This window comes from Tetrao urogallus (genome assembly GCF_951394365.1).
Source record: "Tetrao urogallus genome assembly, chromosome: 2".
Lineage (NCBI taxonomy): Eukaryota > Metazoa > Chordata > Aves > Galliformes > Phasianidae > Tetrao > Tetrao urogallus.
In genome coordinates, this window is record NC_136814.1 from 3,313,443 (window position 1) to 3,454,816 (window position 141,374).

The 141,374-nt window shown below is 47.8% G+C and overlaps 6 protein-coding genes across 7 annotated transcripts in view; 4 read left to right on the top strand and 2 right to left on the bottom strand.

Moving 5' to 3' along the window:
- Window positions 1-16,408: 16,408 nt before the first annotated feature.
- ANAPC1 (anaphase promoting complex subunit 1) lies at window positions 16,409-50,119 on the bottom strand (the record flags this gene model as incomplete). The annotated part of the gene is made up of 47 exons (XM_079550791.1): window positions 16,409-16,524; window positions 17,130-17,264; window positions 18,279-18,477; window positions 18,779-18,874; window positions 19,369-19,455; window positions 19,945-20,080; window positions 21,699-21,766; window positions 22,191-22,268; window positions 23,117-23,234; window positions 23,754-23,840; window positions 24,069-24,262; window positions 24,533-24,586; window positions 24,678-24,768; window positions 25,044-25,120; window positions 26,161-26,235; window positions 26,797-26,875; window positions 27,028-27,110; window positions 27,268-27,402; window positions 27,567-27,658; window positions 28,558-28,792; window positions 29,258-29,529; window positions 30,055-30,173; window positions 31,292-31,518; window positions 33,156-33,334; window positions 33,465-33,535; window positions 33,637-33,673; window positions 33,779-33,857; window positions 35,640-35,779; window positions 36,682-36,773; window positions 38,067-38,332; window positions 39,331-39,405; window positions 40,269-40,456; window positions 41,001-41,061; window positions 41,509-41,649; window positions 42,660-42,797; window positions 43,547-43,612; window positions 43,715-43,805; window positions 44,281-44,376; window positions 45,004-45,213; window positions 45,827-46,047; window positions 46,538-46,686; window positions 46,938-47,011; window positions 48,406-48,488; window positions 48,877-48,986; window positions 49,303-49,354; window positions 49,492-49,653; window positions 49,907-50,119. 47 exons carry the CDS (start codon window positions 50,117-50,119, stop codon window positions 16,409-16,411), a joined length of 5,847 nt encoding a protein of 1,948 aa, XP_079406917.1.
- Window positions 50,120-58,587: 8,468 nt separating this feature from the next.
- Window positions 58,588-79,247, top strand: MERTK (MER proto-oncogene, tyrosine kinase; the record flags this gene model as incomplete). The annotated part of the gene is made up of 19 exons (XM_079549930.1): window positions 58,588-58,678; window positions 61,840-62,212; window positions 62,462-62,562; window positions 62,751-62,924; window positions 64,689-64,775; window positions 65,568-65,683; window positions 68,757-68,940; window positions 69,244-69,395; window positions 72,206-72,359; window positions 72,974-73,127; window positions 74,474-74,559; window positions 74,868-74,963; window positions 75,259-75,339; window positions 75,972-76,064; window positions 76,141-76,259; window positions 76,915-77,024; window positions 77,371-77,530; window positions 77,908-78,044; window positions 78,791-79,247. The coding sequence occupies 19 exons, from the start codon at window positions 58,588-58,590 to the stop codon at window positions 79,245-79,247; spliced, it is 2,925 nt and encodes a 974-aa protein (XP_079406056.1).
- Window positions 79,248-80,706: 1,459 nt separating this feature from the next.
- FBLN7 (fibulin 7) lies at window positions 80,707-85,278 on the top strand (the record flags this gene model as incomplete). Its single annotated transcript, XM_079550126.1, has 8 exons — window positions 80,707-80,796; window positions 82,153-82,312; window positions 83,179-83,349; window positions 83,541-83,666; window positions 83,738-83,875; window positions 83,949-84,086; window positions 84,641-84,779; window positions 84,906-85,278. The coding sequence occupies 8 exons, from the start codon at window positions 80,707-80,709 to the stop codon at window positions 85,276-85,278; spliced, it is 1,335 nt and encodes a 444-aa protein (XP_079406252.1).
- An 8,027-nt stretch (window positions 85,279-93,305) lies between these two features.
- Window positions 93,306-121,135, top strand: ZC3H6 (zinc finger CCCH-type containing 6; the record flags this gene model as incomplete). The annotated part of the gene is made up of 12 exons (XM_079550811.1): window positions 93,306-93,563; window positions 106,385-106,562; window positions 107,769-107,894; window positions 109,447-109,702; window positions 111,539-111,660; window positions 113,722-113,838; window positions 115,307-115,420; window positions 115,910-116,017; window positions 116,611-116,864; window positions 117,309-117,823; window positions 118,086-118,325; window positions 119,637-121,135. Exons 1-12 carry the CDS (start codon window positions 93,472-93,474, stop codon window positions 121,133-121,135), a joined length of 3,621 nt encoding a protein of 1,206 aa, XP_079406937.1. The 5' UTR covers window positions 93,306-93,471.
- Window positions 121,136-132,747: 11,612 nt separating this feature from the next.
- On the top strand, window positions 132,748-136,939 carry LOC306958632 (beta-soluble NSF attachment protein; the record flags this gene model as incomplete). Of its 2 annotated transcripts, XM_079550203.1 has the most annotated exons (11): window positions 132,748-132,845; window positions 133,284-133,363; window positions 133,638-133,754; window positions 134,181-134,227; window positions 134,344-134,421; window positions 134,732-134,787; window positions 135,223-135,307; window positions 135,624-135,728; window positions 136,230-136,298; window positions 136,608-136,658; window positions 136,835-136,939. In XM_079550203.1, the coding sequence occupies 11 exons, from the start codon at window positions 132,748-132,750 to the stop codon at window positions 136,937-136,939; spliced, it is 891 nt and encodes a 296-aa protein (XP_079406329.1). The 2 variants fall into 2 exon arrangements, with proteins under 2 accessions (XP_079406329.1, XP_079406330.1); XM_079550204.1 differs by lacking the exon at window positions 133,638-133,754.
- A 3,844-nt stretch (window positions 136,940-140,783) lies between these two features.
- GZF1 (GDNF inducible zinc finger protein 1) overlaps window positions 140,784-141,374 on the bottom strand; it is a gene marked incomplete at both ends in the record, with an annotated part of 5,654 nt that continues 5,063 nt past the window's right edge. The window contains one exon of the mRNA XM_079532769.1: window positions 140,784-140,794. Coding sequence (XP_079388895.1) covers window positions 140,784-140,794 — 11 coding nt within the window. The remainder of the gene's footprint in view (window positions 140,795-141,374) is intronic.

A 141,374-nucleotide genomic window follows, 5' to 3' on the forward strand; every position in this document is an offset into this window, starting at 1 on the left:
TCTTCTTTTCCTGGGTTCATTAGGCTTCTTTGAGCTACTAGAATTCTGTGAGGGTTTTTATTTATTTTGAGTTCATCCTCACAATCTGCTCACTGACACCACTGCCCTGCTTTCCCTCGCCTTGGCCCTCCCTGCCTTTTCTATCCTCAGTTCTAAGCCCTCCCCAGTGTTTCGTGGCCGCATCCCCCTTTGGACTTAGTGATGGTGTAAGAGCACCAGGGGACGGGATGGCTCCTTGCCCTGAGCCATCTACCCGAGCGATTGCTCACTTTGCCTTTATTTCACCACAGATAATAGCTGGCAGATAACTGATAGCATCAGCTGTGGTTTGGAACAATTATTTAGCTGCGCTCGCTCGTGTGGGGCTCTCCGCACAAAAGGAGCAGCCACGAGGTGATGGTGGGGGCTCATGGAGACCAGCAGCAGGGGATGGCAGAAACAAGAAGCCAAGCACACAGATATGTGTCTACACACACCTCTTTGCTGTTTGCTCCCTGAGGCAGAGCCCAAGCCACTCGTTCATGATCATCACACCTCCCCTTGCTGGGAATTTAGCCCCGGCCGTGAGTCATGGTGGTGAGGCGAGAGCAGGGCTTGTTTCTGCAGAGGCAGCTGCACTTCCCTGTTTGTTTGTGCCCTGTTTTGTTTTGTTTTTAAGCTGCTCAGAGTCGAGGAGGACTTACTTTTGAATATCATAGAATAATAAGGTTGGAGAGACCACTACCATGATCCACTCCAACCGCCAACCCATCGTCTCCAAGATATTGCTGTTCCCCTTCATCTTCCTCCTCTTTTCAACTCTCCAAAAACCTGTAAGTGCATTTCACTTTATAAAAAGATCATGACAGAAGGACAACAAGAAATCATAATAATAAAAAAGATCTCCAACCTCTCCTCACAATCCCACTGGGCTCTTGGGCGGCTGTCTTTAACCACCACAGTTCCCTGCTGCTCAGTGCACACTGCTGGGATGCTTTGGCTCAGAACTGTGATGCTGACAGCTGAAAGGAAGGAAGAAAGTGGGGAAGAAACAAATCAGAGAGAAATGTGCCCAGGAACCCCTGCCCTGTGAGAGGCTCCTGCTGAAATATATTAAAGAAAACCAGAAGCCCACCCCGACTTTGACAAACAACAAAATTTCTGGATTGTTTTTCTTTTCTTGTGCTTGTTTCAAATTACAGAAGTTCTTGAAAGGGAAGTTTATAGGTTTCAGGTGCTATTTTAGGGGCTGCTTTAACTCAACAATGCCCGTATTGCCCAGCCAAGGCCATACCATCAGCCTGGGGATTTTTGGTCCCATTCAGGAGTATGGTGGGACTGGGATGTTAAGGGAGGATTTTGGGGACAGCCCTCTGGGGTCAACATCTCGCCTCTCATTTTGGGGAAAATCCCACAAGTTTTGCAAGCTAACTAACAAGGCCTTTGGCCATGAGCTGGAGACAGGGCCAAGCCAGAGTGACCTGTGCAGGCAGGTTGTTTGCTGATGGTTCTCCCTCTTTTCTTTGCTGTGACTCATTTTGGAAGGAGCTCAGCCTGAACCCCACGACCTCGGTGAGACAGCAGGGAAGGGAAATGCTCCCTGGTGGCATCCCACAGTGATGAGAGTCCCAGCTGGTTTCTGCCCGGGGCCACCAGCCTGGCCCAGGAAGGCTGTGGCCACATCTCAGTAGGCTATGGCCAAGCCCATGGCAGTCTCAGCCCATATTGGCCATGGCCCCATCCTGGCTTGCCATGGTGGCCATGGCCTGGGTTGGACACAAGCAGTCCCAGCTGGCCATAGCCCAGGTTGACCATTTCCCAGTCCACCAAGGACGTGTCGTCTGGTCCCTCTCCAAAAGACTGGCTCTTTCTTCCTGTGGTCTCAAAATCTTGCTTTAGTGACAAATTAAAACCACCATCCATTTTCTGTTTGTTTGAATGATGACAAACTTCCTTTATTCCTTGAAAAGGAAAAAAAAAAAAAAAAAAAAAAAAAAAAAAACCAACCAAAAAAAAACAAACACCCAACAGTTTGATCATGTGAAAAGCCACGTGCATGGCTCATGGCCACATGTGGATCTGCTCTTAACCTCTTTCAGCTGAACCTACTCACAGCATACCTAGTCTTGCTGATGTGGGACAATTGAAATCCAATGACAGCCCTGAGGATAACAGTGGGCCATGCTACGTGGAAGGGAGCTCTTCTAAACCTCATGGGAGGTGGTGATGTGGAGAACAACAACCCAACACCACCCTATTGATGGGCAGATGTGGGGCTCCTCCTGCCTGCACCCTCACACTACGGCATCAAGCTGCTCTGTGTTAATAAGGAACTCTGAGAGTCAGTTTCATTATGGCTGGATTTGTGCTGGATTTCTACCTGGGATGAATTTTCTTCTTTTTTTAAAATATATTAGCCGATAAAGCCAAAAGTCTCATTCCAAAGACAGTGCATGCAGGTAGGAGGTACAGCGCTGAGCATCCTTGGGGTGCCATAGAACAAATACAAAGCGAGGCCCAAGCTCCATGCCCCAGAAATGAGGATGAAAGCATTTAGGGCCATCGAACACCAGGGGAGCGGCACAGCCATCCTGCCATACCCTCACTATATTTTTTTCCAATGACTCGCATCTGACCTTTCAAACACCTGTTCAGCCTAAAACAGCTAAAAATACCCACCAAGCTTTGCATCTGATTTTCATATTGCAACAAAGGTCACCGTTTCCAGTGGGTTTTCTGACATTTCTGATGGGTTCTAGGATGTTTGAGCCCCGGGCACTCTGACTTCGCCACAGACGGGCATCCTGGAGCCCTGGCCACTGGGCAGGATTTCCCAACCTTCCCCAGCACTTTCCCAACAGGTCCTGGATCTGCACGGATGTGGTGGGACTGGCTGCATCTGTATGGTGTGACAAAACCAATTTCCTTCTACTGCTGGCCTCCTGAGAGTCCCAGTGCCAGCACGAAAGCCGCCTAGCTCACGCTCCTCTGCTTTCCCCAGCAGCACTGTCCTGAGCCAAAATTTCTTAGCAGCTTCAGCCCAAGGACACACAAATCCCACCAGCACCGAAGGAATAGGGTGGGAGTTTCTCCTGCCCGGTATTTTGATGGGCTCATATTTTAATGTTGTCGGGAGTGCACGGGGGAGCCTTTGCTGCCCGGCCGCGTGGGCTGCCGCTAATTAAAACCACGCTTTCTCTCGGTGTGATTCCTGACATCACACACCGAATGGAAACTTTTTTGACAAAGGCATCGGTTTAATTAGGGAGAAAATGTTTGAAGGTGATGCTATGTCAGCTCCCGAAGGGGGGCAGGACATGGCAGGCAGCAAAATGCCACCTCCCCAGCCGTGCACCGGCGCTGCCGATGCCGCTCTAATTGGCTCCGCTTTGCACATCTGTGTTGGCGCTGGGCTCAGCCCGGAGAAAGGTGAAAATAAAGGGTTGGATTTCTTTGCTTTTTTTCCATAAGACAGAAGCTGGCAGCACGCATCCTCCCTGCTCCCTTGGGACTCCCAGCCCAGCGCTGGGTCATGGGGCTGCGTCGCGGCATCGCGGCGAGGAGACGGCTGCAAAAATGTGAGCAGAGGGACACAACCTTATGCCTCCCAAACGAAAGATGGGTTCCTAAGCTCAGTTGTTAATGCTGGGTCTAGCCCTGACCTTGGGATTCAGGTGGTGGACTGCTGATGGTGCCTGAAGGTGATGGAGAGTGGTCTTGGCGGCACAGGGGTGCACCCAATATCCACAGTTGCTCAGAAAAGATGGCTTAAATCTGTGTGTTGAATGCAGGGAAGCCCAAGGGGAACTCTGCTGCCCCAATCTCACTAAAACCAGTTTTAGAGATCAGGTGTGGGAGCAGGCCCTCATCTGAACGTGCGAACACGGTGCTGGCTCTAACAGATGTGCTCAGGGCATCTCCTTGGGTGCATCCTTCAATAAAAGCTACTGAGTGCCACCGCCGTGCTGACAGGGAGTGAGGTGGCTGCCGAGCCCTGCTGCCAGCCGGGGAACGCAACGAGTGAGCATCAGCATTCAAATTACTTATTGGCAGAAATGGGTTTAAAAATAGGTTTTTATGATAAACAAACTAACCTCATACAGGAAGTGAGCTGCAAATACTAAAAACTCGTATGGTGTTAAGGGAGCTGGTAGAGCATAGATCTGCCCTGCAAAAAAAGAAGAGAAGAGAAGAGAAGAGAAGAGAAGAGAAGAGAAGAGAAGAGAAGAGAAGAGAAGAGAAGAGAAGAGAAGAGAAGAGAAGAGAAGAGAAGAGAAGAGAAGAGAAGAGAAGAGAAGAGAAGAGAAGAGAAGAGAAGAGAAGAGAAGAGAAGAGAAGAGAAGAGAAGAGAAGAGAAGAGAAGAGAAGAGAAGAGAAGAAAAAAAGAAAAGAAAAGAAAAAAAAAAGAAAAGAAAAGAAAAGAAAAAAAAGAAAAGAAAAAAAAGAAAAGAAAAGAAAAGAAAAGAAAAGAAAAGAAAAGAAAAGAAAAGAAAAGAAAAGAAAAGAAAAGAAAAGAAAAGAAAAGAAAAGAAAAGAAAAGAAAAGAAAAAGAAAAGAAAAGAAAAGAAAAGAAAAGAAAGAAAGAAAAGGAAAAGAAAGGAAAAGAAAGGAAAAGAAAGGAAAAGAAAGAAAAGAAAAGAAAAGAAAAGAAAAGAAAAGAAAAGAAAAGAAAAGAAAAGAAAAGAAAAGAAAAGAAAAGAAAAGAAAAGAAAAGAAAAGAAAAGAAAAGAAAAGAAAAAGAAAAGAAAAGAAAAGAAAAGAAAAGAAAAGAAAAGAAAAGAAAAGAAAAGAAAAGAAAAGAAAAGAAAAGAAAAGAAAAGAAAAGAAAGGAAAAGAAATTTTAAAATATTTTGTAAACTCTCTTGTGGGTTTGTTTTTGTTTTTTTTCTGTTGTGCTGCCCAGAGAAAGCAGTTGGCATGGGAAAAGGAAAAAGGTGGCTGGGAATAAGGGCTGCTCCCAGAGCTAATAGAGTAGGGGTGCCAGGCTCACACTCACCCCCCAGAAATACAGACACAGGGCTGGGACAGCAACCCATTGCTGGCACTGTGCCCCTGCATGCCCTGAGCAGGATCTGGAGAGACAAAACCCAAACCTGGCCCCAGGGTGATGCTCGGCTCGTCTGCATCCCATCCATATGCACGGCACTGATAGGCAGGGAGAAAAAGCAGAAAAGCCACAGAAACCGAGCAACGCAATGCAGCGTGTGCCCAGAGCAGATTTGGTTTCTCACAGCCCTTTTTTTTGTTATGGAAAACAGCAAGGGGATTCAAAAAAACCCGCTGGTGCTGCAGGGATGCGGGAGCGGTGGGTGGAGGCAGCAGGGTTTGTGCCCTCCTTACACACCCCAAATCAGAGCGAAGCCCCAGCGATGCACAGCCAGCTTCGAGCCATCGAACGCCGTAGTATCAGTGCTTCTGGGCTTTAAAAGCCTCTGCTGCTGCTGCTGCTGAAAAGGTTAAGCAGTTTCCTACCGAAACCCGAGTGTGGGCTGTGAAAGAACATGTTAATGAAGAAAAATTTCCCCAGGGCTGCTCTTTTATTATCACCAAAGCCATCAAGTTTCAGTTTGAGTTATTTGTATTTATTTATAAAAAACAAAGATTAAATAAGTAGAACAAAAACAAAAACCTCATCCTAATTTCTGCGCTCAACCTGATTTATTAAGACAAAGGAAACTCTCCTGCAGCAGGTAGCTGTGCTGTGAGGCTGAAAAACCCTCCTGCATCACAGCACCCAGGTTTTGCTTTCCCCCTCGCTCTGCTCCATGGGGCCGAAACGATTATATTCACTATGAAAATGCTGCCGTGAGATTGAGGTCTTTGCAGAGAGAAAGCAGCCTGGCAGACAGCCCCTAAAAAAGCATCACCATGCCCAGCACCGACCGGCCCAACGCAGGGATGGGCTGTAAAGCAAGGTGCCATCTCCCCCCAATGCACCAGCAGAGCCCAAGGGCACGGGGAAGGGGCCGGCAGCCCCCAGCACTGCAGCCCATGCCCCTCTGGTTGTCAGATATTAACAAGGGAGCAGCTGATGTTTCTCTCTTGGTGTGTTTTCACTCCTGTCGCCAGAGACCTGGTTAGAAAACACACAAAAAAGCCCTTCAGTGGTCTCGTCGCCTTTAACGCGTTGTTTTTCTACATATTTTATGTTGTTGGCTTTTGTTATCAGTCTCATCTGCAATTTGTGGCCAATTCTGTCATGCTTAAGGCAGACTTCTTGTTCCCAAAACTGTTTGCAGCCTTTCAGCTACAGTACAGTGGCGAATACAGCACGAGGCCGGCTGCGGCACAACGAGAAAAAGGGCAGATTTAACCCCAAAATCACTCTCAGCTTGGATCCGCTCTCCACAGAGGGCAGGTGGGCAGCGGGCAGCTCCAGCCTGGCACAGCAGCCCCTCTGGATGCCACGGCATGGGCAGGGCCGGCACGGCGCCATTTCCCAGTGCTTTTCCCCCAAAACTCAAGGCATCCCATTCCTGTGCTGCTCTTAGGGTCTCGGGGAAGCAGGAGGTGCTGGGGCAGCCCACGCGGCCGGAGCAATGCCCCCACAGCCTCGCCAGCCCAGCGCTACGGCCATTCAATCACTTGAACTCTTATTTACCACCGAAAACAAACGCCGCCGACCCGGCGCGTATTCAGTATTAATATCGAAACCAAAAAGCAAATTAATACCACAGAATCAAGGTATTTAAAAATAAAATGAAAGTCATGCTGGGGAGGGCCGGTTGCCGCGCTGCCGAGCGCATTCCGTGGGCTGCAGACCCGGCATCCACCGGCCAGCCTGGAGAGGGGCTCAGCAGCACCATTTTGTGCCGCTGCCCACGGCTGAACGAACGCTGCCGTGCTGGGCAGGAAGGGAGCGTGGCCAGGCCCCACGTGGCACGGAGTCAGCGGGAGCGAGGGGCCGCATTCCCAGCCATCCCCGTGCCCCGAACGGCCGCCCGTCGTCGGGGTTTTTCCACCCAGCCACCCACGGCGGGCGGGGGGCATGACACACGCCGAAACCCTGCTCCCCTTCCTGGCCCTGCCGCTGCCGCTTCGCCGCCTCCCGCTCGCCCGAGCCCACAACGGTTTCCGCGAAAGGGCTGGAGGCAGAGGCGGCTCTGGACGAGGGGAGACGGCCACAATTTCAGCCCCTCTGCTGAGGGGTGCCTTGCGGCCCTGCCGTCCCGGGGGGCTCTGCGGGGGGACCCCACCACCACCGCCCTGCGTGCGCCGAGCTCCCGGCCCCCCCGGCCCCGGCTGGCGGCCCCGCGTCCCTGGCACACGTGGGCCGTACCGGGGGGTCCGGTAGCCCCCGCCAGCAGGCTTTTATGCACTGAAATGGAGTGAAAAATAAGCGTGCCGCGGGTCTCCTGACGCCGTCTGCACTTCCTGTGACTACGCGCGGCACGGCGCCTTTCGGGCTGATCCTTCCTCTATTTATCAGCAGTAAGGGATGGCAGCGTGGGACAAACCCACGTCCCGGGCTCCCAGCCCAGAGCGGAGCACACACAGAGGGCTGGAAGCCGAGCAGCAGGCTGCCTTGTGCCCCATTGACCTCGTCCCCACGCACAGCGCTCCCCACGTCCTGCTTGGAAGCAGGGAGCCGAAAGGCGGCTACAAGAGGCTGGGTTGGAGCACGACGTACTTTGACTCATCCACTGCTGGGCCGCCCGGCCCGCCAGCCACACTGGTATTCACAGCTCCGAGAGGGGAGGGCACCCGTGCGGTGAGGTTTGCAAAATCCTTCTAGTTTGACTCATGTGGAAAGAGTGAAACACCAAAGAGTGTCCTGAAAGTGGGCTGCACGGAACGCTTTTACTGCGCAGCTGACCACATTTGAAGAAAGCAGAATTTCGGACAGATTCAGACAGCCATTTTCAGTGGCTCTGGGCAGAGGTGGGCCTGGGGGGGAAAACAGCCTGCACTTGGGAACGAGCTCATCTCGTTCTTTTGTAATTCACAGCACACGAGGTGGGGAGGAATGGGGCTGCTGCTGCTGCCCAGCAGGAGCCGTGTGGAAAACCACCCTGGGACTTCCATGGGGGTGAGCAATTGCCTTCACGACAAGCAAGCTGAAAAAGAGCCTAACACGCAAAGCACTGCAGCAAAATGTCGAGGGCTATTCACTGCTGCAGCGCATCGAATGAAAGTGGAACCCAGGGAGAAGCAAAACGCAGCTTTCTGGGGGAGGGCGAGTGGGAAATCCCGGCTGTGAAGTACATAGGAAACAACATCCCCGGCCCTGCGGGGTCGCACGGGGTGTTGGGGAAATGAAATGTCCCCAGGTATGGCGCGACAGCCGGGCGCCTCGAGCATCGCCGCGCGGTTCAGCTGCGAGATGCCAATCGTCTCATCAAAGCCAGCTGAAAACAAAACTGAGAAGCAGCTTGTGGTTTTACGATGAGCGTTGGCATAAAAATATTGAGATTTTGAACACCTTCGGCGTGCCGTGAGGAGACACGGGGGGCTGTTTGTGAGGTCCCTGATATTTAGCGAGGTTTGTGGCTGTGGATCTGGACAGCTTTTTGCTGCCCTCTCCTCTCCCCAAAGGCAGGCAAGGGGCCATCGGGGCCATCAGCAGGTGAGGAATTAGAATCAGAGAACCATTAAGGCTGGAAAAGGTCACCAAGTACAACCCCAACCCCACCCCCCCAACCACCGTGCTCACTGCCCACGTCCCTCAGTGCCACTTCCCCAAGGTTCTGTAACACCCCCCATGACCCCACCACCCCCTGGAGTGCCCCTTTCCTTACATTCCATCCCCTAAAAGCAAGGCGCACAACAGAACACAGACAACAAGGTGTCGGAGCCCTCGTGGGTTGCGCAAACCCAGCGTGTGCCCCTTCCCCGGCGTTCTGGGGAGGTGCTGCTCCAGCAGCAGCGCTCTCAGCCCAGCGCTTCCTTTCGAGCAAAGCCCTTTCCCTCATTTCTGAGTCATTAGGAGATCTAAGCGCAGAAACACCGCCAGCTTTCAGAGCACAAATTACGGCAGGGATGAGCCCGGCAGCACGCTCCAGCCTCGCCTTGCCGCCCAGCGGCGTGTGCAATCCCTTACTTCGTGTAAATACACGTCAGACTGTACGCATTCCTATTGACACGCACAAAGTGCCCATCGCCGGGCTGATACACAGCGCCTAAAGCAGAAAATCAGCCGAAAAATGGAGGAAAAGCCGCACCTTCGCAGCCACCCCTGGAAACCAGAGGCACCCCGGGGTGCCGCAGCCGAGGCGGGGGCGCTGTGTGCGGGAGGAGGGCGGCAGCACCCGCGCCTGCACCGGGCGAGATGAGCTCGGCGATAACGCACAGACAGACGGTGCCTCAGCGCCCCGTCGGGAACGGCCACGGGTGGGTGTTGGGAGTGCCGAGCCCCGGCGAAGTGTCCTGAAACACTCATTTCAGACAAGCGTATGCAAATCAACGGTATATAAGGCTAAACCCTCCCACCTGGGGTCAAACCACATCCCATTATAGTGCGGCGCTGCGCTGAGCCGGTGCCGGGAGCGGGGCCGTGCCGAGGGCTCCCCGGCTTCTCCATTTTGCAGCAGCGGGGCCCCAGCGGATGGGAGCGAGCGGGGGGCCCCCAGAGCCACCCCATGCCGTTCGGGATAACCCTCCTGAGCGCTTAGGGTGGTAGATCACGGGATCGTTACGGCTGGAAAAGACCGCTAGGATTATCCAGTCCAGCTGTCGGCCCATCCCCACCGCGCCCACCAACCAACCGTGTCCCTCAGCCGGGACCCACGCACCGCCCGCATAGATCTGGAGATGTTTGCCCCAGCCGCGACGTCGGCTTTGCAAACCAAAATGCAGTGGGGAGGAGAGGGTGGGAGGGGAAGGGTGGTGTGTGTGTGTGGGGGGGGAAACAATTTGCTCGCAGCTCCGAGTCTTTGCCGGGCTCCCGGTGGAAGGAGAAAGGCTCCCGCCCGTTATACAACAGGGATTGTTTATCCCTGGGTTAGCGATGTTTGCTTTGGAGCCTCTCCAGCCTCTCACACACGCCATCAAAACACGCCGCGAAAACACCGAGCGCCCGCGGGCGGCAGCAGCGCAGCGCAGCGCTTCGTGCAGCGCACACGGCTGCAGCTCCGTCCCGCAGCGCTGCCCGCGCAGTGCGAAGCGCCGGCAGCCCCGGTACCCCAACGCCCCGGCCGGCCTTGGCCCGCGGGCTCCCCCCGCTGCCAGGAAAGCGCATCTCCAGCAGCGTCCCTTCCTCATCGAATCGTCTATCAGAAAACGCGTGCATCGAGAAAGCAGAAGCGTCGGCAAATAACCCTGTCGGCCAACAACCCTGTCGGTAAAAACCAAGAGCAGGGAGGCAAGGGAACGGGAGCACCGTTTCCCAGCTCACGTTCCCCAAAAGGTGATGCTCCTCCTGCGAGGTTTGGCCCCTCTGCGTCACCCCGGGCCCGCGGGGCGGGCAGTTGGGGCTTCATGGCTTTGCGGAATCCCGGCTCGCGTTAATCAGGACGCGGTGTTTCCAGCCCCGAAGCAAAGCCTGCGTGACTGCGGGAAGGTCGCGCCGAGGGATGGCGACGAAAGCGGCCCGCAGCCGAATCTGCTGACTCATTTTTGGCCGCCTGGGGAGGTGCAGCACCTCTTGCCTCCGCCATTCTGTTCCCTGGGGTTTTCCCTCTCCCCTTGTTCGAGCAGGAGCTGAATTACCAAAAGCGCTCATCACGTGGCCCCGAGAGTGCAGACCCAGTTTCATTTACCGTAAGAGCACAGGCTCGAAAATACTCCGATTTCCCGCAGAACAGAAGATCTGCACTCTGCTGGGAGACGCAGAAGGCAAGAGCTCGGCGCCACATTTTGGGTCCCCGCATCCCACTCACCTGAGATATTTCCTCGTGGGGAAGAAGCCCTCCGTGCCCGGCTCACGCTCCGTGGGGCTGCCAGTGCCAACCCGCTGCTGCGCTCCGGCATCCCCACGGATCTCCTGTGCTCCCGCTCCAGCCGGGGCCCTGCAGGAGGAACGCACCTGCCTTAGCAGGATAGGATGCCGTGCGAGGAGTGCTGCCTTCACAAAGCAACTTTCAGCAATTGACACCAGGCGGCCGGCGCGTCCACAGGTGTGAGCAGCGGGATGCTGCGATGGATGGATTAGCAGTGCTGCAGGTTGGCTTCAGTCGGGGAGGTGCGTGGAAATAATACGGGGGGGGGGGGAAGATGCAGAGGAGCCACGCTCGCTGCACCAGGGCAGCAGCATCCCTGTCCCGTGCCGTATGGATCTGTCTCATCCTTCCCAAGCTCCTGTCTGGGTTTATAGGGAGGAGCGGATCGGGGCGGCTTTCCCACGGCTGCTGGCCAGCCTTTTGGGAAGCACGCGGGGTTTTTCCCATCAGAAATTGACTTCGCTATGGGAAACTGTGAGCCGGCTGGGAGCAAGAGGCAGAAATGGGGATGGGAATCAGGCAAAGGCTTGTAGCTTTTCAAATCCAGTGGGAAAACTCCCACGTGGAGTGAAGGCAGAGGCCCTAGGAAGCCCTGGGAAAGGTCTCGCTTCCGAGGGTTTGCAGCAAAACCCTGAGAAAGAGATAGGGACAGAGGCCCTGCGTGTCCCCCAGGGTGGCAGATGGCCCCAGGGGCAGCCTGGGGAGGGCTGGGGCCAGGCTCCCATTGCAGGGCGAGTGCAGCCCCACGCTATTGCTTTTGGCAGCACCGCTCTCACTCTTCCACTCCTTCCTTATTTAAAGAGCGAGTCGTATTTTCTGCCATTCCAAATAAGACCTATTAGAAGGCCAGGAGCGGAGCGGAGGAAAAGTTGCTGAGCTCAGACTTTGTAGGGATAAACGGATTTCTTTGAAAAAGTACAGAAGAGGAAAAAAGAAAAGAAAGAAGAAATCCCAACCTCTGGCTACCTCCAGGCAGGAGGAGCCCAGCACTCCAGCACTTTGGGTGCATGTGCTGTTGGCCATCAGCCCACCGCGCTGTGCGCACCATCAGCTTTGGCTCTCGGTGGCTGCAGGAACGTGCACTTGCTGCCCAAGCAGCTCCACGGCTGCTGCAGCACCCGAGAAGGAAAAAGGGAGTGAGAGGAGTCAGTTAGCTCCCTCCCTGCTAATAGCTTCAAGATGTGGCTGCCGGAGCCTCGCGCTGGAAGTGCTGTGCTGCTTCATGGCCAGCTTGGCTGCTGCTCGAGGGACAGAGGGAAAACCCCAGGGTGATCCTGAGAGCTGCTGCCAGAGGTGTCCAAGTACGGCACCTTCTGTGCCCTAATAGGTGGAGGTGCAAGGGGTCACCCCCACTAGCATCACTCGAGCATCCCATGGACAGCAGCAGGATGGAATATGCTGGGAGGGGAGCAGTGGAGTGCCATAGTGCTCAGCCTCCCATCCCTTCCAAGGTTGGCCCCTGCCCCTGGGATTTCTCAAGAAGAAGTGAAACTTTACTTTTAGGGATGAAAGGTGCCACTGTGGGCATGAGGAGGCAGAGGACAGCAGCACATGCGGATGGGCTGAGGGCTGGGAAATGCTCAGCCTGCCCCCAAGAGCCTCCCACCCCAAACATCACAACAAAAAGTGAAGCAAAAAGCCTTGCTTTCATCATGGGCTGTGTGGAAAAAGCTGCTTTTCTGGCAGAACTTCTGGAGCCCTTTAAGCAGAAAGCCCTGAGCTCCTCCGCTGTGCAGGGGTGTGCTTTGCTTGGAGCTTAATGAAGAGATGGAGGTGTCAGCTAAGAGGAGACGGTTGGGTTTTTGGGGTGGGGTTTTCACATTTTTCTTCGACTTTTCAGGAAGAAAAAAGAAGCTGGTGGAAAGCTTGCAGCCAGGGAGTGCTGGCAGTGCGCCCAGGGTGCAGCAGGAGGTGGGAGAACGCTGTGCTGCACGGAGGGAAGAAATAAAACAGGACCTGGAGAAGAGAATTTGGGGAAGAGGAAAACCAAGAGAAGAAAACGTGGGGAAAGAAATGGGAAAAAAAAAAAAAAAAAAAAGAGAGTGCATTACTGCCCCTCACAGTGGCCAAAATGCCACGGGTGCCCGGTGTGCCAGCACCTGCCTGCTCGCGGCGCACAAAGCAAGGCGCTCAGTCACAGCTAAACCATGAAAGAAAAACCACAGCGACCTGAAGAGCTTCTGAGTCACTCCCCAGCTGGGACATTCCTCCTGATCTCACTGGCACACATGGGTGGCTTCGGAGCACGGTGGCACTTGGGGCTCCGTGTGTGGAGTGTGCTGGAGCAGGCGGCAATAGCTGTGCTCCCTCGTCCTGCTCTTTTCCCTTCTCTCTCATGGACTGTCCCACTGACGCAGTGAGGAGGAGCGGGGTGGCAGCGGGGCCGACAGAGGTCACTGTTGCCGAAGAATGGCACACCACCCAAAAAGGGGAACTCTAGGGGAAAAGAAGGCATTGGGCCGGGCAGGTTTTGAAAAAGGAACCTGCTGCAGTGGGGATGGGCGCGGGGAGGCAGGAGGGGAGAGCCAAGGGGAAAGCTGTGCTTTGGGGCAGGCACGTGATGGCACTGGGTGGCTCCAAGGGTTGGGGACGCTGCGTTCTGCTCTGGCCCCATGCAGGGATTCAGATGTGAGTAAAGCAAAGGCAGCCAGCACACAGCTGGTCAGGGTGAGGAACATCCCTGTGGTTGCCCAAAGCCCACGCACAAGAGCTGGTGGGTGCAGCATAACCCCCCCTGGGCACCACAGCTGTCAGCCCACAGCTCGAGACTGCGCTCCTGGTCCTGCCAGATGCGAGATGCAGTCAGGAGAAGGGCCCCAGCTGCCCCAAGGCGCCCCTCCTCAATCATCCATCTCCCCAGCACGCATCTCCACAGCACCCACCGAGCAGAACACTTGCAGTTTCAACACACAGCACTCAACATTATCTTCACCCCGTGCCGAGGGCAGAGCCCAGCCCAAGCATCACACAGCAGCACGAGAACCACAGGCGTTGCAAAGACGGTATAAAAACACTTTTGCAGTTGAACGTGCAGCAGATAAATGGGTTCAAGTGCAACAGAAACTCCGAGCAGACAAAGCAGCCACGCTCAGCATTTTTAGTGTCTCACAAAGCCAGCAAGCAGCACCTTACCCTGGGCGGCCGGGGGAGCGGGCACTGAGATGAGCGCGGGCTGCGCGTGGCCGGGAGCGAAGGCCGCTGTTTGTAACGGGCGCCAGAGCTGCTGAGCTGAAACTCCCCCCCACGCTCTGCCCAGATCATTGGTCCAGGTCGCAGCGGTGGCTGCTTTCAAATTCTGTTAAAAGCTTAAAAAGGAAACAGGAAGCCTCTCGGCTTCGCGCAGCTCGCACACACGCACACCCACGCGCCCGCCTTCCTGCAGGCAGCTCCCGGCTGCGCTGCCAGCACCGTGCTGGACACGCCAACATCTGCGCTCCACAGCTCCTTCCTCAGCTGAGCTCCCAAATCTTTCATTTTGGGGTTTGGTGCAGCAGGATCAGCAGTCGGCAGCCCTGTGCTGGTGGCCAACTGCCAGCCAAAGCATCACCTATCCCTCTGGGCGGCGACAGCACCCTCTCACAGGCACCTATCAGACTTTTGTAAACCCAGAGGAGGATGTCAGCCTCCCCCAGCCAGGAGCACATAAGGCAGAACCAAAACCAAGCAGCAGCTCCCAGAGCTTCCCCTTCCCAAGTCAGCAGTCGGCCCATTGCATTCAAGGTTTCAAAACCACCTCGAGTTTTCTGCAAAGCCTGTGCCTGGCACATTTCCCCATTCGTGGAAATTTTGCCACTGCTCAGGTGCTCAGGCAGAGGCCATCTGGGAGGGGATAGAGTTCAGCCTGAAGCCCCGAGGTTTATTAACTCACACACCAAAGGAGGTGCCTGTGGAATAGGTGGGTTTTGGTTTTCTTTTCATAGAACTAAAACCTAACGTGTCTGTCTTCAGCTGCCACTGAGGCACTGCCAGGTGCTCCCCTCTCTCCCAAACGCAGATCCTCCACCTCCTCATGCACTCCAGGCAGGAACTTCCTTCAGGTCACATCTGATTCCCTGCAGCACACACTGCTCCACCCAGTGATCAGGCTCACCTTCTTCTGCAGCCCCTGTTCTGACCCAGAGCCAGCTGCAGGAGCTGGAGGACAGGCAGCCCAGGTCACTGGGAGCAGCTGAAGGGCAGCTATTCTGAGTTCTGTGCTTTGTCCATCACATCAGTTAACCTCCCTTGGAACAGAATATCGACTTTCCTGTGATAGGTGCCCAAAGTTCCAAACAGCTTTAGAAAAAAAAAAATGAGGGGAAGGAAATGGGATTTGTCATGGGCTCAACACGGCTGGAACGCAACTCTTCGCTTCAGGACATCTTAAAACCACTGAAACCTCAGTTACTACACAAGGATTCTTTAGAAAAAAAAAAATTACAAACTTTAAGTGTTCTTACACCTTTTGCTTTCTCCATCATCACTCTTAGTTGTCTTCATCCATTTCTCCCCTCCCTAAGGCCCTCTGGCTCCCCTGTGTGAGGGTTTGGAGAAAAGGAGATCAAAGTCACTGCAGAAGATCAAACTTCAAGTTTCAGAATACACAAGCCCAACAACTTGGCTCTGGCTGCTCTTCTAGAAGTAATCATTCAACCTCTGGCTGCTTTTATTGGAGTAACTCCACCTGTTTTATGAAAAATTAAGTGCCTTGCCTGCCCAGAACAAATAGAGAGCAGCCGCGCTCCAAGTTCAGTGCGCTGGGGAAACACATCAGGAATTGTAGCAGAGATGAAGGAAACACAAATGAATGCCCAATTATTTAAATTGTCTGCAAGTAGTTTCAGTTCTTGCCCAGACATAACGTAACGTAGTGGAGGCAGGTGTTTTCTCAGCAGCAACTGACTAATTGCAGAACAAAGGTTACAAAAGGAGAGAGATGTAAACAGTGCAGTATTGAGTGTATCGTGGACAAGTCGGAGCAAAACAGTTCAGACCCAAAGAAACCTTATGCCTATAGAACAGATTCTACTTTAGGCTCTGTGAGTGGGAAAAAATGGCATGAATGAGACTGAAGGATCATGTCAGTTCTTGAAAAGCACACTTGGCAAGATGCAAGCAGCACGGCAGGTGGCTTGCTTTCCCTTCCAACCCAAGCCCCAAGAGGAAAAGCAAGTCTGGCATCTTCTGGGCTGCTCATCTCCTGACATCTACAGGACCTCATGGAAGCAGATTATGATGCACTGCAAGCAAGGAAGCTATAAAAACAAGGAAGTTATGTGGTTCCAGCCAAGGTCTTTTCAGAACTCAGCACAAAGTATGTACTTGAAAACAATCTTTAGTTATGAAAGTAAATTTATTATTTGTTCACTTTTACACCATTTCTTATTCTCCTAACAGTTTATACTGTTGGTCACAGTTATCACAAGGGGCAAGACTGAAGTTTGTTGTTTGTGAAGTTCCAAAAGAAAGTACATTTTTACCTGGAAGTTTTTGAACAGCATGGAACAACACTGGCTCTGTCGCTCAGTAACCTCATGTAAAATGAGCACAACGTGGACTTCCATGCCAGAACACTACAGCACCATGGACTGGGGATTTTTAAGCAACACAGGAGCAAGCCTTAGTAATGCACGAACCAGCACATTCCACTGCTTGAACTTCAAAAGCATCTCGGAGAAGTTGGTGATTCCTGGAGAGATGACAGAAAGCAAGAAAGCAATCACATACTGGTGTAACACTTGCACAGGAATGGAACTATCAAGAGAGGAAAGTGTCAGTGTTCAGGGAGAATTTCTGGACACACACCACCAATTTTGCTGTAACGCCTGTTAAAAAGCAAGTCCTTGTAGCAGAATTTTAAGCCTTCTGTGTCTTCAGACATCTCTGTCTCTGGATCTCCAATCAGAATGCCACTGGAAACCCCAAAGGGAATGCTAACACTGTGACTGGGTACTTACAGGAAAGATTGAAGGACACTTAAGATAGGGCTAGCCTAAAGAAAGGAATGCTTACTCCTGCCATAGGCCTCCTCATCTAGTTCTGCTGCCTGTGAGGATCTCATTTCCTGCAGGTCTGGAGAAAGCCAAGACATCCATAGTGGATAATGCTGGCTGCTCTAGTCCTGCATCAACTCCTGTGCCCAGATCCAAGGCAATTAACAAAGAATAAAAATTGATGTTAATGGCTTTCAGAGAAGCACAGCCACGTAATGGAGAAGGATGCACTTAGTCCAGCATACCAGATCAAACTCAAATGCACGCATCCACCCAAATTCAGCATGTGCTCCAGCCTTACCTTCCAGGCCTCCAGCTGCCAGCTGACCAGGCAATGGGACTGAGTGGTAAACAAGGAAGCATGCCAGCATGTTCTGCTGGGATTCATCTTTAAGCTGCCTGCTTAAGTAGGAACGCAGGCAGACATCTCCTCCAGCTGCAATGCATGAGACACACTGATGAAATTTAGGGAGCATGTGAAGATGGAAGAAAAGGTGAGACATCACAGTGTATCACCAGGAAGAGCCTGCTGAAAAGTCTCCATCTCCCCATAGGAGGTGGGCTAAGGGTTTTCTTTAAAAACCTCCGTCCTTCTGTTACATTACCCTACACCTTGCTTTCTGCTGTGCTCATCCCCCACTCTTGCTCTAGATAATTATCTTAACACAAGATTAGAGAAATTTTCCCTAACATAGCATAAAATCTTCAGAGTTATTAAAACCTCCCACACACTACAACTATCACACTTAATTCAGTGGATGCTTCACTCCGAATGCACTACACACTAAGAAAACTCAGATGGGGCGACCAACCTTCAGTTTTGGCACCACAACCATACACGAGGAGATAACATTCATGCACATGCAAACACAGAAGTACTCAAGCAGAACAAAAAAAAATCAATAGTACAAACACCATATTACTAGTTTCCTGCTAACAGGGAGTACCTCACAATCATTTCTGGAGACTTTCCAATTGCAGTATCATTAGGTGGTCAGAGAACACTCCAGCATTTGTATTTTTGGTGTTAATATTTGAGAGATTAAAGCCTCAGAAAAAGAGCAACTATTTCGAGGGCAGTAGCTGGAGCTCATTGATTGCACTCTATCAGTCAAACAGAGTGCATTAACCCAGTCTTTCCCTGAAAGACTTCCAGTACCACATTGAAGAAGGTCTAAGCAGTAAGCTGGTAGGCAAGCTATGAAAGCAGCAGTCACACATGAGCAAGACTTCAGACCTCTGTGTAAACTACACTGCTGAAGAATTCCCTTCAATTGTAAAACCCATCCTTTTTGTCTCAGCTAAGCAATATATGATCCTAAGGCTAAAATACATTCTCTTCAGTTACCATTTTTCCAGTGCTTTTAAGCAAAAGTCAACCTAAATCAGCAAGATGAGGATAACACTGCATCGTGACCACAGCTGTAGGTTTAAAGTCAGTTCTCCATACCTTGAAGCCACTGATCCAGAGCTTTATCAATAGTGCACTTCATCACAGGCAGAAATTCAGAGTTCATGAAGAGTCCTCTGTTTGGATTCCTGCTCATCCTCCCCTGGTGACATCTAGAATTGAAGAATTCTAGCACCAGCTTTATCTGCCCCAGCTCAAATGTCTCAGACATTTCTCCTCTTTCCAATCTCCTCACAGCCTAGCAGAGGGAAACACAAAGCAACTGTGAGAACAGGAACTCAACAAAGAAAGAAAAGGAACCTTAAAAACTCCTCTCTCCAACAGGATCCCCTTTTAGCCATCAGTTAACCTCATTGTGTAATTACAGTTTTTACAGCCTTACACTATTTTCCAATTTGCTTTTAAAATCACCACTCTTCCTATAAGCTCACCAATGTATCCCCCATTCTTTATTTCCATAGGAGTGTATGCAATGCACATTCTTCTGCCAAAGCACAGTTTAAAGAAAACAGTTACAATAAACACAGTATTTACTTCACCTGATCTATTGCTATGTACGTGGGCAGCATCTCTGGTTTTTCTTGGGTAACGCACTCATAGAGAATGGAAGAGAAAAAATCCAGCATCTCCTGTTTCTGATAAAACACACATTTTACAAAGTGCACACTGCTCCAATTTCCTTCCACAAGTCAACCCATCCACTGATGTTCCACAAATTGATGATAGCCGGGCAACGCCGAGCAGCTTGCTTTCCTTCTCATGATTATTAACACGGGGTGTGACACAGCTGTATTTTACTTGCTCCCTTAGGTGACTTTGTGCAGAGAAATACAGAGCCCTCTTCTGCAGTGACTCCACCTAAACGCTGCAGGACACTGCACAGGACTCTCAGGATTTGGTCAGTGCATTCTGCAATGAACACAGCACAACCATTGGTGTATTTTGTAGCTTAACCAACTCTGAGGTTGCATGAACAACTGAAGAGTTAGTGCTATTTCGCACTAAAAGCATCCCTCAGAAAACTCCCAAAGGACTGAATTTCGTTCCTCACATCTTAACTGATTTCTTTTCCACTTTTCCACCTTTGACTCATGAAAAAGGAAGCACAGTTCACATGTACACATCATACCTGGCCCATGTTCACGGTTGGTTTGCAAAAATACTCAGCAAACAATAACAGAGCAGGATCAGATGTAAAAGCAGAAATATCTTCTGGCTACAAAATAAATTAAAATACACTCTTAAAACGAGCTTTTTGGTTTCATCACACAAATGAAATAGTGATTTATACCCATCTTTTCCTTCCCCAGTACATAAGTGAGAACGCTGCAACCTATGAGAAGCACATCAAGGGCAGGATCTGTTTGATATTTGTGTTAAACACACGTTTGCATTGCAGCTATTGGCCTAAGTTCCCTGCATGCCTTAGGAAAGCCACCAGACTCCTTCTCTCTCAAGCAAAACAAATGACTTCAGTACCCGTAACCTGGTGGCAGTGCTACCTGCTAGAAATAACACAGCCCAAACCTGCTCTGCTTCCCTTTGTCTTTCCAGGGGTGGCACTGTCAGTTCCTCACAGCTTGTCCTTGGACACTCCTCTTACGTGACATTACTTTACAGCCAGATCTCTTTTTAAACAAAGTTTTACCAGCTTCCACCTCTATTTGCCACGCTGTCTGCACAAGAACCAGTAAGGCAGTGATACCTTGAATGACCGAGCTTCATTTCCATGAGTGATGGTCTGTGCTGAGAAACTGCGCCAGCCCATGGGATCCTCCTTGTAGGAGAGCTGCCCAGCTCTCAGCTTCACATATAAGACGCCACCCTTTGAAAGAATTGATCTGCAATAACAACAGCAGTGCTTACTTTACATTGGCAGACGCACACAATGAGGCTGACCTGCAAAATCAACATGAGCTGCACAGCTCATATGTAATATCCCCAGACTTATGCTTTGCCTTGATTACTTAAGCTTGCATAAACATAGAAATGTTGGTATCTTCAAGGGCAGGCTGCTATTAAATGGTGATGTGGAGGCAGGCAATGGTGACGAAAACAGGGTAAGCCCTGCTAACACAAGGAATGTAACTTCCTGAAGCAAGTTTTTGTCCAGCACCAAGGAAAACCACGCAAGCTGGCAGCCACAGCTTTAAAAGCATGCTGTGATTCTGGGCAAGTCTTCCCTCAATGTAAAGTAAACAGAAAAGACCCAACACAACCATTCCTCCCCACCCCTGCCCAAACCTACAAATAAAAGCATGTAGCAGTTCAAAAATTACAAGACTTAAAAAAGTTGCAAAGCAGCAGCATGTTTACATGATTCAGAGTGTAGGCACTGGCACCTCTAAAACAACTAAGTTCTCCATATTGAAATTAACTACTTAGCATAACATCACAGCAGCATCTTCTACTAGGGCAGGAAAAAAGATTTTTCACATATGTTTTTACCTTCAAAACAATGTCGGCCAGGTCCCTGACATTTGAAAGGGCTGGGACAAGACAGTGTAACTGGTGCTGTGACAAGAGGTGGCAGAGTCAAAGCATCTGGAGTCCCAGAGAGCAGACAGAGCCAAAAGGCAGCGAGCCTCAGCCACCCGTGCTGCTTCATGCTGTGGCAGTTCTGACAGGCTCTTTTGAGGCCAACAAGCACTGAAGTGTGAGCAGCCTGTGCAGAAGGACAAGCTGTGCTGTGCCAGCTCTGGTGGGTGCAGCAGATGACTCAGGATGTGTCTGCTGATCTGGAGGACTCTGCACTCTGCATCAGCTCTGTCTGTTATCACTAAAGGCAAGGACAAACAGCCACAGCATTGTAATGCCTAACTTAATCTCAATGGTGGCATTTCATGTAACTGGAACAACTATGCTGCTGCTGAAAGATGCAGCTGGCTCCTTTTACACTACTCATGGAGACAAGTAACACTGTAGGCTGCCAGAAGCACTAAGAGAGAACGATTTTACTCACAGATACTGTGATTCCGGTAAGATCTCTGTTTTTCACAGTTGCCCAATGGAGAGTTAAAAATGCAGTAAGCATTGTATACCTCACGTAACATCAGAGAAATTGTATTTCACAAAGCGGTAACTGCTGGCTAATTACTGTATCAACAGCCTGGGAAACATGACATCACTACAACTCAAAACTAAACTAAAACCATGAGATTCAGATGGTTTCTGGTGCTGCTAAAATCCCGCTACCAATATCTGTGGTTTTTACTATCAGGTTTTCCCCTGACCTGTTTTTGCATGAATTATTCTCATCGACAGGTGAAACCAACTACGCAGTTTCTTTCTTCACTTTAAAGCACTGTCAAATGCACAACAGCAAACTGATCAAAACCAGACTGCTTTGCAAACCGTAGGTGTTACAAGTATGGAGTTTGTTGGCTTTTTTTTTTATATTTTATTTTGAAAAAACACTACAAGGTTATTATTCATTGAAGCACTACAAATAATACTTACTTGAGATGATTTGTTTCGTTGCTTAGATCTATTAGAAGCTCCCAGTACCGTGGTCCCTTCACTCTGATCTGTTGATTTAAGCATTTTTATTATTAAGTATAACCAGAAATGTAAAAGTTAGAGTCTTCTACATAAGCCTAAAGCTCCCTCTGCCCTTACAAGGGGAAACAACCTTTTATCATGCTACCCACTCTGAAAACATGAAGGAGGGCTTAGCTTTGTCTCCCCTGCATGCAGCTTTTGGCACAGGGAAATCCCTGCTACATCAGATCTTGAAAGTGTGACAGCCAAGACCAAAGAGAAGCACGTGCCACGAGACAGCATGTGCACTTCATAGTGACAACTGTCCTCAGAGCCACTGCTACAGGACAGCATTGTTCAGAACTTGGCTAGTGTTGGACACTGGATCAAAGAAACTTCAACTGCTCCTGCACCATGGGCAGCACAAAACCCAGGTGATCACGTTCCCCATTAAACACAGACTTCTTTTACCTGCTTCAGTAAGTGAAGCTCTGGAAGAAGTGTGGGTGCCATCATTTCCTCGGTGGTTTCTGCATACCACTGCGTGCCCTTCAAAATGCCATCAGGATTCACAAATTACTAAAGCTCACTTTCATGTGAAAAGAAAGAAAATGTGCTTCTCACAACACAGTTGCAGAGGTCAATCAGTTTCTGTTGCTGAACTCTGAGTAAATACATACATACAGATACATAGCTTAGCACTGCCTTTAACATTACAAGACATAAGCCTGAACTAGAGAGATATTCTCAAGGAAGCATCACCACACAGGAGGCACACAGCTGAAATCCAAAAGCTTGAGAAGGAAGTGATAGTATGGACAGGACTATCCTTCCACAGCAATGAACGTCAGCATCTTTGCCAGACCCACAAAGGACCTGCACTGCAAAACTTCTCCCCCGAAATCTCAGCAGCCCCTTCTTTAGGTCCTTCTCAAGCACCACCCATCTCACATTAATCTACATGAGAATAAACAGTGCAGAAAGCATTCTTCCCCAGAAGGCACATCGTGTAAAGAGACACCAAGTTGCCAGTTTCAGCAGAATTAGAAGGCAGCTGTTAAACCCAGAAACAGCTCCAACCACCTCTATGTCTTTGGAAGTTTTCTTTTTAGAAAGACAAGAAGCATGACTCTGGGTCAGTTATTACACACTTGAAGACTTTGTGGTGCTTTTTATTTGTTCTGTATTCTCCTCTCTACGTGTCATCAAAGCATACGTAACATGTGAGTGGGCTGAACGCAGCCCTTCAATTATTTGCCTAAAGAATCAGGCTTATCTCCACCACAACTTGAAAACAAACCCAAGACTGCAGGCCACAACAATGAAAATAGCACAGCTTTGGTGTATCAGAGTTTTCAGTTGCCTCCCACACCTCCTCAAACACCTTTACTCTTTACCTTGAATGTAACCTCTATCAGTGCATAACAAGGAGTGTTTGAGTCCACATCAACGGGTATCAAGAGCCTTGGATCTGCTGCCAGCACATACAAGTGGCGCAAAGCCTGAAGATGATACCTGTGTGTGGGGAAAGGAAACTCAAGACATGCAGTACAGGCACAGAAAAATCCCAAATATTAAACTGCACACAGCTCAGTAACTGCATACAGCTGTCAACTGAAGCAAAGTGAAATTTGGAGTAATTCAGCAGGTTTCCAAGACTTCCTTAACATGGCATGCTTCAGCTAACAAGACAGGACTCCATGGATTTTAATTAGAACTGATTAAGAATCATTAATGGACAGATTTTGCATGACTCTTTTTGCTGAGCAAGCTGGAACACACAAGTCATAGTAGCACAAGCAGAGGCCTCAGGACACCTGTTTGCATTTCCTCACAGATCAATGATCAGAGCCATCTTACTACTTCTGCTTTTTACATTTCTGCAGGGGAAGAACCTGCACAAAATTAGCCATGAGGTGCCTATATAAACATTCTAGAGGATTTCTCTATATAACCTCAGTTATAAGGAGATTATTTAGCCTGAGAGTTAAGGAAATTTAAACTTTAAAAAACAAGAACTATGCAAACTCTTACCTATTGTCTGTGCTGTGAACAGGGAAGTGAGGGTATAGAGCACAAAGGAGAGCAGCAATGGAAGAATTTGAAGTGCTCAGTGAATACCTGTTGAAAACACATTATCTATTAGCTTTAGTGCTAACAAATACATGCCACTACCAGACATTCAACATGTTTTGGCCTCCTGCAAGAGGGAAGGACAGTAACAAAGTGCAGAGAAGGAATTTACAAGTATGTTCCCATTAAAAAAAAGAAAGTAAATCACACATTGCTCCTGCTTTTGCAGAAAAGGTGGAAAACAAAAAAAAACAGCCTTAGGAAATGGCAAGTTACCTTCCTCCTCCCAGAAAGAGAAGCCCCAGAGCCATGTGGTGAGCCAGATGGAAGCCGTAGTTCATCTCTCCGCCGGTCTTCTTGTGCATGAAACGGCAAAGCTGAAGAACTTTCAAGTTTCCAGAGCCAGCCACCACCATCGCAAGAGACAGCAGCAAGACGCTCAGGCACGTTTCGAGATTATAGTGACCTATCTTTGTGTACAACAGGGAAGGTGTCATTACACTTCTGCGGTCAAATGCACACTTCTGATCTGTCTACTAGGCTGCTGTCTACCCCAGAGTTTGAAAACCACATTCCACAGAAAGAGGGAGAGTGGAGAAACAGTAAAGTCCTTAACAATGATTCACAACCCTGCTACATTCTGTAAGTCTGTACTACATACAAGAGAAAGGGATGGTTCTGCTTGCATTAAAGTTTCAGTGAGGGTAATCAAAGTAGGGAGAAAACTTGGAAGAACTCACTATAGAAGCTGTTGGTGCTGACAAACTTTTCAGGAAATCTGTTGCATATTTGTCCTGGAAAGGAAAGAAATGCATACTGAATAGAGATGCACAGGATAAGCTATAGCTCCACGGGTTCAAGGTGAAAAAAAATCCAACCTCTTACCAAGCAGTTAAATGCTGCCTTATTTTCTGAGCCAGCAAATCGAAAGCCAAGTGACAAACATGCCCCAGCAATGATGTAGACATGAGCTTGCCTAATAAACAACACAGACAGGAATTGACTAAGCACTCCTCTTTTTTATTAACCTGAGTATGCATCACAAGCTCTTATAATAAAAGATAATAGAAAAAAAAAAAAACAGATCCTCTCCATTACAGAAAACAGAATAAATTCCCCAAATACCAAGGGAAAGACTTGTTTGAGCCTAACATGTCTTTAAAAGTTCAGCTGCATTTTTTTTTCAGAAGCAGAACTGGGCTTTGTAAAATATTCTTTTATCTGCAATCTCATCTTTTACAAGTTACTTACATCAGTGTTTCTAAACTCAGGTCTTCTGATGAAGGAAGCTCTGTTGCATGAAGAGGTATACTGTTCTCTCTTATGATCTATAAAAAAGCACCAGAGAAAAATGAATAGAGGGAAACCTCTCTAAGCCCTCCAGCCATCAAGGGTTCATGTGATACGAAAAAGGTCTGTTTCAAAGGAACACAAAAGTTAGCTTTTCTTTGACATGCTATTGCTAAAACAGTTTTCTAAACAGTATTTCTAAAACAATGGCATTATTATGTCAGAAGTGTGATAGTGTTCTATGTTCCTAAATATCAGAGAAAGCAGAACAGGATGAGACCTTGTGAGGCCAGGGAATCCATCTCCACCCTCTATTTCTGAGAGATATTATCTAATTTGCTCTTAAAAATTCCACACAACATATCCTGGAATATAGTTGATCCTCCTGGAGAAGAGTTTTGCACCCAGTTTGTTTGGTCATTGTGGAGGAAAGTTTAACTCCTTTCCCCCTCCAGCATCATTGCCATGAAGAATTCCATCCCATAATGCTAAATGGGATGCAAGCCCATAACAGTCGAAGGGCTCCCATAACAGTCAAAGAACAGTCGAAGAATCCTGCATAACCATCATCTCTGTCACACCAACAAACTTAAAATGTGCTCTGATGACACATTGGGCCAAAAACACCAGACGTCTCAGAGGATGGGAAGTCCAGCAGTCTTTGGTCCAAGCCCATGCACAAAGAAAAGCCATCTTCAAAGACAGACCAGATTTGCTCAGGTTATCTCATCAAATTCCACTCTGAATGATCTCAAAGCCAGAGGTTCTGGGCTTTCCTTCTAATATCTGACCACTCCCCCTGCAAACACCATTTCCTTACAATATAACAGAAATTCTCATGATGCAATCTGTGTCTGTTACAGTCATCTTTTCTGCCCCTCTTCTCTGGCCTCAGTGTGATAAGTGAGCAGTGCTAACTGTTAGCTCAGCCCATAGTCTCTCCTAAATCAAATCACGTCTCCCATGTTAAGGAAATGCAGCAGATTAACACATGCTTTACTGCACAGCTCATGTAACTGAGGAAATGTTCACCTGCACAAGTCAGCAAGGTGTAAAATCAGGAAGCAGAAATACCTACTTGAGGCACGTTGCTATCAACCCATTCAGTGCTGGGCATGATGTCATCCCACAAAATCAGGCACCGAGCCAAGGTCTAAGAAAGCGACAAAGCCAAAAGGTAAGAAAAAATACATCAATGTTAGTTTTTAACATATTACATGCATCTAGAAATGCAGCCCTCCATTAGGAGCTCCATTGCTGTTTCTTAGCTTTCATATTAGAAATGGCAAAACAGCTTTTGTTTTATTGTGATTAAAATTCTGCTTGGAGAATAAAGAGCCACAGAATAAGCCCTTGGGGAGTCTGTAACTTTAGCTGGTAAAGTGACAAGAAAGCACATTACTGCTCCCACAGATGCCGAAGCTTAACTGTTTTTCAACATTGAAAATTAATTTGGGAAAAGGTACAAAATGATCACTTAAATGTTTAATTTACTCTTATTTGAGACGTATTCTTCAACTGTTTCTCACCAAATTCTGTCTCTCTAGCTTAGTGTAAGAAGCAAGCAGAGACTTTTTGAAGGTATGATTCTAGCTGACAAGTAAAAGAGCAGCTCTCTGTAGAAAGGGTTCTGCATGACAGGCATATGGAGTTTATTAAAAAGATGGATGTTTACCATCAGTAAAAAGACTGAGAAATAAAACAAAAATCTTACTCTCAATAAAAGGAACTCTGGTTTTACAAAGTCCAGTAAGTACATGGTATCTGGTGCTTGAAGCCAATCAGCAATGGATCTGCAGAGCACAGTAAAGGAACAGGATTTCCAGATTGTACTACAGCAACACAAAAACCTGAGTGAGCCACACGGGGCAAAGCCAACATTATGGCAGCTTAAACCCCTATCACAAGCTACAGCAAAGTGCTTGAGTAACTCCAAGGTTAATACCTGTTATTTGTCTTTAGGTAGATCATAGCAAAGGCAAGCGTGGCTCCTGGACAAGTAACATCCACATTTATTGTGTCTCCTTCCTGTGAAAACACAAGCGCACACGTGTACACTAATTGACTAGAAGAGGTGATGCGAGTAAAGATTCAAGGTCACTTCATTCATCGAGATACAGACTTCTGTAGACTTCTGAGCTAATATTGCTTTCCCCTCAAACGAGAAAAGAACATCAATGCATACCTTAATTTGGTAACTGGGAGACTTGTGCTTCTCCCTGTGCATTCCTGCTTGGAACCGCCTGTGACCCCCAACCATGTACTGGTAAAGCTGCTCAGGAACGTTGAGATCTGACATACCTATCAGATTACTGCCATGCTAAAGAAGAGAAGAAATGAAATAACAGTCAAATGTTTCCTTATATGACAAAAAAAAAAATTTGGCCAAGGGAGGGTTTGATGATGAAATAATTCTCATTAGCCCTGCCCCAATATACAACGATTCTTCTACTAATCGCAGCTGAAATGAAAAGCAGCACTTACTCCCAAGCACACCATGCCCAAAGCTAGTCCAGAAGCCAGTGAATAGGACTCCCTGTCTGTGCAGTACTCCATTTCTGGTCCAGGTGGACGTCCTGAAAATAACACCACACAATTACACATACTCTGAAGATTGCTGAGCCTACGCAAACACTGTCAGCAGAGTTCGAAAGCCGCCGCTTTCTGAAAGGCTGTTTCTGGTAATTTGGTATGTGCAGATGTAATTTCATCTTAAAATGTATCCCATTCTCTATTTAGTGAACTGCAGCCTCTTAACTGAGGTTACACAGACATGAACAAGAACTTTACTGTTAGAAATAAAATCAGACTTACACAGAACGAGGACAATTCAGAGCAGAGATCCACTGCTCAGAGTCAGCACTCAAATGAAAACCTTGAGCCACAAAATTGGGAACAGAAGAATTTCTGAGATGACAACTGTGCTTCCACCAACCTAACAAGTCAAAAAGCCTGCCCTTGCAAGAGACAAGTGTTTTTCCCATCCAGTGCCTCAACATGGTGCCTATGGTGACACAGCTACCTCATGGACAGACATGAGAAATAACAGGCATCTTGGGAAGCACCAGATCAGAATTTCTGCAGGAATCTACAACATCTGGTTTAACAGGAATATGAAATGAAGGCAATCCTTCTACTAAGTCCCTCTACCTTTTACAGCTAGCAACCCCAGAAGCCCCAGACCAGTCCTACTCAAAGTTTCCAGACGCAGTAAGGATTTAGCTCCGGCACCAACGATTCCGCATTTCATCTGCTAAATTCTTTGAGTATTCTCTACTCTACAAACACAGTTCACAAGAACTTCTGCTCCTTTGAAAGCAAAAGATGAGGTTTGGGAAATGTGAGGTGCCTGTTGCAGTGGCAGAGGTGTAATTAGAATCTCTCAACACATTCAGATCCCTGATGCACTGTGGAAATCACACAGATGTTATGACTCTCCCAGCCATCACCTTGTTTTTCCAATATTAGCACCCACCTATTTCAGCCAGCAGAACCTCAGCTGTGTGCCTGTGTGCAGTGCCCTGATAGACAAGGCCTATTCCTATCACAGCAGCCACCTGCACGTTGTGGGGGACATCCAGCTCTGTTGAAGTTGGTGGTAGCAGGGCAGGTATGTGGATACTCAGAAGCCGTGTAATGGCCATATCCATCGTGCCCAGCTTGGCAGCAGAAACACCAAGCAACAGCCCGATACTTGTCATCTCATGGCCCTGAGAAAGGAACCATATCAGCAACAAAGAAAAGTAGGTACATTCAGAAAAGAAAGGTGCCTGCCCCAGTATCAAAGACAGGTCTCACGTTCTCCAACATACACAGCTGCTAAAGCTTTGCAGGCAGCTCCTCAGGAAAATGAATGCTAGCTGTTATGGATGTAACTGCATTTCCCAAGTTTATGATCTTGCTATAGAAGCAAATTTCAACCTAAATAAAAATTCTTACACTATGAACTGCTAAACATGGTTATAATGTAGATATTCACTTCCTTGTACTCCCAACATACAGGATGTTTTAAGAACAAAACCTAACATTAACAAAGCAGTTCTGATTTTTGCCTGCACCAGGAAACTTCAATTTCAGTTCTCAAATATGCCACTTTCTTTTTTAAAGCCTGTTTTGTTTACAGAAATCACGTCTCAGAAGCATTTCTCTCGGCTGCTTATGAAAGAATGCCTCACCTTTGTTAAGTAGTCATGTATATTGAGCGTGGCAAGCTTAGTGAGATGTCCACTGAGACCCAGAGCCATGAGGAAGCCAGCATATTCATTTGCTTGTTCAGCATTCTTAGGCTTGTTATAGATAATCCAAGAAGAATCTATCCGTGAAGCAGGTGCTATCTTCAGCCCAGCAGCCACTCCATTGTGAAAGCTAGCCCAGCAAGCCATGTTAGGAGGCACGTCGATATTCCCACTGTTCAGATCAACCGTAGAGTTCCTAGGAGGAGCACGGCCTGCCCGTGAAATTGAAATCGTTGATAGCAATTAGGTGAATCCAAACCCCTCCAGAAACTGCTCTGAATTTCAGTAGCTTGCCAAGTGAACACTGACAGCATGAAAGTCAAGCTTCTGATTTAAAGACAATCTTAGATATCTTCAGGCACAGCAGATGATGAGCACAGTACACTAGATCAAAAGCAATGAGGACCTGCAGTATCTGCTCTCTGTATGACCACAACACTGAGCAGCTACACATCCTCGAGCAACTGCACTATTCTCTGCCTGTTAGAATGTGCCTGATGTCTGCACTAGAAAATAATGTTGGTCTTGACCATCCCAGGAGAAAATACTAGTAAGCAGCAGACTCAAAACAGAAAGTGCTATTTCTTCCCAAAGCCCACTTACAGTGTGGAAAAAAGACACTGAAGGTGCTGTAAGATTGCAAGAGGTTCAAAAAACAATGGGGTAAAAACTAAGAAACTCCATCACGTTCTGTTTCAATACTGAATTTCTTCAGAAGAAAACACTGAGCAACATACCAGTTAGATTCAGCTTAGGAATGGGCAGCTGTTCTGCTGGAATAGGATGATAGGAGAACAAAGTAAACATTCCTCGCCCAACAGGCAGTGCCATGGTTCGTTGGCACAGCTGTAACAACCTGTTAAGGAGACCAGAACAAAACCCATTGCTTAATGTGTTCCAATAAAGTGAGACTACACAACAGGCACTGGACAGTCAGCTTCTTTTTTTTCTTTCTGATTCAGACAGTATTAGGTTCCCCTCCCTTCTTTTTTACGTAGGTCTAACTTAAAAAACCAAAGTCTTCAGTCCTTCAAGGTTAATCGCAAAGATACACTTCAACTGATATGATGCTGAAATTTGCCTGTTTCTCACTTTAAGCTAGGTGCTAGTTATACTCACACCACAATTTAATTGCATATCAGAAGTGAGGTGAAAGGAGAAAGCAAAACAAAGTTAATTGCCGTGTGATCTTGCTATGACTAGTGATCACATCTAGTAATAACAGTGTACAGAATTAATAGTGTACTTCCAGGAATACTGACCACAGTTCTCTATGATTTACTCTGGAAACACTTTCTAGACTTGTTAGATTACTCAGCTTGTTAGGTCAGACAATAAAATCTGATGCATTCCTTTAGTTTTCTAATTCTACAGAGTGTTTTGCACGTTAAAAATGCTCTGAAGTTTTGGTTTTTTTTCCCCCCCTTTTTTATTTTATTTTTTCAAAGACAACACTGTTAAGACCTCTAAAACAACTGAATAAAGAAGCAGAACAGGGAGGTGACTGAACAGGCAAACAGTAGCTCCAGTAGGAGCTTTCAAGAGAGGGATGAAGCAGTGACCTTGCTTTCTGTAGAACTAGATCCCCTGACTTAAAACTTGCTTAGAACAGAATAAAGGGCTCTCCAGTTTTATGGAGGAGATGAACTATGCTTTATTCACTCTCCTCCACAAAGTATATTTAATATACTTTAACATTTAATTTTCTAACCCTAAATGCCCTGTGGGGTTCAAACTAATAGACTTCCCCATGTGCTGCTGCAAGCCTAACAGCTGTCCAAACCAAGCTTTGATGCATATTGAACTTCAACACTTGAGTTACAAAACACAACTCTTCTGTTGTGTCCTTCGTTCAGGTCTGCCTACTTCACTGTTGTGTTCAGACTGAAATACACCACGCTGTTTGATAAGACACAAAGTCAAGAATAACCATTTTTCACCTAAGGGAAAGCCTGCTAGAAACAGAATCTTTACCGGTTTTCTTTTTCTTCTATGAAATCATGGTCACTGGCTTCTGGCATCTGCACTACATTGACACGTACAGGACGGGCACTCTGAAGGAGCCTGCGTACTTCCTGCACTCTCAAATCCTTGCTCCATATTAGTGACATGACCTCATCATTCATGTTGTGCATGCCATCCTCATCCTCCTCCGCCTCAGCTCCAGATGGACTATCAGAGGACAGCACTGGGCCCACAGACTGCAAGAGAACAGAAGTCATTTTCAGTAGGGCACAAGTGTTGCCAACTATCAGAAAGCATCAAATCTAAAACTAGAAAAAAAACCAGATCAAAACTAGATCTAACATAGGCTGTCCTAAGGCACACAACACCAGGAGTGCAGGCAGATTAACAGCTGATGAATGAAAACTAATTTCTTCTGATAAATATGCGCTAAATCTCAATACATAACTGCACCACCCATAAAGCCAGCGTCCGTTTTGAAACAGGAAACTCCACCCTGCCCTCCTGAGAAATGACAAACAATTTGGTGTTTGAAAATCACTATCCTTTTAAGGTAAAATATATTCGAGGCATTGTTGTAGAGTGATAAAATCAGACTCATCATCGTTTTACGATTCAGCACTGTTAAGAGTTAGGAAAAGTTAACCAGCAGAAAATTAAATGCTTTCTTAATTAATGGTGCCACATCAGATTTGAATATATAGTTTTGTTTTTATTCTACACGACTAAGAAAAACATTTCACTTTTCTGAAATGTAATCAGATGTCCCTGTTAAAAAATCCAAGTAATTTTAACATCACTTCCAAAGCTAAGACAGTTAAAATTACATTGACCAAGATGTACCTGAGAATACAAAACCCTTTTCCTGACTTGTGGAAAAAAGTCACAGTCTCAGCTATTATTCACACAAACCATCAGTCAGCTTTCACATAGTTTTAGATTTCAGTGTCCTCAACAAAAGACACTTCAGAGAGCTCTAACTCCAAGAGATGCCACTATTTCCCACCACCAGAAGATGATGTTCAAAAGAAAAAAGACACCTTTTTAATCAGTTTTCTTCAGGATGAAAATAACTAAGCCCTTCCTAAAAAAAAAAAAAAAAAAAAAAGATATGAAAACTGTACTTCAGAAAACAATGCAGATGTTCCAGTGAAAAAGGAAACCCCAGCTATGCCAACTCCAGAAGTAGATGGACTGAGAAGTCATAGAATGGCCTGGGTTGCAAAGGAGCACAGTGCTCATCCAGTTCCAACCCCCTGCTGTGTGCAGGTCACCAACCAGCAGCCCAGGCTGCCCAGAGCCACATCCAGCCTGGCCTTGAATGCCTGCAGGGATGGGGCATCCACAGCCTCCTTGGGCAACCTGTGCCAGTGCCTCACCACCCTCTGTGTGGAAAAACTTCCTCTTAATATCCAACCTAAACCTCCCCTGTCTCAGTTTAAAACCATTCCCCCTTATCCTACTCATGTAAACAGTTATTAGTCCTGCTTCCTTCTCCCTGGGCCAATGTTACAATGGCAGAGTTTCTAGATAGAGTACCAAAAAGGCAGTACCAAAAGATGTTGGAGAGGAAGACTTACAATCAAATTGCTCTGTAGGCAAAACTTTTGAGTACTAAACTTCAATGAAGTCTAAAATCTGTTTTACTGAATTTGCACAGCTGTGTACGTAGTCTTCCTGGGACAGATGCTGGTTTTTATACTGAAGCTCTCACATGCATGTAAATTCCATATTGCCTTCAGTCTTGAACTCTGCACCTTCCATGCCCCATTAACCTACACTGCCCGAGCATCAGCAGATGGTGGAAGAGCTTCTGCACAGGGTGCTGTGTCCAACATTCAGCATCACGAAATCCATTTGTGCCCATACTCACAGATTTACTCTTCAGTAGGTTGCCTTCACAAGCCTGTTTGGACAGATCCTGGCGCCCAATCAAGACACAAACTGCCTCTGGCCAGTCTGAAGCAGGCTGCTCTCGGCAGTAATATATTGCATCTCTGATAGGAAGAGCCACACCAAAGGGGAGAGTCTCCAGATCTCTTAAGGTGAAACCTTTAAGTTAGCAAGCACGAAAAAAAAACCAAACTTAATCACAACTTGATAAAATGCTTCTCATACTATGCAATTCTGATACTTCTTTACAGCTGTTACCACCTCACACAAAGATAAAAGTTGCTTATACCAATATTAGTCAACCAAATAATTAGCTTCTCGGCGAGGCTGGAAATAGATGTACTGTGTCCAAAACAGCATCTGTAAAATAATGGAAAATAAAGGAGAAGCCAATAAAACCTAATCAAAAGCTTCACAGAAAGGCAAATATTCAGAATTTAACATGGGATTGAAAAACATACCGATTGTCATCCAGCTCCACTTGTTGCTTTTGTTGCCCTAAAGAAGATAAGGCCGGGTTATCCCCTTGTTTTCCAAGTAAAAGGACAGCACATAACAAACAAGGCACCAGGAGACAGTGCAATGGCATTAAAGCTTCATTACCTGAAGTAATTTTGTACAAATACGGGGAAGCTTCATTAGATACAGCACTCTCATCACCAAGTATGTACAGAGCCACACTCTGGATAGGAAAGAGACACCATAATACAGAGTCACTTTATTTGCAGCTATTACTATTCTGCCTATCAAAACAAGCAGAAGGGAACTTTGGTAACTTAAACAGTGGGATGCTTTATTATGAATTTTTTATTAAGTAAATGTAGATTCCAACAACTGAAGCCAGAAAACTTCACATTTTAGGTTTCTAAGCTCATGTTTGGAAATATTAACCTTGCAACAACTGAATTTTCTCCAGTGATTGTTTCAAAGGTAAAAAGAATCACAGAATGGCCAGAGTTGGAAGGGACCTCAAGGATCATGAATCTCCAACCACACCACCACAGGCAGGGCCACCAACCTCCCCATTTCATGCCAGACCAGGCTGCCCAGGGCCCCATCCAACCTGGCCCTGAACACCTTCAGGGACGGGGCATCCACAACCTGTCTGGGCAGCCTGTTTCAGCTGGAAAATACTTTCAAAACAGAAAAACCATGTTTCTAATCATCTTTTCCGTGTTGCTCATGCTTCATTGAGTTTGTTTTGGAAAACAACATTTTCTACAACCAACATATTTCTTTTGGTTTCCTCCCCTTCTTGAGTATTGGGTACTTCATGAAGTACCTGAGTGAAGAGCATCCACACCAGTTAGAAAAATCACAGTGATCCATCACTGCTTCCTTCTGAAATACTACCACAGAAGTTGGCACACCAAAGGCAAAATCACACCCAAGCAAAAACCTGCCATGATTTTCCCAAAGACATCTGACAAGCTGCATCACCAACGTGCCAGCTCTGACTTCTGCACAGAGAAGTCAGGTTCAGGCAGACAGAGTTGGTGACAGACAAGTGACAGCCTGAATGAAAGGCTCTGCTGTACTTCAGAGCTTGAGTGTAGGGTAAATTTTAAGTGAAAGCATCAGCACTTTAACAGGTTTCAGTGGTGCTGCTTCAGCCTTTCATACTTTGAGAAGGAGAGGACAGGGAGATTCCTGGCAGTTCCAATGGAAGACTGTGCAATTACTCTTGGACAGCTGGGTCACAACAGGGCCTCGCTGCTCTGTTTTTCTCTTCAGCTCAACATTTCTGCTCCAAATCCTGTACTGACAGCTTTTCTCCACAAACACTTTGTGAAGAAGCCAAGAAGGCTGACCAGAAGATAACATCAGCACTAATAACTACTCATGCAGTTAAATATTTATGTTGATACATGCCCAAGAGAAAAGCCAGGAAATTCTCACTCACGAAATACAGTTAACTGAGTTACATTATTACTTTGCACATGCCACTACTGCAAACCACAAAAAACCAAAAACATGAGCAGCGAAGCATAGGCCATTTACCCTGCACTCATATGCTCTTCTTCCTAGCCTCAAATACCTCCTCCCAACCTGCTAAAACTCATCTACATCCTTCAGAAATATTCAAGCTGTGATAGAACAGAGGATAGAACTAGCAGAGATTTCTTTCTGCTAAACATTTGTTATTACCCCTTGGGAAAAGGCTGACACCACAATGTCACAGGAGAGTATCATGCAGACAAATGAGGCCTGCTTAGCACAGTAACACTTGGAGATGCTTAGATGTCCAAACAGCACGGCTACAGCCGTGCTCCTAAGCAGTTGTTCATCACAGGCTCAGTACTGCTCCAGCACGCTCCCAATGCTTCACACATGACAAACTTCATCATTTGAGTTCCCATGGAGGGCACTTCACTCACAGGAAATTAAGCAGCTAGAACAATCCGTGGCCACAGTGCTGCTACGCTGATAGAGGAAAGCGCATCCTCTTTGCCAACATACGTACCAGTATTACCAGTTTGCTCCTTTCACAGATTCCTGGTAAGTAAGGATAAGGCTGTACTCTTCCTCCCTTTAGACAGGAACTCAGCCACTGAAAGATACTTGGAGGCTCAGCAGAAAAAAATGCGGGATGATGCATGAAACCTGTTTGGATTTAATGGTATCAACAGTCATGACACTGAGTTCATGGCAAATGCACAAAAATTGTTCCTCTGTTCTCAAAACAGGCCCTATACTACTTTTTTTGTGTAAGAATAGAAACATGGTCTTTCAAAGCGTTATGGATCACATCTGCCTTCTGTCAGATGCAAGTTAATAGCTAGACAGTAATGGAAGAATGAAACACCTTTATGTCTTTCAAGCAAGTCTCAGCCCACTGTGAAAAGTAATGTCTAATTGCTAATCTTCGAAAACCTGAGGGAGACAGTCTTGTCATTAAACATCAAATTAAGCAAGGGAACAGCCCAACTATAATCTCTTTGTCCTCCCTATCCACACACACAAGCAGCAAAGCCTGACCAATATAATGAGATAATGTTTTGTGTGCCAGGAAAAAGAGTATTTTGTCTTGTATAACTAGACAATTTCAGCTAGTAGTACATTAAACAGATGCACAAACAATAAGAGATCTTATTTTAGCTTTCACGATTGTGCATTCAGCTCTGCTTTATTTTTGAGGGACTATAAACTGAGAGCTTACACCAACCTATGGATACTTTTCACAGTAGAAGCACACCTCATTACCAGGTTTTTCCACAGCTCTCCACAAATATTTCTCAGCCTGCCTGAGCTATGAGTTTCCTGGGATAAAACCATTACTTCCTCCCAGGTCCTTGCTGTGAAACATCCCACGAAGCACCACACTGAAGGCACCAGCTTGTGACTGCAGGGTTCTAACAGACTTTTGAAGACAAAGGAACCAAGCAATCCATGCACAGTTTTACACGTGGGTTCAGTCCTGACCAGCTATCAACATGCTCAGCATTAAGAGAAAACTTGCACACCACTACCACTGAACACTCAGCTTCACATAGACTTAAACTCACCTTGATCAATTATGCAAGTCTGTCCAGAGCTTTTTACAAGGGCTGGATAGTCTCTGTAGTAGTAATCTATATAAGCTTCAAGTTTCAAGTCCCTAGAATGAAAGATGTGAATCACACTACAAAGAAAAACAAGAAGAAACAAACTCCACGCCTTTCTCCATTTCTGACATTTTCTGTTCACTTTAAATGTTGTAATATGCACCAGATACAAGGAGTGAAGCTGACTTCTTTAACTAGGGCTGCTCACAGGCATTGCCCCTTTGCTAAGCAAGTAACCTGCATGCTTTATTTCCCCCCAGTGCACTTCTTTTCAGTCGTGGTTCTAATTTGTGCCACACCTCCACCACCACCACCACCCACAGCATAACAACTGTCACTACATCTTCCCCAAACTTCTAAATGCTACAAGTCAGATGTGTTTATCTGCAAGATGTGAATGCAAACAACAGCTCCCAGCCCCAGCAGATGCACAGCATTTCATCAGAGCTTTGCTTTTCATTGGCACAACAGAATAATGGACAGGTCAATCTACTACTTCTGGAAACTACTCCAGTCAATCAACTGCAGTGCCAGGTGAAGAATCTATTAATCATACAGAGATTTTGGTAGAAATATCAAACAAAACTTGGAGAGGCTTTACCGAGTCCTTTGCTTACACAGATAACTGTGTGCATGTGTCTATACATACGCAATGCAATCTGAATGTGGGGGTGGAAGATGAGAAGATGCAATCACTGGCTGCAGTGAAAATGCCACAAAGATGAATATTTGATTGATCTTGTGATAGAGCTTAGTCAGTGCAGTAGAGAAAATGTGAACTGTCCAGGGTACACAGAACTTCAGCTGCCAGAGAGGCAACAAAAGCAGGGACTGCTCAAGTTTCCTGACATGATCTAAATGGTGAGGTCATGTAAAATCTGAACTGAGATGAGATTCTGTTTGTGTTTTACAACAAAATAAAACAAAAAAAATCCCCAAACCTACCAATACCACCAGCAAGAAATCACTAAATGCAGAAGACTTTGGTCTGAGCAACTGAGTCAACAAAGTGATTTTACTTCTGCCTGCAGCAGGATTGTCTGCACTCTGATGTACAAATTCTGTTAAACAGACTTCTTCCCTCTCCCTTTTCTTATATGGCAGGAACAAAAGCCATCTATCTACCAAGAACTACGATTTGTGAATCATACTTATGTTGGTAAGTGGTCAGAACTATACAGGAGATCTCCTACAACAAATATCTTTAACTGTTACTTATTCATTTCCTTCAAAAATATGAAAGTCTGTTCCACTTTGGGTAATCCCCAAATCTCCCCCCTAAAAAAACCCAACGTCAAGAGACACCACACAACTTACAGCATCTGCGCTTCGTCAGTTTGGCATACCTGGCCAGCTGAACCAGAAGAACAACAAGTGACCGATTTTCCTCTCCCATCAGAAGGTTCAGTTTGAACTCCTCATAGACCAGGTGAAGTACAAAGAAAATAGCAGGAATATGGGTGAAAAGGAGAGTTGAGTAATCCAGGCTAAGGCCCTGTAAGAAGTCATCCTTTGGAGCTAAAATTTCCAGAGGGTCCAATCCCAAGACTTTGGATAGAGGATGAGACTCAAAATTTCTGTGGTAATCAGAGCTCAGGAGATATTCCCAGTCCTAGACCAAGCACACAGGAGAAAGAGGCAACAAACAATGAACATAATTCCAGAAGTGAGCTCCAGAGCACCACTGCACAGGCTTCTTCCCCTAAACCAATTCAAATGCAGTTGGTGTGCCACACAAATCCTGCAAGCTACCTTGCACAGATTCAATTGTTAAGCTGCATCTTCCCATCCTCCCTCCAGTTATGCATATAATGAATCAAAGCATTAACATTTAAGAAAACAAAGATGGAAGAAAAGTGATCTCAAGTGCCTCCTTTGCACTGATAATTCAGCGCATGACACCTTGCTGCAACTCACCCAGTGCCCCCAGCCTTCTTCCTACTTCCATCACAGCACACTGGGCATTTAGATCTTAACCTGTTTCATACAGATTGCAGCCTGTAAACCCCATGGGTTCACTGAGCTGCCAACCCACAAAACTTGATGGCACAATTGTGCCATTGTAGCTTGTAAGCCTCTTACAGTGGAATGCTAATAAGTCTTATCCACTTTACTGCTTGACTACATGAAAGAAAAACAACCTTCCTGCTCTTGCCTTGGCAAGACCTGGTGAATCAATCTTGAACACTGCTAAATTCAGTAAGAACCAGTGCATTCAGTAAAGCATGTAATTTGATGCTCCTAACTTGCTGAAGGTGCTGAGTGGAGGAGAGGTAAGCCAACTTTATTTTAAGGGGATAAAGCATCTAGGAGACATTTGGTACTGTCAGAAAACTGCTTGGTGTTGATTTGTAATTCATATTGAATTCATTCCTAAATCTAACTTCTCTGAAACCAGGACCCTGACAAGAAAGGTCACAAGATACAGACAGCACAATGCAAAACAGCTTTCCTTCCCCCACAGACTTGCAATCCCTGGTGAGCCCAGATCAGAGGTGTTTCTACTGAATTATCTTTTAAAAAAAAAAAAAAAAAAAAAAAAAAAAAAAAGCCCAACAATAAATCAACACACTCCCAAGCTTTTATTTGTCAAAGAGAACCATTTCTTACTTCATCTGACCCTGTCTCTGATGGCCTAGCCTTCTTTGGTGCACTCACTGGTGAAGGTGATCCTCCAACATTAAGCTGCAAGAAACAAAGAAATATGCTGCATAAGTAATTAAAATTACTTATTTTTAAAATAAATTTAAAAATTAATAATTAAAAAAAATATTTTTATTATTTAAATAATAATTTAAAAATTAATAAATTAAAAAATAAAACAGTCCTAACATGCATTCAAACCACACACTACATGATGTTGCTTTACATATTTATGTTTTCCTCACATATAAAGTATGCACTCCAATTAGATGTTTTCTACACACAGCTAATTAGTCTGGTGTATGCTGCACAAACTTGAGGTCTGACTGCCTAACTTTTGGCATTGGACAGAGGAAATACTGGGTACGAGCTAGTGCAAGTAATGTGGGTACACACTAATTGCTTTTATTTCATCAGTATACTTATGCTTGCATCCCCTACTCCTCCCACCCTGTGAGCATCACAAGTGTACTGCTAGCAGGAAATTCACTTACAGAAAACTCCAAGTAAGTTTGATTTAAAAGACACAACTTAAAGCAGTAACTTGAAAACTGCAGAAAAACCTTCTTTAGGATCTGAACTGCGTTTTCTGCTTCTAATCAAAATAGGCTTAATTAAGACTGTTTGAGTAAAATCTTTAATCCATCAGCGTTAGTAGTGGAGTAAGATATCTTAATTTATTTTCATCTGACGTGCTGGCGTTAAGCACCTTATAGCTACACGCATCCCAGACTAAAATGTACACCTGAAATTTAGAAATGCACAATTAATTCAGTAGCATCTTGTCATTTAGGACCAGAGACAACTTATTTTTTACTTCAGCACCTCTCCAATCATTTCAAACCTTGAAGAATTATTAGAAGTATTAACATAAGCTAAGGAAACAAACATGCACGCTTGCTTACATTACGCGTCCAGGTCAGCTTCTCTGTGTTATAACCCATCATATTCATGAGACAAGTTACAAATAAATTCCATTCCAAGCGATAGCTTGGTCCTCCAGGGGCATTATAAGCATTGTACCACTTGACAAGCATTTGTACAGCTATCTCCTTGGGCAGGATAGCCTTGACCCCTTGCAGACATGTTTTCACTGTTGCAAAAGAGAAAAAAGCCCAAAGTTAGGCCTGTTTTCCATTACTCCCAATGCTACTCACACAATTAATGCTACAAATTGTTACAGTACTTGGACCTACTTTTAACTCTCCAGAAACTCTTTCAGTAAAAGCCACACCACATAACCTTTTGTTCCTTCAGTTTTGGTTAAACACAGCCTCTTTAACTCACCACACAAAGCAGGGGGAGGAGGGGAAGCTTTTTCGCTCATTAATGAGAACAAGTTGTGTCTGAACTGACATCTCAGCCCTGAGCAAGCATGAACAGTAAAGTAGAAAGACACCAAAAGAACAAAGAAGTTTCAAGAGTGCATCAGATGAAGCACTCAAAGTAGCAGAGCACACCTAAATCAATGATAGCAGCTGTACAAAGTAAGTCAATAAACCTCAAAATACAACATACCAAATGCTTACACAGTCTAAGCTGTGTATAAACTACTTAAAAAAAAAAAAAAAAAAAAAAAAAAAAGGAATCCTCAAAAATCATGGAACATATTTCACATGAGAGCTTCTGAATCATACCTAGCTCTGAAGTGGCAATTTCAGGAATTGTAATCCGAACCATTGTGTTACTGCTGAGTTCCTGGAGGAAAAAAAAAGGAAGAGTTGAACTACAAAATGCATCTTTCAAGAGAGATGGGGTCTGTTTTCATCAACTCAGAACCCATTTGTGTACCGAGCATATTCTGAACTCTTAGCTATTGGCTACACTCAAAAGTTTGCAACCTCAGATTCTAGCTCCAGAAAACACTTTAAATGGACCTTGACCTGAATCACCTGAAGGAATCATTAAACCTCTATGCCTTTTAGGACATTCAACATAGAAAAACGTGGAGTTCACAATGCATGTTTAACATTTTACTGCCGACCAGGAGCTGCCAGCAACATCTTACTATATAGGGGGTTGAAACTAGATGATCTTTGAGGTCCTTTTCAACCCAGGCTGTTCTATGATTCTATGAAAAACAAGCTTGACCCTTATTTTGCTTTGCTAACAAGGTCATGACTCAAATTACAGAATAATACCTACTAAAGTTACTCTGTTGTGGACAGGATCTCTTAGAGCATGAATGAAAGTCCCATGCTGCTGGAAAGTGCAGTCCTCAACATAAGAAGAGTCATGGAGTTTAGAAGAATCCCTTATCTCTGGAACTGGTGACAAAAGCATACTCTGCAAAGAGTAAGAATGTAAGGTAATTCTTTCTTCATTCATACCTCTGCAAAGGTAAGAATGATTGCTTAGAATTGTTAAAGTATCTGAGCAAAGGACAGTTTAAATGACCATTTTAAAGTGTACCAGTAAGATTTTGAAAGCTGCTAATGTCATTTCAAACCTGTCTCAGAAGTTCTATAAACTTCATAAATGAGGCAGGACATAACAGACAGACTTTAAACACTGCATTCAGGGACTTTACCCGAGAAAAGTAAAAGATTTAGCTCCCAAAGACACTTCAAATGTTAAAAATCAACTGAACATTCAAATGAAAGATGCCCAACTTGAACTGCCAAACAAATAAGCTGTTTTTTAAACCTCCCTTTTCAACTTACAGCGTGTGTTTATGAGATCTGCATCACACACCCATCTCAGCCCTCACTGTACTTTCACTTAACCTGATGTATCAATGCATCCAAACAAAATATGGATGGAGGCTGTGGGGAAGAAGGCTGTGCATGAAAACTAAAGTGGAAAGAGAATGGTCTTGATCAACCACAGAAATAAGATAAGCATAGCCATAACAAGTCTTTCACAATAGCTTCGTGAGGTTTAAACTAACAGGCTCTCTCTTGCAAAATGTTCATGATCTCCTCTAGCCAGAGTGGACTTAATCCTGCACTACTAAACAGTGAGAAGGGACTAGAAGCTCCTCTTCAAAGACCATCCATGCATCTGCCTTCAGCTACTTTGTAACTTAAACAGATGTATTGGTGTTTGAAAGCTTCATTTTCACCTGCTAAAGATGCTCACAGAAGCTCTCCTGTGGGACTTTTTGCTAAGGAACATTCCTAAACAGAAGATACCAGCATAAAGCAGCATTTCCATCACAATTTCTATAAATCTAAGAGTCCAGAATTTAGATTAACAGACTGCAGTACAGAAAAAAGCATCCAGTTACTTGATCAATTATGTCAAAGCTATTAAAAACTGCAGCCTTTTCAGGGCAGGATTTTGTTTCCGCTTACCTCTTCTAGAGGCCCCAGATGTTTATTCAAAGTCTTGGATGGAGTGCTGACACTATCCAAAGGAGTGCTTGGCCGAGGCATTTGGTTGGACATTGTCAGGGATGGAGCAGGCAGTCCAGGAATAAAAACCTTCCCCACCTTTTTTGAACAATATATGGAAAAGCAAACAGTTGGTTTTCATGCTTGTGCTTCCACAAGCTTGCTTATATATACACCAGTGGTTTTTAATTATAACAGGTTAAAGGAGCAATTTAAGAAGAAGTGGATACATACTTGAACTAAAGCCTGAAGACTGCTTAATTTAATGCCTTCCTTTGGGAGAACACACATTAAGGAAAACCACCATCTATGGTCAGTCTTGTACATTACTGCTACTGGTCTACTTCTACTAAAAATTCAGCTGTGCTTCATAGGATAAACTGCACTTGCAGAGCAATTATTTTTTTAAAAATATACATACTATACACACACAGGTAAACAAATTCTAACATTCAACATCTCTGCATATGTGGAAAGAACACATTCCATCTGTATACAGTTCAAAAATATTTATTTTGAATGAACTAAATCCTTACTTCCTACATCCTTGATATTTTGTTTGAAAGCACTGTATTAGTTTAGCACTTTACTGCTGCTGCTGCAAAAGAAGCTCCAGATATTTAGTTGTACCACAAGGCACCAGTCATCCCTCAGAACCACCCTTCCAGCATTGTATATAAATTACACCCATCAGGAGAGCACAGGCACCTTCCCAAGTAAGTCTTAAATGAGAAGCAGCCTACAGCAGCTTAAAGTGATACCTTGTAAGGTATGATGCACCCTCTGCACAGCCTAGCTTATAACTGGAGTCAAACACTTGTTTTTGGACACAAAAGCCTGCTACTTACACGAACAATTCCAGAATAAAGCACTAGATTTCCACTACCTTCCAGAACCAGCAGTGTATCAACACCCTGCAAGAATCAAACAGCATCTTCAGCTTCTTGTATGACAAATGGATGACACAAGTGACAAAGGAAGATACTTTGCAGCTAATAGTCCATAAAGTTACATACCTGCACTGGAGCTGCGTCCTTTGCCTGAATATTGGTAACAGAACCAAAGATCAGCTGTGACTTATCATTGCTCTCTTGAAACTTCACACACCTAGAGATTTGAGAAAACAACACGAAATATAAAGTGATTGTCCTGTCAACTGTTATAGAAAGGCAAAAACAGAAAAGTTGTGTTACAAGGTGCAGTTTGTCTTACTGTGGTATACCTGGTTCCTTCATCCTTCCTTTTCTAGCTTTGCCCCACTAATCATTTACTGTTATTCCCCTAGTCTAAATGAAATCCCCAGTGTGATTCTAAAGGGTAAAGACAAGCATAAATAAGAATACCACTCAAAGCACACTGAATGTCCTCTTGCAATTTCAATTTTATTTAAATAACCCAAATCATCTACACCACTCCAATTAAAAACTGCCATATGAGAAGCACTGACACCTCACATCACAGATTCCACTAGCTGAACGAATAAGTATGTTAAAGCCTTGATCTAGACACATTTTTGAGTGCTTTACCCCCCTCCCCTCCCTTTTTATTTCTTCAAACCTGGCCCCAAAGTAGGAATGCTCACCGCAGCTGGAGCTGGGATTCCACTAAGAAGCATAAGAACTTCTGCCCACAAAGGTCAGTGGTAATAAACACTTTAGATGCCTGGGAATTCTTCTCTCTAAATAAGACACAAAGAGCAGCATAGTGTTGGGTTTATTATAAAAAACTTTAATTAAAAAGAAAACAATGTCCACAAACCATAGGGACACTGGACTTCAAATAAGTAGTGCCTCAAGCTGCTAGGAATGTGTCAGTCTCAGTTTCAGTCCTTATGAGAGAAATTAACTTTCTAGCACTCCAGTCTTCACATTCACACTTTTTGGTGTGCACAGCACATGCTCTCCCACTCAGTCTTAGGTTTTAAGTAGTGTTTTGCCCATTTTCATGCCAACAAAGCAAGAAATAATAAAATAGATTAAAAATGAGCAGACATGCAAAAAAAAATATATCAGTGATGGTATTTGAATCTACTTTGCATGAGAGATGTCACAAAAGCATCCCCCCATCTTGGAGGGCTATGAGTAACACAGCAGGTAAAACTATTCCAAGTGCCCAGCTTCTTTTTCAAGTGGGCTGGACACTTAGCAAGCATGACTTCAAAAAAAAGTGGGAAGTGCAAGTTCATGCACCTATCTTAGTGTATCGCTGTTTGCAGAAGGCTCACACTAAAATAAGCTGTTGCTTTATCTTTCTCTCACCCCACTGGCAATCCCACACTTCTCTCATATTCCAACATGCACTTAACCTCATTTTTGTGATAGCTTCTGTCCACAGATGATCTATACACAGCTCAGGAACAATTGGTTCTGTTTCTGTTACGAGAAAGGAATCACTGCAAGTGCTCTCTGGAGAATGGGTAATACTGTGCCTCCTCGGAGACTGAACATTGCTGGATGAGTTGAACCTCTGCACTCCTGAGAATGAATGTACTCCCAGGGCAGGAGAATGAGAACGGCTGCAAGCAGAAACAAAACATTACTGAAAAGTGAGCATACATAACCAGATCAGAACCCCTATTAAACCAGGGTGTTCATACACCAAAAACAAAAAAGAAAACCACCCTGAAACAGCAGCTAGTGCAATATTAGCCTCCCTTCAAGATACATCCCATCATACAAAAAACAATTCCCCAGTTTACGTTCAGTTGCCTCTGGCAAAACCCAAGAGACGAGATCCCAAAAGTAAACTAACATTTCAAGTTCTGTGGTCCAGACTGTGAAAATGTGTTCCAACCCGTTTTCTCTCTAAATATGGCTTTAACTGAAAACACTCCTGAGACTCAAAAGACCTGAGGACAGTCCCTAACTCCACTACAGACTGGCTGTATGAGAACAGAACCTCTTTGTCTCTTGCACACCCATCATTCCCTCTATGCTACAGAGACAATAGCAAACAAATGTCTCAAAATCATTCCAAGAGTGCTGTCAGATGCTGTAAGAGAAGGCATAGTACAGCTCAGGCGGACAGATCTGTAAGGGGCAGAGAAAGACATCAATGCCACATGTATTGCCTATCTTACAGCTTGTATTTGTTTGGTATCAGGTCTACACATTATGTTCAGCACCTACCTTAAAGCAGCCATGTTGGAGATGGACGGTGAGCGGGACTGCATGCTGGGTGATGACACTGATCTACTCTGGCTGTGAATAGATGAGTAGTTTTGGAAGGGTGAGGCCATAGGTGAGTCTCCTTTTGAAAGGCTCCTGAGTTGAGCAGTCAAAGAGCTGCTAGCAGCCACATTCTGAGGGGTACCCAGCTGCTCTGAGAACTTCAGCACCATGTTCTGCTCCTGAGAAAGACAAGACATCTCTACATACTAATCACACATGGGCAGTACCAGCTAAGCAGCTCAAACTGCTTGTTTCATCAGTTAGCCGTTAGGAGTATGCACCTACATCAGCAAGGCATGCAGTTACACCAGTCTAAGCAATTATTCCTTCCAACAGTGGTCTGCCTCCCAGTCACTGACACTACTCCTGTGATTCTCAGGGCAGAAAGTTGTTTGTCACTTTTCTCATGGAGGGCAACAGTTTAAACAGAGAACAAACTTCCTGGTACAGTGCACCATAGGCACTATATGTTACATGGCCATCATTTACTGAGTGATCTCCACAACTGTTGTATATAAAAAGTATGACTTTTTTTCCCCCTCTAATAATCACCCTATTAATAGACTAAGTCACAAATAATCAGATATTTCTAACAGACATGCCCAAGAATGGCACCTAAACACGTACAAAAAAATGTATAATGACACACAGTCAGTAACAGATTTGTACCTCTGGCTTTACTTTACGAAGAGCCCAGACAGTATGCAAACTCTGTACAGTATCGTAGGTCATCACAATGGAAGGTTCAGCATTGACAAACACAATCCTCAAGGTGTAATCAGCAACATACTGCACTCTAGCAGAGCCAAACACACCTGCTAAAGAAGTAGTTAACCTAAGTTAAGGTGAAAATATCATTTCTACAGTACTGTTATCAGATGAAGGATTAGTCATTTTTTATACCCTCTTTGCTCTGCAATCTGGATTTTCATCCTGACTGGTTTCCCTGTTCATAAAGCAGCTAAAACAAGTCACTTCTGACTTCTTAAAAGAGCCATTATTGCACATTTTTAATACAGAAAATGCTTGAGTGATACATTAAGCATTTGATGTCAAGGCCTAAACCTACCTCCAGACTTACAGACAAGAGGTGTTATCTCATCTAAGGGATGCAGCATGCTGAACATAGTAGGCAAAGGTTCTCTAAAAAGAAACCAAACAAAGCATGTTCAAAAACCAAATGCTAATAAGCCTAACTGCCTTCTCTTGCAGTTGGTGCACATGCTGCAATCCCAAAACACTCCTTAGACCTTAACAAATTTGAGCCTGAAACCTAACAGTAGAGACATATTCCATTAGCAGAAGCTCTTCCAATTAACTGAATAGAGTCAGACAAAGTGCTGCTCTACCAAAGTGCTATTTTTCACACAGCACTTGAGAGTAACCCCACCTGGTGGCCACATGACAACCTCTGGCTGGCCCAAACGAACAGTCAGCACCAGGGCAGCTACAAGGAGCAAGAAGGCTCTTAGACTGAGCTGAAGAGTTTGGGTTCCACACCAGCAGCCAGACATCAGGTAATCTGTACCCATTACAGAGTACCAATAGTGCCAATCTGTTGGTGGCAGTGGCAAAAGGGGAAATTTTCATGAAAGTCCAGATTGAGTAGGGTCAGTTTTGTGAAGTAATAAAGCAGGAAAATGCAGCACCAGTGTAATTTCATTCTATAGTAATCCCAAAGGGGTCCAGCACAGATGCCAGCCAAGGCCAGCCACAAGAAGCAAAACAGGGGATTTGACAGGCTGGAAAACCTGAGAGATGACCAAGGGTTCAAATACAATGCAGCAAATCACTGCCTAACTCCTTCCTTCACTGAAAGAAGACACTTCACTATCCCTATGGATAGAGTGATGAGAGCACAGCACACCAACACACTAAAAAGGCTATCTGCCTGAGCTCCTGCTTAACCTGGTACCAAAATTGAAATGGAACACCCACTGCAGCTACCTCGTGGAAATATTTTTTTTCCAGATCTTTCTTAAATATTTTCAAGGCCTCTATATTTAATCTCAACTCTAATGAGGACAAGACAATCACAAATGCCTGGAATGCACACAACAAGGAAGAGCAGAAGTGTATGCTCAGACTACTTACCAGCATGCCAACCAACCCCTTACCCTACTTTTCTTCTATATATCCAGCCACAAAGCACAGGGTCTACAAATATGGGCCAGGATACTCCAGAGATTCAAAGCATGTTACAGCTGAGAGAAAATTTCTCAGTGACAATTTCCCAGTGAATCTCCATGACTACCTTTGCAGCCTGGAAACAACTTTCAGGACAAACCTCAATGAAATGAGGTCAGTAACACTCTGCCTGCCATACCCTGCTCCCAAGATCAAACACTCTCACACAGTTACAACAATCTCATGTTGGAGGAAATTAGGACTTGGTAGATAGTCCCTTTGTAGGAGTCGCAGTTTCAGCTGGCCCTGTTATGAACACACACATTCTTTCATTATTCCTCTTCAATTTTTACACATCTGTATGAAATTACGGTCTACAGCAAAACAATCAAAAGCCACTCACTACATACCTGGGTGGACTTGGAGGTATTTCATGTGAAGAACCACTACGCTCCAATAACAAACCAAATTTTGTTGGCCAGATGTTTGCAACCTATTAAAAGATTAGAGATAGAGTCACAACAAAGATATCAAGCATTTACTGTATTGATAATTTCTCACCATTGAATATCATACTGTGGCAAAACATGTTGCCTAAACCTTTTCTTAATAGAAGGGTTGTGTTGATGAGAGCAGGTTCCCAAACCACACAAGTCTCTGGCATACCCATACTTTCCCACAGCTTACAAACTGGCTTTTGCTACTTCCAGAATTGCACCACTGCCATAATCAATGTCACACTTTCATCACTGGTGCACGTTCACTAGAATGAATAATTCCAGCAGTCACCAACAGCAGCACTTTATGCACACCTGCCCACCACAGTATGGCAGGCAACCAGACAACAAGCCCACTGATGGAAAGCAAGGTGAAGCACTTACCTGGAAGGGTAAAGCAGCAATGTAATCCTTTCCATCTATGCTATGTACATTTACACACGAGCTCTGCAATATGCAGACACATTTCTGTATTATTTCTTTACTGCCCGAAACTGCAGAACAAAAAAAGAATAGTCAGATTATCTCTTTTCTTAGATATTCCCTGTGCAAAAGAACGTACATTTAAGGGGCAGGTGGTAGCCTTAGAACAACAGTTCTCAATGACTGAAACTCTCATGTCAAAAGGGCTGAGCTCAAAGTACTTAGTTGGCATTATAGTAATGCCAGAGAGGTGGTAGAGTCTCCTTTGGAGATATTAAAGACCTGGCTGGATGCATTCCTGTGGGACCTGCTGCAGGACAGCTGCTTTAACACGGGGCTGGACTTGATGATCTCCAGAAGCTCCTACAACTCAGGGATACAACTTACCATCAGCATTGTCAGATTTCTCCTGCTGAATAGTGAAGTCACACCACAAGGCCTAAAACCAAGCACAGCACAACAACGTCTGAAGAACAAGTTGATGCTACTACCAAAACCTATATTTCTGTATTCCCCAGCATACCCCTACCCTCAAGGCACTGTTTGCAAACACAACAGAGCATCCAGTGAACGTACCTGCAGCACAGGGCTGTCAACGCTGAATGCCTTATAGGCAGCTGATGCTTCACTCTTACTCCCTTTACTCCAGATGACCATGTTGCTGGCCACGTACAGCTCTTCATCGTAGTCCACTTCCTCACCAAAATCACTGACACCTTTCCTCAGCTGCCAACTTTCCTTAAATAAAAACGAGAAACAAACACAGAAAAACAGAGGATTTCATAAGGAGAAGATACAAGAGATGTGGTCAATGGGCTCAGGAAATGACAGGTTACCCTGACGTGTTTCTCCTGATGGTGTCCCACCACAGCTCCCCCCACCACCACCACAGATGTCCCCCCCCGGACAGATCCTCCCCCCCCGAACAGATCCTTCCCCCCCCTTACAGACTCCCCCTTCCCCCCTCCGCCCCTCTGCGGCCCGGCCCTACCCGCTGCCGCTCGTGGATGGTGACCTCGCGGAGGGAGCCCACCAGGCCGGCCGCCCCGTCGGACGAGCAGAGCTCGGAGGCTGGCTGCAGCTCCCGCGGCTGCAGGTTGTGCGCGCCGGGATGGCGGCGGCAGTGCTCGCGGCCCCGGGGGACGAACTCCTGCAGGTCGCCGGCCGCAATCATCGTCGCCCTCTCTTCAGAGTGGTCCGACATGGGGGCCCGATATCCTCATTATTTCTGGGGCACACAGCCGGCGCGCAGCTCGGAGCCCGCTCCGCTCGGGGCACCGCCGCACACGGGGAGCAAACGCGCGGGCGCCGGCGGCGGCGCTTTATGAGGGCGCGGCCATGTCGCGGTTCCCGCCCTGCTCCGCGCCGCGCGGGGGCCGACGGGAGGCGGGATGGTGGCGGGCGGGAGGCGCTGTGAGGGGGGTTGATGCCGTGAGGGGAGCCGCTCGCTGCCTCCCATCACTGCCACGTCTGCCATTAAACCGCATCCCACAGCAGCACATCTATACATTTTTTTAGCAACTCCATGGACGCTCTACTATAACCCCGTTCCAATGCTTCACAACCCTTTCAGCGCAGGAATTTTTCCTAATACCCAGCCAAAATCTTCTCTGGTGCAACTTGAGGCCGTTTTCTCTTGTTCTGTGTCACAGAAAAAGATATATATTTATGTATAGCCTACATTTACAATAATAGAACGTAGGGTTTATTTTTTTTGTGTGTGGTGCTACTGCTGTAAGCCAAGCAATGGGACTTTTATGCTTCTAGTTCAGCATCCAGAAGCTGATGATAAAAGTAGAAGATCCTGGGGATGAACATATTAAGTTCCACAGCTGACCACAGGTTCCAGTAAAGCTGGGGAATGAAGCTATTCACTGTTTAGTAGACACCAGAACTGCTTGCCCCACTATGAATTATTGTAAAGGACCTTTAGGTATCGTATGCCAGTAGTTGGGGCCACAGGATTAGATGTGGAACTGGAAATTTAACACATGAGTTTTTGTATGTGCCAAAATGCCCTTTACTTCTCATGGGATGGGATTTGATGATCAAACTGGGAGCTCGGATCTAAATTTTGATGAGAACAAGGATTAGATACACATCCTGCAAGATAATCCCGGCAGACACAAGTCTGTTTGTTACAGGGACGCTTGAGAGAAGAAAGCAAAGAAAAACGAGAAACTGAAATTCCATCTGAAATTCCTTTTGTGTGGGTGACAGAAAAGCCAAGGAGAGCCAAGTCTGCTGAGCCAGTAAGAGTAGAATTTATGCCAGGAGTTAAACTGGTAAGACAAAAAGAATATTCTACGAAGCTGGAGGTCTGCATTGGGCTAAAACCTGTAATTGAGAATTTCCTAAAGTAAAGACTATGACAAGAATGCCAGTCTGTATATAATACTGTTAAAAAGCCATGATTATCAATTAGTGCAAGATTTGAGAGATGTTAATGAAGTAGTTGCTAATGTGCATCCTGCAGTTTGGAACTTTGTTGACTAGAGTTCCAGTAGAATCTACTAGAGTTGATTCTAATGTTTACTAGACAGTTCTAGGTCTGAAAGATGCTTTTTTTTTTGCCTCTTCTTGGATGAGGAAAGCCAGAAATTGTTTGCTTTTGCATGGGAAGGCCCAGTAACAGAGACAAAGACCCAGCAGTGTTGGATGGTGTTTCCTCAAGGATTCGAGAACTGCCCTGCACTGTTTGGTAATGTACTGGCTAAAGAATTGGAACAACGGCAAGGTAAGAAATTGACAGTTACTTTCCTACTAGGGCAGAGAGTTGCCATTTATGTACCACAGGTGGTCATAGCTCTTTTGGAAGAAAAGGGACATCACTGTCTGCCCCCCAGCAAAATGGTACTGCTTGAGCAAGATGACATGACATTAAAAAATGCTGAGTGTTTTAAATCCTGCATCGTTCCTGCCTTTAAATGAGGAAGACGAGATTGTTTGCAAGAAGCTGAACAATTCCAAACAGACAGATCTAAATGGTAGCCCTCTGGAAAGTCCTGGCTGGGAGCTATTCACTGATGGAATCAGCTTTGTTGTTAGGGAGCAGAAAGCTGGATATGCAATTATAGCCTTGGAAGGAGATATCTTAAATATTAAGACTCCTGTTTATATGAAAAGAAGGTAAATTAGGAGAGCTATTAAATTGTTCTAAAACTACCAAAGGATAGCAGGTAGCACCTAATGAACAGCGTGTAGTTACCTCTCCAATAGGGAAAAAATTAATGGAAAGAGCACTCCTCTGCAGGTGTGTATATACTAGATACTGTATTGGAGCAGTACAAACATACTTGGTAGGAAGCAACGTTGTTATTGGTTGCCAAAATATTGTTCAAATAAATGTGACGTGCCTTAAAAGTTATCCTAAAATCTAGAGGAGAGCCCATCCAGGAGAGGTAAAAAGAGTTTTGTACCTGGGGAATACTGGCAAATTGACTTTTCTGAATTACAGTGGTGTAATGGATTGAAGAGTTTATTGAGATTGCTTGACACCTTTTCTGGATGGCCTGAGGCATTCCCATGACAAACCAACAGAGCAAGGGAAGTAATCATATTTTTTTCACAGTAAGAAATAATTCCAAGGTTTGATATTCAGAAGGACTCTCATCAGAGGAGCTCATTTTATTGCAAAAATAATGCAAGGAGTATCTGCTTTCCTGCAAATGATACTTGCATACTCTGTGGAGACCACAGTCAAGGGGTCAGGTAGAAAGAATGAATCAAATATCAAAAAGGCAATTTCAATGGTTATGTCAAGAACATTTGAAATAAATTGGCATTGCTGAGAGTTCAAATAGCCCACAGCGTTATGGAAGGAGCTAATCCTTTTGAAATCTTACACTGAAAACAATAATACTATAAATTTGGCAGCAAAAACTGATTGGATGCATGTAGCTGGTGGTCAAATACTTACTGAATATGTCTTTTCTTTGGCAAGAATCTTTTTCTTCCCTTCTCAGGTATGTGCAATTAGGAACTCCTGGACGTGCCCATACATTCCTTCAAACCATGGGACCAAGTGTATCTCCAAACCTCTGCGTGAGAAGTGAAAAGAACCTTATCTGATACTCTTAGCAACAGATACTGCAGTAAAAGTAAAGGGGATTGAGTGCTGGGTTCATTACACCAGGACAAAAACAGCTCCATGTGAGAAGTGGAAAGGTGAAGAAGTCAATTCCCTAAAGGTAAAAATCATGAGAAATGCATGAACTGCACCTGGAATAGATTGGGTGCTTATTTGGGACTAGGTTGTACTCTGGGAATATTACTCTTTGCTTTTGTAACTTTGATTTTATCCATTCTATATTTCACATATTTTTAAACAGTTGTGCTGGTAATTTTAGCCTCTGTTTATATGTTGTCTTGCAGTGTCTATCCAAGTGTTGCTGGAAGTCAGTGAACAAAAACCTCAGAGAAAATGAGACTAATCTAAACTGCACTGTTAAGTATGTCTCAAAGGGGGGAATTGTTGTGAGTCAAGTGGGAATTAATCTTGGTACAAGCCTTAGTGTGGGTGCCCTTCAGACTCAGCAAAAGACATCATGGAGTAATACACAGACTGGACAACCAGTCACAGAGCTGCAGGCTGTGTTGGAAGAGTGGTCAAGTGATAAGAATATATATAGAAAGCATCATGGAAAATCCCTGTGGGTGCTAGCTTTGTGGGAGACCTCCTATCACCCAAATTTGTGCAGGTCTGTGATAAATCAAACAGGAAGAGGAGCAACTTTTTACACGATCTGATATTGATAAGACAAGGGAAAATGGCTTTAAACTGAAAGAGGGGAAATATAGGTTAGATCTTAGGAGGGAGTTTTGTGCCTGTGTGAGACTGGCTCGCAGCATACTGGGTAACAAACCCATCTTTCATCTTATGTGGAGCCAAGATTTTGACTTGATCCTTGTGGGTGCCTTCCAACTCAGGATGCTCCATGATTTTATCCGGTTCGTAGGCTGGGAGGGATGGGAGGGATGGTGTCATGGACTGTGAGCACCCAGCATTTACACATGGGCTGAAGCCCATTTTGTGTCCCAGCCCCAGGGATGAATATCCCTGTAGCCTACATGCTTGTTGCTGCCCAAGTGAGTTTTTTCTTCTCACAATATACACTATTTCAGGTGCTTTTCTGTTTTCCTCTCCGCCCTCAACAGGGCTCTTAGTCCTTTTCCCAGTAAGTGTGCATTTCACAGCTCTTCCATTTCCCTTGGCCTGGGAGAACAGCCAAGGGACTGCCCTCTGAGTTGTTGAGGCGTGCGATGAAATCCACCCTTTTAGCCAGGCCCCTCTGGTTTTGCTTTACTATGTTAACTAATGCACTGACTGCTGAGCATCGTTTTGCTTCAGCTTGCTAAAGCTTGCTCAGGTGGAACTCATAAGTTTCTAACCCGCTGAGGTTTGTCTGTCTAAGGAGCATCACAGGCTTGCAATACACACAAGGACTGAGGGCGCTGCAACCCTCACAGCTGCATTTCAGACTACCAGCACTAGGTGTCGGGCAATCAGAATGGCTGCTCTGGGAAGACTGGACGGATTCTGAGAAAGGAGCGATGCACTGATGTACTTCATTCTAGAATCGAGTGTCATCCATGTGTAACCATCTGCTTGGCTCCTAAGTGTCTGCTGTCCTCCTTTGGTTGTGGTGTCACAGCAGAACGTGCAGACATACTGCTTTGGGATGTGCTCAGCTGCCAAAATCTGGCAGGACAATGAGATTATTTTTATTCCTGTAAAGACGAGCTTCGCTGATGAGGTCAGCACCGTGCTGTTCATCTGCCCATCTTGTGGGTGCTGTAGCACACACACGGCAGGCTGCACCGTGTGGAGCCAGCTGTCTGCAGGGAGCCAGCTCCTCCCGTGGTATTTTCAGCCATTTGGACATTGCTCTGTGGTTCCTCTCTTCACCTCTCACCCTAATAATTGCTCACCTAAACAACAGGGTGTTGCTGGCTGCAGATCACAATTAGTAGCTCTCACATATCACCATATCACCACTGCTGCAAAGTCATGCTTTTCTCCTCTGTCAAGGTAGTGTATCAGAAAGCACTTTTCTTCTCTTTCTTTTTCTTCATAAGAGGGAGAAGCAGTGGAAGCCTTGAAAGCATGTTTGAAATTGTGTCTCTAGCATGTGGTCTGGGGAATGCTTGCTTCAAGTCATGACTAAAGGCATTATTGTTTTCTCAGAAATAAGAAGCAGCCTGCTGGGGAAAGCCAGAATTAGGAGAAGTAAGAATTCACCAACCTGCAGAGTGCTTGCAAAATGTATTGCAGTTTCTGGTAGAAAGGCAGCTAGAAGAAATAGTGCCCTGGATCTGCAGAGCCAGGGGCCAAATATCTGTGTGAAGACAAATGAGAGTATCAGACGGTGCAATGCAAGCAGCAATTTTGTGGACAAGAAAGAATGCCCAGAGCTCAGAAGTAAGGAAGTTTTAGCCAGTGTTCAACCTTGGGAGATGGCTCTCTGCTTTTGTGAAATGATCTGCAGAACAGGAGAAATTGGCCTAGGAGGAATCAGCTGAGCCAGGGGACAGAACGGGCCAAGTGAGAGATGTAGCATGTACAGCGTGTCCAAAGAATGCAGCACAAGAAGAAAGGCATTTTGGCAGCACCACAAAGGGCTCACTTTTCTCTGCAAATCATTGGAGAGCTGTATCTTGTGGCCAGGATGTAACATTTAACACAGGAAAGCCATCTATCTGCCTGGGGCTAACAACACGTTCCTGGAGGAGCCTGCTGTTTAGAAGAACAGGAGACTCTACAAAGGGAAGAAAAACACACACGAACAGAAAGCAGAAATAAAGAGATCCGACAAAATGGAAATGAAAATGGGAATACAGACATAGCGAAGGGGAAAAAATCGGAGCGGATAAGGTCCCACAGCCTGATTGCAGTGCCAGTTCTGCTAAGTGCAAGATTTCGTGCCTACTGCACTGACTCCAAAGTCTCCAGAAAGTCTTGTGAAGAAACAATGTTACTGCTCTGAAGCAAAACTGAAAATAACGAGAGGGGTCAACTTTGGGCTCCAGTCAGGCACTGCAGCACCAAGAACGCTCGCTGAGATGCTGCTAAGACAAAGCTGAGAATACTGCAGAGCTGCTGATGCTATCAGAAGGGGATTAGAACTTCTTGTGAAGGCAGGAGAAATCTGTGATGATAGAGATCTTTGTGTTCCCAAACAGGACTCAGCACGCGCGTGTGTGCGTACGCAGGGCTCCAAGGGCACCGGCCATTCCTCAGTGTCAAGGTCTGAAGGGTGGGTGGATAGGACAACCTTTGTACTGGAGAGCCATTAAAGTGTGAGTCAGGAAGTGCTGTACCCGTGAGGTGCTACCTGCACTCACTCTGCATCCTTCGATCTGGGAGAGGTGGGTGCTCCCTGCAGCGTGCTCTGTGCTGAGCCCTGAAGAGCTGAAAGCACAACTGGTTGGGCTGGTTCGGGATGCTGGTGCTTGGGCAGACGAGACAGACAGCCTTTGTTTCTCTCTTTTAAGGTCTGTCCCCCACAGGTTATCGTCTCATTTCAGTCCTCTTGACATCATTTTTTGGGGGGAGGCTGGAAGATATTTCCTGCCAAATCCTGGATGATGCCTGGCCACTGGGCAGTGGGAGCAGGCAATATCTTATGGCTCTGGCCAATCGTGTACTTTGGGACTGTAATACACAGCCCGTTTGCAACTCAGTGTTGAGTTTCCCATTGAAAAGACAAGGGAGGAAATGAAACCATCAAGCTCTCAGGAACAAGTAGATGCATGAATTTATCCATGTGTGGAGTTGGATAGGGATGTCAGGGCCCGATAGCCAGGCTTCCCTTGGGGAGGAAAGAATGTTTGCTGTGCTGAACACTGAAGAGCGGTGCTGTGGAAGAGACTGAGAATGGTGGTAAAGGGGGCGATGTGGAAACCGTGTGTCACCAACCCCAGGGCAAAGTGGTCAGACTCTGTGCCAAGCATAAAATCATAGAATCACAGAATGGCTGGGGTTGCATCACCTTCAAGAGTACCTAACTCCAACCCCCTGCCTGGGGCTGGCTGCCACCCATCGAGTACTGGAAGTGTGAGTATCTGGCTGCTTCCAGAGCTTTCCTGTTGCCACCTGGGGGTGAGAGTTCCTCTGGTTTCTCTTCTCCCTATTGTCTTCTTCCCCCTCTATGCACCAGCCTCTTCTTCACGTTGTGCTGTGCCCAAAAGAACTGTGACAAACCCTGTTGAATTGGAGACTCACGTATACCAGCTCTGAGCAGAAACTCAGCCACCATAGCAAAATGACCCAAATTAAGGGATTATAAATAGCTACTCAAATCCTCTTTCTCTATCCACATTGTGGTTGGTTTTTTTCTTCCCTATCTTAAAAAATCATAGAACAGCCTGGGCTGAAAAGGACCACAGTGCTCATCCAGTTCCAACCCCCTGCTATATGCAGGTCGCCAACCAGCAGCCCAGGCTGCCCAGAGCCACATCCAGCCTGGCCTTGAATGCCTGCAGGGATGGGGCATCCACAGCCTCCTTGGGCAACCTGCCTCCTTGCCCCATGCTAGCGGGGTCAACTACATGCTGCCGTCCTGATGCAAAAAGCTTTTTCCACTCCCATAAAGGCCCATAAAGGCCAGAGCCCCTCTTCAAGCACTTTGTTTTCAAAAAATTGCAAAGCCAGCAGCAACAGGGAATGGAGCCAGATGAAAATGCACCCGTGTGACAAAGGCTGACCCCGAACGGCCGGCTTGTGCTGTGATTCCAGAGAGCAAAGACAGGGCACAATGCCTGCTCCTGGGCCCGTGGGTGACAGTGGGAGCTGCACAGAAGCAGCCACCCTTAGGCATGGCAGGAGATGCCAAGCCTTCCTGTAGCAGCTTCAGCATGTTTTGCTTCTCCCCTTTAACCTGGGCCTCCAGCGACACGCGCCCTTCCGTAGCTGCTGATCACTTCAAGATGTCAGGAGCTGCTCTGGAGCACAAGAGGCGGCGAAGGGGGAATTCAATCCCTGTCACCAGGGCCTGGGAACGCGCAGGGAATAAGCAGCTTTGCAAGTCAAAGCGGTCTGGAAGTGATTTATTCTTTTTGTTTTGGTTTGGTTTTTTTCCACACTAAATTTCAGACTTTTTTTTTTTCTTCTCAACTGAAAAAAAAGACTTCAGACTGGATTTCATATGGTTCCTTTCTTTCTAACAGCCCGAGAAAGGCACAGCCCATCCCAGCTCCCATCAGGAGGCAGCCACAAGGAGAAATAAGTTGTTTTGCTGTGTCTCCTTGCTGCACATCCGCACCCAGTGCCATCAGCAGAGCTCTGCACGGCTTTGGGAAGACCGCAGGCAATTGTGAGAAAGCTACACTTGTTGCGTGAGCATTAGGCACGGGGAGCAGAAAGCAGAGAAACACACGGAGTTCAGGGGGGTGGCCCGTTCCCAAAGCCCAGCCCCTTGCGTTGGGCTGCTCTCAAAGCCCTGTTTGAGTTGGTGCACACGTGTGTCCCCTCGTCACCCCGCTGACCACCCCCCACATCTCTTCGTTACACATCGACACCTCGTCCCTCGGGGTACCGCAGCCTGGCGCTGTCCCCGCCCCGTGCCGAGGCGGGAGGCGTGCCGTGCCGTGCCGTGCCGTGCCGTGCCGTGCCGTGCCGCCACGAACCGTGCAGCTCTGCGGAGCGGATCCGGTGCTCGGTGCGGGGCCGGGATGGGCGGCGTGCGCTGCGCGCTGCTCTGCGCTCTGCTCTGCGCTCTGCTCTGCGCGCTGCCCCCGCCGCGCTGCGGGGCCGCTGAATTCGGTGAGTCCGGGCCGGGGCTGCGGGCGGGAGCTGCGGGCAGCGGTATCTCCGTCGGCCCTCCCGGTGAGCGACGGGACCCCACTCTTTTTTTAGGGGAGGGAAGTGATTTGCCGTGCTGCATTTGCCGATGGGATGTGCCCCCGAGTTGTGCCGGCCGAGATGACTGCGTTCGTGGCACCGGCACGCTGTTTGTGGAGCTTGGGTTACCTGGAAAAATGCGATGCAAAGAGACGTGGTCTGGGGGCTCAAAAGCAAAGCGTGGCTGCCTCGTGTCCATCCGGCAGGGTCGGATGGTGGTGGGGTCGGTGGGAAGATGTGCTTCTCAGCTGGGATGGTAGTCAGATCGGTTTGTTTGGAGTTCACAGTGTGGGCTGAGGGAGCCTGCAGTACCGCAAACTCACCGCTGTTTTCGGATTCAAACTGCAGTCCTGGAATGTGTCACACAAAAGGTGTGTGAAGCCCAGGGTGCCTTCAAAAGCCAGGTGTGGCCTCAGGGCACATTCATCTCGGACAGCTCTGGTGGGCAGGATGGAGGCAGCAGTCCCAAGAGGTGCTCCCCATCCTTCCTCAGGTCAGGCTCTGTGCTGCATGACTGTGAGGATTCACTTCAACAGGTGCCCAGGCAGAAAGCAGTTGTCAGCAGGTGCGTTATTTCTGCTAATACAGGAGTACTGACATAAGGCATTCGGGAGCAGACCTGTGCATTTTCTAATGCTTTCTTTTACTGGGATCGCAGTAGGACAACTTATGACTCCCCCATGGGGCATGCAACTCCTCATTTATTTTCATCTATAATAAAGCATCGTGCCTCTTTCAGCAGGCAGACTTTCTGCTTAGGCTCCCTTCTCCAGGCTAGCAGCAGAGGAGGCATGCTGAGCATCATCACTGCTCTGCCACCTGCTTGCTTGCTTATCCTGGCCCTGGGGTCTGAGCTTTGCTAGCGCTGGAGTTTTGCTGCCAGTCCAGGTATGTTGAATGAGCAGCATCGTGCTTGCACATGGAATTTCTTCCTTGCCAGCTTATGCTGCTGCAGAGCAGCGGGCACCTTGCGGGTACCTGGGACACCCATGCACGTCCACTCCCAACTCTGGGGCTCTGGCTTTTGGGGCCAGCCTGAGTAAGCAGCCCCGACCACGGATGAGTCCTCAGGGACAGCCACACCCCAAACAGCTGGGGATGGAGGGGTGCTCGAAAGGGAGCTCTTCATTCAACAAATTCCTGTTGTCAGCATGAGTCAAAGAGGAAAATATTTCATTCCTGGGCCAGCAAATACCTCTTTCCACTTCATCAGCGCAGAAATTGAGGCTGAGATCCCCTTTGCTTTTCAAAGTTTGCCTCGAAGGGGAACGCAGAGGGAGAGCTGGTGATAGCCAGAAACTGAGCCGGCCCCGTGGGGACAGTGTGAGCAGTCCCAGTGCCACCATGCTGGCTGTGCCCCGCAGTGGGGCAGGATCATGGCTGCTCCCATCAGGCGCCTGCCTTTCCTTCATTCAGCCATCCTGCTGGGGTCAGTCCTGCTGGGAATGGAATGCCTCCAACCCGGCTAACCTCTGCCAGGAGAAGGGGAGGGGTTCTCTGTGTTGCTTGCTTGTTTGTTCCTTGCTTGTTTGCTTTCCTCCAGTCTTTTGGGGGTTATCTGGCCACTGCAGAGCCGCTCACCTGGCTGCTGTGAGTAAATCTCACTGCGTTTAGCTGCAGTCACGTGGAGGATTTTGTTTGTGTTGAGATGGTGGAGATTAGGAAGCGTGTTTAAGAAGCTTAGAGTCTTTTTTATTTTTGTTTTTTCCCCTGAAAGGGAAACCCATTGTTTTGTGTGTCAGTCAGGGAGAGCCTTTCTCTTCCCCATGTCCAGCTTTAAAACTCCTCTCGAGTTCCTGTCTAGAAGCACCATTTCTCAGGGGTTAAAAATAGCGAGCAACTTAGCAAAGGAGCACATCCAGCCTCAAAATTAGGCTGTGTTTCTTGGCTCTGTGCACAGAACGCCAGGCTTGTGCTCCATTTCTTACGATAGTGATGACGTATCTTTAAAAACCTGGAGTTGTTTGATGTTTCAGAACTCAGACCTGCCCCAAAACAAACACAGCTGAACTCGGGTTGAGCAAAAAGATCGTGTTTTCTGCTCACAGCGTTGCTTTTGCTTTTTTGTTTTTACACCGCGAATAGCTTTTTTGGAAGAGGGAAATTAATGGAGGTTTAACTCCTGTCTGGCACAGTGCCCTCACTTGCAGCAAGGGAGATTTACTGATGTGCTCGGGATTTCTGTATACCTCCAGAAGCTGAGAAATTGAAGTACCTATTTGCAGGGTATTCTCCAGATCTTCTCTCTTTGGAATATATGCTTTTCTTTCGGGGGAACGGCTGTCCATGGAGCTGCTCCTCGTCTTGTTTGTGGCTGTGTGGAATGCATGAGGAAGGAGGCGGAGGGCACAGCTCAGTGACTGTGTGTGTTAAGTGGCATGTAGGTGGGGGAAAGAAACCCACAGAGAGAGCTGGCAAAGTGTCTTCTGTTGGAAAAACGTCTGCAGAAGGGCAGTGTGGTGGGAGAACAAGGCTGCATAGCGGGCAGCTCCTACACACTGTCTGAAGGCAAGTCTCCATCAGTGCAGTTATTTCCCCCCAGCAGCTGGGTGAGGGCAGCTCCCAGCAGCAGCAGCCTGGCTGGCTCAGCCTGCCTTTTCCAGAGGGGCAGCCGCAAAGCTGGGTGGTTTTGTACCCAGAGCACTGTGCTTGCTGTGCGCTGCCCATCCCCTGTGCCCAGCTCACCCCACGCTGGGGACAGAGCTGCTTCAGGAGCAGAAAGCCTAAAACCAGCCCATGCAAATCCTCTGCGGGGACTCCTTCCCAGCTGGAAACGCCTGAGATGAGGCCCCTGAAAGGGGTTTTCTGAGTCCCAAATTCCTCCTGCCCGACTCCAGTCCCCAGGGCGTGATCCAGCACAAACAGCTCCCGCCTCTCCCCTGCCATGAGAAAAGCACAGTCCGGGACTTTCTGGTTTGCTTAAAGGTGCTTTTAGAGGTGCTGCTTGTACACGTTCAGTCCTGGGACAGCCCCCAGCTCCCTGGTTTCTCCCTGAAGCTCCTACATGAGGTGTCTTGGAGGCTTTGAATCTTTTGGGAAAGTTTCTGGGTGACAAGTGACAAACCCGAGGTCTCCTCTTGCAGGTGATGCTGGCGGACATGGAGGCCTGAGGTCCCTCTCTGCAGGAGCCCCGCTGGCAAGGCCTCTGTGGGCAAGGCATCACCGCCCCAAACGGGGCCTCACCAGTGGCCACTGGCCCCCCCAGGGCTCAAAGCCTTCCGCCACCTCCCTGGGACAGCTGAAATTTAACCCCACCGTGGGGCACGTTGTGATAAATGAGCTCAAGGATGTCACATTTAACTGCTCCATCAAAGTACCTCAGCTGCTGCTCCGGCCAGACTCCCCCAGCATTTCCCTGTGGAAGGATGGCAGGGAGCTGCACACTCTGGACCGCATCGCCACCAGCCACTTTGAGATCCCTGATGAAGAGGAGGTAGCCATGACCTCCACATTCAGGTAACCGGTGCTGTCCTTCTGCAGGAGGGGTGTCCCCAGCATGGCTCCTGGGGAGGGATGGCTGCCCTGCAGCCGACAGGAGTGAGCTCCCTAGCCCTCAAAGGCAGGCTTTGCACACACATCATCTGTTAGCCATGGGCTCTGGGCTTACTGATGCTGATTTCAACCCACCTCCCACCTATCTGTGTTCTGTGTGCAGGGCATCTCTCCCCATCACAGCCCTCACAACCTCACCCTTCTCTCTTGTAGCATCCGGGCTGCTCAGCGCTCAGATAACGGCTCCTATGTCTGCAAACTCAACATCTCTGGCACTGAGATTGCATCCGATCCCATCTTGGTACAGCTGGAAGGTGAGCTGGAGATGAGCAAGGCTAGAGGTGTCTGACAAGCTGCCATGTCTGCCACAGACATCCAGGGAGGCTGGATGGAAGGGATTGGTTGGCAAAGCCAAGCCTGAGCGAAACAGTGTGGGGTTGTTGTTGGAGAAGTGCTGCTGAGCTCTCTGAATCTTTTGTTTCTCTCCTTTGCATATGTGCAGGGCTCCCACACTTCATTCAACAGCCTGAGAAGCTGAATGTCACCAAGAACAGCCCCTTCAACCTCACGTGCCAAGCTGTGGGTCCGCCAGAGCCTGTGGAAATCTACTGGTTTCGTAACAATGTCCAACTCAACGTGAAGCCCTACATCTCCCCATCAGTTCTGACTGTGCCAGGTGAGCCCAGCGGGAACCTATTCCAGGGGAAGCAGACATGAGCATTTCTGTGAGTGCTGGGTGTCTTGGCTGCCCACAAGGCTTAGCTCATAAGGACTCACAACCCTGAATTTAGATTTGAGCCCTGCAGTGCATGCGGGGTGTGCTGCTGAGAGTAGCCCTACTGCTGTAGGTAACCTTGTTGCTGTTGGCCTCCAGCATGCTGCTGCTCTTGTGGGCTGATCCCCTCTTAGTGTTTCTGAAGGACCTGGAAATTGTCCCTGCTAAACATCTCCCTGCCAACCTGGTGAAGCATAGGGAGAAAAGTCCTCTGTGATACAAAACCCAGCGTAGTTATACTGTAGAGGCGAAAGAGAGGAAGGATTTCTTGATTTGCTCACGCAAAGGAGGCCACTAGCTAATTAACAGCCAAGCTGTAACTGACTTGTCTTGGCATCCAAAGGCAGACTTTAAAAGGCAGTGAAAGCCGGAAGAAGTGACTCATTCCTCTTGGAATGAATCCGGTTGGCCCAAGTTAGGTTGGGATTTTTTTGGACAGTTCCCTTTGGGTCCAGAAGCTGTGTCACACTGCCACAGGTGCCACTTGGGAAGGCCAGGACACTGCAGCGAGTCCTTCACGTTGCATTTCACTAAAATCAGAGAGGCATTTCATTAAAATCATTCCCAGTAAGGACGGTTTTAAGCTTCCAAGAAACAGGCTTTAGGTAAAGCACTGTGTGCTGATGCTGCTGGATTTGGCATCCAAACGTCTTCTATTCATCCGTAGGCTTGGGTTAGTTAGGTTCATTCTACTTGTACAACTACAGGAGGATGTTTTCCTTCCAGTGGAGAGGAAAAGGCTGTAAAAGCAAGGCTTGGACAGTACCCAAAAAGCACTGGGATGTGTTGATACAATACAACAGGCTGGTACATCGTTCCCTGTCCTCGTTTCCATCCAAGGATGGCCGCACCCTCCTTCTTTGCAGCCAACCTCCCAACCAACTGCTGCACATCCAGGTGGATGAGCTGCAAAGGCAGACAACTTTTGCTGCGCCTTCGTGCAGATCTCTGCAGTCTGCCAAGCTAAATTAAAAATGCTGGGGATGCTGCACACAGCTTCAACCACTCGGGGAAGGCAGCCAACAATGTGCTCCCAGGCACCTGTGCCACCATGTGCACAGCAGGGACAGCTCAGCACCTGTCTCAGGCAGACATGAGACAAAAGTTCTGGGTGCTGTTGCTCGCTGGTCAACTTGCAGAGGCCATGCTAACAGCCAGAGGAAACCAGCAGCACTCTGCATTTGGGTATTTCCAGCAGACCCCGAAAGAAGTCTTTCTTCATTATCAGCTGGGAGATTTGAGCAGTCTTTGGAAAGTAGTCATCTGATTCAAGCCATGGTGGTGGGCTCTTCTGCTTTCTGTCTTTCCCTTTTTGAAGACAAAACAAGTGCTTACTCAAGAGGTTGTGCAACGATGCCGTGGAAACACACAGTCCTGTCCTGTGCACTGGTGCTGGCTGCATGCACGTGCTCGTGGTGTGGAAGGTGGTGAGAAGCTCTGCACGGGTCACCCTTGGCCAGCCAGCTGCCAGCCAGAGGGACAAAAAGTGGTGGAAAAGAAGAGTTTTTTCTGTGTTGCTGGAGGAAAATAAGGCGACATTAAAACAAAGGAAGCCACAATCTTTTTTTTTTTTTTTTTTTTTTTGTGAGCAACAGGTGGAAAGTTGGTATGATTTGGGCATTTTGCAGAGGTGCAGCAAACAGATCCTTGGTTTTTCCCCTGCAGGTCTCAACGAAACAGCACTGTTCAGTTGTGAGGCTCACAACAGCAAAGGGCTGACCGCTTCCAACCCTGGGCGGGTCAACGTGAAAGGTAAGTGGGACCATGGTGTTACCTTTACTTGTTGAGTACATCTGTCCATCAGGAGCTGCCTGAACCTCCACACTTCCCAGCACTCGTTCAACACTAGCTGGTGGTGGTGTTTTTGGGACTTGCACATTTATTTTTTCCTGTTTGAAAATGATATTTAAAATCAAGCAGGTTGCAGGTAGTAGCACAGTCACCCAGAGCTGTTTGGTCGTTTGGAGCAAGCGTAGCTCCAGTGTTGCAGCCGTGGGAGGAAACACCAAAAAGCACATTTGAAAGCAGAACTGTCAGACCCAGAGTAGGTTTCCGAAAGGTTGTATCATTCTTTTCCTTCCTTCACAACCAGGGCAGCACTCAGAGTTTTCCATAGGAAATGGTGTTAATTCTTGACATTCCTAATGGGAACCACTCCGGTAATGCAAGGAATTAAGGTTCCCCAAAATGTCATTGCCTCTAAGCAATGCAGAGCGTTGTTTCAGCTCATAGAGTACTGTCAAAACAGAGATTTTCTACTTCCCTGCCAGTGGTCTAAAATATCTACAATGCACTGATACAGGATACTGCTGCAGCTCTAACCAGGACAGTTCCTGGGCTTCTTGCACAGTTGAAGCCTCAGGAGCTGCATGGGGGAAGCCAGCCAGGCCATGTCTGTGCTAAAGCCTAAACATACTGAGCTTGTACTAGGCATATGGGCTGCTGTGCCCCTACCAGTACAGTTCCACTGCATGCCCTGAGCTAGGTAGAGCTTCTCATCTCTCTCCAGCACAAGAGCTGACTGTGCTTGGCTTTGCCTTACAGGAATACCATCTGCACCAAAAACCGTGCATGTCCTGAAGAGAATGGCTCACAGCATTGTGATCTCCTGGGTGCCAGGCTTTGATGCGTTCTCTGCCTTGAACAGCTGCAGTGTGAAGGTAAGTTTGTGGCCCCTGCCTCTAAAACCTGGATGCTCAAAGGCAGGGAAAAATCAAAGTTCTTTGGCATGAACCACATGGACTTGACCAAGCTATTGGTTTGGGCAAAGTGAGCTGGATTTTCCCAGTAGTTTTGAAAGGGAAAGTGCAAAGTCAAGAAGTCAAACCTGAGTAGTACAGTCTCTAGGTGCTGGTAACCTGGCAGCTGGAGCACCACTATGGTGGACAACAGGCTTCAAAAGGAGCTGTGCTGGGCCTGGTGTGGTCTGCTCACAGAGTGTGGCTTTGCTCTGCCTGCTGCCAGGAGAAAGTTCGCTGAAAGGCTTCCTGCAGAGAAATTGAATGGGAAAAGGGCTGTGCTGGGTGGCACCACCCAGACAGCTGTTTGGGTGGGCAGAGGAAACAGGATGCAAATGCTGGTCCTCAGGTTGTGAGTCATGAGGGGGGAAGGTCATCTCATCTCACTTGAAATACATAGAATAGACAACTTAGGAGGGAAACAGGAACCTCCAAATTGAGGTTTAGATCTCTCAGTCGAGATAGTCAGGTTGTCAGGTCTCTTCGTAGAGAGATGCCCAGAGAGATGCTCTTTGGGAGGTTTCCTACATCCTGAATTGCTACTAGCACGTGCTTGTCCCCACTTTTACCTTCTGATCAAACACTTCCCAGATGTGGTCTTAGAGTTTGGAGATGGAGGCTCCTCTCAGCTCTCCACTCCTGACACCTTCTGAGTACTGGGCAGGAGCTGAGGGTCGTCAGTCTCCTGGACAAGCTAGTGAAGCCATCTTCATGGATTCATGGGGCCCTGCAAATAGCTTCTGCCTGCTGCCCTTCTTTGTCATTGCAGAGTCTCACTGTCCCATTGCTTGCTCTCTTCTGGATGCGTTTTTTGCAGTGGTTAATCTGTACCCTGGTTCAGGCAGTACACAGTCTGTCCTGGGATGAGGAGCAGCCACTGCCAGGAGAAATCCTACGCAGACTGAACTCAGCATATTGTGGCACCCAAGACTTCCGCATTTACAAACCCTCTCATTAGCCTTCATGTACTCATTAACCTTCGTGTACTCGTTAGCCTTCATGTCAGAGCAATCCTCCTTTGGCTCTTACACCGAAGGTCCCATCTCTCTCAGAGCATTAAAAATTAGGTGGCTTTAAGTAGATCGTGTGAACTCTCACTGGTAGGAAGTGAAAATGCTCAGAAGCCTGAGTGGCAGCGGTGACAGCAGAGCCCCAGCTCCCAGCTTGCTCCAGTGCCCTCCCATAACCCTCAGGCAGCTCCCACGAGTCAGCGCTGTGTTTGCGCCCATGGCTGAGCGAAAGGCTGTGCAGAGTGAAGAGCCAGAGGACAGACTGTTTCCTCCCTTTTCCTCCCAGCCTATTTCTATGTGACGTGTCGCCTGACCTCTCAGGAGACAGAGGATGTCGGAAGGCAGGTAAAAGTGAAAGGAGTTACCGAGGGGAAAGGTACCTGAGCTAATATTAGCGCCGTGTCCACCGCCGCATTCCGAATGGAGCTCAGGAAGTGGGGTGGAGAGCCAAGGAATTTCCTATGACTTCATGTTCATGGGCTGTCAGTAGGAAATAGCCTTTCAATTTGGAAAACAAGACATGATTTCTGGCAAAAACACAGCCGTGACTAAGCCTTTTTTCTCCTGTCTCCTTTGATAATCCTCTTGCTTGGGTAGCGTGGCCCATCAACCACATAGATCATTTTTGAGCATCCTGGTGCTTAAAGCAGGAGCTGTTCTTATCATATCTGGTGAGTTCAAGCTGTTAGTTTGTAAAAAACATGTTTTTAAAATAAACACCTTAGTCTGATAGACTCCAGAGGAAAAGTATGGGTTGTCTTCTGAATTATCCACACTGCTCATGCCAGTGTCTCTCATTCTCATTCTTCCCTCTTCTGCCCACCACCTAGTGAGAGACTGCTCTTGTGGGGCTTGCTGTGTTCCGAGAACTTTGCTGACATGCATGGAAAGCAAAACAGAAGAGGTGATGCTGAGCAAGCGCGTGGCTCTCACGCCTGATCAGAGCAGAAGCTCAATGTCCCAGCCCTGCATCTGGGGTCGGATCAGCCAGTTAGCACCACCAGCTGCAGTGGAAACAGGTCCTGGAATATGATGAGATGCTTTTCCCCAATGTGAGCAGTCATTCCAGCCTTTTAGGGAGTTTTTTCAGCCCTGATACACTGGAAAAAAAGTTTATCTTTGTCCAAAAATCATGACTTGCTCCTAATGCATTGAATTCATTCGTTCAGTTCAATGATCATAGAACCACAGAATGGCTTGGGTTGAAAGGCACCCAAAAGGCCACTCAGTCCCAATCCCCTGCCGTGGGCTGGCTGCCTTCCACCAGCTCAGGCTGCCCAGGGTGCCATCCAACCTGGCCTTGGGCACCTCCAGGGCTGGGGCGCCCACAGCTCTCTGGGCAACCTTCTCTGGGTAATGATGGAGTGTAATGAGGACTGTGATTGGTCCTTCTAGAGGGTTCATGAGAGGGTTCACTGTGCTAATACAGTGAGCTCCCTGATGGGGAGAGAGCCTCTAGATCTTTCCTGGCACAGATTGCATCTAGACCTTCATCCTTAATACTCCTGGCTGCCTGGTTCCCCATCGATTTGACTGATGCTCCCCTGGGGCTGTGTGCATTCTTGTCTCCCACAAAGTCTGATAAGTTCTGTGAATAATGATGTGCTGAATGAAAACAGACTTCATTTTGTTTGTTTGAGACTCACTGCCTGGTAATTTAATAGGGTGCTCCTTTTGCTTCCAGTTGCAAGAAATAGCAAAACATCCTTCCCTCCCTTTGCTTTCCACATTTTCACACATATCTGCCATGTCAAGCTGCATCTCTTTCTTCTCCACATGCGTTTGAGACCCAGCGCTGGGTTCTGAGGATGGCCTGCTGTCAGCTTTCTGCTTGGGAGGGATGAAGCCCTGGTGTTGTTTTGATGGAGGACAGAAAGGGAGGCAGGGCTCTGGATCCTGTTTACAGATGTCAAATCCTGCTGTGCCTCTCAGCCTGCAGGTTGTTGCTGACTAATCCCTGTTTCTGAACTGATTTTTCCATTAAGGTCAAGGAAGCCGTTCCGCGAAGCAATGTCTCATTTCTGCTCTTTAACACGTCGGTGCCTCCCCACGTGTATCACATCCAGCAGCTGTGGCCCATGGCACATTATAACATCAGTGTTTCTTGCAAGAATGAAGTCGGTTGGTCGGCATTTAGCCCCTGGATAACAGCCAGTACCACGGAAGGAGGTAGGAAATGAGTTGCTAGTGCTGAGAAAGGTTTCCCTGCTTAAGGCTCACTGCTGTGCTCTGTGCAGGACTGCCTGGATGAGTTGCTGCTTCAGAGAGATGGCTGTTTAGGGTTGGGATATTTTGATTGGAGAAGGGAAATGTACCCACATGCGATCCCCTGCTGGAAATATTAAAGGCGATTGGAAAGAGTGGATGCTGTCTGCTTGAGCTGCAGCTCATTTTCAGCCCACCTGCCACGTCCCTCCGGGATGCACACATCCACCTGCCTCCCCTCCCCTTATTTCTCTTTGACTCCTGCAGCTCCAACTAGCCAGCCGCTGAATGTCACAGTGTCACTCAACGAATCCAGCTCCTTCCTGGAAATCCGATGGGTGAAGCCACCCCTTGAGAGGACACAGGGGGAGCTGCAGGGATATCACATCTGGCACACGTGGCAGGACTCCAAGGGGCTGGTAAGTCACCAGGGGACTGGGGGAGAGTTTGATAGACAACCCATAGCACTGAGTTGTTATGCTCTGGGAGCGTGTTAGGGCAGGGGACCTGTCCACAGCACATGAAGTCATTTGGCACAGCCTTGCTTGCCTCCTCCAGGCCTTGGGACATCTTAGGTACTGGGCAAAACAGCATGAGAGATGGAGGATGGGATTCCATCCAAGTTCTGCTTGTGGCCAGGGAGCCTGAGGATAATTGCATGGATGTATCCAGCCGTCCCCTCTGCGCTGTGGTTTGGTCTTCCTCTGTCCCAGGCAAAAAGCACAGAGAGGCACTGGCGACCTAAACTCTGTGTGGAAAAAGTGACTCATGCTCTTTTTTTGTAAGATGCTGCATTTTCTGTTCTCCTTTTATGCTTCTGAAAAAGAGCATGTATAGATCCAGGCTGAATGAAGTCAAGGAAACAATATTATGGTCTTGTGACTAGCATGGAAAAAAAATGCTGACACATTTGTCATCTCTTAAGCAGTAAGTGAAAAACAGGCTGTGCCCTTAAGCTCTGGGAAACTTATTATTATTTCTTTAAATAAAATTCCCAAGTTAAATGCTTTCTGCTCAGGACCCTGGTCCATTACTGTTCTCATTCATGCTGGCTTTCAGGAGGCTGAAAATCCCACTAGTGGGGAATGAGATCAGATGGGAAGTAGGAAGCTCTGCTAGGCAGTTATCTTCCAGACAACCTTGGCTTTGCAGATCAAAAGGTGCTCGGTGCTGCTTTGTTTTATCAGCTTATGGGCTTTCTGAAGGGCAAAAATGCCTGTGAAGATGCTCAGAGGCAGCAAACCAAGGGCAGGGGCCAGCATTTGTTATCCTAAGGGCTGGGGATGGCAGTTGGCTGTGCCACATCCCTCACAGAGCATCCTTGGGCTGGCTGTGGAGCTGGGTGCCCTCGTGAGCTGCTTGCAGTCTGTCTGCTGGAGCTGACGGACAGACAGACCGAAGCACAGGAGCAATGTGATTGTTGCCATTTGCCAAAAATAAGTGGAAAAGCTTTTGTTTTCCAGGCATAAAGCCTCTGAATTTGGGCTCTGGAGAGGCTGAATGTTAAATGCTAGATATCCCCAGCTTCTTTTCTCCTTCCTGTGCTAGTGGCCCCACAGAGCGCAAGTGCTGCGAAGAATCCTGCCCTTCTCACATCAGGCTTCCCCCCAAATAACCATCAGTTTGAAAGTCCTGGCACCAGAACTGCGGTGGGATTGTGGATTTCTGTGTCAGCAGGGCCACCTGCAGGCCTCTTTTTCTCCACAATCAGTTAAAAAAAAAAAACAAACAATTTTTAAAGCTTCAAAAAGTTCTGGTTTTATTTTTAAACCAGCGATTCTTGTTTGACTCAGGGCTGCAGGAGTTGAGACACGAAGGAATTCCTCAGCTACCACAAGACTCATAAAAATCATTAAATTTGGCAATTCTGTCCTGACAGAAGGGCTGTCTGCTTTGAAAATGTTCTCATACTCTCCACGAGCCGTTTGATATCTGTTCGGCTCTGTCCTCAAGTGACACAGCAGGGCTGTGGGAGATGTTAAAGGATCCCAGCGCAGTTTTAGGCTGGCGGTGGGAAAATGACCTCGTGTGCATTTCCACTGACGGGTGCCATGAAAGCAAAGTGGTTGGAAAAGAGATGTTCCTCAGGGCAGTGCCTTCTGCTAGTGCCTGTGGAGCTCTGCCTGCTGCTTGTCTGTGTTTCACATCAATTTCGGTGGCCTTTTTGTGAACAGAAATCAGTTCTGATTTCCTCCTTGCCCACCCGGCTGCCATTTTCGCTTCAAGTTGAGAGCAGCAGCACAGAGCCAGGCTCTGCCTCTTCCAGCAGCCTGCCAGATGTTTTGCACATCACAGGGCAGTTGCTTTGCAGCTGGCAGCCAGCGAGGAGCAGCAGCAGGCACTTTCTCAGCTGCTTGGCTGAGTCACAAGAAGATCAGGAAACAACAGGGAATTTGCAAGAAAAGATCACTTGTGTTTTTATCAAGGAAAAAAAAAAAACCAAACTTTGCCATGAAACACATTGACATCTCTAATGTCACCGGGCAAGGAAACACACTTTTCAAGCTGGAAATATGGTTAGCATAAAACCGGAAGATATCTGTCCTAAGACTTACTCTCTGTGGCCGGGCACTGGAAGGATGAAGCTGAGAGCACTGCAGTAGAAAGGCAGAAGGGCTGTGCCATGAGAGGGAGTGGTGGTGGCTCAGGGGCTCGTGGGACTGCCTGGCACAAGGCTCACAGAGCTCGGGTGGCACCACGGGGCCATGGCCACCTGCCAGGCACAGAACAGAGCCCGTGCTGTCCCTGGGTGCGTCACATCCCCACGCTGTGTGGGACAGAGCTGCAGCATTGCTGTGGCCCTTGTGCCAGCTCCTGGCAATCGGGAGCACAGCCTGAGGCAGGGGCAGTGTTACTCACGCTGGAGAAGTGCAGGCTGATGTTTAGAACACCTTTGTGGCCGTGGAATGGGGCTGATGGCTGTAGAAGTGAGAGGAGAAAGGTGTTTCAGACCCTGGTGTGTGCAGTGCCTTTCCTCCTCCCTTGCAGGATGGCTTTCTTGCCTCTTTTCTGGCTCTGCTGCTTCAGTTGATAAGCAAAGACTGAAACGGGAAACAATGCTCAGCTCCTTTTCAGGGCTATTATTCTCCATAAATAGCTTGCTGCTCCTGCTGTATTTCCTCTGGGCTTCCAGCAGCAAAGCCATGCAATTGTATAATGAATTCAGCAAACCTCTGGCTTTCACTGTTGCTGTCAGCCCCATCCCATGCCTGTCTTCTCTTGTCTCCAGCAGAACGTCTCCTCGGAAGCCCAGCATAATGCCACCATGGCCATCCTGCCTCTGGTGGCCACCAATGCCACCTGCTCAGTGCGTGTGGCTGCTGTCACCAAGGGAGGCGTGGGGCCCTTCAGCAGCCCGGTGGAGGTCTTTGTTCCTGCCAGTGGTAAGGAGATTCCTGTCTCTGTGGGTGGGAGATGCTGTGGAAGCTCACAGTGTACGCTTTCCTTGACCGGTGGTTTGCACAGATCTGGTCAGAGTTCCCTGCTACCATCATCACATTCTGTCAATGCCAGATGCTGTCCCCATTGGCCAGGCTATCTGAATGCAGCACCAGGAAATTCATAGAGTTATTAAGGTTGGAAAAGACCTCTAAGATCATTTAGGCCATCCACCAAGCCACCCCCACTGTGCCCATTGTCCTACAGTGCCACAACTCCGCAGTTCTTGAACACCTCCAGGTGACCCCACCGCTCCCTGGGCAGCTGTGTCAGTGCAGAATCACTTCTGGAGAAGGAATTGTTCCTAGCAGCCAACCCGAACCTCCCCTGGCACAACGTGAGGCCATCCCCTCTCGTCCTATGGCCGTTCCCTGTGAGCAGAGGCCGACCCCGCCTCACACAGCCTCCTTTCGGGTCGTTGCAGAGCCACGAGGTCTGCCCTGAGCCTCCTCTTCACCAGGCTGAATAGGGATTGGTTTCTAAGCCACTGGGATATCCTCCTCTGCTCTCCATGGGCTGATTCTCTTTCACCAGCTCTGCTAACATGATGTTTCTTTAGGGTTAATAACCTCAGCTCCCTCTTCAACGCCGGCATCTGGGAACACGGACTCCTTTGTAGTAGCACTGGGCTTCATCTGTGGTACGGTTGCTGTTGGGCTGATCCTCTGCTTGTCTGTAGTCATCCAGAAAAGATGCATGGAAACAAAGTATGGGTAAGCCAAAGGGAGAGCAGCCGATGGTGGTGCTCTGAGCTGGGCAGGTGGCAGGTGTGGGGGGAAGGACAGGCAGGGGAGCTTTTTGCCAGCTCTGGATCCAGGGAGAAGGCTTCTGCCTCTTTCAGCATTGTCATTTCCCATTTTTATTGCAGTGAGAGGCACAGGGGAACTAAGTGTGATTTTACCACAGCAACAGTACTTCCCCTTCCTTTCTTAGCTCAGCAGTGCACCTTTTACTTAATTATTCCTATTTTTAAAGGGAAGTAAACTCAGGCAATTCAGTATGGGAGGTGACCTTGGCATTTTGACGCAGTGGAGAGAGAACAAAGATGTATGATATCCTGTGTCCTGGGGCCTGGAGAAACCCCTCCTGCCTAGCCACACACCAAACCTGTCTTGGCCCAAGGGCTGAGTGCAGCATCAGTGTCGGCAGGGCAGAGACCACTGGACCACACTTAGTGACATTTTTAGTAGCATGGACAAAGGGCTGTTATCTCCTACAGCAAGCCAGCGCTGCTCACTCACCCTTGTGACTTTCTGAGTGGCATTTAAGTGCCCTGTCCTATTATTTGTGCTAAATAATTGTGGCGTTACCAGCTTGTCTTATGAGTGGCATCATTGGATGCCCGCTGCCGAATGGGAAAATGATATAATCCACTCCTTTGGAAATGCATCACTTCAGTAAGGGAGTTTATTGAGCTGGCAGTGAATGACGTCTGCTTTGGTCCCCCACGGCATCACCTCAATCCCAGTCTGAAAAACGGGTCTGTAAGAATCTCTAACTGATGTAACATTATGGGGATCTCCGTGTCCCTGCAGTTTTTGTTTCCCTGAGCTGGGCCTCTGCCCTGCTCCACAGGGGCAGCACAGCATCTCCCAGCAGCATGCCCACCATCATTCTGGGGCTGTGATGTACGCCTCCCATGACTTCTTTTTGGCTAAAGGATTGTGGTGACTAAAGGAGCTACGTGCTGATGTGGAGCATTGATACGCTCAAGCTGCACATCGTGCAGAGGAGGTCGCTGTAGGAAGTGGGTAGTATTGCTACCAGCCCAGACTGCTGTGAGACTAGGAAATGAGTATCCCATTTCCTCCCCAGAATACCTCTGTGACTCACTCCTTTGTAGATCAGCCTTGTTTATCAAGTAGATGTTTTGATCAGACGTTGTAGGCAATGGCAATGATCCAGTGGGAGGGAAATGAAAAGGATCAGACCGAATGTGCATTTCCTCCTTTGCTGCTGATCTCATGGGTAGCTCTGTGGTCACCCGTGCCTGCAGCTGTGGTTCTCTGAGCAGAGGGAAAACAGCTGAAGTGACCTCGCACACTTTCTATCCCACCAGGAATGCCTTCAGCAGAAATGATTCAGAGCTGGTGGTGAACTACACAGCCAAGAAGTCCTACTGCCGGAGAGCCATCGAACTGACATGTGAGTGCTCTTCTCATCCCTCTGCAACGAGGTGACAGGATAGCAACAGGGCAAGCCATGGGCCCGATTCTTCCAGTTCTTCACATGTCTGCCAAGCTGGGTTTCCTCACCTGGTTGCCTGTGAAATTCTAAGGCTCTGTCTCTAGCTGGATGGCCCACGGGCATTAAGGGAAGCTCAGATGCTACGAAACTATGGAACCTTGCCTCTCGGTCAGCTCTCTCTGTACCATGCCACACCCTGATGCTGTAAATGGTAGGCCTGCAACTGAAGTCTTCTGGGTCTGAACTCCTCTTCCCCTCTCTTGCAGTGGGTAGCCTGGGTGTCAGCAGCGAGCTCCAGCAGAAGCTGCAGGATGTCGTCATTGACAGAAATGCCCTCAGCCTGGGGAAAGTCCTGGGAGAGGGTGAGTGATGGTGCTGCAGGGGCTGGGGGTGGGTATGTGGCTGGACTGATGGAGCAGGGACTGCTGCTGATGTTCACATCATCACTTGGCCCCTGGATGGCAGAGCGTCAGGCTGGGAATTTGGACCCCTACATTCATGTCTTTGTCCTGCCACGAGGACGCAAGCATCCCCCTCTGCCTTTTGGAGACAAGGTCTCTGTCTTAGAGCACTTCAGATCTTTGAGAAGACAGCGATGTCTCGACAGGCAGTCTGTAGAGGCGTGGGTAAAGTGCTTGCTTCTTTCCCATGGCGCAGGGGAGTTCGGGTCAGTGATGGAGGGGCGTCTCAGCCAGCCAGAAGGCACCCCACAGAAGGTGGCTGTCAAGACCATGAAGTGTAAGTAACCCTGGCCTTGCAGAACCTGCTGCTGTTTGGCACAGCAGGTACTGGCGCTCCCTAAACCCCTCTCTGGGGCTCTCTCTATATCCTGGAACCGTTCTGTAGGGATGCTGGTCTCTGCCACTGCTGCTGGTCCTAGCCAGAGAGATGCAGCTGTGGCAGGAGATCTGCTGAGCAGATGCTGGGCAGTAGAAGGGAAAGCGTGGTGGATATGGGGAAAGGTGTGTGGGTTGTCTCGTGCCTTTTTCCAAATGGTGACCAAAGCCCTGCTGGGAAGGGCACTCCTCTTACAGCCAGTTTTGTCTTGAGGAACTGAGAAATGACAGGGCTTGTCTCTGGCCAGATTAGAGACCCCAGGCTTTTTGAGGACGCTCATATCTAATCCTATGTGCTGTGGCCTCTGTCCAGCTTGACCATTGCTTACTGCATGAGTGGGGTGGGACTCTTCTCTGTTTCCACATGGTGCATAACCCAATGCTGTGCAAACCTCTGGTGTGATGTCTCTGTCATATTGGTGGTCCCTTACCCTTTGCTGCACAAGAACTCTGCTGTAAAGAGATGTGGCAGCAGTGATTAAAGTGTTAAAGCTCTCAAGGTCTTAAATTTCCTGTTTTTCCTTTGCTTCCCAGTGGATAACTTTTCCCATAGAGAGATAGAAGAGTTCCTCAGTGAAGCAGCGTGCATGAAGGACTTTGACCACCCCAATGTCATCAAGCTCCTAGGTATGGGGTCCCCAGGTTGGGCTGGGAGTGGGACCATACTCAAGTCCCATGTGTGAGCTGTGTCCATGTGTTCCAGGCGTGTGCATCGAGCTGAGCTCTCAGCAGATCCCCAAGCCCATGGTGGTTCTCCCCTTCATGAAATACGGTGACCTGCACAGCTTCCTGCTTCGCTCCCGGCTGGAGATGGCCCCCCAGGTAACGAAGGCGGGCAGCAAAGGGTCCTGTGCCTGCAAAGAGCAAGGGGTGACTGTACCTCTTTTAGGGACACCGGGCAAAACCTGCCTTTGGTTTTGGGGAACTGCAGGAGGACTTGGTTGTAGTCCTGCCGCCTGCTTTGTTGGTGCTGGCAGTGGGATCTGGCTCTACACAAGCCTGTGGGATTCGTGCCTTCCTGAGTCACGGTCACCTTGCTCCACACCACGACACACAGCCCTTTCCTACAGAGCTACTTTCTAGCCTGTAATATGTGATGTTAAGGCAGCCGGTGGGAACAGCCACAAGGAAACAATATCTAGTTGAAGGCTGCATTCAGAAGTTGTGAAAGGAGGAAGCAGAGGTGCAAAGGGTATGCAAGATGTCTGGTTTGCCAGGATGGGCTGTTCTGGCCTGCGTTACAGCCTGGCAGACAGCGCTTGGTTTTGTTTCTGAAACAGCTGTCCCAGCATCTGCAGCTTCTGCAGGTTTCTGATTCAATAAATCTCATGGTCTGAGGCTGTCACCCTTGGTGGCCACTGCTGTGGGCTCCTTGTGCTCTCTGAGACTAACTCAGAGCTGGCCTGAGCAGGTCTGGTCAGACCAAACGTGCCTCCCAAAGCACTCAGACCCTCTGACCCACATCCTCCCTCCTCAGTTTGTGCCCCTGCAGACTCTGGTGAAGTTCATGGTGGATATTGCCCTGGGGATGGAGTACCTGAGCAGTCGGCAGTTTCTTCACAGGGATTTGGCGGCTCGGAACTGCATGTGAGTTTGCTTTCCTTCTGTTTTGGCCTGGTAAGGTGAAAAGTAGTGGAAGTCCCATGGCTTTATAGTGCTAGGAATGAGTACAGAGTGGGTTTCCTTAAGTAAAACCTCCCTTGGAGTCTCCTGGGGAGACACAGCGAGGAGACCAATCTCAGAACTAGAGTCCAGAATTTGGCACGTCTAACTTTTCTTTCTTATCATTTCTTGAGCTGTGGAAAGAAGAGGCAGTCGCACACAGTGTTTCAAGAGCCAGCCTGATGAAGGCGTGATCACCAGTCATTACGCATCTGTCAGGAAAGCAGGCTTTGCCTCCCCAGGGCTCTCTGACCACGTTTGTACCTGGCAGGTTACGGGACGACATGACGGTGTGCGTGGCAGACTTTGGGTTGTCCAAGAAGATCTACAGCGGCGATTACTATCGTCAGGGCCGAATAGCAAAAATGCCAGTGAAGTGGATTGCGATAGAGTCCCTGGCTGACCGTGTCTACACCACCAAGAGTGATGTGGTAGGTACACATGGCTGGGCAGCCAGGAAGCAGGAGCCAAGAGCAAGAAAGTGATCCCTGAGTCGAGTCCTCCGCAGCTGTGGCACTTTGTAGGGGTTGTTCTTGTACCTTGCAAGTGCAAAAGCCAGTCAGTAACAGGCCATGCTGACCTTTTGTTGCCTGCCCAGCATCCTGGAATAAGTTTACTGAGTGGGCTGCTTGCCTGTCGTATGGCATTTCTTATCATTTCCAATTTTGGGGAAGGCAGGACTGAAGATACAACTATTAGCATTGTGCGAGAGCCCAGTGGATGCTAGGAAGTGACCTTTCCCCATGAAAAGACTCATTCATTCCTCCTGGAAATGTCCTTGCAGCACACTTTCCCTTTGTTATCACAGTGGGCATTTGGCGTTACCATGTGGGAGATAGCCACCAGAGGGATGACTCCGTACCCAGGGGTGCAGAACCACGAGATTTATGAGTATCTATTCCACGGGCAGCGGCTCAAAAAGCCTGAGAACTGCTTAGATGAACTGTGAGTATTACACCACTATGCCCAGGCTGCAAAAAACCTCCTATGTCCCCGCTCCAACTGTCCCCAGACACTGAATTCAAATAAAAATATCAAAGACAGAACCTTTTTTCCTTGTAGGGTTGACAGGCAGGGAGCTCACACACACAGGTTGGCTCTGAGAAGAGAGCTGGCCAGAATAGTGGTGTGGGTGAAATTTTAAGTGAGCATGTCTCATATAAAAAAAGAAAAACAGCTCCAAATCTTTAATGTTCTGTTAATCTCATGAGTTTTAATATGAGCCAGAGTATGACCCAGCATCTTCTTAACTCCAGGCAAGGTGTCACACAGAAATCTCCAAAAATATCCCCACAGAAGGCAGTGTGTTGGTGGGGTTCACGCCAAAGGCTGATGATGGGCTGCCTGCAGCAGGCGGCATGGGGTGGGTGAGAAGTGCCAGAGGCCACCTTGCTGGGTCCTGCAGAGGTGGCAGCAGTGCCCTCTGCAGTTTGTGGTGAAGGAGTCAAAGTTTTTGTTGTTGTTATTTCATTTTAAAGACTGTTTTGCCATGAAGGTCTTGCCTAGGGAGGGGGCTGCACTCCTTTCTCTACAAAACAGCTAAAGTGGGGGAGCGGGTTTTGCTTTGTTTTAATGCAAAGTGACTCGGGACTCACCCAGTTTCCAAGCAGGGAATCAGAGCACGTACATCTCCAAGCCCAACACTCGGCAACATCCTCCACGACAGCTGCATTTCCCCTCCTCATTCCCAGGTACGATATCATGTCCTCCTGCTGGAGGGCTGAACCTGCTGACCGACCCACGTTCTCGCAGCTGAAAGTTCATCTGGAGAAGCTTTTGGAAAGCCTTCCTGCCCTGAGGGGATCCGGGGACATCATCTACGTCAACACCAGCCTGCCAGAGGAGAGCCCCGACTCCACCCAGGATTCGGGCTTCCCCCAAGCGGACTCTGACTTGGACACCGGGGACATTGCTGAGCCCTGCTGCTCCCACACGAAGGCAGCGCTGGTGGCAGTGGATATCCACGACGGGGGCTCGAGGTACGTCCTTGAGAGCGAGGGCAGCCCCACGGAGGAGGCTTACGTCCCACTGCTGCCCCACGAGGGCTCGGCGTGGACCGAGGCCAGCACCTTGCCTGTTGGCAGCTCGCTTGCAGCTCAGCTGCCCTGTGCTGATGGCTGCCTGGAGGACTCTGAAGTGCTGCTGTGAACGGAGCCTGCGCGAAGCAGGGTGTGAATCGGGACAGAGAGATTTTATTTTAATAAACAGTCTTATTTCTTCTTGCATTATTTTCATAAGGGAGTCCGGCCCTTCCTGGAGGAGACCACAAGGTGGTTAAATGCTCTAAGGATGTTTGATGTACTGGGAGGCTTTGAGTCCTGGCTCACAGAGCAGCCCATGTCCCCCTGAGGGTAACGGCTATGGCAGGGGTGGGCAGTGTGGAGATCTGGGGTAAATGGTGCTGCTCACACAGGGTTGCCTTCCTGCAGCCCAGACTGTGCTGGCACCAGAAAAGGTGGGATTTCTTTTTTTATTTTTTTTACCTTTTTGAGCATTTTCAGTCGCTTTTTCAACAAGCAGTACTGAAGATGGTCAGGGCTGATACACAGCCGTATTTCACACAGCCATACGTCCCTGCTGAAAACCACCAAGCAGAACCCAAATGACAGCACCAGGACCTTTGCCATCTCCTATCCAAACAGTGGGTTTTGGTTTGTCCCCAGCGCATCTCCACACACTGATCATCCTGCCTACCTGTGTGCAAAGAAATGCATTGCTCCTGTTGATGGCATTACGGGAGACTGGATGGGGGAGGCCTAGGAGCAATGGAGCCACACTTGGCCTATCTGTACGGCTGCTCTGGGGCTTGTATTTTCTCTGTTTTGGGGGGATTTCTGCTCTTTCCATCTCACAGGCTGATTTAGAGCACCCCACTGCGGGCTGGGAAGACATCCCTCAAAACTCTGCCCTAGGAGATCTCCCCAGCCCTGCCAGTACCCAGACCCAGCTCTCATTACTGCGCCATGCCCAGCAGATGGTGCAGGGACCCCACATACTGCACGGTGTTCATTGCACCCCACAGTGTGTGGCTGTGGGAAGGGGACACGGGCTCGGGGAGGAGGCTGCACACGGCCCAGGAGTGGCATTTTTGCAACCCACAAACATTTGCTCTGCATGGGAATCCTATGGGCTGGTAACGTGGGCTTCGTTGAAGGTGGGGTGCAGCTGTGGATGTCGGCTGAAATGCAGGTAGCTAGAGATAAGGGGAAATAAGGTGAAATAGCTGACAGCGTGATGAACCAAAGGCAACCCCCCTCCTTATAGGGCAGGCCTTGAGGTAGCTGCAGACAGAAGGGCTCCACGCAGCCGGCATTTGGGATGACGGTGACCACAGCCGGGGCTCCGGGAGGAGGACGCAGGCTGCCCCACGCGAGCCCCGAGCTCCGCTCCCCAGGGCGAGCTCCTCCATCCGCTGCCCTCGTCCTGCTTCGCAGGGTGCGAGCAGCGCCCGGCACCCGCCGTGCCGTTCGCCAGGGCTCGGCTTCCCCGGCCGCGGTGCGCAGGGCGGCGTGGGAGGGATAACTCATCCCAGCCAGGAGGCAGAGGTGCCGGGCGGAGGGAGCTCACCGCCTTCCTCCCGCCAAGAGCCCTGCTCGACCGCGGGACCATGGCTCCGGGGCTCCGCCGCAGCCTCCCTCTGCTGCTGCCGTTGCTGCTGCTGTGCCCGGCGGCACGGCTGGCCACGCCGGCGGCCCAGGTGAGCTCGTCCTCGTCTTCGTCCTCGCGTGGGTCTGGGCTATCCGCACGCGCGTCCTTTCGTCCCTCTGCCTCCCCGGAGCTGCGGGGTCTCGGAGATGCCTCCTGCGAGATCTCATCTGCTTTCCCTTCTCCCTAAAGCAGGAGGCTTAGAGCATGCTAAACGCACCCTCCCACCCCCCAACAACTCTTCGAATCCCCCCCTCGCAGTTCGATGCAATTTGTGTTCCCCGCCCCAGCAGGTGAGCCCAGCGGAGCACGCACGTCCCGCTGCAGCTCCGCTCCCTTCTCCGGCACCCGAGGCTGTGGGAGGGAAGCGTGAGCACGGAGGCTGTTAGTGCAAAGCAAAGCTTCGGTATTGCTTTTGTGTTGCTGTTTGTTTGTTTGTTTGTTTTTAAATTTCCCCGCACCTGAAATCGTGACCAAGTACGCCCAGAGCAAAAAGCACCGCTGTTTTTATGGGAGAGCGGGGGTTTGTTACGGCTCAGCACCCCGCGGGGAGCTCCGCTGGCTCCTGAAGTTAAAATCAGACCTAACAAAGAGCTGTTTATTGAAGTGCGCGGGATGCCAGGCATCTATTTGCTTTTTCCTCCCTCTTCCTGTGCTGTGCACCCCAGAGCTGCCGGCAGGGCTCAGCTCATCCCCGGCAACCTTGAAACAGCCTCGAGCAGCGGCAGGGGATGATGCTGAGTGCCTCGAGCATGCCGTTTGGGGCTGACTTTGCTTTTTTCCTTTGCAAACCCTCGGTAGCTTTTTGCGAAGTGGTTCAACCCCTGCCCTGCAGCTCTGTTTGCTCGGTCCCAGCCTTGGACCCATCTCCTTTTCCCATCGCGTCGGAGCACAACACGGGGTTATGCACTCCCAAAAGGGGTTGTTCATCCCCTGCTCCACGTGCTCTGCAAATCTCCAGGCACAAAATTGACTCTGCTGTGCTCAGCTCTTGCTCTTTCCCTTTGGTTTTTAGTTAATTCCTCAGGAAACCTATAATAAAGATGCCCGTCGTCTGCATGAGTCAGTCCCTTGGTAACCATTAGCTTGCAGGCAGAAGTCCCACAAGTGTTTCTGGCCCCAGAAGAACTCACAGGACATCTGTTTTTCTATTATTTTCTAACATGGAAGTGGGACACGGCTCTAGATCCAGCAGGACGAGCTGTGGCATCTCTCCCAGGAATAACAAAGCTATCAGAGCGATGCGTTGCCACGTTAGGATGTAGCAGGCCACGCCACAGCTAGGGATTTCCCACACGATGTTTGGGTTCAGAACCCCCGCGTTTGGCCAACGGGGGCAAATGACGGGACCTAGAGAAGCCTGGTGGGTGCTGGGGCTGTGGGTGCTGAATGCTTGTGGTGCCCGCAGGGCTGCCCAGGCAGGCAGCAGCTCCTGGCAGCTGTGCGGCAGATGCAGCAGCTGCTGAAGGGCCAGGAGACGCGCTTCGCCGAGGGCCTGCGCCTGATGAAGAGCCGCCTCAGCACGCTGCATGCAGCCCTGGCCAAGGCGGCCCCGGAGCCCACGCCTGGTGAGTGCCATGGGGGCTTTGGGATGATGGGTGAGCAGTGGGCTCCAGGGTCTTGGGTCATCTGGGGCTGGATGCTACCGATGAACCACTGTGGATCTGCCCGCTGATCATTCGGTGCAACCCCAGCCCACCCCACTGTGCCCACTGCCACGTCCCTCAGAGCCACATCCCCACGGCTCTGGGACACCTCCAGGTGACCCCACCACTCCCTGGGCAGCTGTGCCACTGCCTCACTGCTCTTTGGGAGAAGGAATTGTTCCTAGTAGCCAGCCTGAACCTCCCCTACTGCAATTTAAGGCTGCTACCTCTCATCTTGCAGCCTCCTTTCAGGTGGTTGCAGAGCCACGAGGTCTGCCCTGAGCCTCCTCTTCTGCAGACCAAACAGCCCCGGTTCCTCAGCCGCTCCCCATCACACTTGTGCTCCAGACCCCTCACAGCCCCGCTGCCCTTCTCTGGACACGCTGCAGCCCTCGGTGTCTTTCCTGCAGTGAGGGCCCAGCGCTGAGCGCAGCACTGGAGGTGCGGCCTCACCAGCGGCAGTGCGGAGGGCCGCTCACCTCCTGCTGCTGACACACGCCGGGGTGCCGTTGGCCTTCTTGGCCACCTGGGCACACTGCTGGCTCACGTTCAGCCGGCTGTCAGCTAACGGCCCCGCAGCCTTTGCCTCCGCACAGCTTGCCAGCCACTGCCCCAAGGCTGCAGTGCTGCGTGGGGCTGCTGTGGCCAAAGCGCAGCACCTGGCGCTTGGGCTTGGTGAAGCTCATCCCGTTGGGCTCAGCCCATTGATCCAGGCTGTCCGGATCCCTCTGTAAGGCCTTCTGTTCTCAGGCAGATCAACACTTCTCTCCCACTTGGTCTATTTGCAGTGTCCTGCCCAGCCCCACAGGCCCCTGCTGGCGGGCGAATGTTTGGCACCAAGTACCTGGTGGAGCACGAGGTGCACTTTGCCTGTGAGCCTGGCTTCGAGCTGCAGGGTTCCAGCTCACGGATATGCCAGGCCGATGGCAGCTGGAGCGGAGAGGAGCCGCGCTGCACAGGTACCACTTCCCTTCCTTGGGCTGGATATGGCTACAGCTGTGGGAGCATTTCCTGGGCTCCAGATCTGGCTGCAAGTACAGACGCAACCTGGGTTATTGGAACAAGAGGGATTCTCGCGGTCCGAGTTTGGTGAAATATCAGGTTATGGTGCTGTTTCAAAATACATCAGACAAAACCTGGCTTTTTGCAGAGCTCAGCACGTGCTCCAGCAGCCCCTGCCAGAACGGCGGCACCTGCGTGGAGGGACCAGGCCAGCACCGCTGCCTCTGCCCACCGCCGTGGAGCGGGGCCGCCTGCCAGCACCGCACGCAGACAGGTGGGTGACACAGGGTGCTCGGGTTGGGTGCGTGCTGTGTCCTGGCCTCACCTTGCCCCGGTGCCCTGCAGAGCCCCCAGCATGGAGTGCGACAGCCGATCCTGCCTTCAGCCGCAAGCCCCGCTGTGCCCAGGTGGAGCACGCCCAGCAGTGCCGCTGCGAGCCCGGCTTTCACATGAGCGGCACGGCCGCCGCCAGCCTCTGCCGGGGTAAGGGCTTAAGGGGCTGCAGGGTGAGGAGTAAAGGGGCCGTGGGTGTGCAGCTCTGCTTGTTTCCCTGCAGATGTGGACGAGTGTGAGCTGTACCAGGCAGAAGGGGCCCCACGGCTGTGTGCCCACGCCTGCGTCAACCTGCCCGGCTCCTACCGCTGCGCCTGTCCCAGTGGGTACAGCCTGCTGGGCGATGGCAAGAGCTGTGAAGGTGAGGCAGCATGGGCAGCTTTCCCACCTTGCCCAACCTTGCACGATTGCCCCAAAAGGAGATCATAGTGAAAAATCTTACGTTTCCTCATTTTCAATGTGATTTCTGCTGCTACGCTATGTTTTCATAACATCTTGGTAACACTCCCAACACACATCCGCGACAAAAGCCCTTGGTCTTACTGCTAGGTAAGCCGCCCTTACCTTACTTGGTGTGCTGACGCACTCAGCGAGCTTAGCAGAAAGTTAGGAAAACAAACCCATCCCGCTGCCCTAACCCCTGCTGGCCCTGGGCAGCAACAGTAGGAGAAGAGTAGGAGTTGATGGAAACTGAGATTTGGGAGTGAACTTAGTGATTATTTCCATCAGATCTGGGTTTGCAGCCTTACCCTGAAAGGGGCCAGTGCACGGTCAGGGAGGGATGCAAGTGGCAGGGTGGGAAACTTCCACGCTTTCCTTATTCCTATCGATGGTTTGCTCCACTTCACCTGTTTCCTGCCAAAACGCACCTGAAAATAAGGGTTTCCAGGTCTCTGTTGCCTGCCTGTTTTGCAGACATCGATGAGTGCGCTCTGTCGCGGGACAACTGCACGCGGGGCACAACGTGCATCAACACAGGCGGGGGCTTCCAGTGCGTCAGCCCCGAGTGTCCCCAGCCCGGCGGCAACATCACCTACGTGAAAACATCACCCTTGTGAGTGCGGCACGTGAGACCCGGCCCTGCTCTGTGCACAGGGCATCCCAACCTCTCAATCCCTCCTTGTGGTGAGGAGGACCACTGGGGGACCCCCCTGAACTTCCTCCTCCATTTCCTTTGCAGCCAGTGCGAGCGCAACCCCTGCCCGATGGATAGCAGATCGTGCCACCAGGCGCCCAAAACCATCTCCTTCCACTATCTGCCCCTGCCTTCCAACCTGCTGACCCCAACCCCTCTCTTCCGCATGGCCACGGCGGCGGCACCCGGCCGGCCGGGACCCGACAGTCTCCGCTTTGGCATTGTGGGAGGCAACAACCGGGGCCACTTTGTGATGCAGCGCTCGGACCGGCAGACCGGGGAGCTCATCCTGGTGCAGAGCCTGAAGGGCCCCCAGACCATCCAGGTGGATGTGGACATGTCCGAGTACCTGGACCGCACCTTTCAGGCCAAGCATCTCTCCAAAATCACGCTCTTCGTCTCTGCCTATGAGTTCTAGGGCAGACCAGGGGGCGGCTGCAGGGTTTGGATGCTCTCATGTGAGTGGCGGCTATGGTCCCTTTTCAGATGAAAGCACTACAGGTGCCACAAGCACTGGAGCCCTGAAGCCAGCTGTCCCCCCTCTGCACTGAGGTGATTTTGTCTGAGTCTCCAGGTGCTTTTTACACCCACCTCCATGGAGAAAGCAGCAAGCGACATGCGACAAACTGCATGCAGGTTATCTGCTTGCTGAGTGCGGGAGCAGGGCGTTATTTTTGCTCACAGCTCCAGGAGGACATCCTATAACTTCTGCACCTACGTAACGCAATCAAGCAGGTAGAAACCAAGGTGCTTACTTCCTTTTTGATTCCTTTTTTGTAGGAAAGAAGCTAAGCCGGTGCTGTCAGCCCTCTTCTGCACTGGGCTGGGCTTGCTTCCCTCTGAACACCAAGACCCCCAGCTGGGATTTGCTGAGCGGAGCTCAAGCTCTTGGTGCTGCTTGGGGTGGTGGCAGCTGTGCCCTCAAGCCCCGAGGCTGTGTGGCACAACACGCTGCACCGCTCGGAGCATATGGAGAAGCTCTTCCCAGCCTCAGCTCCCAGGCCACACCTGAAGCACAAAGTTTGGGGTGGGACTGTCCAAAAGTGAGGTTGTTGCTCGGTTTGGGGTCAGCCATCCCGATGTCCCCAGAGGTGCAGGAAGGACTCGGTGCCGTCCTACATGACGAGCTGGAGATGAGGGATGGTTGGAAGGCTGTCCCATGCCTTAATCCTCTTGGATGGGGTCATGCACCTGCATCCACCCATGACCTGGCATGGACGTGCCACGGGGATCGCTTCAGCTGAGCACGGTGCCTGTCTTGCAAGAGCTCAGGGTGTGAATATCTCATTTTTTAACACCCCTTGTCCTCTTGCACAAATAGTTGTGGGGTCAGCTCCCGCCATGGTACTGCAACACGTGCCCAGGGCTGGCACTACTGTGGTGCTCACCTCTGCTCCCCAGTGCAGCGCTTGTGCATGTAAACCACAAAAACATTATGCATGTGTCTTTCTCATTTAGTACAATTAAAGGATGATATAGCCTCTGAGTAGGCGCAGAGCAGAATAAAGTATCCGCAGCGCGTGTAGGGTGTGCTCACCCACAGCCAACTGGGGCTGGGTTCTGGGGTTATAGGGCTGTAACTTGTCCTTGTTGTTTCTGTTCTCCTGCTTTACGCTGCTGGGGAGGGAGGGGTAGGAGAGGAAGGAAGTGTGGGGATGTGCCAATGAAGACAGGCATGGGGAGCTGCTGGGAAGCTGGCGAGCTGCGTGATCAAAGAACCTCAAGCTTTGGGTGGAAAAGCTTCAGGGCCATGCAGGAGGAAAGAAAACACAGCAGAGCAGGGCTTTGCAATGACACCTGGTAGCCCTTCAAAAAGCAGCTTTCTTTTCTTGGGAACTTAGCCCAGATTTAAAGAAATCTTGCTCCTAGGATAAAGAAGTCCATGTGCTAAGGGGAAAGGGATTGAAAAGTACAAGTGAAGAACCTGGTTTGAAGCAAACTGTCCTCCTTGGGTTCTGCAAGGAGCATTCTGCATGGAGAGCTGGTCTCCTCCTTCCCCTCTCCTTGGTGTTCCAGCACAAGGTACCTGCACTGCCTCATGTGCCATGTGAACCAGGGGGAACTGAACTATGCCTTGAAAAGGGACTGGCAGACTAGCACAGTCTGGGGGCTGAAGGGAACACCAACCAACTGCTGGATTTCTGCACGTGGTTTCTCCCAGAATGGCAGAGCCCGAATCCTGCCCACAGCCAGGCGGGATGGATGAAATGCACCTCGGCTGGGAAGCAGGAGAGGATGACTTTGTGAATAGTTTCCATCTGATGCTTTAGCTGGCTGATGAGGCTGGGGATGGCTGTTTGGACCTTTGCGTTGGAGGCTCTCACTGCAGAGTAATCCTTCACTGACAGCATTTTCCCAGTTCCCAAGGCCAGGGTGAACGGGTTTCCTCTCTTCAAGATGCACTGAGACACAGGGGACTGGCACAGGGACGTGGAGGAGCATCTCTGATCTGCTTGCAAAGTGGTGCCCATCCTCCCAAGTGTTTCTGGGCCCGAGGATCGGAGCTGGGAAGCTTATATGTCTCACAGCCTTAGCTGGATGCAGATCTCTCTTTCAGCCCCAGAAAAGTTTCAGGTTGGCTCTGCTGTGCCTGGACTGGGCTGGAAACCTCTGGCCAGCATTTGAGCTGACTAAAGGAGATTTTTCCCCCTCCCAGAGCAGCAACTGCAACATCTTGCAGCCTGGAATGTGCAGTGTGAAGCTCTTCTGGCCCTGGTAAATACAACTTCTCCTTGGGATAATAACATTTTAGAGCCCAAGAAATAGCTAGGTTTGCCTCTGCTCCCCTGCTGGCACTAAAGGCAAGCAGTCCATGTGCAGCTAGCTCCAGATTTGCTCTGCATGCCCTGGGAGAGCCCCAAAGCCACCGTTCCACCCCTTGAAGGGCTGGTGAGAGCCCTCCCCTGCTCAGGAAGGACAGTAATCCCCAAATCTAAATGTATAGAGAGATTCCTGGAATATCTATCAGACCAAATATGTTTATAGAAGGAAAGAGGCACCCAAATGATATTTTTTTCCTCCTCAGAAACAAAACATCAAGACTTAACCTTGGCTATGGCCCTGGACCTCTTGAATGTTTTACCCAGTGACCTGTACCAATCTCTTTCCCCTTTTAGGGAGGGAATGATAGCAGCATTAAATGGAGGAGGATCCTTTTCACAGCGCTGTCTCAGAGAGGATTTTCTCCAGGTTTCCTTACAAAGCTTCCTGGAGTTGCTCTGTCTGCTCTTGGCCTCCCAGTTCAGATGAGAAGAATTCTGTATTTCTCAAAAAGCCCAGAGTGACTTCGCGTGCCTCGCTGCTTCAAATGCTGAGAGGCATGCTGGGATTTCAGAGCTGGGATTTCACCTCTAAGGCTCTCTCTGGAGTCACCTTGCCATGGTCTGCACTGCATTGAGGCCTAAAGAGATGACCTGATGCTTGTAGCACTGGCCTTCCCGAGTGACCCTCCCATCTGGCTCGTAGCGGAGCCAGAAGAACAACCTGGAGGCCAACACTGTCTGCCCATGCACATCCAAGTCCATCCCAAAAGCTGCTGGATGGAGAAGGAAATAGCATCTTGTTCCAACTGCTGCCCACTTGGGCAGCCTGTGGAAATCCAGAGCGCGTGGGGCATGTGCACAGCTGCAGACCGTGCTGACAATCCATCAGCTGCAGCAGGCATGGTAGGTGTATCCCAGCAAGGAGGGATCGAGTAATTTCATCCCAGGGCACATGGCAATAGGGTGCTGGAATGCCACTGTGGGCATCCCTCCCTCCCTCTCAAGTGTCTGTGTCCACACAGGACATCTCAATGTAAGGCTGCCCAGGAAAGGGGTCTTAAGACAAACCCTGGCAACCCAATGAATGGCCTAACCTTGTAGGTGCAACTGGACCAAACAGACCCTCAGCCTAACAAGAGAGAATCCCCACAAGCCAGAGGTGACAATTCTCTTGCTAAAAACAGAAAAGAGCATTAACACAGTTATTTTAAATGGCCGGCTAAGATCTGGATTGTATTACAGCTGTGCCAAACCAGCACCTTCAAGGACAGCCTGGTGCTCAGCGCATACATTAACGCTGCCCTGTCCCCTCCCACAGATTTATATTACGGTTTGAGTCCTCGCTAAAGCAAAAGCACAAGCACACATTCCACAACACTTATTAATCCTGTTACAGGCCTTAATGAAGAGCTGAACCGTGACATTTTTATTTGTTATGGTTGCTAGGTATGTTGCTAAGCCATACACACCATACCCCAGATCCCAGTATATCTGTGATATCTGAGAGACCGTACTGGGGAATTTGTTTATCTGATATTGCCAAATTTAGTTATACTTTGAAAATGCTGAAGGGAAAAAAAAAAAAAGAGCCATTCACAAGCTTCTCACAGACATACCTTTTTCCTTGACAACGCAAACACGCGTAAAGATATTTAAATAAACAGCTTTACCCTGTTGGTACTGAAACATTTTTCTGTTTGCTTAAAATTAATGTTGTGGGTATAACTGTGCCCAAGGAGCGCACACAGCTCTCATGCAAACCCCCAACAGTGAAAGGGCTGGCCCCAAAAGCAGGGAGCAGACCCAGTGCTGTATCTCCATAGAGAAACACTCCAGAAGGGGCCCAGAAACCACCATATGCCAGAGATCTCTCTCACTGCACAAACCCCAGAAACTCCATACACTCCCACACATACTATATGAAAAGCAGGGCTTTTATTCTGAATTTGAAATGGTGGTGCTGGTTTTTTTTTTTTCCTATTGCCTAGGGAGATGGTGCTGGCATCCAGCACACGGAGACACTCGCATACTGAAGACACTAATTAGCCATAATAGCCCCGACCAGCAGCCCTACCCCTGCCCATGCTCCCTGGAGCTCCATTTCAGTCCCTGCTGGAGATGTGCTGAGGCCGTGCTACCTTCACCTTAGAGCTGCTTCATTTCCACGAGCGTGTGTGTTGATGTGGATGTTTGGTTGAACCAGTCCATGCTCTCTCCACCCTGCTTGCTTAGCCAGAGTCTAGCCTGGCACGTGGCATCAGATCAGCAGGGATCCTCAGCTCCTCATGTCCGGGGGCACGGATGTGCAACCCCAGGGGAGATGGTTCCTCAGTAGCCTAGTGCACAGCCAGGCTCCTAGACTGTGTGAAAGCCAGAGGCTGGATATGGGGAACTGCAGGGACAGAAGTTCTCCCACCCATGCTGTCCAAGGGATTAAGAAGAGCTACTTTCCCTGTGCTCCTCAGAGCTGACTGTAGCCCCATGCAGTAGCACCGTTCTTCTCTGCCTGGCAGACAGGAGAGAGAGAATGACCCAGAAGTAAGAAGCCACCTTCTAGATGCCAAATAGGTAGGAGAGAGAGATTCTCTGTGCAGCGCCAAGGAGCAAAAAGCTGCAGCATGAGTCAGACTGTTGCACAAGTGGAGCTCTAGTGGGATAATGGGAATGCTTCTTCCATGGGAAATGCTTTGTTCCACAGACCACGCTTCAGCAAGCCCAGCCAGCAGTGCAGAGCAAAGCAGGCAGGCTTTGTTAGCTTCGCTCTGCACTCAACTGTTTCTCGTCTGACTTATAACGAGCCCCAGTTGTACAGCATTTTAGGCAGTTGGGCATAGGCAATGCTCAAAGACACTTTGTGTGTGTGTGTGTGAGGGGAAAAATGTCCTATGTTGGAGCAGAGCAAATGCAGGAGCACCCCTCCCAAATGGGGGCCGATGTGGGTGTTCTCATTTTTTATTTTTGTGTTAGGATTGTTGGCACTGGAAAAAGAGAGTCATACGTCCTGAAAAGCCCTGTAAGCCAGGGAGACTAGCCTGTAAAGGAAAATAAGTTGATGTAACTTACTTGAGGCTTTTCCAAAAAATTATGACAAAGTCCCTCAAAAGACAGTGTTAAACGAAATAACATTAAAATCATTAGAGAACAACAAACACTGCTCTCTCGGGGGCTGTGAACTGCTGAGAGTCAGCAGAGCCAGGGCAGCAACGAATGGCCGGCTCTCGGTGTGCAGCAGCCTGGCAGGTGGGATCGTCTCCGTCTTGGTGCCAGTGTTGTTGTAAATAGATACATAAAGTTAATGGAAGAAGCGATGAGCAATGGAATGACAACACTTGCAGCTGATGCTATTTATTTGAGTTGGACAAGACTATCCTAAGGTTAAGGTACACGACTTACAGTTGCACGACTGCAGAAGAGGATGAAATTCACTGAAAATGCAAAATGATACGCACAGAAAGAGATGCTAAGAGTAACAAGAGCAGCATCAGGATGCAACCAGCTGAGTCACCTCTACCAGCAAGGTAGAAAGGAGAAAGTGGAACCTGGCCCAAACAACGCCTGAGATAGAGTACAAAATGAGATGCCTCTTGCTGCAGTTAAGGGTTTGGTGTGCTTTTGCTACACTATTGAGTTCAGTAGTGCTCTTCAGCATTTTCTCCAAGGCTTTATTAAGGATTTCTTCACGAGTGTTGAATGTCCTCTGTTTTATTAATTGAATAGTCACTGATGTGATGATAACGAAAGTACCTCTACTATCTTTCCGATACAGGTTTTAATCCTCCACCTCCAATAGTCACTTGTGCCAGTAACAATTTCATTAACAGTTTTGGTTAAGATGGAAATTTCTCTAGACCCCAGTCCTGCTTGCTTTAAGTGCTCCTGCTTTGAGGAGGACCACAGTGACAGCCTTTACCTGGGGAGCTTGGGAGGACAACACGGGGTTTTCTTTTTTCAAAGAAGAAGGAGAGGAGGGAAGGGAAGGGAAGGGAAGGGAAGGGAAGGGAAGGGAAGGGAAGGGAAGGGAAGGGAAGGGAAGGGAAGGGAAGGAGCTATTTTGATACTGTTAATCACGGTGATTGGACTCACGGTGATTGAACTCCTGGACAAGCCAAATTTGAACTGTACTAAGAGACACTTGTTTTATTTTGTAGCAGAAAACAGAACTACTAGACCCAGTAAAGCTGATCGCCTGGAGGCTCAGCTTGCTACTCAAACCAGTCAGATTAATGATCCTTCAGCTCTGGCGTGGGAACTGGCCACAACCTCCACACACAGGCTGTGTAACACAGTTCATACAGCCATGTAAGCTATGTCGTCAGGGTGGAAAGGAAGGCTGAACCAGGTACTTTTTGTCAACATTGTTTTATAGTAATCGGAGCAGCCTCGGTGCTGTGAGAAATCTCACCCTCGCACGCCTGTGCCTTAGGGAGGATTTCTTTATGGAAAACTTAGTATTACATAAGCTTCCCAAGGTAAATTACCTCATGAATTACCCAAGGCTGACCTAACTGCTTACTAGCTTTGTCTTTTTTTTTTTTAATGGCAATAGTGCTGTTTTTAATGGTAACAAAGATGGCTGCAAGTGAAGTGGGTGTTTCTGTTGGGATGAGCACACAGAGCTTTTATTTCAAACGTGGGATTTTTTTTAACTTTTTTTTTTTTTTTTTTTTTTTTTCAAATGAGCAAAAAAAATGCCTCAGAAATCTGGGACAGCAGAAGCACGGGACCCCTGCGAGATGAGACGCAGCGGAACGACCCGCAGCCCGTTCCAGCTCTTTAAAAACACACCGAAAACCTTCCCCCCCCCCCCCCCCCCTCCTTCAGGGCCGCGCCACAGCTGCGCTAAGCCCAGCCCCGGGGGGCGGGAGCGCCTTGAGGGGAGAGGCGCGGCTCAGTTGTCGCGAGAGGACGAGGAGCGGAAGTCTGCCGCGAGACGCGCGGCCCGGAAGCGCCGTGACGGGCGGCGGCCGCCATGACGGGCGGCGGGGCGCGCACGTGACGCCAGCCCGCACGCGGCACGGCGGGTCTCCGCCCTCCCCCTGGCTGGCGCGCGCGCAGGGCGGGCGGCGGCGGCCGGAGGCGGGAGGGGGAGGGGGCTGGGGGGAAGGAGCCCGCCCGCTCGCCGCCACGTCACGGCCGCGTGACGAGCGGCGCGGCCCCGCCAATGGTCTTTGCGCACGGCGCGGTGACGCGCCACCCCGGCAGCCAATGGCTCGGCGCGGGGGGCGGGCCGACGGCGGCGGCGGAGGAGGAGCGCGTCGCGGGCGGCGGCGGCGGCCAGCGCCAGGCGACGCCATCGCGGCCCCGACGGGCGCGGAAGACGCAGTGGTGGCGGCGGCGCCCGCGGGCCGAGGCCGCTGAGCGAGCTAGGGGCGGCACCGGGCTCGCTGCCGCCGCTGCCGCCGCCGCCGCCCTCGCCGCTATCGCCGCCGCCGCCGCCGCCGCCATTTTGTGAGAGTGCCTCGAGCGGGCGCCATGTTTGTAAGGAAGAAATAGGGCAGCCATCTCCGGCCACCAGCACTTCCCTTCCCCCGTGTGTGTGTCCTCTCGTTCTCCTGTGCCCCGGGCCTGCTCCTCGAGCCGCCGCCGCCGCCGCCTCCTCTCCTCCCGCCCGCGCGGGGCGGCCGGGCGCAGCTGTGCAGCCCTTCCTGCACTGAGTGCCCGTTAGTGTCCCACTAAGTAACCGTGAGTGCAACCTTCATCATCGCTCCGCACGGAGGGACCGGCCCTCCTCCTCCTCCTCACCGAGCCGCCCCCGGAGCGGCCGTGCGCGCCGCCGCCTCCTCCTCCCGCAGCGGCGGTGTCCTGCCTTCCTCCACCTCCCTCCTCCTCACCACACCACGGCCAGCAGCATGGCCTTTGAAAGCCTGTTCTCCAAACCCCCAAACCCAGTTCTTGACCCAAACATGCCCGACTCTGACAGGCAACATGCAGGGGACGAAAGGTCGAGTAACATTCTTCTCTCTCTCCGCTTCTCATGTGGTGGTGATACGAGTGGGGTGATGGTGGTGATGATGATGATGATGGTGATGATGATGATGATGATGATGCTGTGTTGATGTGCCGAGGGGGTTAACGCTGGCGGGAGCGGTCACCTTGGGGTGGGGGGTTCCGGGGGGGGCTCACTGCATCCGAGGTGCCTTTGATGCATTGGCGGTAGGGTTTTGTTTTTTGGAATGCATGCGTTTTACATCTTCATTTATTTGTTCTGGCTGGGAAGAGGGGGGGCTGTTTTCCATTTCTTTCCATAAATTGCACTTTCCAGCGGGTGTCTGTTGAATGTCACCATTGTTCTTTTTCTCCCTCGCTCTGGTGCTGCTAGTCAGGTAGGAAAGGGTGTTTGAGTTGTTTTCGTTCATTGCTTTTGTTTGTGCAAAATTCTCACCAGATCCATATTTAACGTCATTTTCTTGCCAGATTACACCTTCCACGTTTAACTGGATCTTTTTTTATGCAGATTATGGTCTGACTGACGTTATCTTTGCCACCTCTCAATCCCCATGCGCAGAACACCAGAGTCCTGTTCCTGGTGAAAGGACCTCTGTTCCTCCCTCCCTTTCTCTCCTGCAGCTGCTGGAAATTCAAACCCTTTCTCCGGGCAGCTCTGGCCTTCGAAACTAGTTCCAAAAATACCATTGCAGGGCGACAGCTACCAGTCCTTCGGCGTTCATCTGCTAACACAAGGGCAGGAGTTAACATGCTGTTCTGCGACAGCTGCCTGTTGGTTCTGTCTGCCCCACACAGCTCCACAACCGTGCTCGGTCCTTGTTTCAAAGGGCTGAACAACACCTAAAAGCTCGGGAGTGAATGTAACGTTCCCTCACTGGAGGAAGAGTCATAAGCTCACTGTTACAAATTGGGAAACAGAGGGCCGTGCGAGCTGACTAACTTGTCCCTAAATCACCCTGTGACATAGCGAGGGGTTCAGCGCAGACCCCAGAGATTCTCATTCCCGTTTTCCCCTTCGTACATTCAGTTTTGAAATAGTGTACGTTGTGCCTCACTGTGTTCCTAAAAGAGTGGTACGTAAAAAGCAAAATAGCAGCACACTTGCTGAAGATGCAGCACATACTTGTTAGGTCTTTGCAGCAGAAGTGTTTTGTTGAAAGTTCATGCATTCATAAGGCTCTGACTTTTACTGTGGATACTTTTTCAGGCATGCTGTTTTGAAGTTCTCATTGAGAGCCCCAAAAAACTTTATCCACTGTTTTGCTGTAAGCATTGTTTTTCTAATTACTAGTTCCTCATGTGATGTGATAAGCAGAGTTCCTCTTAGCAGCTGTTCTCACCAGTGAGCTTGTTGTTAGGCTGGGAGATTGTGAAATAGGATAAATAAGTACTCCTTAACAGCCTGATGTGCTTCCAGGACATGATCATTTATAAACATTGCTCTATAACGCTTTCGTTTCAGGAGAGCAGAAGACTAATGATAAAATATACCTTCTCAATAATGCTTTTGTAAAACTTCTGCTTCCCTCTGACCTATTTGTAATCAAGTGGATTCTTCATACACCTAGCGTGTTATAAAACACCCCAAAAAGAAGTCTTGGTGTTGTAGTAGATACGTAAATGTAATCCTGTGAAAGCATAATACCTTGCCTAGCTGAAATGCAGAGTTTCCTCACCAGCTGGTAAACTTGCAAGGCCCAAACAAAAGCCAAGTCTTTCCCTGCTGCAGAAACTGGCTGTCTGGAGGGGGGCAGGAAGCTTGCAGAGGAATGCTTTTGAAGTGCTGAGTTGATTTTGTCCAGTCTCCTGGGCTGGGAGTTGAAAAGCAAGGTGTAGTATTTTAGGTCCGTTCTGTAGAAATGCTGTGAGTATGCTCGTATTGTAAGCTTATGTGGACTTTTGCTCTATAATTAATTTGGTGTTTTAAAGCTAATGTGTGTGGTTTCAGTGTGTTCTGCCTTGTGTTCAGTGTTTTGCTGCGTTTGTAGCTCAGACTGAGCAGCTTGCTATAGATAAAGCCCATAATAGGAAGCTGGTGAGGTCATTAACTGATCAATTTTGGACAGCATTAAGTTAATGGCGTTTCTGTAAACATTTATGAGTTTGGTACTGAACTGATCTGTGGAGTTAGGAGAAAGTTGGTGAGTGTTTAGAGCAGCAGGAAGTACTAAAAGCCTTTGTCTGTTCTGAGATGGAAGTGTTGTTCTAATCCAAAGGCTTTGTTTCCTTGTTTATGGATGGGGCAGCTAATTACATAAGGAAAGCTTTTCATTCTTTATGTGTTTTTAGTTAACTCGCTCGTGTGCTCTCTGATGTGTTTGTTCCATACACCCAGAAAACAAGTGTCTCTTCTTAAGTTTGCCTGTATGGTTTTGTTTTATGAAGGGTCACTTCTGTAGGTCATGCTTAGAGGATAAGAAGGAAGTCAGAGGAAGGGTGCAGGCAGATATCAACACAGGAGAATCTTCTTGTTTTATGGACACGTCCTGTGCATAATGCTGTGGGTGAATTTACTGGCTGGTTTCCCTTTGCATCCAAAATGGGATTAAATGCTTTCCACAGGTATACAGGGATTCAGTCCTCGTGCAGACTTCTGTGGACTTTGATTTTCTGACTAATGCTGAGCTGTGACACCCGTGAGAAGGACTTCTTTCTTTCAGCTAGTCCTGCATTAGAGAGCAGTGCCAGATTTGTTGTGATAAACATTAGCAAATAACTCCTCTGTGAATTTGAGTGGTTGTTTTTTTTTCAGTACCTAAAATATTAGGTTGGTACCTGGTTCCTTCTGTTGGCCATCTCTGCTTTACTGTCATTTAATCTCCATTAACAGTAATGGAGACAGTAATGGAGTAACTCCATTGCAGTAAATTTAGCAGTGACCCTGATGATGGGTCTGAGCATTGAGATACTAGCTCACAGCAGTGCAGGTGATGCTTTTGTGCCCAGTGTGGTCTTGGGAATTGCCTTGCCAGTGTAAGTCTCAGGCTCCTTCTAACAGCCCACAGTGCAACAAAGCAATTCTGTGTTAAAGCCAGCTCTCTGATGCACACCCAAATGTCCTGTGTAAACTTTCTGGAGAAAATTGTCCTGATTTTATTTTGCCTTTTGTTTGTTTGTTTGTTTGCCAGTCAGGCTTTTCTGTTGTATTTCAGCTTCCTCCTCCAAGAGCCATGAAAATCATCCTTGTAAACTTCTTCATCATGCTGGAGGCAGCTCTTACGTTTTGAAATTAAATGGATAGCTGCTCTCTTGTCCACGATAAACCAATTTGAATTTTATGGTGTGGCTGAAGGGTTTGGTTCCTCAAGTTTGCCAGCTTCCAGAGCCTGCTCTGCCAGCTCAGTGTTCCCTGCCTGTGCCCAGATAAACCAGGCAAATTGTTGCTCTGCCACCCTATTTATATTTTTCTTTTCCCAGTTCCTTCTTCCAACTCTCTCACAGGAGGAGAACGTACCGGTTTTCCACTCTTGTTCTTGGCAGACACCATCTTAAACTGCTGATAGAGCAGGTTTGTCTGGTTCCCTGTAATGGAGAGCTGCTCTGGGAAATTACAGTCAGTGGGAAACAAAAGGAAAAGCACAAGTGGCTGGTTGTAAACAGTATAGGTAACAGTAAATTGAAATCTGTGTTATACACCTCAGTTAGGCATTTTCTCAGTTACTGCTTAGCCAGCAATATTTTGCATGCTGCTCTGCCTGCATCTTGCCTTGATCCCTGTGGCTCACCAGCTCTGTGTTGCACCGTAGCAGCACTGATCAAGGAAGCTTTTGTTGAGCTGGAGGTCTCAAGATCTGCTATAATCAATGCTCGTGCTGCCCAGCCCTGCCACTCTCCCAGGCCCCCTTGCCATAACCATCTTTAGTGTTAAAGTAGGTGATTGAAATGTGTATTTTATTCTGCCCGTGCTTTGATGCCCTCTGTCTGTATGTGCATTGTTTGACTTGAAAATATTTACTTACAGCTGTATTTAGGGAGATTTTTTGTTGTTGTTGCAATAGTTAATCACCAAAGAATGCATTCATAAGTTTTGTGATCCCAGCAGGCAGCCTTGTTGTGATTTATTGTCCATGAGCATGATTTCAAAACTCGTTTGGACATTAGGAAAATAGGAAATGAAGAGACAATCGCTCCCTGATGTGCCCTGTGGGTATAAGAGGCTTAGTTCCCATCCAGCAAACCCTGCAGGAGTGGCAGAAGTGCATCTGACTTGTGTGGCTGTTACTTCTCATCCTGCTGGGGCAGAGGAGGTGGTCTGTGTGTATGTCTGTAACTTAGTGCAGAGCCCAGCCCCTCTTAGCAGAGGCGGGTAGGTGGCAGGGTGAGAAAGCAGGCCTTGTAGCCTGCTTGTTGGCCTCTGCTGCAGGAAACTGGGTTTTGGCACATCTTATCCTTGCCTTTCTGGCTTCCTTTCCTTTATATGGGAGCACAGTATCTGCTAGAGCAAGCCTGGGTACAAAAGCAGAAGGTGGGTTCAAAAGCCAAGCAGTCTGCCCTGTAACTTCTCACTGCCAGGCTGTAGGTTAATATTGCTGTGCGTTTGCAGAGCGGTCGAAGCTAAAGGACAGCTGAAAGCTGTGCCCTAAGTAACCTGTGAAATGCTGGGAAAGGCTAGTGCTCATTAAACACTGGTTTGTTGCTAACTGCAAGCACATCTAGTTTTTGTAGTTCTTTTTCGTTCACAAGAGCTGTAGTGTAGTGAATTGCAAAGATTTGGTCAATTTTAGCCCTCTACCATCCTATTTTAGGCATGTGACTTTCGTGATGTAGTTGTGAGGAGTGATGAAGTAAAGGGCTGCACAGTCACTAGTGCTGCATGGGGTGGTGTGGAGCAGCAGGAGTGCACGGAGAGCTGGAATAGAGGGGCTGAAGGAGAAACCTGGTTTGGGGTACTAAACAAAATGTCCCCATAAAGGAGTTAAGGAGAAGAAATACCCAGAGTGGCCTTTTTCCTTCTGGCTGGTGCCAGAAACACTTGAATTTTTCTCTTTCCTGCATTGTGTAGCATTATTACAGATGGTAGCAGGATAGGTGTGTGGGGCTGTCATCAGCCTGCGTAAGTTGTGGGCTCTTAGTTTCATGCTTCTATATGTGATTGAGTTTTTGGACATCCTGCCTGTTTTATGATAACACGTCTTTAGAACTAATTGCAGGAAAAAGAGGTGGAGGTTGAACAGTGTGCTCATTTTAGGAGGAGATAAATGTTACAGTATTTTATTTTTGGACTATAAAATTTGGTTATCACCAGAAATTAATAGTTGCTTAAAATTAATTACTTGATGCATTAGGGTTCTGCTCATCCATAATGTTTGCACTCTTGTTCCTGCGTCCCTTCTGTGCACCAGAAGGAAAAGAGAGAGGTTTACATCCCGTAATTGAGTTTGTCTAGTTGGGGTAATTCTTTTGGAACCTGTTAGTCGTTAGTATTCTCCTTAGGGCTTATCTAATAGATACAGTCAAATGCATCACACTGTAAAACAGTGTAATTATTTTTAAGTAATAGAATCACAGAATGGCCTGGGTTGCAAAGGAGCACAATGCTCATCCAGTTCCAACCCCTGCTGTGTGCAGGTCACCAGCCAGCAGCCCAGGCTGCCCAGAGCCACATCCAGCCTGGCCTTGAATGCCTGCAGGGATGGGGCATCCACAGCCTCCTTGGGCAACCTGTGCCAGTGCCTCACCACCCTCTGTGTGAAAAACTTCCTCCTCATATCCAACCTAAACCTCCCCTGTCTTAGCTTAAAACCATTCCCCCTTGTCCTATCACTATCCACCCTTGTAAACAGCCGTTCCCCCTCCTGTTTACATGCTCCCTTCAAGTATTAGAAGGCCAAATGAGACCTTTCCTCAGCTGTCAATGAAACCTACCAAAGATGAACTTAAAATAGTATTTGATAGAGATTTACATCTTGGTCGTGTGATTTCATTCATGTAAGTTCTTAGTGTATGCAGCAGTATGAGTCTTGCGTAGCACCTGCTGTGTTTGCACGTGTACTGAGTAACTGTGTGAGGGGGATTAAAAAGGAGTCCTAAAGGGAAAACCCTTCTGTTTTCCTCAATCTATGGTGTGCTGAGTAGCTGCGTTTACTTCTTGTGTCTTGGGCTTTGGGAGCTTGAGTTGTACATCTTTGAACATAAGGGATGTGATTTTTAAAAATGACTCGGGCTGAGAGCAAGAAAGGTGATTGAAAGCTGAGTCCGAATGGTAGAAAATAAGCTGGAAATGTTAGAGTAATGATGGGTTACTTCTCATGTTGTATAATTGATTTTGCAATGATTTTACCAGACTGACTCTCCTGTCCAAATAATTTGGCTTTTGTGCCTTTCTAATCCATTTTGGAGATGCACTAAAATAGATTTGGGGCAGTGGAAATGCTTTACGGTTTTATTCCACATATCCGTCGAGTTCCAAGTATCTGGAAATTGTGGATTAGGGAGCGATCCATCAGCAGTGTTGGTTCTTTCTCCTGCCTGGTTCCTGGAGGAACCTCTTCCTGGAGAGGGACCAGAGGTTTTTTTCATTCTTTGGTACGTTGTCCTTGTACAGGAATCATAGGAAAGGATCAGTGCCAGTGTGCTGCCTTGGCTTAGGCTTTACCTCGTGGTGTTTGGGTGATGTTATTTGGTTTTGCATTGCCTGCGTTTTGGATATCAGGATTGCCTTTGCTCTCTCATGGGTTATGAGGAAACAGTAGTATCCATTGCCAACTCGTTTTAATTATTAAGCTTCTCCAGAACTTCTCATGAAGAGGTTCCAACAGGTCAGGCAGCGGTAGCCAAACAACCGACTTAAACTGGTTATTTAATGAAGATGCTGTGGTTTCTCTTCCAAAAGGGCTTAAAATGCAGTAGGAGATGTCTGGTCTGTGCAGCAGGGCTGCCGTGTGAAGCCAGTGCATGGCCTGTGGAGTTGCTGCCTGATCTTTGGGATAGGTCACCCATGGGTGGGCTGCGTGCTGCAGAGAGGGATGTGCTTTTTCCTAAGAGGCTGCTGCTCGGGATGGTTGACAGTGTAAGGAATGAAAAGAGGATTGGTATGCCCTTACAGCTTGAGTGTTGTCTTCCAGCTGTCACTCTGTGGAAATGGATGAGGAGAACGCGCAGTCTCAAAGCTTGTCTTTTCGGCTTCTGATCGTGGTTCGGGCCGTCTCTGCCAGCGTGAGGAGCTCGCTGCTTGTAATGGCAGTCTGTGCTCTCACAAATGCATGTGACACTGCCCATTCACTTGAGTGCAGCATGTGTGGAATCCACTGAAGTGTGCCTTTCTTCTAGCGGTGGCTGTTGCCCTTTCCCTATGATTTCTTTGCTCTGATTCTTTTTTCTCTTTGGAAACGCAGAAGAACATGTATCAAATACAGAGACAGCAGATGCATCAGGTTTAGTTCAGCCTTCACAAATGCAAGTGTAGAATTCAGGGAAGTAACACGTGGCAGAAGGTAAGAGCAGTTGGCCAGTGTTTGTTCCTTCAAAGCAAAGGCCATCTTTTGACTCCTGAGGTGTGGGTCGTGTAAGAAACACATCCCAAATTGATCTCAGTGAAGGATGTTTCTGTGCTGCGTTGTAGGATAGTTGAAAGATAGCTGAAGCCTTGTAGAAAATAAATTGATGGTTTCTTGTTTTTATAGATCAAGAAAATGCTGTTTTTGTCAGACGCTTCCAGCAATAATATCAGCAGACTGAGATACTGTGTAACTTCAGAATCCTCCCTGTGCTGTGCTGTGCAAAACAGAAGTTCCTATCGTCTCTTGTTACATCAGCAGCGTGACTGCAGGGACGTGCCAGGGGGGAAGCAGCATGAAACTAGGACCCGTTTCCTAGAAAATCAGCCACTAGCTCTGTTTTTTTCCAGACCACAGCAATTTGTTGACTTTCATTACTCATAGTGGGAAAGGAGGTAGTCCTGGTTCGCAGCACCGAAAGCCCAGCGCGGAGCTGCTTGCTCACAGCCAGCAGTGTGGAATAAGTGCTGGAAAGGGGTCGGCTCTGTGCTTGCTCAGCAGTGTCCCACTCCTGTTCTCACTTCTGAGTGGAAAAAAGGCCTGAACTGAGGGTGCTTTCTGCCCTATCACTTCCTTCAGACTTCCTTTGAATTAAATCATTTCCAAGAAATGGTACATTTTAAACCATTACATTTTCAAATTATATTTATGCACCGATTTTTTTTTTTCTTTTTTTAAGCATGCTTTAAGTTTGGCACTTAGAAAATTCTAGGTTTTTGTGGAAATAATCTAAGTGTTTGGAGAGTAGAGAACTTTGGTAACCGTACCTTGGAAATGCAATCCAAAGGATAGTGTTACTGGGATTCTGCACAGTGGTTCTACCTGGAAAGTTACTTGAGCCCTGCGCACATCCCAGAACAATAAATACTCGACAGCAGCTCCCAAAGGAACTGGTAGCTGGCAAATGCCTATTTCCCAAAGAGCATTTACAGCCTGTATTTTACTGAAGAAAGTATTTTAATTGGGTGGATGTTCTTAGTGGAGTGAGCTTTGCTTTCTGTGCATCTCTCCGGTCCCTTCTGGAGCCTCCTCCAGTTGTCAAAGTTTGCTGCCTGCCATGACTTAGCAAACAGAGCTGTCTTCAGTACGTATCTAGAAGATGATTTTCTCTGGTGACCCAGGAGTATTTGTTTTCAGTTCTTTTTTCCATTTTGTGGTAGTTGGTGATCCACAATCCTATGTGTTGTTTGTGCACTGTGGTTGTTAACAGTATTGGGTTCTAGCAGGTTCCAGGAGATGCAGCAGGACTAAACACAGGACTCATGTCTGTCTTTTCCCCTTTTCTTCTCCCTGGCACACGCCTTTATTCTTACAGGAGGTCAGACCTGTGGCTTGCTTCTTTGTGAGTATAGGACTGAGGTGGACAAATTGCACAGTGATTTAATCTAGACTAATTACTACTTCTGCCCTAATACCTGTTGCTGCCCTCGGCGCTCATTTAAGAGTCATTGTGTGCTTAAGGGCTTCATTCTGCAGTCCAAGATTGTTAACTGTTCTAACTGGAATAAACTATTATTATGTTTTGGTTCCCTCTTCTGTCATTTAAGTATGGTCTGCTAATTTGAATATTTTCAATTTGTATTGCTTTATTATGATCCAGGAGGCAAGGGAGAGTTGGATACTTTTCCTCAGAGGAGGAAATGCATTCTGGCTCCCCTCACTTACAAATACTGAAAATACTAAAACCCAAAACAAAGGAAATAACTGACAAAGCTCTGGACAGAAATTAAGCACTTCGTTCATAAAGCTTAAAACCTGATATTACAGAGACAAATAGCCTTAAAAATTAAGAGGTGCCTCCCAAATCTTCTAAACCATTTGAAGCCTCGAGGCAGTGAGAACTTCATGTTCCTTCTGGCTCTTTTGGGGGGATTTTTGCTGTCTTTCTCTTGCATTCTGTTAAACCTGTCATAGACCTGGTGGTGCTGCATGAAGAACTGGAGGGCAGTTGGTGGAAGTAGTCAGACAGAAAGGCTGGGTGCCAGTTTCACTGCTGGAAGAGAGGAGTCTGAACTTGAGACATGAGCTTAGTAGAGAGTGCGCTCTTCCCTGTCAGTACATCTCTCCTATCTTGTGTTATTGTAGTTATGTAATTTCAATGCAAGGATTTTTTTTTTTAATTCTTGATTCTATTATTTAGTGTTACTGTGCTCTATTGTGGTCCTATTATTGCTGCTCAAACGTTATTCCAGCCAGTCTAGCTTAAATGCAGATATTCAGTATTTGCATCATAGCGATGGACCACCAGCAGTTCATAATTTCTTTAAAAAGAAATGATGATCGTGGATCATCTCTGGAAGAAGTCTTGTTGCCTTCAGAATCAGCACACTGCAGAGCTTGCATTCTGGTTTCACATAGTTGGCTTTGCAGGTTTTTAGTGTGTAAGTAGCATTACCAATTATTTTTTTTTCTCAAATAACAGATGCAAAGTTATCTTAAAGTGCTGTTGGAAGGTTACCAGCGTTATCTTTGGGTCCCAGGTTCATTTCATTTCTGTTGCTGCTTTCTTTTACACCAGGAACAATTGTTGAATGGAAGTGGCTTGTTTAAATCAGGGTCCCTTGGGATCATTCCGTAGTAAAGGAGCATCAGACATGATGGATCATTAATCCTGCTAGCTAGTTATCCTGGGCAGACTGCAGGCAAAGTGGGTTTAGTTCATGCATCTTTTGGTTTGCGTGCTGTAGTGGAAATGCTAAGTCACAGCCTGAACCATTGAGCACCTGGTGGGAAAGCAGGGCCAACTCAGGGGATCCCCCCCTTCCCAGACCTCACTGAAGGGTTGGAGATCCCTGCCTGCCTGAGGCCTTCCCAAGGTGAGCAGCTCTTCTCCTTCATTTCTCCCTCTGCAACTGCTGCATTTGGGCTCATTTGCTGTAGCCAAAGACTTTGCTACCCCGCTGTTATTGCGGTCCTTTCCATCTCACTGTGGCATTACACATACCAGATCATTTTACTTTTTTTCATCTACCTTTGTTGCAAGTGAGATCAAGACCTGCTGCCTGCCTTTTCCTTTCTCAGCAGCAAGGCACAGGCATATAAAAATGTCACCTCTTGGCAATGACAGGAGTATTCCTATATTGGCTTTAGATCCCTGTATTTCAGGAAGACAAATCATCTCTGAATATATGAATGTCACAGGGCGTGATAAGTTACAGCTTTCCTGGGCTTTGCAGTCTGTCCTGAGGTTCTTGTAGCTGTTTGTCACTATTTCCTTCTCTGACAGGAAAAAAAAAAATATATCAGCAGCTTTGAGGGTTGATTTTTTTTGTTACCAAATTGTTTCTGTTAAAATACTAGTGGTTTTCCCAGGCTTTGGACACGGATGTCAAACGATTTTCTGCTTAAACAATTGTACATATTAAAAAAAAAAAGTATCTGTGCAGTTGTAATGGTGTAATTGTTCTCAGCTGTTCCATAGCAGAGATCTGAGCAGATTAAAGATCTTCATTATTCCATGTGTAGAAAAGGCTTTGAAATCCTCCAATGCCCAGTTTTTCAGTTGTTTGAAGTACACAGAGACATAGATCACCATTTGCTGTGACTCCTGGCCTTGTCTTCCCTGCCTCCCACTCCTGCATTCCCACAGACATTGGAATGTATCCTGCAAGGAACTCAGCAGCCACTGGCTGTGCACAAACTTGCAGCCTTCAATAGCATGTAGTTGCAGTCCTGTTTCATACAGCACTGATGCTGTAACACCTTTGAATCTTTGGGACTGACAGTTCTGTTTTAACACTCTCCATCAGATGGATCGAGCTTTATGATGTTTGTTCACTAGTAAATGAGGATTCTGACTTCTAAGAGTTGTGATTGTGATCTTGTATGTGATTTTCTGCTATCTGCAGGCTTTTCCCCTTGCTTCAGCTGGCAGCATTTCTTGAGTTTCTGCTAAATCCACTGCACTGAGGGTGATGGTTTCCAGCACTGGGTCACCAGTGGTGTTTTCTGGCAATCTGTAAAAATTCAGGATTGAGTTCCTGTAAGGTTCTGAATTCCAGAAGCAGTAGAAAGTGACATATAGTTATATAGAGCCCAGTTATTGAAGTTTGGGAGTAGTGTATTGTGTGCATTCACTGATAAAAGAAGCGAATGCCAATTAATAGAAGAGGAATTGAGATTGCTTCAGCAGTATGCAAGGAGTAGGGATTGGAAAGACTTTGGTTTGTGTTGTGTTGGATAGATTTCTTCCCAGGTGAAATAGTTTTGGAGTTGTTATTTGGGTCGGGATGTAAAATGTAAAGGCTTAGTAACCATAGATTTATATTTTTTTCCTGTACAGGTAGAGATCAGGACAAACCTTCCTATTATACCTGAAGTATTGCACTCTGTATTATCTATTTATTTTGAATCATCCTTTGGTGTTACTCCAAAAAAAAAAAAAAAAAGACTTTTCAGACAATCACACATGCAGAAGTTGTGGTCTCATGCGCGGTGTTCCTCCTACAGTGGTTATTGTGTCAGTTACTGCTGTGACATGGGGAGCAAACTCCTACAGAAGTCAGTGCTAGGTGCTTTGGAAGAAACCCACAACAACCCCACAGAGCCAACAAACAGGTGTCCTAGCACAACAGCAGCATCAGGTGTCTGTGTTCTGTGAATATTAAATTGTAGCACATGGACTTTACGTGTCAACTACTCCTTTTTTCTCCTCTGCTACTAAGAATTTCTTTGAAAGAATCAACGTAACCGTGACTGTAATTCTCCTTTTTGGAACTGCTCAGGACGTTGGCCATTCTTCGGAGGTGCTTTAGTTGCAGGAGCTGGTTGGTGTGCTGATGGAAACGCATTCCTATTATGGTGCATTCTTTTCCCTGCAGTTCCCAACTGTTGGTTTGTGTGATTGCTACTCCTGATGATTTCCACAGAGCTTTGATTGCCTTTGAATTTGGCTGTGTCTGTTCTGCCAGTAGAGCATGATGAAGATGTGTTTAAAGTGTTGTAGTTGAAGCATTTCTGGAAATGGTTAAAGTGCCCTTTCAGGTTGAAGTGGATTTAGGTGCAGCACTGGGTGATATGTTGAAGCTGCAGTTTTAGCTAGCGTGGGCAAAACTGTGGAAGAACAGAAGGCCTTTGTTCTGAGAAGTTCAATATATTTTTTTTTGGCAGTACAATTAAAGGATGCTTAATGGCTTAATTCCATTTTTCTTCACAAGAAAACCTGAGTATTTTGGGGGTGTTGTGTGTGTTACAATGTGTATTTGTGTGCATGTGACAGTGCAGCTGGTGGAAAGAAATACTGCGTGCTTTTCTTTTTACTGTGCTGTTACACAGTTGAGATGGGTAATATGACAATGTTATTGTATTTTTCCTCCTACAGAGAAGATGGAGAGCTTGAGGATGGTGAAATAGACGATGCAGCTTACGAAGATGTGAAAGAACATGGTTCAAAAGATGATAAACAGAAAAATGAGAAAGGACACAGAAAATCACGGAAGAAACGCAAAAAAGAAAAAGAAAAGAAAAAGTCCAAAAGGAGAAGACGGGATAAACATAAGGTCAGGAACTGCAAACTGAAAGAACGGAAGTGCTTATTTTAATAGCAGCTTTCCAGGTTTAGACAAGAATCCAGGGAATTAGAGAAGTCGTCTGAAAACAGTATTACTATACAGACAGTCGTTGGACTCTGCTTTTTTTGAGTTTCCTGTCTTAAGGGTGCATTTCAGCCTTGGAGGATTTGTTTAAGTAGACTTTTGACACATGGCAGTGCATGTTCATGTGTTTCAGTGAGTTTGTGTGGGGTGAGAGATCGTAAATCATTAAATAATCAAGCTATAGCACATTCCAGATGATAGGCAAAGCTAACAAGTGAGTTTCTAATTCAAATGCATGCGTTTCATTGACTTTTTTTTTTAAAGAAAAACAAAATCAGATTGAGTCTAACTGTAGTTTTGTGATACACATCTTCATTGGATGCTTGTTTACTATCAGCAAGGGTGATGGTAGCTGAACAGTAGGGAGTGAGCTTCCTTGCTCAATTCTATTTGTTCAGTTAATTACTGTATTTATGGAAATGGAAGATCTCATGGTAGGTGGGTGAATTCTTCATTAACTTCATTAAGATGATGTGTATAATGTACATTTTAATTGGTTCTGAAGTAGATGTGGGGGATTTTTCACCTAAAAAATTAAACTCACTTGTCTTTGACTAAAAATCACAGCACTGTAGAATTCTGGTATGGTTTTGAGGAGAGTGGCAGAAGAATTACCATTGATTTGTGTACAACTAGTTGTCCCTCTAAATCTTCTGCAAAACTGTACATCTAAGTGCACCTGGTATGAACTAATGCTCTTTTCTCTCAGCAGAAATTGAGTGCTGATCTGTTCTTTGGTCATGTGCAAGTTTTTAGCCCTCTCCAAGATTTCTTTTAGCCTTCCAGCAGCATCTCAACTATGTTGCAAAGAAGTAGGGCTCTGAGGCAGACCCGTGGGAAACTGATGTAACCCATTGTAACCACATAACCCTCAGTGTTTTCGTGCAAAAGCCTCATAGGATCAGATCTCTTTCTCTGATAAAGAGAGTGGGTCATCAAAGAGTGTGTTTTCTTTGGTCTCCCCCAGAGGCAGAGGTTGAGGACAGTTAAGAAAATGTTTTTATATACAGGTTTAGTGCTCCCTTTAAGTTACTATGCAGCAGACCGGTTGCATAATAAATTATATAACAGCATTTTAGACAGCTGTTTTCTTCTGTTTGTTTTTTTCAGCATAACTCTCCTTCCAGTGATGACAGTTCAGACTACAGCCATGACTCTGATATTGAACGTACAGAAAGATCGCATAAAAAAAGTAGCAGTTCTTCATACAGAGATTATGATTCTTCGTTCAGTCAGGTAGTGCTTCTTTGAGCTGATGTCTCGTGTGTTTATTTGGGTATGCATATGAAAATGCTGATGTCAAAGATGCAGTTTTTGAAAGCTGATTTGATCACAGTGCCCCTTCTCACAGCTTCAGACAGTGCATATAGTTCTCATGTCCTCTGAGTGGAAGATGTAAAGCATCATCTGGAGCTTAAATGTAGGTGATGTAAACAAACTTGATACAAGTTTTCTGCTGTGCAGAAGTAATTAAAGCTACGTTGGATTTGGACTGTACAAAGAGGAAAGAGGTTCTTGAAAAGTCACCTTGAAGTTTTTGGAGTGGGTGCTGCTTTGTGATAGCTCAGTTTGTCCTGGCTTTTCTCGGTCTGCACAGCTCAACAGCTCTCCTGACCACTGGGTGAAATAAAATGCCGTTCTTGACAAGTGAGACAGAGGAGCTGGAGGCTTGATGGAACTGCATTACTTCAGAGGAAGGGATGCTTTCCTTTTAGCCTGAAACCGTTCCAGAAAACTCCAAAAGAGCTTGATTTATTAGTGAGCTGAAAATGCTGTCTGCTGAAACTGGAGAAGGGACAGTACTGGCTTGGGAGTGGCCTTAAGGAGTATTTCATCCTGACTGATGGGGGCGGAACAGATTGTATCATGTGTGTCCAACATGATCAGGAGATGCAGATCACGAAGGGAAAGATTGAATTCTCACCATGGTTCTAATGAACCGTTTGTATATTGGTTTTAACAAGTTGAGTTCTAATTCTGCCTGCTGTTACTAAGAGAGAGCTTTGTTATTAATGTCAACACAGGATTTTTGTTGCAGTCCTGCTGACTTTCCCTGAGTGGATACTCTTCAAATTGTTCTACTCTGTACACCGAAGTAGCCTGAGTTCCAAGAAGCAGCTCGCTTGCAGGCTCTGCCAGTCTCTAATCAGCTTTGCTTCTTGACAAATGTCCAATAACTTCTCAAATTCCAGCAAAACAAGCATTAAAGAATCTTGCTGACATATGCTATCAGTACAAAGCCTCCAAACTAAGTGTGAAAAGCTTGAAACTGTTTGCATATTATATTGTCTGTAGTAACATAGTTAAAGAATTCTTGAAACACGAGTGCCGCTGTGTATTCTTACATACCTAAGCTCAGCTGTGAGGATCTCAATATACAATGTTTTTCTGAGCATGTTCTAAGCACTTACCTATTTTTTTCTCATGCTGTACTACCTTCTGTTTGTTTTTAGAAGAAAACCACTCAGAATGCAAAGGATTGTGTACATGAAAATTCTTTGTCAGTCCCTCTGAGAAACATTCTGGAGTATAAATGCTGATGCTGTTCTGTTGTTTGGTTTGTTTTTAAAACAAACAAACAAAACCTTTTCCCTATATGCATTCAGAGTCAAAAGTAGTAATTTTTACAGGATAACTGATTTTCACTGTTATTAATGCTTGTTTGTGCAGATGTGTGGTCAGCATGACAGTATAGCAGCATAAAAGCAATTGTTTTTGTAGGGCAGTTTGGAGGGGTGGTGTCTGAAATATTGAGCTGGTTCTAAACAATGCAATCCCTTTCGTGCAGCATGGACACGTATCTGGAAATTACATGAGTTCACAGAAAATGCAACATAAAAAGAATGTGAAGAGTAAGGAGTATGATGACTACAGTCATTACAGTGATGAGAACTTTGGTAATTATAACGAGGAGGAAAAAGATGAAGATTTTGCCGATCAGCTCAAACAATACAGGCAAGCTAAAGAGACCTCCAGTAGCGATTTAGGACCTCCGTTTATGAAAGAACCAGTGAAAAAACAGGGGATGAAAGGGATCCAGAAAGGTAAGATGATTTGAATTGTTAGCTGTGGTGTTGGTGGTGGTAGCAGTTATGTCCTGTGTCATTTCAGAATGTTTGTGTTGAGAGGTGTGTGAGGAGAGCTGCCAGCAGTGGCTCTCCATTGGGCTTGCAGTCTCTCATCAGGATGTGGCATGCTGTTTACTGGGAAGGAATAATATTGTATGGGTGCACTTCTGCCTTTACTGAGGGAAAAAACTAAGCGTTGGGTAACGTGTCAATAGTAAATAAATAACCTGTTTAAAAACAAACAGACAAGATCTCAATTGTGTGACTGCCAGACTAAGAAATCGTACGGCTGTGAAGTGCCCTTCTGGTGGAGTTCATGAAAGGGTGAAGAAAAGAGCATGTGACCTGTGAATTCCAAAATGTGGCTTAGGCCAAAAATGCATACAAGTCTGCTTAAGGTACCTCAAAATTTTGATGAGTGCCTAAGTTTATCAGTATGCCCCATAAGTGTGCTATGATCCTTTTCTTTTCTCAACTTTTTTTCCTTTTCAAAGCTGGACTGATCCAAAGGCCATGAGGAAGTGCTTCTCTGCAGAAACATACTTCAGAAAGAGTCTTGCTGCTTTTACTTAGGTGTGACACAAACATAATCATGCAAGCATTTTTACTTGCACCTTTCATTTGGTGTCTGGTCATAACATTATAGTGCAGTTCATTGAACCAGCTTACATCTCTGCCTCTGCTATGAGGAGACCTTGAACTCCCTCATCTTTTGGACTCCCTCATCTTCTTGTTTCTATTTGTTGTCTTGGGGCATGGAAGGTTAGGTGAGGGAGACAGCACGTGCCACTTACACTTATTGCACAGGTATCCTGATCTACCATCTGGAAAAATGGCACTTCTTTGGTTTTTGTGTGAGATAAAAAGTTGGCACCAATAGCATTTATGGAAACCATTGATTCACTTTGAATAATTTTCTCCCTTTATTTATCTGCCACACAAAATCTGAGCAGGGTTTCCTATGAGTGTGTACATATCTTACTAGTTTGCAGGGCAGATGCCATTTTGTAGAAAGGTAGTAAGCTTTCTTTCCTTACTTTTGTGACAATCTTTTGTCTTTTTTTTTGGTTCAGAACTAAGTAAACTCACAAAAGTTTGGCAGAATCTGCTTAACTGAGACCAAAAAATGTTTGTTTCACATACTGTTTGGTGGTACTGCTTCAAGATCTCTGTCTTTGCAAGTTGCAGCCTTGCTGTGGAGGGTGGCTTCCACCTGAAGCAGGTGTGACATCTACAGAACTTGTTTTCTTTGGTTTTAAATCGATTACAAAAGTAGATAGAAACTCTGTCTCAGTGTTTTTAGTTCAGACCATGACTCATGGTGTGCTGATAGCTGGAAAATTACCACCCTGAAACTTCCAGACAGCTGAGTGTTATCATATTCAAAGATATTCTGTCCCGTTAGGTTATGGTCTTTGGCTCCTTTCATGTTTTCAGATATGTGTGCATCCCTGGGTGTCAGTTGTACTGATGAGTTCTATGTTCAGAAAGTGCCCAAATGGCACAAAATGTTTCAAGTATTTGGGCTTGTTTGAAATCATCTCTGCACTTCCAGTTGTGAGAAGCTTCTTTGAATGGGATTAATTGTGTGTGCACTTTGTCAGTCTGCTATTGATTTGAAGAGCTTTTCAAAGAGCAGGCAGTTGCACAGAATTGCAATTGATGTAGTTCTACCTGCCAACTCGTGATTCAAGACAGCATTTAGGAATTCAGATTGCAAAAAGATATTTGGTTTTATGTTTGTCTGCATTGGATGTCTCTAGATAGCTGTACTTTTGGAGGACATTTTAAAAGGTTGCTGCTGTGTTTCAGGTATTTCTCAGCGAGGTAATAATTATGGGGTTGGAAGAGGACGTGGAATGCAAAAGAAATTGAAGCGCAAGGATCGTGGAAGAGGAAGAGGGGGCAATAAAGGGTCTGATGGCTTTCATGAGGTATGTGGAATTAAGTTTCTAATGCAGTTGTTTCAAATGCCTGGATGTCTTGCTTTAACAGAAGTGCATTTATGGCTATGTGGTTTTTTGCTTGTTCTCTTCCCTAGAAAAGTTAAATCCCTTTACTTGAATTTTCCTGCACTAGATGTAAAAAGTACAGCTGATAACTTAAGCTGATAGATCATTGTCTTGGCAATAATAATAATAAAAAAAAATAGAATATTTTTTGGTTATGAATGGCATATTGACTTAAATATTAACTTTCTGAAAGGTGACATTTTGCTGCTATTGATTCACCTCAGCTTTTTCAGTAAAAAAAAAAAAAAGGCTACCTTCACAGCTTTTGCCAGTTTTTATTCTGATTCGTGAAGGATTCTTCTTCTTTCCATAGCTAATAGTGGAAAAGGAGAGATCCATACCTTGGCTTTCATTTAGCTGAGACTCTCTCTGATGGAGGAGTACTCAGTTGGAGTATTTCAATCTTCCTTGAGCCACTGTTTCAAGTTTTTTGAGGTGTTTGATGGTCACTGGTTTTCAGTGCCTCCTGAAAGACTTGGGACATTGTTTTCATCTGATATCGGAGTTCATCTTGAAGGGGAGCAGGTATTAGATTCAAAACTTTGATTGAAACAAATAGCTCACATTTCTCCAAGTTTAATGCATTCAGAATAGAGAACGGATCTTAGCTGATCCAACTTGACGACGTCTGCTTCTGATTGTCACTGAATCCATTAATCAGCGTCAGTGTTTTGTGACGTTGCATAATTTACCCAGCGAACTGATGTTCACGTTTCCAGTCCAATTGCAGTGGAGAAGCATAGCCATTCCATGTCAGAAGTTCCTACTCAGCAGTCAGATCCCTGCTCAATTTTGTAGAAGTCTGCCGTTGGAAAAGCCTGATTCCCTTCCAGATCAATAGATGACTACCCTGTGTTGCAAAAAAGGCATCAGAATCACGTGAGAAGGGAGTAGAGGGGAAGGATTGGCTAAATATAGCCTTATGGCTACAGAGGTAGACCAGAGGTCTGATTGTTCAGCTCCTGAGTGGTACAGGCAATACTTCAGTTAAAGAGTTGTTGAACTACTAAAAACAGTAAATCGACTCGTTTGGACGTAACACCATGCGTGGTGGTAACATGGTTAATAAGGATTTGATAGCAATGGACTTGTGAAGGAGCTGTGAAGGTAAGCAGGTTGACAGTTCAGAATGTCCTCAGCATCAAGAGGAATGCTAGCAGGTCATGCACCACCTGAGCTGCTATTCAATCCTCTTTGCTTGCTCTCTTCCCAGAAGTGCTGGTGGGTTGTCAGTAGCACTTACATGCCCAAAGTCTTCCCACTCATCACATGGGGGAGCAACTCTGTTGCAAAGCATCGTGCAGTTTGGATCCAGAAGGGCAGAGGAAGGTGAAAACCGAGTGGTGGTTTGGGCCAGGGCACACAGTGCTGGAACAGGGCGTCTGGAGCAGAGTGTCATCTTTCTGATACCTGTCTGTGGGATAGAAATGCCAGCTGTTAATCAGTGTGCTTACCAAACGGACTGACGAAGATTGAAGGCTGACTTATGGTGTGCCAACAGGCAGCAAACACTGCATGATTTGAGAGGAAAATGGGAATTATTGCGTTTGGGCCGTTGTGCAACTGAGAGTTACTTATTTGACATGGTGATAGGTCACAGAGGTGCTTCCCAAAGCCTTGTGCAGAGGTGCCCTGAGGCAGGGGACACTCGACTTAGTTGGTAGCCATGAGTCAGCCCTGCTCTTTAGCTTTTCCAGATGAAGCGTGAGATGTTGTGTCCATTCACTGAACTCACATCTGTCGTGTTGTAAGAAATGTCTGATCTGATTATATTTGCAAAAGAGTGTAAAGCTCAGTATTAAAGCAGCTAAGAAAAGGTATGTGTGTTTACCTTTACTTTGAGCTGTGGGTGTAGTATTAAGAACTTAATCCTGGTGTAGTCAGTCACACTGTGGGCTATCTGCTGCTCCAAATATGCTCTTAACATTTCTTTCAGTTTCACTAGATAAGTAAACATCAGCAGAATGTTCATTTTTCTTACAGGATGGCAAACCAGTGAAGAAATGGGTTAATATGAGTCAGGAATTCATCAATCAGCACACAGTGGAACACAAAGGCAAACAAATTTGTAAATATTTCCTTGAAGGGAGATGTATTAAGGTAAATGTGCACTGTGTCTTGTCAGCCTGCTTCTTTGGTGTGAGGGAGGGGAGAAGATGCACTGTGCTTTTTTTGCTTCAGCTGATGCAAGGAAAACTCGTAGGTTGAAGCTGTGTTTTGACTGCCTCTGTTTTACATCTTTATAGATAAATGCTAACAGAAGTGCTTGTGGGAAAATATCCCCTCTGTTACACCTTAGGGTTATGACTGATTCTAACAAGTGATTGTGTCTGCTTGCTAATATATGCAGCAAAAATGTCTTTGATAGCAGTATAAACTTATAAAGAGACACTGGCTGTGTCTCTTCTGTAAATATGTAACAAGTTTTGCAAGTATGGAATCTGCAGATAGTCAATGATTTCTGAATGTAGTAGATTATTTCTGTGTTTTGTGCTACCAGTAATTTTGAATCAGTGAAGAAATTGCTTAATTATGCTGAATTATTTCTCTCTGTAAAAAGTGAGGTTGTAGTCATAGTTCCCTTACCAAAGAATTGAAGTCATCTTCCTTCAGCCAGCAAGTGGAAGGCAACAGAAAGAAGAGAATCCTATTCAGAGCAGTCAGCTGTCAAGCAAAATCCCTAGCAAGGCAGCCTGTTATTGCATTAGAACTTTGCTATTGCTTCATTTTGAAGCTTACGCTGCTGTGAAGTTGAATCCTGTGCTGTCAGAATAGTTCAGTCAGTTACAAATCACACTCCGTGCTTCTCAAATAAGTGAGTGCACCATTTCATCTAGCTTTTCCGTGTATGTCCTGATAGAACGTGTTCTGTTGCTTTTCTGTATTGTGAAATTAAGGGTGAAAATCAGTGTGCTTTTCTCCCAATTGAGGGGGCAAATGAAACGAAGGCGTTTTGCTGGCGTTCCGTATTTGAGGATGTTGTGCTCAGTGAGATGAGTATTTGCTGCCACCTTCAGTTGTAAAACAAGTAGTTGAAATAACTCAATTATTTTCAAGAGAGATACACTACAAAGAATGTACAAAAAAAACCCTCTCTAGCAGATTAACCCTAAAGTGCCAGGGTTGGCAGCTTGATGTCCTACGTGGAAGAGTAAAATGCTTTGCTCATTGGACTTCATGGTTATCTCATGTGCTGTTAAAACAGAATCAGGTTTACTGATGAAGTGCACTGTTGTCTATATGTGAAATACCTTTGATTAGGTTTTGGTTTAAATGTCTTTTTAATGCTAATTGCTAGATGGGAACAGAGGAGACGACTGCTACAGTAGGATCAGCTTTTTTTTTTCTGTCACCACCAAATGTGTTATTTGGAGCCCAGATTCAGCAGTTGTCTCTCTGTGTCCCACTTCCCCTGTTCAGATTTTCTTTAGGTGCATACTTACAATATAATCCTGTGTTAGCAATTATGAAAAGTTTAGATTCGGTGAAGGAGGATGCTTTCCTTGAGATGTGAAATTGAACTGCTTACCATTTCAGACTGATAACGTGTTCCTCTTGTTATTTATAGGGAGAGCAGTGTAAATTTGATCATGATGCAGAGATAGAGAAGAAGAAGGAAATCTGCAAGTTTTACATACAGGGTTATTGCACCAAAGGAGAGAACTGCATTTATTTGCACAATATCCTTTAAAAAAAATACTTGAACTCAAGCAGCTGTTCGTATTTACTCCTAATTCACATAAATGATTTTAGAGGGTGGCCGTGTCTCTTAAAAGTCTATACCAATTTCTGTGTAGATGTACTAGAGGAAAATAATTTCTTTGCTCAAATGGGAGGAGAAAATATGATGTGTTTATCCCTGTATTTTATATACCCTTATAGCTGTGTATTTTTTAATTTCTGCTGTGTTCTAGCTTTGTTTACTCTTTTTTTTTTATCAAGTCAAGTCAAAAACAACGTTAAGGTGACAGTGGGATAATTATTAGTAGAATGACAAATGAATCTAAAAGGTAAGTTGGTTGTTAGCTTTCAAAATTATTAAGATACTGTTTTGGAAAGATTAAGTGTTCCTGTAGAACTGACGAATAACTGACAGCTGAGTTTCATACACGTGTCACAGTGCAAACTGATCATTAGCCTTTGTTAGGAGTCCTTAACATATTGCTTACATGAATTCCCTTGCAAGTTTTACCACACAGGAGCAAAATGTTATCAAGGAGATAAGTGCAAATTTTCTCATGCACCCCTGACTGCAGAAACAAAAGAGCTGCTGGATAAGGTGAGCAGTTTGCAGTCTGTAAACACGAGCTTTGTTCCCAAAAAGAATGGGGGATAGTCCTGGAAATTTCCAGGGGGTTCTGGGGAAATGTGATGTGATACAAAAGCAGTGTTAAAACTTCCCTGTTGCTGTTTAGCGCTGCAAGTCTGTGGCTCGGTCCCATGCAACAAATTCCCTCTTTCCACCAGTTATTTTTCTGCTGTGTTAGACTGGTTTAATTTCACAGCTTTTGTTTGTAATCATAAATTCTTTCTGACTCCCCTTCTGCATTGTGTAACAAGGAGTGTGACTTTTATGTTGCCTCCTTCACCGACCCAGAGGCTAGATCTCATCTGGGTGGAGAAAGGAATGAGATGCCTCCCTTGCATGATTCGTGGAATACTGACCTTTGTGCTAAGTAGTTACTGAAACAGTTACCATATTGTGGGTCTTATCAGAGAAATGATGCAAATGTAACCCTAAAAAGTATGATGAATTCTAAAATAAGTCATTTACATCACTTAAAGTGACTCTGTGAGAGAAATGGACTTCTGTACAGTTGTCCGCTGGTGACTATAAACTCACAAGCTGTTTGCTGTGTTCCTTTGTTGTAGGTTTTGAATAATGAGGAGGAACCACAAAATGAAGATGAGAAGGAACTGGAGGAGCTCAGAAAGCGTGGCATAGTTCCTCTCCCTAAGCCACCACCGGGTGTCGGACTGCTGCCCACCCCAGCTGAGCAATATCCGTTTTCTGAGTCCGATATAGAGAATTATCAAGATCCCTCAGGAGATTATAAGAAAATACCATCTCTCTTTGAAATTGTTGTGAAGCCCACTGTGGATTTAGCACACAAAATTGGAAAAAAGTAGGTTTTTGCATCTTCTGTAGAATTCTCCTTAGGATGTGGCTACATAAATGCATAAAGCACTCTTTATTTCCATCAGAAGTGTACACTCCTGAGTACATTGCTAAGTTAATTATTTGTTAAACGCAGGCTATCAGTTATCTACTTCATGCTCTCCTTGAAAGGATTACTTACTGAGCCTTGACCTGTCAGAAAGCTACTCCTTTGGCTCTCGTTCTGACTCTGTGCCTGCCTTGTCTGTCCCAGTTTGCAAGCTGAGCAGAGTTCAGTCTCCCAGTTCTGTCTCCTCCTACAAGCTTTACATGTTCAGCTCTTGACCAAAGACTTACTGAGACCCAGTGAGTACGCACAGACATCTGTAAGAGTGAAGAGAGAGGAAATAGCTAGCAGGCTTGATCGTGATAAGTGCAGAATTTGATTCATTAAGTTTTTTTTTGCTTACAGGCCACCAACCTTCTATAACAGCTCATCACCACCTAGACCACCGTTTCAGGGAAATGACCCGCATTCTCAGCATATGTATAACCCAGGTTCGAGCCCAGGGCCTGGACCTGGCATGCCACAAGGACATAACGGACCACCAATGCATCCAGGTTCTCCTGGACATCACCCGTGTGCGGGGCCTCAAGGAATGCCGCAGAGTCCTCCTATGCAGGGCGTCCCACCAGGCTTTCTGGGACCGCAGAACCAGAGCGGCATGCCTATGCAAGGACAGCAAGGCGGTCCTCCTCTGACACCACCAGGCCTTGGTGGCTCTTACAATGCCCCTGGAGTTCAAGGACATATGGTGAACATGCCAAGAGATAATCATTGTCCTCCGGGGCCGCAGTACCAGCAGATGCCTGGTGAACGACAGCCGAATATGAATTATGAGCCTATTCAGAACCCGGCTGATTTCTATGACAATTACTATTCTCATCAAGCTGTGCATAACTTCCAGCCAGCAAATAACTCTGGTGGTAAGGACCTTTAAGAATTGTTGTTCCTTGATGTGGTGGTTTGTAGCAGTACAGCGTTGAATCATCGTGGCTTCAGTGCTGAGCAGGGGGAAGAATTGTAGAGCCACACCTCCTTTAAAATCTTCACCATACATTTATTTTCAGCTGATGCCTTCCAGTTGTGCAATACATCCCATTAGTTTTGCTTTATGGTGCTTTAACTGCTTTGCTGTGGAAGCCTGCTCAGAGTAGCTGCTGACTGCTTTGTTTTTTTGTACTGCAGATGGAACATGGCATGGAGAATTTACAGATCACCAGGCTCACCTCATGGCTCAAGAGTCTCATCAAGGTGGAAGCGAGTCAGACTGTATGGGTGGTCATATGGGCCATAAACCAGCCATTAATGTACCAGATTTCCTTCCAGCAATGCAGAAAGCCCTGTATGTGAGGCTCAGTCAGAAGCATCAGAGAGATGGAGACTCTGTCAGCAGCCAGGGTCAGAGGGCAATGAGCAAAGAAGAAGGTAGAGTTCATTTTGTTCCTGTTCAAAATTTATTTACTGACCGTATGTTACTGTGGAACAAATCTGTTGGTTTGAATTTTCATCACGTTACCATTTGTTGTTATTGTGAGTGGACAAGTACCGAGTCAGTATTTTCAGGTCAATTTGCTTTTCTTTCCAGCTCGTTCTAGACTGGATTCTGAACTGAATGCTTCTCTGTAACTAGTCCTTCCATTTAGGGGTCTTTCAGAAAGCAGCGTAACAGGGGAATGGTCCTCCTAGCTGCCTCCTTGGGGTTGTGTTGTGTAGCAGGTGTTTGTGTGATGCAGGTAGCACTGATCAAGCTCTGCATTGGCTGTGCGTTAGGTATTGCATTACTGTGCACTAGGAGTTGCTGATGTTGGTGGATCTCATCTTCGTTTCTCGTTTTACTGAGCCAGAATAAACCACTCATCTCCTTCTGTGAGTATGCAAGTTTAGATTACAGATCAGAGCAGGCAGCTGTGTTGTTTAGCTATATTACTCTCCAGTAAATTGGAGAAGATGATGGTTGAGAATTTATTTAACCTTTAAATATTCATATTTCCCCCCATTCTGAATCTTGACCTCTCCCCTAAATGTTCTAATTTGGATAGTAACAAAGCAGCAAATTCCACATTTGTAATGCATCTGTTTTTAAGATGACTGGAAGGCACTAGTCTAGTTTTTTTTTTTCCACCCATCCCACGTGAAGTGAAGGTCATTTTCATCTAAACTCTTACTGTTAGAAACAATTGTTTGGAGGCAGGTTATTGTCTTAGTTTCAGCTGGGATGGAATGATTTACTTCAGAGTGTCTGGTACGATGCTGTGTTTTGATTGTAGGAGAAAAACAGTGTTGATAACGCACTGATGTTTGTAGCTGCTGCTAAGCAGTGTTGCACAAAGCCAAGGCCATTTGCAGCAAAGAGCCCGAGGAGCTGGGAGGGGACAAAAACAGGACAGCTGACTTGAACTGGCCAAAGGGATGCTCCAAACTGTATGGCATCATGCAGAAGGAGTTTTGAAGGGGGAAGCAATAAGTGAAGGGCTGTGTGGTGCATAGCCACCTGCTGTTGTGAGAAATGTGGAGAGAATGCAGCAGAGTTTGGGAGTATCTGAGCTAACTTGATTTTTTTGTTACTTCAGTTCTTCATCTGAATTATTTTTGTCATACTGTTTTAATGCAGTGAATGAGGACTTGGTACTGATAGTATTACTCCGTTCCTTTTCGCTGAGAAGTTATCCCTTCATGTGAGTAAGCATGTTGTTGTATTCCCTCGTGACCATTTGTTTCTGTAATCTTTGTTCTCAGATGACAATGTCAACTGGTATTCCAGCAGTGAAGAGGAAGAGGGGAACAGTGTTAAATCAATACTGAAAACGCTGAAGAAACAGAGTGAAAACTTTAGGAATCAGCAACAGCATTCCGCAGAGCAGCACATGCTTGGTATTCCTACTGATCCCAGGCTGGCAAAAGATAAAGGTGCAGGGCCTCAGGCTGCTGACCCAAGGCTTAGGGCCTCGCCAAGATCAAACCCCAGAAAGCCATCGGAATCCGCAGCCTTGGACCCCAGGCTGAGAGATCCCAGGATGCACAAAGTCAGCGACGGAGGTCACGCCAGCTCGTCTCTTGTGGGAGCCAAGTTAGATTTACACCACCCTCACACGGGCGTGAAAGTCAAGCAGAAAGGGATGGATGATGATGAAGAGGATTCAGAAAGAGAACTGAGGGAACGAGCTTTTCTGATTCCCTTGGAGCCTTTGCCCGGTGTAACATTAAGGGATCCCCGATCTCAGCTTAGGCAGTTCAGCCACATTAAAATGGATGTTACCCTGATGAAACCAAACTTCGCTAAGCATATTGTGTGGGCGCCCGAAGACTTGCTGCCAATACCTTTGCCTAAGCCTGACCCCGTCTCTTCAATTAATTTACCTCTTCCTCCACTCATAGCTGACCAGAGGCTCAATAAACTGAGGAACCTGAAAAACGATCCCCACCCAAACGCCATGCCAGCTGACCCGAGACTAGCCGCGAAAGCGAAAAATAACTTAGTGGGCAGGAGTGGCTACTTGGATCAGTCAGTGGATTCTCACGCCAGTAGCTCCAGCAAGCTGGGAGATCCTCGATTACAAAAGAACGTCGACCCCCGGCTCCACAGACTGTCTAACGCAGATACGTATCATGGAGTCGCAAAGGAGTCGCACCCTTCAAAGTTTGACCCCCGCCTCGCCAGATCCGCTGCCGCTTCCTCACAGCCCTCGGAAGCCGCCGCTGCTAAAGCTGAGCCGGACGCCCTGCCTCCCTATGCGCCCAAGCTGGCGGCGAGCGGCGTCAGGCTGGGGACTTCGGGCTCCTTGCTGAGCGGCATCAGTTTGTATGATCCCCGGGATCACAGCGCGTCGTCGGACGCGGCTCCGGCCGGCGCCGGGGAGAACGGAGAGAACCAGAAGAAAAGTATTCTGAAAAATTCTGCTAAGAGCGAACCCAGCCTGTCGGAAGACGTGTCGCTGCCCAAGCCTGCCTCCAGCGTCGAAAAGACCCCCGAAGCGTCGGCGGAAGCCGCTTCGGATAAAGCAAACAGCAACAGCAAATCTCAGGCTAAGCACTCCAGCGCTGCGCCTGCGGTGCACAATCTTCCTATCCAGGCTCTGTCGGGGCTGATCAGGCCGCAGTACAGTGATCCGAGGCAGGTGAGGCAGCCTGGACAGGTGGCTCAGGCGCAGGATAACGATCCCAACGGGGAGTCGGATGATAAGTCCTTAAAAGATGTTTTCAAGACTTTCGACCCGACCGCTTCACCGTTTTGTTAGCGATTGATTTTAAGTCTTTTTACTGTTGTGAATATTGCAGTTTTCTGCTGTTTTGTAACTGGTTTACCTCTTTGCTTTATTTATTTTTAAATTATAATTATCAACACTTTTCAGCTGCTAATCTCAGAACCACATGCAGTTATACAGTACGCTATAGTGTTTGCAAAGCTGTGGTATTTTCTATATAATACTTTTCCAATTTCAGGGAGACTAATAATTGACATGTAGGAAACAAACAAACAAACAACATGTATCGTGTTAGAGCTGATAAAAGCACTTTCATTGTAAATAAGTCATTAAGAAAGTCTGAAGACCTGTATATGTGTGAGCTGTCTCTTTCATAAACAACATTTAGATATGATTGCCACATTTGTATGATTGTATAGATACAAGCAATATTATGTACATTACTGTGAGAGACACTGTTTGACAAGGATTGTCCGACGCATCAAGCCAAACCGACTAACTTGAGTACACAGGAATGATCTGAAAGGAAAATGCTGATCCTCCTTTTCCGACCAGTCAACGTCAGACATTGGTTTTTATTCACGCAGTCAATATTCTTAGTGTAAAAGAGACCTATATCACATATTGAGGAGTAAAAATGTCATATCTTTTAAAAGTATTTTATTCTATGCTGTATATAGAAGAAATTGTGAAGTACATAACTAGAAGAAAGTTACTGTTAAAAGTGGAGAATACCTAAGTTGTCTAATACAAAAAAAAAAAAGGTTTTTATTTAATTTTTTCACACATACACAATTCTGATTAGTGCTCTAAGTTACATGGTGGTGTTCATGTATTTCAATGTATTTTTGTATTCAGCCGCTTAATTTGTATTGCTTTTTTTGTATCGATGTAACTGCAGTACTTGTATTCATTGTGTCTTTACAACATTTTTAACAAAAAAATTAAAAAGGGTACAGTTAAAGTCTGGTAATGACTGTGGTGTTGACGTGCTGCCAGCTAGCTCAGGCTTGGAGGAACAGCAGAGAGGGTGTGAGAAGGACACGAGTGACGAAGCCTGGCTTTGCACCACTCGCCAGTCGGACGGTGGTGGGTTTTTAAGCTGACCTCGTGTTGAATCCAGATGGAGTTTGCTGGCTGAGTGGTCCCGAGATCAGACTTCTGCATTGTCCCCTGACTACGATTATCATCACCGATACGAGAAATGTCGTGCATGTTCTTTAATTTTCAAAGATGTTGCATGCCGAGAGCACAACTGTCCTCAAAGCCTCTCTTGTTTTGCCTTTTGGGTTGCTTTTTATATAGAGGAAATGTAGTTATTCCTAGCTAGCTACATTGAAAATAAAATTTTGCAGTCTGCTCAATTGCTATCTGGTTCCCGCCCACTTGGGATGTCTCTTTGCATTAAGCCTCTTCCTTGGTGGACCTTGTCCTCTTGCTCTCTGCGTGTTGGCTGGGTAGGGCTGGTGAGTGGGATGTGATGGTGCTGCAAATTCGGTATTGTTGAAGGCAGTAGTGGTTTCAGAGCAGTGAAGATACCGTCATCAAATTGAACTGTGACTTGGTTTCAGCGTTTGGGAAAATGAGGGTCGAAGGAGACGTGCTGATAGCGGGGGCAAAATGTTGTGCCTTGCAGTTGAGATAGTTGGAGGATCTCAGGTGGTTTGCTGTCGGTCCGGGTGTGGATCCATTTGGGAGTTGCAGATGAAAATGGGTTGTGTGTCCGTAAGGGGACCCGGAATGCTGGTTTCAAACCCAGGAGATGGACTGCCGTGTTGGTGCCTTTAATGTCATGTGGGGCTTCTTTGGGGCGAGAAGGAGGACAAGGTAAGAAGAACATGTAATCTGAGAGGGGCTGGCTTGTCCTTGCAACTTACTGTCTCCATGTGAAACCTTTCTCCTTCCATCCATCCACGATTCATCTGGGCCTGGCCAGCAGCTCTGCGAGGGCATCCCCAGCTGCAGTGCAAGTGTCCGTGGGCTGCTTCCTCTCCTCTGCCTGTGCTTGTTTTGTTCGTTGCAGATTTCTTCCTTGAGCTCGAGGCTCTGGTGTGCCTGCTGCTACTGCTCCCTCTTGAAACGTGGAGAGGATTCATTGCTACCGTGCAAGTACTGACCTACCCTGTAAGCCAGGGGGAAGGTGTGGGGGGTGTCTGAGCCCAGCAGAGGGGCAGGAAGGTGTTGGGGACAGTCCTGCCACACTGAGCTCAGACGTGCTGTGAGAAATGATTGTGTCTTTTGCAGGGAAAGCACTTGCTTCCATCTCTTCGTCCAGCACAGAGCGGCGTTTCCCTCGGACACTTTCAACTCATTTCTGAGGCTGTGAAGAGCAGCAACAGGAGCAGCCAGTACTGGGGGTCCTGGATGTCCCAGATGCCATTAGAGTTGCAAGGTGGGTGAGCATCAGCACTGAATGTTTTACTGTGGCGGCGTGCCCTGGAGTTCTGGAGGAAAGGTGCATTTCAGGCTGTAGGAGCTGCTGAGTCAGGGACAGCAGGTGTGACAAAATGCTCCTGTGGCCCTGGACTAGTGAAAAATGATCTCTGCAATTCAGGAAGATGAGCATTCCTAGATCAGCACCTGCTGTTGCTGCCCCATGATAAGAAGACTATTAACGAGGTTTCTAGCTTCCAAATGTAGCCTGCTTAAATATTTTTCTGCCACAAGGGAAAGAATATGAATCCTTCACAATAAAAGTGAATTTATTATCGCAAAGTGCAGAACGTTTAATCACAGGCCTCCTTTGCATTTCAGAAGTCAGCGGCCACGTTCCTTAGTCGTCCTCATTCAGTTCTTTGCTCAGGGTTTTGTAGCACCGTGGGTCGTGTTACTGTCGAAGAAAAGGTGATGGTTGCTGAGAATGTCCTGCAGCTCTCTTTGGTGGGCTGGTGTCTGTTAGCATCATGCAATACTGCTGGATGAAGAGGAGTGTGATAGGGCCCTGAGGAAGACCTCCCAGCTCTGAGGCTTTCTGGTCCAGATGAGCGACACTCTCTGATCCTACCAGCCACGTTCGCTGCTGCTGCTGCTACAAGCGTGTTCCTGCATCCTCCTGCTTGCATCTGGAGAGCACAAAAACTGGCACTTCTTGATGCAGTGAAGGGACCTCATGAAACGGCGTCTTCCATTCATCAGCATTTCAGAAGCCTTGCTGCCGCAGAGCCCCAGCTGTCTCACATCTGCAAGGTTGGGCAGCTCGTCAGCAGCAGAGCAATGCCTTCCTGTTGCTAGAGGTGGCTGCCCATAGTTGGATATAGTCCTTTAATAGATTTGGGACACCTGGGGGTACCGCTGCTCGGAGGCGACCGTCCTTGCACCATGGCTGTGAGCGTGGGCTCAGCCTGAGTCTTGCGGAGGCCTAATTCATCCCTGTCTGAGTTCAAGCGTTGCTCGGCTCTGTGCCACAACAGGTTTGTCCTCCACTCGGTGCAAAAAGCAGCTGCTGCTGCTTCTTCAGAGTCAGGAGCAGGCTGTCGCAGGCCCTGTTGGAAGGAGACAAATATTTATGTGCTCGAATACATTAGGACAGACTCTATATGTCAGAACGTCATGACGTCTGTACGAGTGATGTGATGTTTCTGTTAGTTAATGCTTACAAAATTCTTCAAATGCTGAAAAACCTGCTTACAGAGAGAGAAAAATAAGGCTGCCTCGACAGCTTATTGGTAAGTGGGCCCGTACATTTTGAAAGGGGAGCAGCTGGGCCGTAAAGGACTCTGTAATCTGGGCAGTCGAGATAAAAGAATGGCTCGCTGCATCACGCTGCCAGCCGATAACCCAGACAGTACGCTTTAAGCAGCATAATGACGTACAGGAGGAGCTTTCCTGTGCTTTTTGCTGATTGTCCACCACCCAAGATTCTAATCAGAACTCTGTCAAAAAGACACGGAGCTCAGCAGAGGTTGTAGGGCTGTGTAGGAGATTAAGGCACACAATGAAAATCTGCACCGGCGCAGAGTGCCGTTGTATTTGTGCTTGTTTTTGAAGTGCTTTCGCATCAAGTCTGCTCTCAAAAACTATTTACAATTGGATCAGTCAGCCGTTGCTGGCAGCTGCAAGGCAAGCTCTTGGGAGTTGTGATCAAAGCCCACCTAGAGACAACACGAAGGCTAAGACTGACATGGACTATTTCCAAATAAAGGCCTCCAGTGTGGTGCTGCCACTCTCCAAATATGAAATGGGAAACGGACCAGCTAAACATGCCTTAAAAGCTGGTAGCAGTGATAGAGCAGATTCAATGCCTGGAAAAAATGCAGAGGAGGCTCTGGAAACAAAACAGAAAGGCATAAAACAGAAACGTAGCAGTAGGAATCTTGACCCCTGCTATCGCTGACAGAGGTCCCGCAGCAGCCAGCTTCTGCATCTCCACCGCCACATGAGGCCGGAGGAGCTCCCCATAGCAAAGCTCACCTTACAGAACCTGTTCATCGTTATCAGCATTAACTTACTTTGATGCACGCTGCCTCGGTTGCCTTCAGAACATGTAAAACTGCTTGAATTAGGTTCTGCGCGTTGCTCACGAGCAGCTCAGAAGAGGACTTGCTCTCAGCAGTGACTGCTTTTACCCTTAAAGACACGTTGAGATATTTTACTGGAAGAGCATGGAAGCGTGCAGCTCTCTGCCACCAGGTAGTCCAAAGCCAGAGGCAGTGTGCCCTGCACTGCTGTAGGTTTCCAGGGGAAATGAGGCAGGCAAATGGGAGAAAAGTGCTGCTGGCAGCAGCAGAAAGAGAAGAGCCTGCTGAACTGCAACTGAGCTCTAAGCGCTGCGCCCAGATCCCGCACAGACCTCTGGAGACCGCTGTGCCACTTTGAGCCTCGGGGAGACTCCTTGTTAGCAGCAACTCACCTGGCCACGATGGCGAGCTGGCTGCTGATGGTGTGGGTCTGCTCTGCGGCACACAGCAGCTCTGCAGAACATCTCTTGTCCAGGCACATCTTTGCAACGACGCGGCCGAATGTAACAAATGCCTGCCCATCAGAAGCTATTTGCCTAGCACAGGCAACAAGCTGCTCCTTGCTCTAAAACAAAATGCAAATGTGATGGGGAGGAGGAAAATAAACATCGTTCCTGTAAATGGGAGCATCCAGAAAGGCCAGGTGTATTCTGAAATGAGGAATGGACCAGTCACGAGACTTGCATCTCCTTTCAGGAAAGTAATTCCTGAAATTACTGGGGCAAATGCACCAGTGCCACTTTCAGTAGGATGGGATAACACGGGTTTTTCAGCAGGCACTGGGCACTTGGGTATTTTCTCTAGAAGGCATCTATCTTTATAGCTACAAAAGCGATGGGGTGGAGGGGATGAGAAACTCCATACCGTGATGGGGCCCTTCTTCCTCAGGAACTGAGTCATGTGAAGCATCCTTACTGCCATGTCCTTGGTCATCTGGGACATCCTGCTGGCATCTCCCTGCATTCTCTCACTGTCTTCTCTGTCTTGCTTCCCAGGGCTGCTTCCAAAGAAGGTACTGAGAGGACCGTTCCCTTGCTGTCGAGACAACAACGGAACAGATAAAAGTCTAGAGCATCAGATTGTGTCAGTATTGAGAAGTTCCTGCCTGCGTGTTTCTGAAGCAGTTTTTGTGAGTAAAGAGGTGGGATGGCTGTCTGTAACCTTGCTGAGCCTACTCTGCCTTCCTGAACGGGTTTATTTCTCTTCTGTCTTCACCCACAATGGCATTCTGAAGTCCAAATGCCCCATGCCATTGTCTGGAGCTATCTCCAAAAGGGAGGTAACTGTAGCGTAAGATGGCAGTGCCCATAGTTGAGAAGTGCAATGAAATACTCTTAAACTGCTCTGCAGAGTGATTTGGATCATGTTGCTAAAGCCTTTGCCAGCTCCTGGCACCTGGCAGCAATTGTGGGAGCAGGGTGGCTGCTACTCCTGAGGAAAACTCACCGAGAGGTGAGGAGCTGAGCAGAAAGAGCATTTCAGGGAAAGGAAGGGCAGTACAGTTCCCTGCTCCTTAGGAACAGTGTTTTGGAGATGGATTTATTTGTGCAAAGGTCTCTATCAGGTCAGATACCCAGAGCCCGGTTGCATGGGGCACCCAGCAGCTTGATCTAACAAAGAAATTGGAAAAAATTACCGTACCATTTCGTGTGCCTCTCTGACAGCTCTGCTTGCTTGTCCACTCCTGCTCAGGCAAGTTTCTGCTGATTTGGTGGGCCTCAGAGCCTCGAGCTCTCGGGCTGGGGAGAGCTTGGCTGTGCTGCTGCACTCTTTTGGAGAGCACTGGTCCCCCACGTTTTGCAGGTGCTGTCTCATGAGTTCCAGGATGTGTCCGTTGATGCCACGGACAGCCTGAAGCTGCGTGGCGAGGTAGTGTGCTTTAGCTGACCAGTACCAGACAATGCTGTCTAGGTGGAGGTGCCTTTTGTCCTGGTGGCTTTGGAAGAGCTGGCTGGCACTGTCCACTGCATCAGCTGTGAGGACCAGGAGGTGGTCTGCAACAGAGAGCAGGTCTGCCCGTGACTGCAGTTGAGCGGTTGTCTCCAGGACATGTTGGAGGGTGGCTTTGACCCACTGAATGTTGGCCAATAGCTGACCCGCTTTCTCTTTAAAAGCTTTTTGGCTCACCTCCCTGCACTCTTCGGGGAAGAAAGACAAGGCTGGTCCAACCACATCTCGGATGACTTGTAGGTGCTTGGTGTTGGCCTTCTCCAGGTGGAGCAGTAATGCTTTGGCCCTGAGGGCCAAGTCTCTCTGCAGGAGCTCAAAGCGAATGTACAGGCTGGCAGAAGGCAGAGGGGAGACCAACAGGGTATTGGAGGCATCCAGCAGAGCTTCCGTTAGCACCTTTATCTCTTCCCTGAGGGTGAGGATTTCACTGCGGCCGCAGTCTTCAGGGCAAGTGAAGTAAGAGAGCCGGGCAGCTTCTTGCAGCCTCAGGGAGATCTCAGACACAGCAGCCAAGAGGCTCTGCGAACAAAGCCTGTTGTCCATGGCACTCGTTAGCTCCCTCAGGAACAGGATGTCTCTGCCTATGAGCTGATCCACAGCACCCAGGAGCACATGCATGCTGATAGCCCAGCGGACACAGCGCAGCTCCAGGCTGGCCTCTCCCAACTTGCAGGGGCCCTTGAAGGACATTGCTTTCTCAAGTAACACTTTGGTGTTCATCTGAGCATGTGCAAATTTGGCTTGGACCTGTAGAAAGTTTTCCCAGTCCTCAGGACAAATGGGATTCTGCTTATCACAGGCCATACGTGCAATGTCCTCTGCTATCTGAACCGCTCCTGCTAAACCCATCATGGTCTCGTCCAAAGCCTGTTTGCTGCTCGTAAAGTCAGCAGCCAAGATAAATCCAAGCACTTGTTGAGACAGACTGTACCAAGAGCCTGCCATGGCTGCCAGGCACTCTTTGGTCTCACAGATGGTTTCTGAGAGGGAAAGTGCAGTTTGGAGAAGTCTGCCTTGATGTTGGAGCTGCCCTGGGGCTGCTTCCCTGGCCAAGCTAATAACACATGGTGTCAGTAAGATAATCTTCTGGTACTGCCCCAGTGTCTCCATCTGGGGAGAGGCAGCAACAGGCAGTGCTTCCTTTGCTGCATTGATACAGCAGTTAGAGACTTGGAGCAAGGCGGAGCAGGCAGCATTCACAGCTGCTGTATCACGGGCTCTGGTAGCTGCAAGGAGTGCTGTAACGACAGGGTGCATTTCTCCTTTCCTTGGAACAACATCTGGGTGTGAGTGACCTGCTTGTGGAGACGGATGACTTAAGACACCTCCTTGCAATTTAGCTTGACCGATAATGTTTCTTAACCCAGCACAGGATGAGCTGAGTTCAAGCTCCTTCGCAACGTCAGCTCTCCGTATTTGTTCCCGGAGAGGGCTGAGGATATCTGGGTGGTTGGACCCATCCAGCCCATCTTGAATGCAGTGAGCAGTATCCATCAGGCAGCTCGCCGTCCTTGAAAAGACATCCCTAGTTTGGAGACAGGAGCATCTCTCCGTGCAAAGGGCCGTGGCTGCTTTCAGCTCAAGAATGGACGTGGCCAGCTGCTCAATCCAAACCAGCAAGCCGTTCCTGAAAATGGGGTCTGTTGCTCTATCCACATACCTGGCAGCAGCTCCAGCAACCCACCGAGCCCAAGTGGTGAGGCTGGTAGCATGGCTAGAGAGCCTTTCGGGGTCCTGACTTTGCAGGGCCTTGTCACACCATTCCTTGTGCTCGGCCATTTCCTGGATGGACAGCTTCAGGAATTCATGCATGCTGACTGTCTCTTCGAAACACTGCAAGAGGCTTTCTGTTGTCCCAGCCCACGCGTGGTACAAGGATTGCAGGTGCTGAGCAGTGCTCATGTGGGTTGGGTTTCTGCTCATTTCTGTGAGTGCTGGAGGGAGACTGGCAAGGAGGCTCTTTAAGTACTCTAAACAGTCATGGATTTCTCTAGCAGTTTGGGTTTTGGTGCACCTGGCCAGGACAAAGTCTGCCACTCTGAGCATCTGCTGGGCGTGCGCAAAAAAGGTGGCAGTGAGGGGCTGAAGCTTCTTCAGTAATCCTCCCTGCCCTGCTGGAAAACACCCTGTACCTGCAAGGGTAAGAGCTTCCTCTACTAACTGCCTCAAGGGCTCCTTGGCCTCGGAGAAGGTGTTGAGGATTTGGTGCAGAGCAGCTTTGAGCACAGCCTTGTCAAGGTCCTCCACCTCCTTTCCCATGGTGTGACATTTCTCCTGCAGGCTGCTTTCTCCCCTGCTTGGCCTTGTCCGTCCTTCCTGCTGACTTATGTGGCAGCAGATGCTCTTTCTGAGCCGTAGGAGAACATAGCAACGTTTTACCAGATCCTGCTTCAGATCTGCCCTGCACATCTCTGCTAGAAGCATGCAGTAGAAAACTATTGCTTCCACGTGAGTGCTGAACTCGCTGTCAGAGAGGTGCACTGGGTCTGGGTGGTTGAGGAGAGCCAGCAGCCTCTGCACATGATGGGAGAAGGTCCCGTGTCCGTCCTGAAGCTCCTTGCTGCCTGTGCTGTTAACAAGCAAGGAAACAAGCTCTTGGATGGTCCTCTCCATCAGCTGGAAAGCATCGTTTTTGGAGTTGACTTGTTGAGCCCAGGAGCATTTAAGGTGGCTGTGCTTGGATTCGTGGAGCAAAGGAACGCACTTGTGAAGGAGCTGCAAAGTCTGGGCCAAGCTGGTCCGTCGAGGAGAATCTCGGAGTTCCTCGAGGTGCTGTGCTGTCAGGTTGCTCAGCAGAAGCAAAGCCTTGGAAAAGTCCTGGAAAGCAGCCAGCAGCCCTGGCATGTCCCTTGTATCCCGCAGTGTGCCCAGGCACTCCAACAGCCAGCTGGCAGCCTGCGTTATCCTCCTTGCCCCGGCAGCACCTTCGATCTGAAGGATCTAGCACAGCAGAAAAGTACAGTCAGTGTGGCTAAGGTTACGCATCACTGTTGCATCCCTCTCGAAACGATACTGTATCTGCTGCTGGAGAGAAAAGAGGTGTGTTTTGCCCAGCAGGCCCGTCCTAGTGAGCACACAGGGAATCCCAGCATTATCAAGGTCAGAAGAGACCAGCAGGATCATCCAGTCCAAGCCCAGCACACCGTGCCCACTGCCCACGTCCCTCAGTGCCTCATCCCACGGCTCTGGGACACCTCCAGGTGACCCCACCGCTCCCTGGGCAGCTGTGCCACTGCCTCACCGCTCTTGGGGAGGAGGAATTGTTCCTAATGCCCATCCTGAACGACAGCCTGGTGCGACTTGAGGCCGTCCCCTCTCATTCTATTGAACAGAATTGCCCCAACTAGTACTCCCCAGCCAGATCCAGCAAAGGGGCCATTTTGTCCCTCCTGCAGCTGCATCCTCCCCACCACTCCCTTCAGCACCATCCCCTCTGGCGTTACCTTCGCAGTCTCAGTTAGGATGCCCTTTGCTGCTGCAGCCAGCACCTCCCTGTGGCTAGGGCTGAACGGCTGTCCCTGCAGCTGGCGGGCTGCCTGCAACACGTGCCTCCCTGCCAGCTCAAGGGACTCGGCTGTGAGACGTGTCTCCTCCTGGTACGCCTTGTCGCTGGACTGCTGGGCCGATCTGGAAGAAAAGCCACGGGGCTCAACTCATCCCCATCCCATCTGTACCACCCACCACCCAGCAAAGTTACCTTCTTGCGGCAGAAGCGAGTTCATCAGTGGCCTTGGCTAATTTTTCTGCATTCTCCTCTATGTTGGGTAAGGTCTGACACATTCTGTCTTCCTGTTCCAGGGCAAGCATTAGATGACAGAGCTCTGCGGCCATGGGGCAAAGGATCCTCTGGATAGCTTTGTTTTCTATCTGTATTCCAAGATCATAGAGATAAAAAGGCTCCATTGTGTCCTGCCCGGAAAAAAAAAATAAAATAAAACCTGGGATGGTTTGGGATCCTTGGCAATGTGTGATAGTGATCCGTTTCAGCAGCAACCTTGGACTGGAGGAAACTCGAAGGCCATTGGAGCATTGAGTGCAGCACCAACCTGCAGGAGGGAAGGCGTTGTGCTGCTCAGGCCGTGTGAGTAACCCAGAGCATCCCAGCCCCTCTGTAAGTGGAGCCCGTGTGTGTGTGCATCCCCCTGGCACCCGAGGCGCTGCAGTGCTGACAGCTCAGCTCTTAGCAGCTCCCATTGCAGCTGGTGTTATGTGAGCCCCGGCGGCACAGCGATCGCCTGGCCTGGCCCCTTCCCCTCCCTGGCATTGAATTCTGCACCTGCAGAGAGCTCTGGGCGATCCAAAGCCACGTGGGCAAATTAATTATTGATTGATTAATTCCCGCTGCGAATGCTTTGCAAAAACACAGGTCTGAAGGGCAGGTTTTGGAGCTGCTGGTCAAAAAGGGGTTTGCTTTTAGCTGGGGAGCTGAAAGCGTGATTTTCTGGCCTTGCAGATCCACTGTGAAGTCATCACCTTTAGCAGCATGCAGGCCTGTGCTTTGAGGAGGAGGCCGTGTAATCCGTGTGTCCCCGTGGAGCAGCAGTGACAGTGTGATGTGACACCTGAAGCTGGGCACACCAGGAGCTGCAGTCTGGAGGCACACAGCCTGGTTCCCCTTGGGGCTTTGGAAGCAGCAGCTGTGGCTCCTGGGCCTTTTGGCAATGGGTGAGTCCCCCTGGCAGCTCTCACCCCCACTGCATCACCCGGACCGTAAGCCTACGTTGCTGTGTTTGCTTGTGGCCCAGCGCATCTTGGACAAGCACTGCAGTGATGGTGCTGGCATCCAGCACACCACGAGGATGCTGGTGTGCCAAGCTGCTTTGCCAAGAAGGAGAAATTCATCTCTAGTTTGAGGAAGGAGACAGAAAACGGGCAAGCTCACTGCCTCTTCTGGCCTTCCCTGTACTCATTCACTGATAGAAGACAGTTGCAGGGAGACCCTTCTGCCGGGAGCTGGGGCTTTGGCCCTGCGGGAAAAACCCTACAACCCGCTTCTCCCTCGTCTTTAGGGCGGGCATCGTGGCCCGGCTGCACCCCGCGCGTCCTGCGAGGTGCATCCACCGCGTGCCTTCTGCGCATCACCTGCGGCGCGCCTTGTGCAGCCCGCGGCCGTGCGCTGCGTGCGCGCATCGTGCAGTACGCGCCGCGCCCCGCCTCTGTGCGCGCTCCCGGAGGAGGAAGAGGAGGAGGAGGAGGAGGAAGAGGAGGCGGCTCCGGGCCTGGCCGAGCGCTGCCGCGATGGACAGCTCGGGGAAGGAGCGGGAGGCCGTGCAGCTGATGGCCGAAGCCGAGAAGCGGGTGAAGGGCTCGCATTCCTTCCTGCGGGGGCTCTTCGGGTGAGCGAACTGGGGGGTCAGGAGGAGGTTGCACAAAGAAAAAGGGGTTGCCAATTAATGCATGGATGGTGCGGTGCGCGGGGGGGTTGCAAAAGGGAGATGCGATGTGGGTTGCAAAAAGGGGAAAATTGCAAAAGTGGGGTGCGCGACGTGCAGTGGGGTCGCATAAAGGGGATTGCGCGGCCCGGATGACACCCCCGCCCCATAGGCAGAGCGGGGGGTGGCGGCTCGGTGGGAGAGGGCATGCTGGCGGGCTGTGGATGTGGCCGCATGGCAAAGCCCGTCTGTGTTTTGCTGAATAATTGCTGGCACGGAGCGGGGAGCGGAGCCCTGGGAGCCGCGGTGCCTGCAGGGTGCTGTGAGCAGCGCTGTTGGGGCACTGAAACCCGCCGGCAAAAAGGCAGATGTGGCTTCATGCACCCTCCTGCTCTCGTCCAGGGGTAACACCAGAGTGGAGGAGGCCTGTGAGATGTACACCAGGGCTGCAAACATGTTCAAGATTGCCAAAAATTGGAGCGGTGAGTGCGGCTGAGTATTTGTGCTGTTAAATGGGCCCATGTGGGGACAGCTTACCAAGCTAAACTGGAGCTATAGCAGCCCGCAGGGTGCTGCATTTATGGGAGGAGGTTTGCACGGAGCCCAGCATCGCTGTGCTGACCTGGGTCGGAAATACCTTTGGGGCTGTTGCACCTCTAAAGCTTTCCTGGTGCTGGGGAGCGCCGGGTGGTTGGCTGTTTCCCTGCAATTCTGCTCTCTCTGTGGGGTACACTCGGTGCTGTGCTTCTGTTCCAGCTGCAGGGAACGCCTTCTGCCAGGCGGCCAAGCTGCATATGCAACTGCAGAGCAAGCACGACTCGGCCACCAGCTTTGTGGATGCTGGGAACGCCTACAAAAAAGCAGACCCGCAAGGTACGGGGGACAAAATCCGGGATTGTTTTGTGCAAATCTTCTTAGCGGCGTAGGAGCGCAGCGCCGGGGCTTTCGGAGTCAGCTGGTCCGTGTGCCCGGAGAGCCTCCCTGCAGCCTGCTGGGGATTACTGGCATTTCTTCCTCGTGCTGCTTCTCAACACGAGAGATGCTTTCCTTTGCTTGGACGTGGCTCATCCTGATGGCTGTGTCACCACTTGGTGTTGGGGCTTTTGTGGGAAGGTAGAGGTGGGCTCAGTGGGTGAGATTCTCCAGAAGCTACGGGCCTGGGGTCTTCAGCCCCATGGACATCCGGATGTGCTCTCAGCTGTTCCACGTCTGTCAGTTTTTTTGGGGGGGGGAGATCTTGAAGTGGGCTCTGTGGCGCCAGCTGACTTTGTGTTGTTTTTCTGAACACACATGCTGCAGAGGCCATCAACTGCTTAAATGCAGCTATCGATATCTACACCGACATGGTAAGAGGCTGCGCTGCCGGCGGGGCACGGGGCTGAGCTGTGTGTCCAAGGGTTATGACGTTATGACTGTGTGCCAGGTGGGGAGACCTCCCCTCACAGACCTCTGTCCTCCCCAGGGGCGGTTCACCATCGCGGCCAAGCACCACATCACCATCGCGGAGATCTACGAGGCCGAGCTGGTTGACATCGAGAAGGTGAGGGTGCCGGGCCCTGCGTTTGCTGCTCTGTGGGGCACTGAGATCCCACAGCAACAGCGTCACCTTTATGAAACATGCTTTGGAGTTTGGGGTTGTTAACGAGCATGCGTGCAAATGTTGAAGGGCAGCGTTGCGTTTGGAGTTTGCTGGGTGCCCCTCTTGACCCACAGCCCCGCAGCGTGCCGTCATCTCACTCCTTTCATCCGCAGAGCAGAAAAGCTTTTCTGAACGTGGGTCTCTGTGCACTGATCTAACCCAAACCCTCCTCTTCAGAAGCAGTGCTCAAGTGTAACGTTTCTGTCCCCAGGCGATCGCACACTACGAGCAGGCTGCGGATTATTACAAAGGAGAAGAGTCCAACAGGCAAGTGGGCTTTGGGATGTGGTCCCTTCCAGCAGGGAGGGATTGGAAATGGGAACTTGCCCTAGATTGTATACATGCTCACACTCCTCGCCCAGCAGGCTCTTCTAAAACATCCTTTGGTAGGATGCCCAAATCCTACGTGATTATTTTAAGCTTAGCAGGTGCCCGTGCGTCATCCCAGTTGGGTTTCTAAAGAATGCTCAGATTCCTGTGCAGGGTTCTTATGCTGCATGCAGACTTGTCTGGGTTGGGATGCACAGAAAGCACAGAGAGATGAGCGATATCTGACACCTGGTCGGGCTGCAGGTCTCCATGCTTTTCCCTGGGTGTTAGTAGCTCGTGGGTCCCACTGTTCTATGCAGCAAGTGGGGAGGGGATGCTTGCAGGTGGCATGGATGTTTGTCCCCATCATTCACTTCCTGGTTTGGATTGCAGCTCAGCCAACAAATGTCTGCTGAAGGTGGCTGCCTACGCTGCACAGCTGGAGCAGTACCAGAAGGCAATAGAAATCTACGAGCAGGTGAGGCAGGGGCCTGTCCTTCTGTGCCTGCAGGCACCGCCACCTGAGCTGGCACCAGGACGGTTGCTGGGTTGCCCTGGTGGGCCTCAGTTACAGAAATCTGAGGATGGGATGGGTTTTCCTCTTTGGTTTCTCTCCAATAAAGCTGTCTGGCTGCCCCATAACTATTTGCACAGACACTGGCAGTTGTCACAGCCTTTATCTGCAGACGCTTGAGTGGTGCTGTGTGTAGTTTTAATCAGGTGTCGTGCTTTTAATTCAGTTCCTAATGATGCAGATTCCTTTCCCAACTCCAGTAATTCCTTTTTACGCCTAGGTTGGAACAAACACGATGGATAATCCTTTGCTGAAGTACAGCGCAAAGGAGTATTTCTTCAAAGCTGCTCTGTGTCACTTCATTGTGGATGAGCTGAACGCTAAGGTCAGTGGGCTCAGAGTCGTTGCCCCAACCTCCTCCAGCCATGCTGACCAACCCTGGCCAGCAGGGAGGTGTTTTTGCAGGCACAGGGCTCTGGTAGCTGTTATGGGGGCTTGTAGCTGGTGCTGTCACCTGCTGATGGCTGCATCACCACGAGACTCCAGCGTAAGCAGAACGAAGGGTGAACTGCAGCACATCCAGAGTGATGCTCAGGGTAAATCAGGGCACGTGCTACTGCAGTGTCCTATGCAGAGTTTTCTGCTTCCTGCCCTGCCTGTGCTCTGGCTGTGTCTGCTTGGTTCTTGCCGAGTGATATCTTGAGCCACGGCTGGCTCTGAGGCCAGATCTGCCCCTGCCTGTTCATTTCCCTGTGCTTATGAGTTTGCTGTGAATGTTTTCTTGAGTTTTCTGCATGGTTTTAGGACTAGAAGAGAAAAAAACTGAAATAAAAAGTGAGGAGTTTTGTGTGAAAAGAGCTTGAGGGCGTGTGTGTCTCTCTTTCAGCTCGCGCTTGAGAAATATGAAGAAATGTTCCCAGCATTCACAGATTCACGGGAATGCAAGCTATTGAAAGTAAGTGAAGCCAGTATTAAAATAACACGCTCACATTTAGAAATGCAAACTGCCCTTTGCTTTGTGCTTTTTCGCCTTGCCACGGGTTTGGCCTTCTTCTCAAAATGCCTTAAGGGACATCAGACTCACTCTGCGTTGGCTTCGGACCAAGCGGGTGGGAGTAGCAGCAGCAGCAAGATGATGATAATTGCGGTTAACTTGAACAAATCTGGGTTTGTGTTTGTGGTGGGGGGTTGCTGGTAGGTGGCAAAGGTCCCCCCTCACGGAGGGACTCGCAGTATTGTCTGACTTGTAACGGTGTTCTCCTAGAAACTGCTGGAAGCCCACGAGGAGCAGAACTCGGAGGCGTACACCGAGGCAGTAAGTACCGCCAGCCCGCATTTCTGCCGGGGGCTCTTGGAGGCAGCCTCCCTTTTTCTCTAACAGAGGCCTTTTCTGCCTCTGGAAGAGCTGAAGGTTTAAAAGATTACACCTCAAGAGGCACAGTGCTTGTTTTGCAGCTGCTTTCTGACTGCTTTTCCCTTTGCCTTTAATAGGTGAAGGAATTCGATTCCATCTCGCGGTTGGATCAGTGGCTCACCACCATGTTGCTTCGCATCAAGAAGTCGATTCAAGGAGAAGGGGACGGGGACCTGAAGTGAATTGTTCGTGGTGTTTGTGGCATGCAGCCTAAGTCATTTGTTCTCGTGTTACAGCCAAGGACCACTCCGGGATACGTGATAAATTATCTAGCTTGATTTTGTTGCTTCTAAGTCCAAATGACTGTGTGTTTCTTTAGTACCCTGCTCTTTGTTGTGGCAATGTGGGTAGATGAGAAGCGATGCTCTGGGTATCACTGGCAGATTTTTCTGAGGTGAAAGGAACACTTCTGGCAGAAATCTTTGTGTTTTTGTTATTGATGAGCCCAAAGTTTGCACTTGGAGCTCCTTTTTTCTCTTCCTGTTCTGTCTTGATGTTCAGTATTCAGTACCATTGAGTTGAGCATGTAAATATTTGTCCGTGCCAGTGCACTACAAATAACAGATGCTGATCTGCTGCTGCTTTCTGTTTTTTCTGCTGTATTGTTTTCTGTTTTTTAAATGGACCTCTGCCAGATGCACGTGGATCTTGTTTTTGATTTGTTTTTAATGATGGAGCTTTTTAAATGGTGCTAGTGAAAGGCTTTGTGACTCTTAGACACAGGAAGCACAAGTGTGTGCGCATCTCTGCAGGTACGTGTGTGCATGTATGCACGCAGACTGCAGTGGCCCAGTGCTGGAAGCATTGCACATCAGAGGACAGGAGAGCAGACCTAGTTAACCGTGTATTTTGTATTTAAGATCTAAATATAAAATGTAAGGCTCTTCTCTATTTTCTTGGATCTATTTTTCCACTTTATTTTGTGGCACAGCCCCCAACCCCGCTGCCCTAAGACGACTTGACCCACGTAATGATATATTTTTCTAACTTCTCCTTTAAACCAGCTCCTGTTGCTGTCTCCTGCAGGTCTTTTGTGCATGCCAGGCACTACCTGTTAGCTTCTGGCCCTTTTGCTGTTGGCTCGGCTGCCTCGTTGTTGTGACATGCAGAGGTGTTGGCAGAGGCTTGGCACTGAGCAGGACCCTTATGTGTCTGGGTGACGGATGGATGGAGCGTGCTTTGAAGAGACGTAGGCACTTTAGGAATTCTCCTTATCATTTTAGAGACGTGTGTTTTAAAATGTCTGCAACCAAAGCTTCTCTGTGCAATGTGTTGTTTGAGTAGGGCTGATGGAGCTACCTACAGCATACACTGACAGACCTGTGAGCCTGTGCAGTCTGTCAGCAGTTGGCATTTCTCTGCAGTGGAGCGAGATGCTAAGAATGGAAACGTAGCTGCTTTGTTTGGCAGCAGGGCTGGTTGTGGAAGCTCTGGTGGGCACTGCTGCAGTTTGGACTCTGTCTTTTGTTTCTCTTGCTGTAAGGATGGTGTCTGCTTTTATCCTGGCAGCTCACGTGTTGGCTTTCACTGCTCTTTGTTTTTAATCTAGATGTTTATTGGAGTAGAAAACCATTGGATTGACAGACTGACCTAAAAGGGTTCAGTAGTTGTGAAGCAGTACTGCTGTTTCTCGCTTGCTCAAGTGTAAGAAAACCAAAAATCACTGCTGGTACACAGTTGTTTTTTTCTGTCTTTTCTCCACTGTCTCACTTATTCTCCATAGACTGTTCTATGCATCAGATAACTCAAAAGGTGAGACCCAGGAGTGCAGGGCTAGGGTCAGCCCATTAAGCTGGGAAGATGCTTGGTCTCCCATACAACTTCAGTTTCCTCACTTCTCAGATGTGTTTTGAAGGCCAGCGTCTGGCTGCAACAAATCCATTGCTGCAGCTCAGCCCACCTCACTTCACGTCTGTCTGTCGCATGGCCTTACCAAAGAAAGTCTCTGAATTGCATTTGTGGGCCTGCTCTGTCTTCACCAGAGATGCTCAGCCCATCAGAAACATGAACTAATAGGTGTTTTCCCCAACCTGGCCTGGGGTGTATCAGCATCCTCTATGTGTTCTGTGCCTGAAAATACTGGGCATGGGCATAGGGCACAGCTAGCGTGGTAGGCAGGTAGAGAATCTCAGAGCAAAAGTTGCACTGGTTGTAGGTATGGTCTCATTTTGTACAAGAGGGCCCAAAGATGAACTGCTGCTGAACTTACCCAGGTTTGGAACCACTCTGGTTTGCCTCTGTGCTAAGCATAGGCATAGCCTACAGAGGGATTTGTCTTGACTTGGCTCCAGCACCTTAGCTGCACCCACTGAGGGGAGGTTTTACTTCTGTTAATGTCACACAGAACCGAGGTGTTTTATGCCTTTTTTTTTTGGTTTGTTTTCCAATTGTCAGTATTGTGCACAGCTGTGATAAGATGCTTCTGTTGCTGGTGGACCAGAAGACCATACCCACGGGGTTATGTGGTCTGTTACTGTGCTCTGGAGTAAATATCATTAAAACACAAATGTTAGTTCTGTATAAATAGGCTACAGCATGACCTCCAGTGTATCAGTCGTAAATTGTTAACAGTTTTAAAATGACAATCTGCCACTCTGCTGTCTTTTTCCCCCTCAGTACCCATACTATGAAAACTTATTAATGAAATGGCCTTAGCAGGAATATGATGTCTTGTGTGAATCTGTACATTAATAAAGTGAAACTCATGAACATACAGAGCAAGCAATGTTGTTTATGGGAAAATACACGAGGCAGGGGTGGGTCCATCTGAATATTTCAGTCTTTTAATAAGAATGGCTCATACACATAACTCACATCTGTCCATTCGTGGAGTACAAAAGCTTCCCTGCCTACAGGTACTAATGCTCAGATTTACTTAGATATATCTACAAACTCTTTACATTGGTCACTGGGAATACTGAGTTTCAACAGGACGTCGTGCTTGAATAAATATTTCAAATATAAGCTCTTGGAATGTTCTCTTTAAAAAAAAAAATCCCTTTCTCTAGATTAAGTTATGATTCTATGGAAACATATCAGACATCCCTTTAAGGTTCAAAAATAGCTCTGTGCCACAGTCTGGATATCTTTATTGCTTTGCCAACCCCTAAGCCTTAGAATAAGCCCTAACCAGGCTCGATTGTGCTTACCTTTGCACTAATGCAATCTTTCAGTTTTTCCTCACAGCTTCAGATGAGCTTCTGTGGAAATACTATATTAATATTGAAATAAAGAGAAACAGAAAAGCAAAACAGAGAAGTAAATTAGATGAGCTCCAGGCTTTTAACATGCTGACTCTGGGAATCTGGTCCTGAAGTGGAAGAATCAGTGATACGGGCAAATTGCTTTTGATTCACTGCTGCTTCCAAAAAAACGCAGTCATCCCAGTCAGAGCTGTCACTTGGTACTTCCTCAGTGGCACCTATTTCAAAGCTCTGTCCCTGCACAAGGACAGTGCCCTACTCTTCCCCATACTCCAGGCAGCTTAACCTGAAGCCAAGCAAAGTAACATTTTCATTTCAGTTCAGCTTCTGTGTTAGCAAAGATGCCCAAGTGCAGGAAATGCAGAGCTTGCTCACCCTGGGCAGTGACTCTCAGACTTTCCCAGCTACTGGCCATGATGGAAGACAACAAGGGGATTCAGTCCCTGCAGGACTGACTTAATTTAAAAGGAGGCAATTGGAACAGCAATGCTGAAGTGATGGTGGAGAAAAGAACACTGCTGACCTATCTGGACCAGCAGAAAAGTGCTTAGCTACAATTCAGCAGGGAAGTGTCAGTAAGCTGTCTATTCTATTCATTGACAAGTTTTATCCTCCAACTGCTCCAGCTTGAAAGCTGGCTGAGTACAAGCATCCAAACTGCACCAAGATTTACTGGAAAGCAACAACAGCACCACCCCCTGCACAGACACAGCACTTGGCTCCCACTTGCCTATGCAGCAACCAGAAAACCACAATTCCTGAAATGAAACTTCAGCTCTTTCCAGAGCTTGCTCCCCCCCCAATTCCCAGGGAACAAGCTGGCTTACTGCTTGGCTATTTGGCAAAAGCAGAGACTAACCAACGTTTTCCTGAAATGCAAACTAGAGAAACAATTTATATAAAGAATTTCCATTTGAGAAAATACAGATTTGCTTAACTAAACTAGTGGGTTGAGAAACACAACATGGTTTCTCTCGATTGTACAGGTGTCATCAAATCAAACGTGCACCTTCTCTGTAGCCTAGCTGAGCGCAGGTACTTCTGCTCAACTGCACCCACCTCCAACCTTCTTCTATCTGCAGGGAACAACCTTTCTTCAGCTGATGAAATCAAACTGGATTTGGTATTACTCTCCCCTGCCTTCAGGAGATGGGGCTGTATGCACTGGATGTGGACAATTACATTTTGGAAGAAATCCTGGTAATCCAGGCAGGTCATTCACATCTACCTCTGCTTCCTTTTCATAGCTTCTCCTAGTTCCCTCAGCAGGTTATTGGCAAAGTCAAGTGATTATACAAAGTGTGCAGCTTGGTCTGGATTGAGTAACACCAAATTACTCCATATTCACCAAAGCATGAAGCTGTGGCTGAATAGATTCTGTCTGTGTATGCAGTACTGTCAGCTCACTAAGAGT